Source organism: Brassica napus, chromosome C7 (assembly GCF_020379485.1).
Source record: "Brassica napus cultivar Da-Ae chromosome C7, Da-Ae, whole genome shotgun sequence".
Classification (NCBI taxonomy): Eukaryota; Viridiplantae; Streptophyta; class Magnoliopsida; order Brassicales; family Brassicaceae; genus Brassica; species Brassica napus.
The window spans coordinates 19,489,695-19,633,873 of NC_063450.1; the positions used below are offsets into that span (position 1 = coordinate 19,489,695).

The 144,179-nt window shown below is 37.4% G+C and overlaps 7 protein-coding genes, 1 long non-coding RNA gene and 3 other non-coding genes across 13 annotated transcripts in view; 6 read left to right on the forward strand and 5 right to left on the reverse strand.

The window, feature by feature from the left end:
• Positions 1 to 909, forward strand: part of LOC106426510 (protein RGF1 INDUCIBLE TRANSCRIPTION FACTOR 1) — a 5,582-nt gene extending 4,673 nt beyond the window's left edge. The window contains exon 4 of the mRNA XM_013867220.3: positions 1 to 909. This exon is cut by the window's left edge and continues 368 nt beyond it. The gene's annotated coding sequence lies outside the window, so the exon portion shown is untranslated.
• Positions 910 to 51,839: 50,930 nt separating this feature from the next.
• On the forward strand, positions 51,840 to 51,946 carry LOC125590836. The gene has a single exon (XR_007326838.1). It is a non-coding gene; the product is annotated as a small nucleolar RNA R71 (small nucleolar RNA).
• A 13,698-nt stretch (positions 51,947 to 65,644) lies between these two features.
• LOC106421989 lies at positions 65,645 to 68,171 on the reverse strand. Its single transcript, XM_022710927.2, has 2 exons — positions 67,021 to 68,171; positions 65,645 to 65,780 (listed from the first exon to the last, which is right to left on the reverse strand). The coding sequence occupies exons 1-2, from the start codon at positions 67,217 to 67,219 to the stop codon at positions 65,764 to 65,766; spliced, it is 216 nt and encodes a 71-aa protein (XP_022566648.1). The 5' UTR covers positions 67,220 to 68,171; the 3' UTR covers positions 65,645 to 65,763.
• Positions 68,172 to 73,071: 4,900 nt separating this feature from the next.
• On the forward strand, positions 73,072 to 75,295 carry LOC125589996 (GTP-binding protein ERG-like). 3 transcript variants are annotated; one of them, XM_048762780.1, is made up of 8 exons: positions 73,072 to 73,597; positions 73,679 to 73,768; positions 73,877 to 74,022; positions 74,202 to 74,360; positions 74,434 to 74,623; positions 74,683 to 74,822; positions 74,906 to 74,975; positions 75,219 to 75,295. In XM_048762780.1, exons 1-8 carry the CDS (start codon positions 73,133 to 73,135, stop codon positions 75,255 to 75,257), a joined length of 1,299 nt encoding a protein of 432 aa, XP_048618737.1. In that variant the 5' UTR covers positions 73,072 to 73,132; the 3' UTR covers positions 75,258 to 75,295. The 3 variants fall into 3 exon arrangements, with proteins under 3 accessions (XP_048618737.1, XP_048618738.1, XP_048618739.1); XM_048762781.1 differs by having other exon boundaries at positions 73,073 to 73,597; positions 74,449 to 74,623; positions 75,219 to 75,292; XM_048762782.1 differs by lacking the exon at positions 75,219 to 75,295 and having other exon boundaries at positions 73,074 to 73,597; positions 74,449 to 74,623; positions 74,906 to 75,133.
• A 1,693-nt stretch (positions 75,296 to 76,988) lies between these two features.
• BNAC07G08670D lies at positions 76,989 to 77,979 on the forward strand. The gene is made up of 2 exons (XM_013862841.3): positions 76,989 to 77,420; positions 77,688 to 77,979. The coding sequence occupies exons 1-2, from the start codon at positions 77,186 to 77,188 to the stop codon at positions 77,813 to 77,815; spliced, it is 363 nt and encodes a 120-aa protein (XP_013718295.1). The 5' UTR covers positions 76,989 to 77,185; the 3' UTR covers positions 77,816 to 77,979.
• Positions 77,980 to 78,095: 116 nt separating this feature from the next.
• On the reverse strand, positions 78,096 to 79,884 carry LOC125589997 (peroxidase 7-like). Its single transcript, XM_048762783.1, has 2 exons — positions 79,214 to 79,884; positions 78,096 to 78,998 (listed from the first exon to the last, which is right to left on the reverse strand). The coding sequence occupies exons 1-2, from the start codon at positions 79,505 to 79,507 to the stop codon at positions 78,237 to 78,239; spliced, it is 1,056 nt and encodes a 351-aa protein (XP_048618740.1). The 5' UTR covers positions 79,508 to 79,884; the 3' UTR covers positions 78,096 to 78,236.
• Positions 79,885 to 87,805: 7,921 nt separating this feature from the next.
• LOC111210509 lies at positions 87,806 to 94,989 on the reverse strand. Its single transcript, XR_007326711.1, has 4 exons — positions 92,320 to 94,989; positions 90,668 to 92,194; positions 88,533 to 90,568; positions 87,806 to 88,436 (listed from the first exon to the last, which is right to left on the reverse strand). It is a non-coding gene; the product is annotated as an uncharacterized LOC111210509 (long non-coding RNA).
• A 9,219-nt stretch (positions 94,990 to 104,208) lies between these two features.
• On the reverse strand, positions 104,209 to 105,754 carry LOC125590709. The gene has a single exon (XM_048764421.1). It carries the CDS (start codon positions 105,081 to 105,083, stop codon positions 104,322 to 104,324), a length of 762 nt encoding a protein of 253 aa, XP_048620378.1. The 5' UTR covers positions 105,084 to 105,754; the 3' UTR covers positions 104,209 to 104,321.
• Positions 105,755 to 113,161: 7,407 nt separating this feature from the next.
• On the forward strand, positions 113,162 to 113,235 carry TRNAV-AAC. The gene has a single exon. It is a non-coding gene; the product is annotated as a tRNA-Val (tRNA).
• A 117-nt stretch (positions 113,236 to 113,352) lies between these two features.
• Positions 113,353 to 115,520, reverse strand: LOC106421968 (actin-related protein 2/3 complex subunit 2A). Its single transcript, XM_013862807.3, has 10 exons — positions 115,281 to 115,520; positions 115,023 to 115,089; positions 114,746 to 114,953; positions 114,489 to 114,658; positions 114,345 to 114,422; positions 114,144 to 114,276; positions 113,971 to 114,062; positions 113,830 to 113,886; positions 113,658 to 113,723; positions 113,353 to 113,561 (listed from the first exon to the last, which is right to left on the reverse strand). Exons 1-10 carry the CDS (start codon positions 115,337 to 115,339, stop codon positions 113,535 to 113,537), a joined length of 957 nt encoding a protein of 318 aa, XP_013718261.1. The 5' UTR covers positions 115,340 to 115,520; the 3' UTR covers positions 113,353 to 113,534.
• A 23,298-nt stretch (positions 115,521 to 138,818) lies between these two features.
• On the forward strand, positions 138,819 to 138,938 carry LOC125590982. Its single transcript, XR_007326974.1, has one exon. It is a non-coding gene; the product is annotated as a small nucleolar RNA snoR86 (small nucleolar RNA).
• The last annotated feature ends 5,241 nt before the right edge of the window (positions 138,939 to 144,179 follow it).

Here is a 144,179-nt window from a genome sequence, read left to right on the forward strand (position 1 = left end):
CTTTGATTAGGTATAATCCTATTTCATGAGTTGATCACCAAAATGTGTTGTCTTTTATGGGGTTGTTTATTTGTTTTCAGTTTTTGTGTTGATGTGAAATCAGTTCTCACGTTTATTTGTCGATAAATTATTAGCTTTTCACGAATAAAGGCTGTATATCATTTGGTACTTTATAAGAGTATATATAATACTCAAGATTATTTACACATATTAAAAATTAAAAAATTATTTATTTATTGCTTTTTGGTTTAATTTTTATTTAATTTTAAGTTTTATAAGTTTTTAGATAAAGTAGTTATATCATTTATATTTGTATATATTAATTTTCTAGTTTTAAGTAAAATATATTAATTAAAGTACAAAAACATCAAATTAATTTGAATATCATTTTTAAATATAGAAGAAACAATAGTCATTTTAAAATGGAATATTGAAAGCGGACTCGTAGTTTGGGTAATTTTTATTGGGAGATGGAAGAAACGAAAACAAGTTTTCACTGACAGCTGAAAAGTAGCTGCTGCGTCATGATTCATGAATGCCACTCCATTATATACACACGCAATAATACGGCGTATGATTATTATATTCATGCATACGTATTTACTCGTGATGTTTAATTTGATATCATACACCAGCACCTTTTTTTATACCTTACCATTTATTCTTCTTTTTTGGTCAATCTACCTATTTTCTAAGACCATCTTTGATGGTGTTCTATATTTTCTTATATGTTTCACTCTAAAATAAAATAATTCTATTATAGAATAAAATTTGTTCCAATGATTAGCTTTATAATAGAGTTACTCTATAATAGATTGGAATATAGAAGAATGTTTTTTTAAATGAAATTTCAAATGTACTGATCAATCATGTGAAAAAAATATATTTACAAAAGAATCAGGCTATATAGAATATACCGTAAAAAATAAAGGGAGAAAATTCTATGGAAAAATTCATCTTTTAACCACTACAAGAAAACAACAAGGATTCTGAGGGAAAAAAGCGTCGGAATTTCGTCATAATATCGTTATTCCGACGACATACCAACGAAACAAGTCGTCGGAAATAATTCCTCGGAATTTCTTCTTTCCTCGGAAATCCCTCGGAATTTCCCGACGGAATTCCGAGGAAACAAACTTCCGAGGAAATTCCGAGGATCACTAGTTTGTCAGAAATGTCATCGGAATATACCGAGGGAGAACTTCGTCGGGATATTTCCTCGGACGTTCATCGATCGATGCGTTTTTGGACATAAATACATCGATCGATAGAAATATACCGACGGACATATTCCTCGGAATATTCCGAGGGAACAGTTCCTCGGTATATTCCGAGGAACAGTTCCCTCGGTATATTCCGAACGTTTTTTTGTAAACAGATCGATCGATGGATTTATGTCCAAAAACGCATCGATCGATCGAGTAAAAAATATAATTAATTTCCTCGGAATGTAAAAAATATTAATTTTTTTTAAAAAATAAAATTTCTGAAATTTAAATTCGAAAATATGAAATTAAAATTGAAATCATATTAATTAATATTCAAATTTTCACAAATAAAAATAAAACATTCCGAGTTTTTGGAAAAAAAAAAAACTACGGGTCTGGCACGTCCGGGAACACCTCGTTCGGGTACATCCTCTGCATCATCTCCATCATTTGCTGGTTCAGCCTCCTCTGTGCCTCATAGCCCGCCTGTTGAGCCGCCATCTGGGTCTCCAACAAAGATATACGATCATCTTTGTCCTTCAACTGAGCCGTAAGTACTTCTGGATCAACAAAGGGCGGTGGTGCAGAAGAAGGAGGAACCGACCGGGTGCGACGACCCAAACCGACCAAACGTCCCTTCTTCTTTGGAACCGACTGAATAGAAAATAGCCAAATTTACAAATTTAAACCAAGAAATAAATGAATTGAACTTTTAAAAAAAAAGAACTTACGGATTCAACGATTTCGTTGATTCGAAACCGGGACAAGTTGGTCGAAGCCGTCGAAGCGTCATCCTCGGTTTGAAGCTGAGACACTTCGTCTACCACCTGAGTTTGGACCAGGTCGACCACGTCCCTCACAAGACCGTCATCAATCTGGCCGGTCTTCTTGTTGGTATACGCCCTCCTCATTAGGGCGAGATCATCAACCGGCTCGCCATCATTTTCTTCCGCCTTGAAAAAAAACATAAATTAAAGAAACATTAGAAATTAGAAGAAATGCACAATAAATTAAAATTCTGAAACTCAAATAATTGAAGAAAAAGCGGTTGAACTTACCATGCGATCTCCCAGAGTGGCAATAGATTGAGCACCCAAGTTATGCTTGTAGATGCCCTTTCCTTTACGGTCGCTCCTGCGGTTGGTGGAGTTGGTGGAAGAAGTTTCTTTCGTCTCTTCCTTATCCCAATGCGCACACAACTCCTTCCAGACCGTGTCGTTCATCGACTTTGGGACCTTTTAATAAAAAAAAAAGAAAATAGATTAATAAATTAAAAAATAGTTTAATAAATTAAAAAATTGTTTAATAAATTAAATCAAACCTTGTTGATTTCCCACTTCTTCTTCCACTCGTGGATCTGCTTCCCATAGTTGTCCATAACTTTATGGACGAAGTGGTGATAGATAAAGAGCGTCTCATCGGAATTCCAGTTGAACTCTTGCTGAAAAAAAAACACAATTAGTAGAAAATTTATATTAAAGATTAAAAATATAAGTAAAAAATTAGAATACTTACCGCAAACTGACGAAACCACAGAACCTGCTTGTCGGTAGGGAAGTGAGTGAAAGTCGGATGTCCACTGTCGAGGGCCGAGTACATCATACGGTTGATCCATGCGCTGATCCCGTTCCCGGATCGGTTGAACCTAATAAAAAGAATAAACGATTAATAATGAATCCAAATTTAAAGGAAAAAAAATGTTTAATTACCATGTTTGACCCCGTCCATGTGGATACGGAGTGAGATACGGAAGATTGTCACGACCGGGCTGTTGAACCAACTCCGTAACACGCATCACTCCCGGAGGACCCGGAGGAACAGGAGCGGATGCAGCAGCGGGAGCGAGAGGAGCAGGAGCGGGTGCAGCAGAGGGAGATATATGGTTGGAGCTGTGGGGCGAAGGTGAATCCTGAAAATGGCTGGAATCCCGAGACTGGGTCCCTGTACCACCACGACCACGACGCTGTCGAGGCCGGGTCTGATCATCATGAGACCTGTAAATCAAAAAAATATATTTAATAAATAGAGAAATATATAAATTAATTTTTTTTTTTAAATCCCAAATAATTTAATCACAAAAAAAGATTTATATATATAAAAAAATATTTAATAAATATATAAAAATAGTTCTAATAAACAAAAATAGTTTTAATAAATAAAAATAGTTTAATAATTACAAAAAATAGTTTTAATAATATATATATATATATATATTAAAATATTTTTAAATCCCTAATAATAGTTTTTAATCACAAAAAAGTTTTATAGGTATTTAAAATGTTTTGTAAAATCCAAAAAATCGAATTTATATACAAATTTTTTTTTGAAAAATCCAAAAAAACAATCTTATATAGAAAAATCGATTTGTAAAATACAAAAATCGATTTTATATACAAAAATCGATTTTATAAATACAAAAAAAATAAAAAATTCTAAAAAAATTCTAAATCAATTCAACAAAACAAATTATTCAACCAAATCATAATTCTAAACCTATTATACAACCAAATCACAATCCTAACCAATCACCCTAACAAAAATCTATCAAAACTACACAAAAACCTAACAAATAGAACCTAAGAGAGTGGGATAGGGTCCTTACATGATTTGTGTAAGAGAAGGGGGAGATCACCGGAGATATCGTCGGATTTCAGGGGGAAATCGCCGGAGAGAGAGAGAGGAGTCGCGCAGAGGAAGAAGAGAGAAATGGGGAAGAAGAAGGGGCTCGTGGTTATAAAACCTAGGGTCTGACGGACATTATCCGTCGGAATTCCGTCGGAATTCTAATTTCAATTTTCGCGAAATATTTGCCCGGTAAAATGAAAATATTCCGAGGAAATACCGAGGAACTAGTGTTTGGGGTTTCAAAACATTAATTTTTTTTGCCGTATTTTATTTCTTATACAATTGTAATGCATACCATTGAGGATTCTTTGTATAGATGAGCATAAACCATGAAATAACAAATTTCAAAACTAATTGAAAGTATTCCCTTTACCGTTATTTAAAAGGTATAAGTGTTTCTCTTATGTTGTGGGATTTCGTTCATACAATCGGAAAAGTGTTAATTATACGGTAAGGAACAAATATTTGACTTCATAATGAACGTAAGACACTTAATAAGGGTTATATAGGTGTTATTCAAACCGCAAAACGTTGTTTTCGGTTTAAAAACCCTATTTCCTCGAAATTTCCTCGGATTATTCCGAGGGAACTCCGAGGAAACCCTCTTCTTTCTCGGAATTTCCTCGGAATATTCCGAGGAAATTCCGAGGAACTAGTGTTTGGGGTTTCAATACGTCAATTTTTTTTTATAAACGGATCGATCGATGTATATATATCGAAAAACGCATCGATCGATCACTAAGATGGACCGGACCGTAAGAATATGATCGATCGATGAGATTATCCCATCGATCGATCAAGAATCTCAAATGTTCCTCGGAATGTCCTCGGAAAATCTTGTAAGTTTTTTTATAAACGGATCGATCGATGGATATATGTCCAAAAACGCATCGATCGATCACTAAGATGGACCGGACCGTAAGAATGTGATCGATCGATGAGATTATCCCATCGATCGATCGAGAATCTCAAATGTTCCTCGGAATGTCCTCGGAAAATCTTGTAAGTTTTTTTATAAACGGATCGATCGATGGATATATGTCCAAAAACGCATCGATCGATCACTAAGATGGACCGGACCGTAAGAATGTGATCGATCGATGAGATTATCCCATCGATCGATCGAGAATCTCAAATGTTCCTCGGAATGTCCTCGGAAAATCTTGTAAGTTTTTTTATAAACGGATCGATCGATGGATATATGTCCAAAAACGCATCGATCGATCACTAAGATGGACCAAAGCGTAAGAATGTGATCGATCGATGAGATTATCCCATCGATCGATCGAGAATCTCAAATGTTCCTCGGAATGTCCTCGGAAAATCTTGTAAGTTTTTTTATAAACGGATCGATCGATCACTAAGATGGACCAAAGCGTAAGAATGTGATCGATCGATCCGTATTTGTTCAAAAACGCATCGATCGATGCGTGTGCGGGAAACAGAATTATAAGGCAAAACCCGACCTTTTTTGGGTCTAAACCTCAGAACTCTCATCCCCTCTGATTTCCCCTATAGTTCGCCCCCCCTTTCTCTCTCTATAATCATCCAATTTGAACAATTTTGGGCTCTATTTCCCTTGATTTTTCGAGCTCTACCTGATTCCTACACTCGTTTTCACCCTAAGACAGGTATACTCCACGAATCTCCACATTCTGAAATCGTGTTCTTGAGCAATTTTTGGGTTTTGTGAATTTCTTATTTCCGTGTTGATTCCTTGATCAAATATGCATGAAACAGATGTTTAAACATGGAATAGAACACAATTGTCTGTGATCAACGAGTTTGGAACAGGATTTGAGATGATTTAGGGATTGAGAATTTTTTTCAATTTGGTTTTTTTTTATCACAACTCGATTTCGCCTTTCATTTTCATGTTGCTTTGAGTTCTTAATTGATTATAACCATGTTGAGAGCAATGATTCTATTTTGTAGAGAATGAAGCGCACGAAAACATCAGCAAAGAAGAACACACAAGAAGAGGGTTCGTCTCAGCGAGAGAAGCAAAGGCCAAAGAAGTGGGATAAGTCTGATACCACCCACTACAACAACATGAAGAAGGTAGCCGTTCCGGCTACACAACTAGCATGTCCTGAGACGATGACAATATTGGGAATCAAAGCAGACATTGAAGGGCTGTTCCAGAACATGGGTCTAGGCCAACTATGCAACCTCAACGAACCCACTTATCCGGAGTTGGTACGCCAGTTCATAGCATCCGCATACGTCAGCCGTCCCGATGATAGCCATCAGGAAGGTTTTCTGGCATTCGTAGTGCAGAAAGTATACTATGAGGTATCTTTCACAACCCTCTGCGGACTATTTGGATTGAGTGCAGGGGAGAGGACATCTGGTCTTTATTGGACTTCAGAGCTGTTGAACTTCTGGGAAACGATTGGCACAGGGGTTTATAGATCTTCTCAGGCAAAGGAGTCACTTATCCGGAGCCCAGTACTGAGATATGCCACACGCCTCATTGGCTCATTGCTATACGGGACAACCACAGCCGCATCAGTCACGCAATGGGAGTTGTGCCTCCTGTACCAAGGTGTGAGGCATTTGCTACCGGCATTTGGAAACTCTACATTCCCACCTGCTACTGCCTTCAACATGGGAGCGGTGCTGGCCGCAAACTTAGCAGGATACAAGGGGAAAGTAACCAAATCCAAGAGCAATGCATGTGGATTTGGTGCAGTGATTACTCGGATCCTTAGACATGTGGGTGTAGACTGCGAGAACCAGCAGGTAGCACTGGACAGATCGAACAACATTGCTTGGAACTACCTGGATGTCATTTCTCTTGTAAGTAAGGAGTTCATAGCTGGTCCCCACTCGAGGATCGATCGGGATGGTCCTTACGTCTACGTATTCCAGGACCGAGCGAAGAAAACACTCTACTGCCACCTGCCTCAGATCGGCCTGACTGCTCTACTTTCAGAGGCTGCAGTTGAGTTCCTACCCCCTGCTACCGCACTAGTAGACAAGCCATCCTTCTTCACGCCAAAATATCATACCAAAGGCAAGGCCGTGGTTGATGAAGAAGGAGAAGATGAGGCTGCACAAGCCATTCCAGATGATTCACAACCCCATCAGCTACTCCCATCAGACTCCAGCCAGTACAAGCTGCAAGAGCTTCCACCGAACGCCACTTCGCGCCAGCAACAACATTGGAGAGATCAGAGCATAAAGACAAACAACGACATGCTACACAAGATCTGGGCTGCCATTTCACGTATCAGGCCGTGTCGTTGCCAAAAGGATGATGTAGTTCATCGGGACAACTCTCCATCCAGCTCTGGTTCGGGTTCGAGTGGTACACACAGGGTAAGAAAGAGGTCCAAGAGACCCAACGATGCAGGAACATCTGGAGCAGGAGACGAGGAGTAGGAGCTATCACCGGCCAGTATTGCCATTTGATTTCCAACTGCGCTATTTTATTTTATTTTCTATTCTAACGTTTTATGGTCTTATTTTCTGTTAATTTTGAACTTAGTTTTTTTTTTCTTAATTATGAGTTCGTATTTCTTTTACATGGTTTCTTCGTTTTATTTGGTTGTGTTTTGAGTAGTTTTTAATTCGTATTCAGCTTTGCCTTGCTAGATAAACCAAATAACTAATATTCGAGGAAAGAGGTTATATCAAGTGTTCCTCGGAATTTTCTCGATATTTCTTAAAAAAAAAAAAAAAAATCAATGGTAGTCTGTTTCCGAGTCATCATCACCAGATGAATCTGAATCTGGATCTTGGTGAAACTCTCCAATCACTGGTTCATCCTCTACGTGAACGACGGCTTCCTCTCCAAAGTCGGTTAAATCGACAACAAGGCCAACTCCAGCTAAATCTTCTGCTGCACTTAAGTTGCCGGATGTGCTTGGTTGTAGTGGGTCTTCCAGCTCAGAACTTCCCTGAACTCGGCCTCTCGGGTTGAGTCTTGTAACAGTAACCCATGGATCATCTCTGTTCCTTACCCGGGGGTACTTGATATAACAAACCTGTAACATTTAGAAAAATTATAAATAATACACATGATGATGAATCATTCTGAATAATTAACATTTAATTACCTGATCGGCCTGAGAAGCAAGAATGAAAGGATCATAATATTGCAGCTTTCGCCTCGAATTTACTGATGTAACACCAAATGCATCTGTTCTCACACCTCGATCTGGAGTGTTGTCGTGCCAATCACAATAGAAAACAGTACAGCGCAATCCAACCATGCCCAAATACTTGATTTCCAAAATCTCATGTATGTGTCCGTAGTATACATCATCTCCTGATGCAGAACAAACGCCAGCATCATAAGTCGTACTCGAACGTCTCCTCTTCTGAGTTGTGAATGCATATCCTCGAGTACAAAATCTCGGATATGACTTCACAACAAAGTTTGGTCCAACGACCATCTCACGTATCCAATCGTCAAATGTTTCACCTCTGGCCAAACCAGCAGACACCTATTAATAGCACATATATATATGTTATATCAATAAATGTGAATTAGTATAAATATGTGATAAAATATATTTTAATTTGTTTAAAGCACTCACATAAGTAAACATCCATCCAGTAAATTCTCTCTGCTTCATTTCTTCTAGTTCGTCCTCTGTGGCGTATCTATACTCGAACCGCTTTTCTGCCATGAAAATCCTGTATATGATGACAATAATGTAATTAATTAAGATTTAAATTTCAACTTGTTAAAATAAAAATTTGTAAGCTCATTTATTTACCTCTCATATTGAGAACGTCTTCGCAGTTGGTGAGCAAATATGTTTGCAAATGACTGCGCTCCTGCTCAGTAAGTCGACGGTCCTTTGGTTTTCCGCTAAGTCGTCCAACGTCTGTGAAAATGTCTGGAACCGTAACATGATATGTTGCCCGTTCGCCTCTATCATCATGCCGAGCAGGTCTTCTGTTTTTGGTCTGAACTTCTGCTGGAAAGTAGTACTCGGCAAAGTTTGAAGTTTCTTCATTGATCATCTGTGCGACTATAGAACCTTCCACCCTACTTAAATTTTTCACCATCTTCTTCAAATGGAACATATACCGCTCATACAGATACATCCATCTATACTGCACAGGACCACCAAGTTCCAATTCTCTTGCCAGGTGAATAACAAGATGCTCCATAACATCAAAAAATGAGGGAGGAAATATCTTCTCAAGGTTGCACTGAATCACGGCTATGTTAGTCTTCAAATTTTCAATACCTTCAAGAGTCACTGATCTCGTGCATAAATCGCGGAAAAAACCACTTATCCCTGCAATTGCTTCATGAACATTTCGTGGTAATAGTTCCTTGAAGGCGAACGGAAGGAGGCGCTGCATCATTACATGGCAATCGTGGCTTTTCAAGCCAGTAAACTTTCCTTCCTTTCTGTCGATACAGTTACGCAAATTTGATGCGTAACCGTCTGGAAATTCCACATCGTTTGAAATCCAATCAAAGAACGCATCTTTTCCCGCTGCATCAAGTCGGTATATGGGAAAAGGAGCCCTACCATTCTCATCAACATGAAGTTCTGAACGAGCACATATATCGACTAAATCCAGTCTTGACTTCAAATTATCCTTTGTTTTACCTTGAACATTAAGGATCGTGTTCATGAGATTGTCAAAAAAGTTCTTCTCAATATGCATGACATCTAAATTATGCCTTAGCAGATGATCCTCCCAGTATGGCAGATCCCAGAAAATACTTTTTTGTGCCAGTTATGTAGTTCTCCAACAGCATCTACCGGAAAACGCTCATGTCCACCGACGTCTGGCGTCCTTTCTGCACCAAAATCTCTTAGTTGTATCTTCAAATCTTTCCCACAAATTTCCGGAGGTGGACTGTCAAACACCCTCTTGTTCTTCGTAAACAAATTCCTACTCCTACGATATGGATGATCAGGTGGTAGGAATCTCCTGTGACAGTCAAACCAACACGTTTTCCTTCCGTGTTTTAGTTGGAAAGCATCAGTGTTATCTTGACAATATGGACATGATAGCCTTCCATGCGTTGTCCATCCAGACAACATACCATATGCTGGAAAATCACTTATTGTCCACATTAGTACTGCCCGCATTTGAAAGTTTTCTTTACACGAAACATCGTATGTTTCAGCACCTTGAGCCCATAGTTGTTGCAACTCATATATTAGTGGCTGAAGAAACACATCAAGTGATCTCTTAGGATGCTCTGGTCCGGGAACGAGAATCGAGAGAAACAAAAACTCTCGTCGCAAGCACAAGTTTGGGGGTAGGTTGTATGGTGTAAGAATGACGGGCCATAGAGAATACTGTCTTCCACTCTTGCCAAACGGACTGAAACCATCAGTACATAATCCAAGGTAGACATTTCTTCTCTCATACGCAAAGTCGGGATACTTTGATTGGAAATGCTTCCACGCTTTTGCATCTGAAGGATGTCTGATCTCACCATCTGTTGAGTGCTCCGCATGCCATCTCATTGGTTGCGCTGTGCGTTCAGACAGATACAACCTCTGCAACCTTTCCGTCAAAGGTAAATACCACATCCTTTTATATGGCACTGGAACTCTTCCACTCGTATCTTTATAACGAGGCTTTCCACAAAATTTGCATGTAACCCGCTGTTCATCCGCCCTCCAATAAATCATGCAGTTGTCGCTGCATACATCTATTACCTGATACGATAAACCAAGACCAGCTACGAGTTTCTGAACCTCGTAGTATGAACCAGGAGCTACATTATCCTCGGGTAGAATACCTTTTACAAAATCAGCAATCGCATCCACACAGTCTTCAGCCAAATTATAATCTGTTTTAATGCCCATCAATCTTGTAGCAGATGATAAAGCTGAATGACCATCTCTGCAACCTTCGTACAATGGTTGCTTTCCAGCATCCAACATATCATAAAATCTCCTAGCTTCTGCATTGGGTAAATTTTTCTCTCTAAAATGATCATTTACCATTTGCTCAGTACCTACACCATAATCTACATCCGTTCTAATTGGTTCTTCTAATCTAACCGCTGGCTGAGGTTCGCTAGTACTACCATGTTCATAATCAGTTTCCCCATGATGATACCAAATTTTGTAACTTCGTGTAAACCCACTCAAATATAGATGAGTCCAAACATCCCACTCTTTAATAACCTTTCTATTTTTACAATTAGAGCAAGGACATCTTAACATACCTGTTTTTTCTTCCGGTTGTCGGTGAACTAACCCCATGAATTCGGTTATACCTCGTTGGTATTCTTCCGTAAGCAATCTCGTGTTCGGATCCAAATGAGGTCGATCGATCCAAGAACGAAAATAATTTGAAGAAGACATATTTTTTATGAATCAAATTCGTGTGTAAATAGAGTAAGAGGGAGGATGAAGATATGGAGTGAATGAAGAGGAAGAGGAGTGCTTGTATTTATAGTTTAAATCCTGCCGACAGACCGAGGAAATTCCGACGGAAAAGGCTAGTTCGTCGGAATTTCCTCGGAATTTTGTAAAATCCCCCAACGGTTCTCCAACGGCTATAATATTTCCTCGGAACTCATCGGTTTTTTCCGAGGAACCCATTTTTCCTCGGAATTTCCTCGGAATATTCCGATGGATTAATATTTCCTCGGAATTCCGTCGGTATATTCCGAGGAAATTCCGAGGAAACCCAATTTTGTGTTTCCTCGGAATTTCCTCGGAAATTCCTCGGGATATTCCGAGGATTTCATTTTCCGTCGGAATGTCCGTCAGAATACCGCTGTTTTCTTGTAGTGAACTAGCCTGTAGGCTGAAACCATCTTTGCAAAAATCCAGCGTTTCGATGATTAGCTCTATAATAGAGTTACTCTATAATAAAGTGGAATATAGAAGAATTTTTTTTTAATGAAATTTCAAATTTATTGATAAATCATGTGAAAAAATTATATTTACAAAAGAATCAGGCTATATATAATATACTGTAGAAAATAAAGGGATAAAATTCTATGGAAAAATCCATCTTTTGAATAGCATGTAAGTTGAAACCATCTTTACAAAAATCAAGCGTTTCAATGCTTCATACCATACTTCAATGACACGATTTTGTTTCTCGTCGACCTATCAATAACCTTTCGCATCTGGTCTGTGGACGTCCATTTGCCCTGATGCCGCCTCGCATTTTTCCCCTCCAAATATGATAAATGACTGTTTGGAAGATCATTTTGATTAGAATAGAGTCAAGTCGATTAAACTTGTTCCGCAGAATCGCATTAGGCGTAAGAGATCGGTCAAGATTCCTCCTATGGTCAAAAAGCCTGTCACTAGACTTTTCAAACTATGAAAGAGTAGGAACAAGCAAAGAAGAGATAATCTCTTGTCTCGTCCCACTCTTCACATAGTCCACTCTCCAGAATGTTTTTCTTTACTCTATATTTAGAGTAAAAACACATCATTTCTCTATATTCCAGTAATTCTATTATAGAATTAACGATTAGAGAAAATCCAATTCTACAATAGAATTATTCTATTTTAAAATGAAGTATAGAAACAATTATAGAAAACCACTAGAGATATCCTAAGCAACCATTAAATTTATATGTTTGTAACAAGAAACTAAATAACTATGAATCGTGATTTGTAGTTTCTTTTTGCTGAGGCCGAAAAGTAGTACCGTATATGTTAAAGCATCCTCGTCCATAAAGCTCTTTTCAAGAGTTTTTCATTAGTTTATTACTTTATTTTGTTATTAGGATTAAATTTAATAAAAATTGGACCAATGAGCATCTGGAAAAAATTCAAATGGGCATTTCAGAAATAGTTTAAATCTTTCAGGTGATTTTTTTTCCTTTTTTCTTGTTTTTCTATTTTTTTATTATTTTAATGGTAAAACTTGTGTTAACAAATTCCCCCTTAATGATGCCATTTGATTCTTTTATTTGTCTGCATTCTATTTATATATACATGTATGTATATATATATATTATTTTAATTTTAAATTATTTAATTAAATTTTCTGTGACATTACTGTTTACAATTATCATACATAAACAATATGCAAATTTCAGTGTGGTGTGTGCATCGTGACACAACGATAACAATACAAATCAGTATTTATAATTTATTTTAATTTATACAAAAAATGTTTATAATTTACTAAATATTCTTTCCATTTCAAAACATACAAAATTAAGCTAAAACACGATAACTAAAATTTTCATTTATGATGAAAATGAATAATAACATAAGTTACATAACCTGTCATATCATTTATAATAATGTAAAACTTTGCATACAATTATTTAATATTTTTATACAAAATTCTAATAAAATAACATTTGCTTCGCTATTAAAATTTGGCACACGTCGAAGCCAGTAAGTAACAAGTATCATCTGCGCAAGTGTTTGTTTTCTTAACATCACATGTGTTTCTATAAAAATATCTAAAGCAATACGTACATGAGCATATTACGGCATTTGGGATTTTCTGTATCGACCATTGCTTTACTGGTTAGCCTTTGGCAGCTTTGTTGTTTCCATTAGGTTGTAGATGCAGAATCTACCAAAGAAACGCTACCATACACTGTAACTTCCGATTAACAAGAGCGTAACTGCAAACTAATATTATGGTATTGATCGGGGATCGCAGTTAATTTTATGGCAGTCGAAGCAATACGATTCAACGCTGATTTACTGTAATTTCAAATTTGGTTTCTACGCTAGTTGGTCGTAATCTTTAAAAAGCTAGATGGTGATATTTTTATGTTTTTATTATTATTTTAATTAAAATGTGACTAGAATTTGATCCGTGCATCTGCACGAGTATCTATTATATATATGAAATTAATGTAGTGTTTGCACTAACATGCATCTGTATGGATGTTTCTTCATTTTATAATTTATAACATTTATGATAGATAGTTTCAACAAAAAAAAAAATTGTAGATCAAAGGTGTTTAACTGTCTATAAATTGTTGATCGTTAATATTGTGATTGGATATAAAACCAATCAAAATGATATGTTATATAACATATTCGTCAACTAATATTTTAACTATAGTAACTATTTTTGATGTATTTTATTTATAAATTAAAATACCAATGATTATATTTATGTATATTAATAAATATATATTTCCAAAACACAATGTATTTATGTTTTAGTAAGATAGTTATGTCTCTAAGTTTTTTATATGCCAAATAAATTATACCTATACGTTCATTTTTGAGGAAAATATTCAATTAAAATCTATTTTTTGTATTTTTATAATTAATATATATAGGTGTGTGTGTATATATATATATATATATATATATATATATTTGTGTGAATTATATTAATCATCAAATTACTTGATATGTATTTTAAAAATAAATATATATGTTTTTAAAAATAATTATGGTTTATATTTTGTATGTGAAATAAAATAATAATGTACATGAATATATAACATTTAAAGTTTGTAGTCACATTTTAAATAATTTTGTTTAATTTATTGTAAAATTTGATTAGAGAATAATCCGATTAAAGGATAATTGTAATTTTAATAAGTTTGGTTAGAGAATAATCAAATAAAATAAATGATTTTTAGTTAATTAATTAAATTTAGATAGAGAAGAACCTAACAAAATTAATAGTTACTAATTTAATGCTACAAGTTGGTAAATATTAATGTGAAGTAAGAACTATTTAAAAAAAGTATTTTCTGTTTTAATAAAATAGATATGTGTATGTCTAATTCACAATCTATCTTAGGATCCGTTCATCGGGAATTAAACACACTTCATGGCCGCGCCTTAAATCAATAGTCTCTGATGTAGAAAAAAAAAATTTCAAAGGACAATTTTGTTTTTTTTTACATCGAAAGACTATTCTATTACTCAAACTTGAGGTGGTATGAGTAACCAGACCGGAATAGAATAACCAACAGAATGAAGATTTCTATGGAAAGATCTTGCCGTCCTAAATAAGATGTCAAAAATCTAATTTTGTGCACGTGGAATATGAGTAATCTTATGAAAGGAAATTAATAACGATGATATCAACATCTTTCATACTCTCTTTGAAATTCCAAACGGGGGATAAAAATGTTCCCAACAAATAAAACTCATAAAATAAAGCACTAAAATATATTTTTCCAAAATAACATTATAAAAATAAAATAAAATTTACAAAAAGCATATTAAAACACACACATATATATATATATATTTAAAATATTAAGAACTAGGGTTGAGATTTTTGGGAATGAGATATATAATTTACTGTCTGGGATATAACCTTTTAGATTTTAGGATGCAATTATTTAGTGAAATAATAAAAAATATAAATATTTTTAAAATATTTATTTATATTATAAATAAAATTAGTTTAGGTTTTTACTCTTTAATGAAAAATATGCTGTTACTATTTTTATATTTTTTGATAAACCTATTTTTATATTATTTAAGGGAATTACCTTAAAATATACGGTAAACCTATTCCATGTCTATTGTATTCATTTCATTTTGGTCATTTTAGTTGTTAATATATGATACAATCCTGATAAGCAACTTTCTTAACTTTTTTACAATAAATACATGATTTACCTGATAATTTTATGATCATTTGAACCTTGTTATAACAAAATTTCTAAAACTTTGGTCATACATTTTTTAATGTGAGAATTTTCAAAAATTTAGTAATTTATAGTCGTTTTGAAAAATTCAAAATATAACTTATAGGAAAAATCTAAAATTTTATTATATAGTTAATATGATTGTTAAATTTATTTAATAATATAAAATTAAACCAAAAGATAGAATATACATAAATAATTATTGGAACTTTATGATTCAACATTATTACTGTCATATATATTATAATTTAGAAACATAATTCAGTGGAGTTTCAACTCAAAATTGCATCACATTATGTAATTTCGTAGTTTTTATTGTTTTTAAAATGAAGAATCATTTTTATAAATTACTAGTTAAGTTTATGGTTACTTTAATAAAAAGTATAGTATGCGCTAGATAAACTAACTTAATTTAATAAAAAAAATTAAAAGTTATTCTAACGATAACATATAGCATAGTTCACATGTCATTATGTTTTTCAATTAACATAAAAGATTGTGTCATACGAACTTACAGAAAATAATAATAATAATAAAAATAATAATAGTAGAATAAAATAGGTGTTTTCACTTTTCAGAGAATGATGAGGATAAAAAGCACATGGTCGGTCCACTTCTTCGTATTAGGTTTCCATATTTGTTTAAAAAAAAAAGAAGGTTTCCATATTTATAACTACGCAACAGATTTGCATAAGGCCATTGGCGTAAATAAAGTAGATGGCAAAATAGGCTTTCGACATAGTGTTTTTCTCTGTGGACAATGTTGTTGGGGTCAAAATCGGTCACGGCAGAATCGATTTCCGAAAGTCCTTAAAAAACCTAATTTCAGTCAAAACTTCAAAAGCCGAGAAAATGAACAGCCGAAACGGATCGCCCGGCGAGCTCGGCCGCGACACGGGCCAGCTCGCCCGGCGAGCACGGCCGTGTCGCCGGTCGAGTCGCCGGCGAGCTCGGCCGTGACACGGGCCAGCTTGCCCGGCGAGCACGGCCGTGTTGCCGGTCGACTCGCTCGATCTCGGCCGTGACACGGGCCAGCTCGCCCGGCGAGCATGGCCGTGTTGCCGGTCGACTCGCCGGCGAGCTCGGCCGTGACACGAGCCAGCTCGCCCGGCGAGCACGGCCGTGTTGCTGGTCGGCTCGCTCGATCGTGCCACGGATCGGCTCACCCGGCGAGCACGGCCAATTCACCGTAGACCATTCCGAACCCGGTCTCATCCCATAACCATGCATCTTCTTCTGAAGTTTCCGTAACTCAGTCTTCGGGTCCGTGGATACGACACCAATGTTCCGTCTAAAAAACATCGTCGAAAGTATTCGGGAAGTTGGGAAGGTTATGTCTCTCGAACAGTTTTCTATTCTTCGTAGTAGAGCAGGTTACGGTTAACTTAACACCAACTGCCTTGGCTAGGCGAAGAAACAGGGTTCCGTTGGAAGAACCATGCCTATACCAACGGCTACTTCACGAGTAAAATCGTAAAAACACTTAAGTCTCGATACGGCCCAAAGAGGGTCCGAATTCCGGACAACGGCCCATCTTTGGTCCCAAAAGACTTGAACCCAAAAACTGGTATGACGGTTTATCGCATCCGCGGGAAGAGATAAATGTCAAATTTCCGAAGATAATCACAAAGAAGAATGAAATATGGAAAATCCCGCTTCGCGACAAATCCGGCCCGAGAAGAGGTAAACCGACCTAAGGAGGAGTATATAAGGAGGACCTAGGACGAAGAGAGAAGGGGGAGCATTCTAAGAGCAAACTTAATACTTAGAGCAATTTAGACATTTTTCCGTTTTTACTATCGAGCTGCGACTCGACAAGGTTAGAACTTAGGTGGCTAGACTAGCGAACATACCGACAGCTCTCGTGGCCTAGGATCTTACCTGTTGTTCACGCTCAAACGCGAATTCGGAAATAAGACCTCTATGTTCTCTTTTCGCTCTTTTACGATTTATTATTTTTGAATCTTTCATATTGATTGTGTTGTGCGTGGCCCAGCAGATAACCGGGACCTTCAGGGAAGGCTAGGTTAACTTGGCTTTCCTCCGATTGACAAGACTCGACGGTGTGAATTTCGGTTCCCACAGTTTGGCGCTAGAAGGAGGGGAGGGTACGGATCTATCTCTCTCGCAACCACACACGCTCAGTCCGATACGACGACCAACGCTGACAAAGACCCGCAAACGCACGACAGGACTCCCGTCGATGCCAACACTGATAAAACTCCAGCTGGAAACGTATCAACGGTCATTGCCGACACCGCGATACTAGACCAGATGAAGGAAATGTTCGTCTCCGCTCAGAAAAAGACGGACGAACAAGGAAAACTCGTGTCCTCTCTCGCAAAACAGGTGGAAACCATAACGGCGAAGGCCAGGAGCAAAGCCCTGCGCGGAACCACAAGAACCCGCAGTGGCAGAAGACTTGATTTCAAAACTCCGGGCAATCGAGCTGCACACACGGACAAGGCTTCCTCAGGCCAAAACCCTGATGAAACGCTCCAGCCAGGTGCACAGCCAACTGCGGAGAACCTTCCACCTCCTACCGGGAGCAATGAAGGAGAAGAAATCGAGCACATCGATCTGGATATAAGCGACCAGTCCGATCACTCGGAAGACGATGCTGACATCCACCCAAGAAGAACGCGAAGCCAGTCCGCTCGGCAGGACGCATCCTTCGAAAAACCCATGACCGAGGAAGAAGAAAACCTCTATTGGGTAGAACAAGAGGAGCTGGCCGAGAAGCAGTCCATGATCCACCGCGGCCAACATAGACAAGCTCGCAAGGCTGCCAGAAATCCAGATGAGATCCACGATCTCCGCGAGTACATCGCGAAAACTGCAGGGGAGGTGAAAGCGGTGAAATCACAAATCCACCACGCGACAAGCGCTGCGCCCGAGATCGACAGACTTCTCGAGGAAGCACGCAAAACCCCGTTCACTGCCCGGATTACTGAGACCAACGTCTCGGACCCGGGGAAGATCAAAATTCTCATCTACGATGGCACCACCGACACGAAAGCGCACCTGCAGTCTTTCCAGATCGCGATGGGGAGGTGCAAACTCAAGGAACGCGAACGAGACGCTGGCTACTGCCTCCTCTTTGTCGAAAACCTCAAAGGAGCCGCGCACGAATGATTTTCTCGCCTAAAACGAAATTCCATCGGAAGTTTCCGCCAACTTGCTTCAGAGTTTCTCAAGCACTATTCCAAGTTCATGGACAGAGAAACCTCGGACGTCGATCTCTCGAGCCTGTCTCAAAGAGAAGACGAGCCACTTCGCGAGTTCATGAACAGATTCAAGCTAGTAATGGCAAGAGTCACCGAGATCAGCGACAAAGTGGCGATCGATGTTCTGAAGAAAACTCTTTGGTACCGGTCGAAATTCCGAGAATGGGTATCCCTCAAAAAACCGAGAACGATTCAGGATGCTCTTCATAAGGCAACAGACTTCATCGTAATGGAAGAGGAGATGAAAATCCTCTCCCAGAAGTACAACCCGCAGAAGACGCCCACGAAAAAGAAAAGCTCTCGAAACGACAAGTATGTCCACCACAAGGGAGAAGATATCCAGGGCGAGCACAACTACGCTATCAATTCCGAACAAGGGAAGACCTTCGGAAACACCTGATCCAGGAACCAGTATAAGGATAACTCCTACTGCGAGTTCCACCAGACAAAAGGTCATTCCACTACGAACTGCAAAGTTCTCGGAGCAAGGCTAGCCGCAAAACTCCTCGCTGGCGACCTCTCGAAGGTCACTAGCATAAAAGACCTCATCCTGGATTCCGACCGCCCTCCCAGGACTGATAAAGAGTCTCCCGAGAGGGACGCACGCGCAAATCAGTCTGGCGAAAAACGCGGAAGAAGGCAGGATGACCTTGGAGGCAATAGTACCCGCGGGAGGATAAACATGATCATTGGAGAATCGCAATTCTACTGCGACTCTGTTTCGTCCATCAAGGCCTACGGAAGAAAGGCGGAAACAAGTTCTAACTGGACGACTCGGTCCCTGACCGACAACGCTCCAAACGATACAATTGTTTTCGAGGAGGAGGAAACCGTCGGACTCGATAAACCTCACTGCGACCCGCTGGTCATCGACTTGGTGATTCGAGACTTCGAAGTGGGAAGAATCCTCATCGACACAGGCAGCACGGTCAACTTTATTTTCGCGACACTCTCCGGAGAATGAACGTCGAACTCGGGGAAATCATCCCGGAACCAAAACCACTGACCCGTTTTCGGGCACAACATCAATGACCCTTGGATCGATCAAACTTCTGGTCATGACAAGGGAAGTCACGAAAATCGTTGACTTCGCCGTAGTCGATAACCCAGCCATCTATAATGTTATCATGGGAACCCCATGGATCAACGCAATGAAGGCGGTACCGTCGACTTACCACCTTAGCATCAAGTTCCCAACACCAAACGGAACAGCGGTAATCTGGGGATGCCAGAAACAATCTAGGCTCTGCTTTTTGGCCGAGCATAAGCTACGACAAACTCGGAACACCCCTTAGGTTAGCCCGAAGCGAGTCAAGAAAACTCAGAGTACTCCCGAAGGTTCCACAAAGAGCGATTCAGAATCACTCGCCCAGGCAACGGCTCCGGACAGTGACGCGATCCCGGAGTCCATCGCCCTACCAGCAGAAAACCCGACTCACGATACGGCCGCCGATTTAACTAAAGCCTCAACGGCCGAAGTAACAGAAACAGCCCTATCCAACAAGTAGGAACGCCCGCAACAACAAAGCAGAACTACAAGATGGCTTGATCCTCGAAAGAGGTACGTAGGCAGCTTGTCCTATTGACAAGTTCAGCTATCCCCCTCTCCAAAAAGGGGGAGGGGGGAGTGGGTACGTATACTCGTATACTTCCACAAAGTTCGGAATATCCACACATGTACTCAATATTTTTGAAACTTTTCCAATAAAACTCAGTTTATTACGGTCTCCCGATTCACTTGCAATAAGCCACAACAATCTGAGATTAACCTGAGAAACACCCAAGACAAGGGTCTCCAAACACGCATACCTTTCAAGCAGTCCTTGGATGGGAACTAACTTAGACAACAATCACTGCGTATCAATGGTCAAGCAAGGCCAAATACATCTTCTCTAAAAACGAAGATCGTAACTTTCTCACTACAAAGGATATACCTTTCGAAAAAAGCGAGACGTCGTAAATATTTTTGAGAGATATTATCCAAACACACGATCCGTCCGCGACTATAAAAATTGCCCGTCGATTGGCCCCGACAGACAAAACCAAAACGTTCTCAAAAAATAACTCGTAGTCTAACCTTTCGTAAAAGTAAAAGTTCTCTTACATCCGACGAGGATACCATAGCGCGCTATACAAGAAATCCAAAATTTTGGTCAGCACTCCAGACGGTCTCTGGAGAGTGCTCGGTTCGTTCCATACAAGTCATATAAGCCGGCGCCAAGTCGCAGACTTTAAATCGCCCACAGGCAAAACGAGAGCCGATCAGTCGTCGCACAACCTTAGAGCCGAAAGTAAACCTAGGTCTTGCCCTAAATCCAGTCCTACTGGTCCACTAACATCTCAAGACATGATACGAGATCCTAAAAACATGTCCCATCGTTTATATCTTATACGCTCACAAAACTTCGCGAAACTCCTAAACGTTTCCGAACGCTCTCGTTCAGTAAGAGCAAACGAACAAGACGATAAACTAAGAGTTAAGATACGAAGTGACTACTCGTATCTTTCCCTCACACTTGGCAGAAGTATAAACTAAAACGCACAGAATGTCAATCATTCATCATATATATAGAAGCCGCAAAAAACGTCTAGGACCCAAAGCCACCAAACGGCCGGTCTCAAACACATAGCTCACATAGCCTCGCAAGGCCATAACACACATAAATCAAATACGGTCACACTCGGCCTAGATATATCAAACCTCGAAATAAAACTAAGGAAAATAATACCAACAATCCTCAAAGCTCGAAGTCGAGGAACCCGGACATGGAGATCCCAAACGAGCTCACGGGCTGATCCACCTCTCCGTCCGCGACTCCGGCATCTTCATCACCAACACCGCTTCCCGCTTCCGCCGTGTCCTCCGAGACCTCGATGGAGTCCCAAAGCTGTTGGACCCTTCCTTCGATCGGAGGAACCAGGGATTCGGCATGGGCACACCCGTTCATAAGACCCGACATCTCGGCAACCTCGGCAAGAAAAGAGAAGTCCTCGTTCTGCGACTCGTAGAGGGTAGCAACCGAGCCACGACACTCGCGAAAATCGCCCACGAATTTTTGAGCATCCTTAAAGCTCTCGAATTCGGTGGCAAACAAAGCAGCCTTCCGCTTCATTTCGGCGACAATTGCTCTCTTTCCTCTCCTCTCCGCACGGATAAGGGCCCGAGAATGGAGCTCAGCCTGTCTCCGGCTCTGTTCTTTGACCTCCTTCCGAAACCGAAAGAGTTCCCTTTCAGCCTCCTCGGCTTTGAAGTGAGAGATACGCGACTTCTGAAAACTTCCGCCGAGCGCCGCATTGAACACCCTCATCCCCTGCACGAACTTAAGATCGGAAAGGGAAAAAAAATATAATTTAGATCAAATTTCAAAGGATAAACCTCGTTAATTAAGCTGGAGCCTTCGGCGACTACTTTCCTCCTCAACTCTTCGTCTAGGGGTCTAGGGACTTATGAGTAGTAAAACCGGGAGGGAGGTCGGCAAAAAAATCGCTGGGAAGGGGAACCTTGCTGGTTCCACTCCTTTCCCCCGGGGAGAAACCAGGGTTCCATTCTGGCAGCTGAAGGTTTCCCAAGACGTTCTCGGAGGCAACTCCCTTGCCTTTCCGAGACCTGATTCTCTGCCTCTGAGCAGGCAAGACATCACTGACCGGTTCTACGCCATACGGAACGTCCAGAGGCTGAGAGACGGCTCGAGATCGATGGAGCCCCACCGTGCTTCGAGTCCGTTCGACGGTGTAAGAATTCCAGAAGAACGGCCTACTGCGGAGAAGATCTCGCTTGGCAAAAAGATCGGCAGGAGTCGGCGGAAGGATCCTGTTCACTACATGATTATAAGAAAAAAAATCATCTTCGCATGTTTTCAAGGTATCAAAACGAAAAATATAGCTATTCGTATTACCACGTGTGAAGTTCCACTCCCGACGGAATAGGTGGAGGTAGCTCTCCTCGGCAGATTCTCCTTCTATCCGGACAAAGAAAAAGCGCTCAAACAATGCCTTAGGATGTGAAGTGTGCCCCTGAATTATAGCCATACCCTTCTTTGGCGCCATGCGGTATGAGCCATCGATCCCCGTTCCTCTCGTAAACCAAAATCCCTAGAATTCGCCAGGGTTAAGGTCCATTCCTAGATCGTAACTCAAGATCAACACGCCGAGCCAATGCTGCAAGGCCGGAACGCTTAGATGGCTGATCGAAAGCCCAAAGTGGCAAAGCGCGCGGACGATGGTACCAGGGATCGGAAACCACATACGACAATACACCAGGAAGGCCTCGTAGCAAGTAAAGAAACCTTCCGGAGGGTTCTTCGCACTCTCGTTGCCATTCGGGATCCGAAATACGACTCCACTTGGGATCTGGTAAAAGTCCCTGAGAGTCGTGAGGTAGTCGGAAGAGACCATGCTCGGTGCAAGGGGTGCGTTTGGCGACCTCACGGGCCTCTTAGGAATCAGAATGTCTTGCGAAGGCGGAGGCAAGCCGCACAGAGCTTTGTAGTACTCATCCTTTGCTTCTTCCTCAACTTCGAACTCTTCTTTCGGGGCTATCACCTCTTTGGCAGAAGAGTCACCCGAAGATGAGTGTGAGGAAGAATTCCTCGTTGAAGATCCTTTTCTTGAAGACATTTTCTTTGAGCAAAGAGAAATTTTGGAGAGAAAAAATCCTATCTTGGAGAAATCTTTTCTTAAGGGAAGAAGTGAGTAAAGAATTTGAAAAACTTACTTCCCTTACTTATACAATTTTTTTTTCTATTTTACTATTCACTTTCGATCTTTCGACAAACGATTACGTCTAAATTCCACCTAGAACAGACCATACTGCAAGCTAGTACCTAACACCCAGGTCCACGGATCCTAGCTAGCTGGGGGGGGGGGGGGCTAACTGTTGGGGTCAAAATCAGTCACGACGGAATCAATGTCTGAAAGTCCTTAGAAAAACCTAATCTCGGTCAAAACTTCAAAAGCCGAGAAAACAAACAGCCGAAACGGATCGCCCGGCGAGCTCAACTGCGACACGGGCCTACTCGCCCAGCGAGCATGGCCGTGTCGCCGGTCGAGTCGCCGGCGAGCTTGGCCGCAACACGGACCAGCTTTCCCGGTGAGCACGGCCGTGTTGCCGGTCGACTCGCCGGCGAGCTCGGCCGTGACACGGGCCAGCTCGCCCGGCAAGCACGGCCGTGTTGCCGGTCGACTCGCCGGCGAGCTCGGCCGTGACACGAGCCAGCTCGCCCGGCGAGTACGGCCGTGTTGCCGGTCGGCTCGCTCGATCGTGCCACGGATCGGCTCGCCCGGCGAGCGCGGTCAATTCTCCGTGGACCATTCCGAACCCGGTCCCATCCCATAACCATGCATCTTCGTCCGAAGTTTCCGTAACTCAATCTTCGGGTTCGTGAATACGACACCAATGTTCCGTCTAAAACACATCGTCGAAAGTATTCGGGAAGTTGGGAAGGTTATGTCTCTCGAACAGTTTCATATTCTTTGTAGTAGAGCAGGTTACGGTTAACTTAACACCAACTGCCTCGGCTAGGCGAAGAAACAGGGTTCCGTTGGAAGAACCATGCCTATACCAACGGCTACTTCGCGAGTAAAATCGTAAAAACGCTTAAGTCTCGATACGGCCCAAAGAGGGTCCGAATTCCGGACAATTGCCCATCTTTGGTCCCAAAAGACTTGAACCCAAAAACTGGTATGACGGTTTATCGCATCCGCGGGAAGAGATAAATGTCAAATTTCTGAAGATAATCATAAAGAAGAATGAAATATGGATAAGCCTGCTTCGCGACAAATCCGGCCCGAGAAGAGGTAAACCGACCTAAGGAGGAGTATATAAGGAGGACCTAGGACGAAGAGAGAAGGGGGAGCATTCTAAGAGCAAACTTAATACTTAGAGCAATTTAGGCATTTTTCCGTTTTTACTATCGAGCTGCGACTCGACTAGGTTAGAACTTAGGTGGCTAGACTTGCGAACATACCGACAGCTCTAGTGGCCTAGGATCTTACCTGTTGTTCACGCTCAAACGCGAATTCAGAAATAAGACCTCTTTGTTCTCTTTTCGCTCTTTTACGATTTATTATTTTCGAATCTTTCATATTGATTGTGTTGTGCGTGGCCCAGCAGATAACCGGGACCTTCAGGGAAGGTTAGGTTAACTTGGCTTTCCTCCGATTAACAAAACTCGACGGTGTGAATTTCGGTTCCCACGAATGTCTTCAATCCACTTCGTGTTTTCTCCTCTCATGCAAATACAATGACTGTGTGATGACTATCTAAAGAAAAGATAAGTCTATTTATTCTTTCCACTTTATTTTTTCACTGAAAAGGAAAAGACACTAGATTATAATAAATCTCTTCTCCAATATAATTTTCTCCTCTAAAATAATATTTAAACATATTATTTATGTTTTACTAATTTTTATTTATAAAAGTAATAAATTAATCTCATTTATTACAAAATATTAACATACTATGATACAAGTTATTTATCAAAGTTATAAACATATGTCATTATGTTTATATTCAAATAACTTATAAATTCAAACTCAATGATTTTGTTGTTTTACTACTATTTTAGTTCAAAATTATATTTGAACTTTTTCAGATTTAAAGCTATTTAAGTTTTTAGATTAACAGATTTTCATATCTGAAATTTAATCAAAATTCTGCCAGGTTCAAAAAAAATTAATGAAAAGTATACTTATAAGTTAGGGTTTAGTAGACTTCAACAAAATTAATGTACTAAATATAAATTTTACCGAAAAAATTCTACTAAAATATGATTTAATTTTTTTTTTATTGTATTTCTAGTAATATTATCTTATTTTGCAGGTAGTCACTTCCACAAATTTTAAATTTCCTCCCAAAAAGATAAGATTTGGTCTTATAAATTTCAAATGTGTGTTTTATGTTTAGATCAAAATAAAGTTATAAATTCAAACTCTATGTTATTGTTTTGTTATTATTTTAGTTTAAAAATTATATATTTGGAACTTTCAGTTTTAAAACTATTGCTAATGTTTTCTAGATATTTAATTTTTTCATATATGAGAGCTATCTGATAGAGCAGATTTCCTAAAAATTATACTTATAGGGGTTATATGAAGTGGTAATGTATGCCGTATGGACTGGTTATGAAGGTTTAGGGCCACATTAGAATGACATCGAGGAAGAATTAGATTTGAGCGGTTAAATGGAACTTTGATTTCCAAGGTATACGGCCGATGTCCGGGAGTATAGTGGTCTCAGCAATCTAACTGTAACAAATGCTTGAGAAGGGATGTGAAGCATGCCTTGCCCTCTCTTCATAAGAGACACTAGAAAGGGCAAGTCGATTGAGGAAATTCCTGTCGTTTGTGATTTCGAAGATGTGTTTGGGTCCTTACAGGGTTTGTCGCACGATAGGTCCGACCCTTTACAATAGAATTCGAATTTGGAATGGCTCCTCTCTACAAGGATCCTTATCGTATGGCTCCAGCCCAAATGGATGAGTTAAAGAAGCAACTTGGGGAGTTATTGGAGAAGGTGTTCATCAGGCCAAGTAGTTCTCCTTGGGCAGCACCGTTACTCTTTGTAAAATATAAGGATGAAATTATAGGATATGCACTGACTATCAATGTTAAAAACGAGTGACTATGAAGAATAAGTACATGTTGTCTCGTATAGATGAACTATTGGATAAACTGAAAGGTGCCAATTTTTTTTCCAAGATAAAATCTAGCATCCGGGTACCATTAGATTCCAATAGACCCAGCGAATGTTCGGAAGACAACTTTCTAGACTACGTATGGACACTCGGAGTTTATAGTGATGTCGCTTGGGTTGACCAATGCACCAAAATCTTTCATGAAAATGATGAACAACTTTTTTGGTGATTGTTTAGACGTGTTCGTGATTATAATCATAGATGACATACTTGTTTATTTAGAAGATCAAAAAATGCATGTAGATCAGTTAAAGCGAGTAATAGAAAGATGTAGACAACACCAGTTGTTTTCTAAGCTGAGTAAATACAGATTCTAACAAAAGCATAGAGTTCTTTGGACACATAATATCGGATAAGGGAGTTTTAGTAGACCCCGATAATATCAGTTCTATCAAGAATGATCAAGGAATGCCTCGGAGATCTATAGATTCTTGGATTTACCGGGTATTATAGGAAGTTTGTGAAAGGATTCAAAAGCTTGAACCTGCAATTGACCGAACTCACCGGAACAGACATAATGTTTGTTTGGTCAGAAACTTGTGATAACTGTTTCTCAAAGATGAAGGAAGCTCTGGCGAGTACACTTGTATTGGCCTTACCGGAAACAGACAAGCCATCTGTGATGTACACAGAAGCATCCATAACCGGGTTAGGATGTGATGATGCAAAACGATCAAGTAGTTGCTTATGTTTCTAGGCAGTTATAAGGAATAATGGTTTAGAAATGGCGGCTGTGGTGTTTGAACTAAAGATCTGAAGGTCTTACTAAGGTGAAAATATATGCGGACCATAAGAGTTAGAAATTTTCACTAAGCCATATATGAATCTGAGACATAGGCGATGGATGAAGTTTGTGGCTGATTACGGCGTAGATATAGATTATCATCCTGGTAAAGATAACCTGGTCATTGATGCACTAAGATAGAAATGCACGGACATGGACATAGCACAGAGGAGAGGACTCTCATCCGGATGCTAAAAGCCTTGGATCTTAATGTGCTCACCGTCGACCAAGATCCGTTGGGGTTGGAGGCAGTAGTAGGTCAGGCGTACCTACTGACCAGCATAGACACACTCAGAGAAACAATGACAAGACAGAATACCAACTTACTAGCTATGGGGTGGTTGTAGTGAATTTTCAAGTTTTTGTATTAGATGCTCAAGAACTTAGGGAGAAAATCTTGAAAGAAACTGACCAATTCAAATTCTCAATTCATCCTAGTGAGACTAATATGTATAGGGATATGAAAAGATACTAGCATTAGCCAAGTGTGAAACGAGCTGTGATAGCATGGCTAACAAAATGCCTTACCTGTCAACTGGTGAAAGTGTAACACCAGATTCCAAGTGGGTTGTTGCAAAGTTAACCAATCCCGATAATCTAAATCATAGGATAATTAGTAGACATGAGAGTGTTATTGATTACCTGAGCTAATCCTGTTGAGCTAAATACTTATTCGCAACGACAATTAGTTTAGGGATTTAGTGACCATACCAAACCTCTTTTTAATATTTTTCTGAACTGATTGAATTCGCAACGAGAGTAGGAATTCTAGAAATTAGACATAGATAGTTTCTGTAGCGAGAGCTGATTAACTTAATTATTGTGATTTGAGTTCAAAAACTGATTTTAGTAAAATCCTGAACGATTTGTCTGTTTACAATTCGAATTACATGTTTAAATTCTCTGTATCTAGCATCTCTACCATAATTTACAACTTCGATTTACTATCTGGTGTTTACTGCTTTCATATTTACTGCCTAGCTTAATCTAATAGCCATAAGTCTTTGTGTGAACGTAGAGTCTCTGTGGATCCCCAAGATGTGTTGTGTTTTTAACACTTTAAAACTCATTTTGGAACAAAGAATTATCGGTTTTCGAAGGTGTTTTGGTCTTCTCGGTTGTGGGAACCGAAATTCGCACTGTCGATTTACGTTTAAATTTGGAAACTAGAAAAACCCTAATTTCCCAGAGGTCCCAGATCTCTGCAAGAGCCAACGGCAAATAACCAAATATATGCGGAAATCGTGAAAAGATAACAAACGAATTTAGAGAAAACAGTAGATCTTATTTCGAGTCCGCATAAGAGCGTTGCGATCATTACAAGAGATCATAAAAGCTTTGGCCGCAAAGGCTGTCAGCGAGTAACCTAGTTCTAGCGGCCTAAAAGCTCAAACCTAGTTGAGTCGCAGCTCGATAACAAAAGACGAAGAAAATACAGAAAAACTTTTGATTGATTTCGGACTGAACCTTATGAAAGGCTGCCTACGTACCCCTTTCGAGGATCAAGCCGAACGTAGTTCAAGAGTGAACCAAGAGATCGAACTGCTTGTGCGCGTTTGTCTGGTAATCAGGTGCCAGTCATGGAAACAGAGCGTGTCGTGAATTATGCCTCAGAGTTTCTAAGTGCCTAGAGTTCTCCCTCTAAAAAGTTCTCCCTCGTGCCTCTCGCCTAGGACTCCTTATATACTCGCTCCTAGGTCGGTTTACGCTTTTTCCTCTTCTGCCCATAAGCCGTCATAACTTAAAAATGGAGATATTCCGTTTTCCCGATCTATCTAATTATCTTCGAATACTTCATATTTATCCGCGGAAACTTGACATTTATCTTACCTTGCGAACCAAGCATAAACCGTCCTACGGTTTATGGGCTTTTGGTTAAGAAATCGTAAGTGGGTTTCGAGTCACGTCCTAGGTCTCTTTGGGCCGTTGTTTGACTCGAAACGTTTATTACGGCTTCTTTCGATAAAAACGAACTTTTCGCGGATTTTATCGTAAAGTTCGATTGATGACTTCAAATGACGAGAAACATGAAATGGGTTGGCTACGGTCTTCGGGAGATAGCATTAAAGAGTAGACGAGAATGCATGGATTCGTGTTGTATCGATTTTTAAGAAAGCACGTAGCGACCGAGTCGTGTGCGTGCTCGGTCGCTACGTAGCGACCGAGCTTCGGGGAGAGCTCGGTCGCTATGTAGCGACCGACCGAGCACGCTACGTAGCGACCGAGCACGCTACGTAGCGACCGAGCATGCTACGTAGCGACCGAGCACGCTACGTAGCGACCGAGCACGCTACGTAGCGACCGAGCACGCTACGTAGCGACCGAGCAAGCTACGTAGCGACCGAGCACGCTACGTAGCGACCGAGCACGCTACGTAGCGACCGAGCTCGCTACGTAGCGACCGAGCACGCTACGTAGCGACCGAGCACGCTACGTAGCGACCGAGCACGCTACGTAGCGACCGAGCACGCTACGTAGCGACCGAGCACGCAACGTAGCCACCGAGCACGCTACGTAGCCACCGAGCACGCTACGTAGCCACCGAGCACGCTACGTAGCCACCGAGCACGCTACGTAGCCACCGAGCACGCTACGTAGCCACCGAGCACGCTACATAGCCACCGAGCATGCTACGTAGCGACCGCGCACGCTACGTAGCGACCGAGCATGCTACGTAGCGACCGAGCACGCTACGTAGCCACCAGCTTTTGTGAAGGTTGCTACGCGGCAACCTTGTTCGCGTCTTTCTCCGATTTTTCGTGAATGTGTTTTCTCCGCAAGATTCTTCGTAAAAATATATCTTTTTCTAAGATTTATTTTTCGTAAAAACGTTCATGCCGATTTTTACGGACTTTCAGACATTGATTCCGTCGTGACCGATTTTGACCCCAATAGTTAGCCCCCCAGCTCGTTAGAACCATGAGCTTCTAGCGTGAGGTTTTAGCGAGTGGCTTGGCAAGTTAGGCAAGTTAGGTGAGTTAGGCGGAATTAATGGTCAAAAAGGTCCGTGGTAAGTGGTCTTCTCGCTCTTCTAAAAGTAGAACGCGATAAGATTGGGGCTGCTCCTTATGATGGCTGCCTACGTACCCTTGTTGAAGGGATCATGCCTTTCGTAGTTCGTCTTGGAGTTAAGGTTTGTATGACCAATTTTCCAGCGAGACCTTTACGGTCTAGTTTTTATGTAGAGGTTATCAGGCGTGTTGCTGCTGATGGCATTTTATATGGGTGTAGAAGGAAGACTACGAGTCGTCATCTCGTAATCTAACTCTATGTGAACTGCTATATCCGTGATCTGTTTCGAGAGTTTTCCGCAGTGTGTAAACTTTCGGGATTTCTGAAGACGCTCGAATATTGGCAAAGAGACAAATTTTGGGATCTCGTATCAAGGTTTTTGATACTATGCCTAGAGATGTTAGAGACCAGTGCGCTGGGTTTAGGGCAAGACCTAGGTTTACTCCTGGTTTTAGAGGGTGCGATGACTAATTTGACTTATGTATCCCGTTTCAGTTTCATCCTGATTCCATACCGATTTAAAGTCCGCGATAGGTTCTCGGCTTATACGACTTGTATGGTTGGGTTTCTTTTATAGCGTTATTATCCTTGTGTCGGATGTACGAGAGTCATCTCAACGAGATGGCTAAGTCTGTTTAGGACGTTAAGAGTTTATTGTGATCTGCAACAAACTTAATGGTTAAAATTACCGTTTCGAGTCTTCACGAAGCATATGTTTTGAGAAGATGTTAGTGCGTATGACTGTCTGGTCTACCAAGAAGGTATTTTTATCGAGGAAAGAAATTTCGTCGAAGAACGAATCTTCAGGCGTCTGCGACGTCTCGCGATGCTGAAGATTTGTTATTCTTTTGTATGCCGCGTTTCGTGCTTGAAATGTTCGCGGGCTTGAAGATGTTTCGCGATGTTGCAAGGGATTAGTCTTAGCCCTGCGTTTGGGAAACATTCTGGTTTGACTACGGATGTTCGAAGCTAGAATTGTTGTTCCTGTTTGGATTTGATTTGCGATCGAGGAGTTAGGACCAAGGGGTCGCGTAAATTTGTCCCCGGAAAGAGGCATCCTCCTATACCGTGCTTTGTGTGGTGTTGGCCTTCCGAGATTTCTTTCTTGTCTATTTGAGGATGTTTCGTATAGCTATAGGAGCTCTGTTACGAGTTTTCCTTACATGCCGCATTTTACGAGTAAAACACAGCGGGCTTAAAGTGAATCGTAGTATATGGAACTTGGTCGATTTTTGACAAGTGGAACCTTTCCGTTAACTGTTTGGTTGTTAGGACTGAGTTTTGTTATGACGAATTTACCGTATGATTCCCGTTTTTGGGTGGTACGATAATTGTTTGTGTAATCGTTACATGGCGTTTCAAGACAAATTCCGGATTACCGTTTAGCCGTCAAGTTATTGGAGCGGTGGTCGCTCAATTGTTTTGGCTTTGCATGAAGGCTGTGCTCAGCTTTATAGCCAAGGACGTTGTTGCCAAAGGATTAGACCATGACACTTTCGTGCTGTCAATAAGGTCAAGTCGGTTAGAATCATCCTTAAAGGGATGCTGTAACCTAGTTCGGCTTCGAAGGAAAGGCGTAATTGGGCGAGTGACGAATAGCGTTTATCGAGATTGATAGGCCGAGTATGCCCATGGTGGTAGAAAACGTTTTTCCACTTTAGTGTTAATTTATACGATGAAAGTTTCGTATAATGTTTCCTTTATTCATATGGAAGTTGTTTCCTTTGTTTCCGAGGGAGATAAAGCCTAAGAAGCTCGATACAGAGCCCGTGCGGAGTTGGCTGCGGGGTGAATTCCTGCTCGGACGTGACCAAGCGGAATGAGAGCGGATGCCAGTGAGTCACAGGGCTAAAGAATGAAACCTTTCAGATCGTGGTGCGAGGATGTAAAGTTTATATTGGTTGTCCAATGTCGGATCATACAGCTTGGTTTTTTTGCTATAAGAAAAGTACTTTTTCGTAAATCTGTTACGTTTACTTTCGAAAGTTACTTCGTATAACATGATCTGATTATACGAAGGAATTTTTGCGTAAGTAACGGGCGACCGGTTTTTACGAATTTATTAAATTGACGCGACATATGGAGATGTCAAAATAACGATGTTTCCGCAGATTTTTGAGAAATGTTTTCGCTTTTGTTTTTATTCTTCGGTGAAAGTTTCTCTGAGTGACTCATGGAGTTTTACCAAAGGTTATTTCACCGAAATCTAGTCGCGAAACGTTTTTGCAGGTTTCTTGAATGAATCAGTTAAACAGCGATATACTTAGTCGACGAGCGGAGAGGACGTGTTCTCTTTGTCGTATTTTCTGTTACTTTTGTTCTTGATTTTGCTTTGTCGCAAATGTTTTTGATGTTTTTCCGTGAGTCGGTTGGTTCAACGGAAAATGAGAGTGATGCTTTGATGCCTGAAGATTTCTCGTATAATGATTCTTATACGAAACTCATTTTATCAAATCAGAAAAGATCTTTATGACTTCAGCAAATCATCGACTTTCATTCTGAAGTTTGGCAGAGGTTTTCTAAACGAATGATTGCGATGATAGATACTGTATAGTCTTTGAGAATTTTTCCAACATGGTTTGGATCAGTTTCTAGCGTTTAGACAAATCTCAGATTGTCGTTTGCTTTTAGGATGATCTTGACGAGACATCGCATTGTATGAATATTTTTTTGAAGTATGGGAGTATACGAGTATAGTATACGCACCTACTCCGTCCCTTTTTTCTCGAGGAATAGAATAATCGACAGTCCGAGTCGGTTTGAAGACGACGCTTGGACTGTGATTTGGTTGTTTCCAGGTTGGAGACTTGGAATATGTCGGTTGAGAATTGCCAGAAACGAATTGGTTTTAAGACGATGTTCATGTCTCTAGTTTTTCTCATTTTAGGAAGCGAGCTTGATATACGTGGCGATCGTTTCTCGATTTTCGGAGAGTTTAGATCGGTTTGCAAGATCTGGACGAACAGTTATGGGACAATATATCGAGACAGGAAAAATCACCTAAGACTTAGTTCGCTAGACTATCCACCAAGGTTTTACGTTCCCGAAAGTTCTATGGCAGTCTCAAAGGCGTTTTTATTTCTTAGTAATTTCCTACGAAACCTCCAAGTCTGATTTCAAAAAATTTCAAGTCGCAAATACCTTAGTTCTCTCGAAGATGCAGTTTTGTCTCTTCTCAATTTTGCTTGCTCATTTCCACTTCCTCTTCTTTTGTATGTTCGCCTTTTTCGATATTGGTGTTTATCCATTGAAACTTGACATTTATCTTCCTGATCGTATAGTTGAGGCGGCTAAGGTGTTAAGTTAACTGTTGCCGTATTATACGATTAATCTGAATCCACGCGAGAAAACTAGTCTTTGCGGGGTTTTTTTTATCGCAAAGTTTCAATGGTAACTCCAATCGAGACGAAACAAGAGACGTTTCGATCGAGATTTAAAAGAGACACAAAGATGGAGGTAAGGGCGAGTAGGAGCAAGCAAAGGAGTTTAGACGAGTCTTACTTGTTTTCGTCGTAAAATCTCAAAGGAAACTTCGATTGAGACGAAACGAAAGAGTTTCGATCGTGATTCAAAAGAGAACACAAAGGAGGAGCTTTTTGAGGCCTGACAGGTCGCTATGCAGCGACCTGGAGGTCTGAAAGGTCGCTATGTAGCGAGTAGAAGTAAGCCAAGAAGAGTCCTACTTGTTTTCGACGTCAAAACTCAACGGAAACTCCGATTGAGACGAAACGAAAAGCGTTTAGATGAGGATTCAAAAGAGAACGCAAAGGACCGAGCTGTATGAGACGAAACGAAAAGCGTTTAGATTGAGCCGTGTGCTTACTCGGTCGCTACGTAGCGACCGAGCTGTGTAATCGATTTGTTGCGCTTCTTTTTCCTGCGATTGACCTAGGGGGTTTTCTGCGGTTTTTGGGAGAACAAGTTTTACCCTTCCGAAATGTTTTTGGAAAACGTGTTTTGGTAAAACCCTTACGCATTGAGATTTCTTTTGTTCGGTAATGAGCCAAACTTACGGGTTTTGATAAGATTTATCGTTTCCCTTTATGTGTAAAAAGAGAAATCGCGAGCTCGTTTCATTGCACTTTCTGTGGCGAAGAGTCGCAGCAAGGTTTTCGATTTTCTCAAGAACTGTGGCGTTTGAATAGGCGTTGGCCATAGGCGCAGTGGCGGCTGGAGTTTTCTTACCAGCATTGTTGTGAACTGCAATTTTCTCTTTCGTATTTCCAGACATTGTTTTGATCAAGCGTTTTGCGGCTATGAGTTAGAGTAATCCGTACCCCCCCCCCCTCCTTCTAGCGCCAAACTGTGAGAACCGAAATTCGCACTGTCGATTTACGTTTAAATTAGGAAACTAGGAAAACCTTAATTTTCCAGAGGTCCCGTATCTCTGCGAGAGCCAACGGCAAGTGACCAAATATATACGGAAATCGTGAAAAGATAACAAACGAATTTAGAGAAAACAGTAGATCTTATTTCGAGTCCGCGTAAGAGTGTTGCGATCATTACAAGAGATCATAAAAGCTTTGGCCGCAAAGGCTGTCAGCGAGTAACCTAGTTCTAGCGGCCTAAAAGCTCAAACCTAGTTGAGTCGCAGCTCGATAACAAAAGACAAAGAAAATACAGAAAAGCTTTTGATTGATTTCGGACTGAACCTTATGAAAGGCTGCCTACATACCCCTTTCGAGGATCAAGCCGAACGTAGTTCAAGAGTGAACCAAGAGATCGAACTGCTTGTGTGCGTTCGTCTAGTAATCGGGTGCCAGTCATGGAAACAGAGCGTGTCGAGAATAATGCCTCAGAGTTTCTAAGTGCCGAGAGTTCTCCCTCTAAAAAGTTCTCCCTCGTGCCTCTCGCCTAGGACTCCTTATATACTCGCTCTTAGGTCGGTTTACGCGTTTTCCTCTTCAGCCTTTAAGCCGTCATAACTTAAAAATGGAGATATTCCGTTTTTACCGATCTTTCTAATTATCTTCGAATACTTCATATTTATCTGCGGAAACTTGACATTTATCTTTCCTTGCGAACCAAGCATAAACCGTCCTACGGTTTATGGGCTTTTGGTTAAGAAATCGTAATTGGGTTTCGAGTCACGTCCTAGGTCTCTTTGGGCCGTTGTTTGACTCGAAACGTTTATTACGGCTTCTTTCGATAAAAACGAACTTTTCGAGGTTTTTATCGTAAAGTTCGATTGATGACTTCAAATGACGAGAAACATGAAATGGGTTGGCTACGGTCTTCGGGAGATAGCATTAAAGAGTAGACGAGAATGCATAGATTCGTGTCGTATCGATTTTTAAGAAAGCACGGTCGCTACATAGCGACCGAGTCGTGTACGTGCTCGGTCGCTACGTAGCGACCGAGCTTCGGGGAGAGCTCGGTTGCAACGTAGCGATCGAGCCGTGTACGTGCTCTGTCGCTACGTAGCGACCGAGCTTCGGTGAGAGCTCGGTTGCTACGTAGCGAGCCGTGTACGTGCTCGGTCGCTACGTAGCGACCGAGCCGTGTAAGTGCTCGGTCGCTACGTAGTGACCGAACCGTGTACGTGCTTGGTCGCTACGTAGCGACCGAGCTTCAGTGAGAGCTCGTTCGCTACGTAGCGACCGAGCCGTGTACGTGTTCGGTCGCTACGTAGCGATCGAGCTTCGGTGAGAGCTCGTTCGCTACGTAGCAACCGAGCCGTGTACGTGTTCGGTCGCTACGTAGCGACCGAGCTTCGGTGAGACCGAGCACGCTATGTAGCGACCGATTCGTGTGCGTGCTCGGTCGCTACGTAGCGACCGAGCCGTGTACGTGCTCGGTCGATACGTAGCGACCGAGCTTCGGTGAGAGCTCGGTCGCAACGTAGCGAGCCGTGTACGTGCTCGGTCGCTACGTAGCGACCGAGCTTCGGTGAGTGCTCGGTCGCTACGTAGCGACCGAGCTTCGGTGAGTGCTCGGTCGCTACGTAGCGACCGAACTTCGGTGAGAGCTCGGTCGATACGTAGCGACCGAGCCGTGTACGTGCTTGGTCGGTACGTAGCGACCGAGCTTCGGTGAGAGCTCGTTCGCTACATAGCGACCGAGCTGTGTACGTGTTCGAGCACGCTACGTAGCGACCGAGCACGCTACGTAGCGACCGAGCACGCTACGTAGCGACCGAGCACGCTACGTAGCGACCGAGCACGCTACGTAGCGACCGAGCACGCTACGTAGCGACCGAGAACGCTACGTAGCGACCGAGCACGCTACGAACGCTACATAGCGACCTAGCGCACTACGTAGCGACCGAGCGCGCTACGTAGCGACCGAGCGCGCTACGTAGCGACCGAGCGCTCTACGTAGCGACCGAGCATTCTACGTAGCGACCGAGCATGCTACGTAGCGACCGAGCATGCTACGTAGCGACCGAGCACGCTACGTAGCGACCAGCTTTTGCGCAGGTTGCTACGCGGCAACCTTGTTCGCGTCTTTCTCCAATTTTTCGTGAATTTGTTTTCTCCCCAAGATTCTTCGTAAAAATAGATCTTTTTCTAAGATTTATTTTTCGTAAAAACGTTCATGCCGATTTTTACGGACTTTCAGACATTGATTCTTTTGTGACCGATTTTGACCCCAACATCGGCGCCTTTTGTTGTTCTTCAATATAATTTACAGGTTACAGGTTAGCTTGTGGGAAAAGAAGAGGATTTTGGGGCGAAATGGGCCACTGTTCAAACTATGTTGGAACTGTGACATAGAGCGACCGCTCCTTGTTACCTGGAGCGCATGTTCCCTGACTTGGAGCGCCCGCTCCGTATATCGTGGATCACCCGATCCTTGCCACAGTGGGGAAACTTTCCATTTTTCGAAAAAGACACATTTTGAAGACCCAAAAACCTAAAGACTTGATTCTGTTCCGTATCTTTTGATCTGTTCTGGTTCCTGACTGCTAGAGAGAGGCTAGAGAGAAACTTTAGAGATTTGTAACTCATTTGGATCATTTTGTAGACTTTTGGAAGAGGATTCTTCTTGTAATCATTTGGAGAAGATCTTCTTAACCTTTTCTCATTTTTAATACAATTTCATGATGTTTTCTTCTATGATTTTGTTTTGTTATTACTTGAATATGAGTGAGTAGTCTTCTAGTTGGGTTTAGGGGTTCTCATAGGGGATTTTTCGATGCATTGATCTTGAAAACTGTTAGACTAGAGATTTATGTTTTGGATCTTTGTCTACTGATTTTATTAAGGCTGAGATTTGTCTGATCATCTAGCCTCTGATTCTAGGAATTTAATCACACCGAAAATGTTGTTTGAATTCCCAAAATATCAGTAGATGAGCAAGGTTTCTGTAACCAACGGAAGTTGATGTTACTGCGCCTTGTGAACTGATCAAACATGAACCTAAAGCTTGTTCAAAATCTGAGATATAGTGGAAGCTAGTATTTAGGATTCTGAGCATAGGGGGTTAGTACTACGGAAGTAGGTTAACTCTAATATTGTGATTTGAGTTCGAGACGTTGTTATATGGTGTTTCCCTACTGTTTGTTGCGTGATCATTACTAAAGAGAGATCCCTGAGAATTCCCAATGCCCAACGCTTGTTTTTAAATGTTTACAAACTCGTTTTAATTGTCCTTTGCTCGTTTGCTCTTGCTTATTTGAATTAAGAAACTGAAAACCAAACAAAAAAAAATTATGCTATCGCTTTAGCTAGTAACTTGTCTGCTACTCTACGTGTGGTCATCGGTCCTTGTGGATTCGATCCCATATTACTACTGGGTACTTCACTGTGCACTTACAGTTAGATAATTGGGTTAAAACCTGACCTATCAAAGTACTACATTGCACCGCTGAAATTTTAGAGTATCTCAAAGAGTAAGTTTGAGCATATCAAACACCAAATAGAATAATTCTTTTCCAAAGACAATAATCCCAAAATTCAATCAAACATGCATTAAGAACAAACCTACTAACTATCTAGCAATCATAACATCAAATCTCTTTGGTTATTCAAACTAGAGAAATACAAAGTTCATTTAAGCATTTTGACAACACCTCCAGTACATAAAAAGACTTATGATCTCGATGAGAGTGTTGATGAGAGTGATGAAATATATATAATCTAGCATTAGAAACCCCTAGCAAGCATAGAAACACGTAGATTTGATAATAAACACCTTAACTCTTCACTAATCACCCTAATCCATGGATTTAAAATGTGTCAACTCACTAATTACCATGAGAAACCTTAAACTCATGTAAAGTTTAAGACTAATCATACTATAGAGGTAGATAAAGCAAAAAAAACACAAGAAACAAAGATGAAAATGGGTAAAAGATAATAAAGCTTGAATTTTTTACCAAAGTATCAAGTGTTTAGAGCGAAAAAAAGATAGATTAGGTTTTTGACCTCTAAAACTATATACATGTCCTCTAAAAATGATCTGGGTCAATCCAACGAGCTGGGTTAACCGGAAATAAAGTACAAAAATGTGAGATTTTTTTCCCATAGCGACCACACAAAGCCGCTATTGGTGTTTGCTATGCTCATGACGATTTCCATTGGCCGCTATGAGTTGCTCGCCATGGTACTTATCTGCTCCCATGTTCTCTTATTTCGTAGCTACTTTAAGAAATCGTTATGGATGGCCGTTGTATGTCGAGCTCCAAAGCCAACTGCCTCTTCAAACCGCTACACAATAGTTGCTACATGACTTATTCATCTGATATATAGTGTTTTTGACATCATTGTATATAGGTTTTCAAAGGTTTTTCAGTCCTTTATCGAGTTTGTCTAGTCTTTTTTAGTCCTTTCAGGTCTGGAGTAGGTTGCAGAGTCGAAGATGGGTGCATGAAGAAAAGATGCCATATTTGGAAGATTTCTCGCGGAACAGCATGGCGGAGCAGTTTGGCGATTGTTCCGTTCAGGGAACAGTCGGAGCGATTGTTCCCGACATTTAAGGAAACATCTAAGTTATTTCAGAAGTTTGCCCTAGCCATCTCACTTCTTCTCTAACCTAATGGCGCCTCCATATAAAAGCCTATCTATCATATTTTTATTAGGTACACTAGTTTTTGAAAGACAAGTTACTTTTGGTATTGCTTTGTATGAGAGACGGCTCCATCTTTCTCACCCTTGAGAGGATTATCCTGAACTATATTTTATTCTATTCAATCACATCATGTATTATTCAGAATTATCATCTATTTTTACGTGTGCTATAACTGAGTTGTCAATCTTGTTAGGGTTGCTAGATCGCGAGCTGAACACAAATAAGTATCATCAATTGTCTTCATTCATTACCTGTCTTCTTGCTTGCATTAACTTGATCACTTGATGCATGAACTTAAGTAGATCTTCTCATTAACCGTGCATTAGACTACTTGACACGTTTTGCATGAGCATGACATCCATAATCAGCGAAAGTAGATATTAGGGTGCCTTGTGAACAAATCGGGTCTGCTCTCAAGGTTTATCATCACATCTAAACCCAAACGACAGTTTAGGAGTTGAGGTTGATCGATAAAAGGAACAGCTCCATGAGAGTGGGCTGATCTACCTAGTTACCCGAGTTCTAGACTCGATCTTAAGGAACTTGAATAGTTGTTTAGCTCGCTCCCTTGTTGACCCGTTAATCACTCTAGGCTAGCTCGCTTATCATATTGTGAAACCTCTTTATCTGCTTGTTAGTTGCATTCTACGCTTTTAATCAAATCTTAAAACCTATCATTGTTTTAGCTTATAATTGAACTAATAGAATAAAGTGTAAACTGGTCCCCTAGAATTGAATCTAAATATATTACAACATCACTGTTAACTTGACAGTAGCAAAGGTTCATTTTTAGTGTATCATCATCTTCAGGTTCTCATCTTCCGTATCGACTTGTTGATGTCGCTATGTTCAGGTTTATACAACACTTGGACGTTTCTGGATTCTCTTCTCATAGAGACCTTGCCAGTCATTACACCTACCTTTTGTGGATCACACTTCGTATATAGTAACCTCTCAAAGCCGGCACGCCTTAACCACTACGACACTTAGTCCAGAAATTCGTTCACGTCTTCTTCTACACTCTTTTTCTCCAAAATGTTCCAATAAACTCCAAATTCACAATAAACTCCAAAATGTTCCCTCCTAGATGCTAGCTTAAATGAAGTTCTAATAGCTATCCAATAATGAAAATCAACTTTGGCGTTCTCGATATTCTCAAGATTTTACATATTTCAAGTTATCACAAAGAGGCCTCACTCAAGCAAAGAATGATGGTTTCAAGGGGAATTTTGGTTTTAAAGGTAATGATGACCAATTGAGTTAACAAGGATTGTTAGAATGGAAGAAGGTAACCTAAATGTGTATATGAATCCATGATCAAGTATTCCTACCTGTCACGCGGGTGACCAGAGTTTGATCTCAGACAACGTTTACAAAACTTGATATGGTATAAGTTTAACATCAATATCAATGTAGTATAAGAAGATTTAAACCAACTAACGAATATTTCAATCACTAAGAATGCGATTTCTTAATCTGCGTAATCAAGGATTTTATAACCAGGTGATCAAGTAACAAAAGTCTTGAGTCTAAATGAAACAACTGAAAAAAAAAAAGTAGAAACCACCTTACAATCAATTGTATTAAGGAAAAACCATGAGAAATAATAGGCAATCGAAATAAAGTGATAAAAATCCAAGTCAAGGTTTGAATAAAAAAATCATCGAGCTTCTATGAGTCTAACACTAAAATAGATTAATTATATCCCATGACAATAATCCCAATGTAATCAAACATTAGACGTCAAATCCCTTTGGTCCAATTCAACCAAACATGCATTAAGAGCACGTCTACTAACTGTCTAACAGTCATAACATCAAATTTCTTAGGTTAAACAAGTTAGAGCAATATTAAATTCATTCAAGAATTTTAACAAACACCTCAAATGTATACAAAAACTTATGATCTAGATGAGAGTGATCAAGACTAATTTAGCATTATTAACTCTTTGCAAGCATAGAAATATGTAGATTTAACAATAAAGACCTTAACTCTTCACTAATCATTCTAATCTTATCTAACCCATGAATTGTTAGTAAAAGTTTTTAAAATCAAATCTATTTTAGAATTTCGGTAATATTGTTCAGACTTGTATTTATAACGACAGTAGTGTTTTGATTCTAAAATTATTAAAGCAATGAATTTCGTTTGTAATGTTATTCCAAGAGAAAGAAAGAGAGAAAAAAAGGTAATGTATCATGTTATGATAGAAGCTTTTGACCATTTACTCCATTATTTATGTAAATGGAACCTACATGATGTCACATGATGTCTATATCTTTGAAATGTGTAGGCTTCACTCCAATAGACCCCATGTACCTATTTTCTGGCAATATATTAAATCATATACAAAACAAAACAAAGTGTTTTGTTTTGTTGAGTTTTCTTCTTTTTTTTTTGGATCAAATGACTACCTTTGCTATTTTGTTGAGTTTTCTTACGATGTTCCCACTATGCACATGACAATGACTACCTTTGCTATAGATTCAAAACCCCTGTTTTTGAGACACAGCCAAAGCGATACAAAAAGCTTTGAAGAAGAAAGTAAACAACCCCTGTTTTTGAGACACAGCAAAAGCGATACAAAAAGCTTTGAAGAAGAAAGTAAACTTATTTCGAGGAGATAATAACTGCAAACGGAAATAAAAACAAGAAAAATATACTTCTGAATTTTCTTTCCGTGAACTAATGTATATGATGTTTTGATACAAACAAATTTTACTTCAGAAGCATGCTAGAAATTGATCCGCACACCCATGCTGATTTTTTTTTGTTTTTGGACACAAATATTTGATTTTTACTTTTCTATAAATGGCGTAGTGACATTTTTAAACACATAGATTATTTGTATAATTTCAACGTTTAAGAGCCTCACCGGACAAAGAAAAATCCCATTCAAACCCCATCTAGAAATTTATTTTATTTGAACATAGTTTAATTTTAAAAATCAAAAAAACTAATACCCAAAAAACCGATATGTATCAAACGTGCACCTAAACAAATATTTTTTTTGTTAACTATTTAAATTCTCGTCTCGAATAGAACAATTTCATTTAAACCTGTGAAATTATTAAGATTAACAAGTAAAATAAATGATATCAAATTATTATGATAAATGCAATTAACGAAGTAATTTGGAAAAGTGAATAAACATGTAAAAATATAATAAAACAACTAAAAATAAGTAAGTTTTTTTTTGTACTTTTGTAATAATTAAAGTAGAAATAACTAGAAAAAACTATAAATGAAGTGGTTATAATTATGTGAGACTAGAAAATCTAGTTATTACTCTTATTTATTCAAGATACATGCAGAAATAAGATTGTGTTTATTAATGTTAAATATACATATTTTTTAAAAAAGCTTTCATATTTTTTTTTTTACAATGAACAGAATAAGGAAATTAAAGAAAAAAACTAATAAGGACACATAGAACCGAATCAAACGTAATAACCACTAGTTCCTAAGACAAAAAAAAAAATCCTAATCAACGACGGCAGAAGAAAACAGCCGCCACCAAATGAAATACATCGGAACTTTCCTTCTGAAGAGACGCCAGGTGGACTGCAAGGTAACACTCAAGATGTTGATGATATGTGCATATATATTTTGTGGATGTATTATCGACCAAGCAATTTTCAATGTTTAAAAAAAAGACTAAACAATTGTTTTGAAAGCAATAAAACCGTACAATATTTGCTAACAATATAGATTCTTGGTGCATTTCCCCTGAAATTAGACTATATGATTTGTTTTGGTGATAAATTGTGTTTTACCGATTTCTAACCAATGTTTTGAGTTTTCATGCCTTTTAGATTTTTAGCTTATAGCGAGTTTTTCTTATATACATTTAGACAGTACTGCATTTAGATAGATTTGGAACAAAAATAAGTCAAACTAACAGCAGATGAGAAAATAAAATGCAGAATTTGCAGATGTGTCAGACATTTAGTAATAGACAGAATGATTTTAAAGATATATTGAACTCATTTTTGATACAATATAAAATTAAGTTAACCTTTCAACAAAAGTAGTTTGAGGTAGATCCAACATTTGGATTAAAAAATTATGTGTGTTCTATTCAAAACTTATCTATATGCTGATTTAATACGAAATAATTTTTTTTTCCTTATTTTTTATTCGGTTTTGCCTAAAACTCGACTATGACGTTATTTTGACTAAAATATACTATTGTTGAACAATTTTTAGCCTAAATTTTATTTTTCTTCAGATTTAGAAGTGATAAAGTTATGAAGAGACGAATTTGTACTCTATCTTTGAAGAAGTTTTCTGAACTTATGTTTTGATTTTAATACAATTATGCATTCTTCACATTTGATATGTGTTTCTTTATTTATGTTTGAGTAAATCTATAGTTAGGCGCATGGTTTCTAGGAATACATAGATTGTTGATTGTGGTTTGATAGAATTTAGTGACTGAATTTGATTGATCACATAGTTCATGATTCATGTGACAACATAAATTTGCAATGTTAAAAAATTGTAATAAAAAATGCAAAACTTAATTGGGAGTAGCAAGTAATCCGAAAGATGCAGAGATGAAATAAAAGAATACAAAAAATGAACTTACAAACAAATTTTTTTATCCTGAATTTGCGTATGAGTGTTCAAGAGACTTAATTGATTTCTTGCTATTTTCATGTTTCTCCGCATCATATATTGGTTCATTTAGTTCATTTTAGGTTGCATTTAGGTGTATATATTGCATTTCTGTGTTCATTTGCATATAATAGACGTTGGAGAAGCTATTTGGTGGATTTGGAGGTGATTAGAGTACTTTGAAGTCAATATGGTGAAAGGAGGTGTAGACAATTTTTATGTGCTAAGTATCCTAACGACAACATGTCGCTACGAAGAAGGCCATGAGTTTGTAGCGACCACTGTAGCGACCACAGCATGTCGCAACGAAACACCAGCGAAGATGAAATTTGGCAAGTGTCCTAACAACCAGGGCAAGCAGCTGCAACACTTAGAAACAATCTGTAAATTTTTGTATATGACAGCTTTTACCCAATTTATTTTGGGTCGATCTAAGGTTGTTGGGCCGACCCGGTTCGTTTTTAAAGTCTATAAATAGGTATTTAAGGGATGAAAATCTTAAGCTACCTAAGCCTTAGTTTTGTTATTTCTCTTGTTTTTAGACTTAATCTCTTGTGAATCTTGCTTGGTTTAAAGATTTATTTTATTAATCTTGTTTATCTATCTTTTATCTCTTGTTTATCCAATACTCTATCATGGGTTTGTGTGGTTTCATGGAGATTAGTGAGTAAAACTTTTAGAGTTCTTGGGTTTAGTAGAATAGAGTGATTAGTGCTTGATTTATGAAGATATGTGCATAATCTATATGATCTTGATTGGTGTGCTTAATGCTAGGTTAAGGTTGGAAAATCATAATCTAGATCATAATTTGTTTCATGCCTGGAAAGTGTTCGATGACATGCTTGAATGAAATAATTAATGTGTTTTACTTGCTTAGCCAACATGAGTCGATGCTAGGGTTTTTTAGTGGCTATTAGGACTTGAGTTTTATGCATGATTGATGCTAATTAACAAATGGGAATTGATGTTAAGAACTTGATTAGCATAGTAGTTATTGCCACGAGATTGGATTAGCTCAAATTAGTGATTTTAGGCCAAAAGATTAGCAATTGTTGATTGTTTGAGCATCGTGAGATAGTATTTGATCATTCTAATCAATAAACTTGACCCAAGAGCTTGTCTTTGTTTTAAGTTCGTCGGTTTGACCTTTTGTTGACTTTTCTACTTTACATATAGTTTAATCATAATCTTCTTCCCATTTTCTTAGATTAGGGAAATTTGTGTATTCCTAATAAGAATAGGTCTTAATTCTATGTGGATTCGATCCTAGAGTGCTACAATGACATACCATTCGATTGTGGTATTGTTGACACAATAGGTTAATTGGTGTGTGATTAAACGCATAATCAAGAATCGTACAAGACGTTCATATGGAAGTGAGATTATAACTAAAATTGAATAATACATGCAGTAAAACCTATCTAATATTTCTAGAGTAACCACATATGTCAAGAAAACCTAGGTGAGTCGCAGCTCATTAGCATAAGATAAATATAAAACCTAAAGTTTCTAATTGCAGAGAATTTCGGTAGCTAAATTTCTTCCTCCTTTCTTCTCTGTCTCAGTCTTTTTTATATACTCAAAGGCCGGCCTTGTTGCCATTTTCCCGCAGATTCATATCTTTGATTTTTTCCAATCTTTCCTTATTTGTCAAGATTTGAGTTTATCTCTTTCGGAAATTTTCCATTATCTTATTTTCTTCTTTATTCCTTTCCAAGAAAAGTAACTGTCATTAAGATTGAGCTACTTTACATTTGAAGTCATAAGTTCACCTTAAGTCATTTTGGACCGTTTTAAAATTTATGCGTTTGTACGATTTTTTCAGAAAATTTTCAGTTCGCTCTAAGTTGCAGTTTTTTATACCGTTGGTCTAGGAAATGATAAAAATCATTTCGGTTTGTCAAAAACATATTGGTGGGGGTGCAAAGAGGCCATAGAAAGAAATATAAGGAAGAAAAAAGTGGTGGTGCAGAGAGGCTATAGAAAGAAATATTAGCTGGTCAATTTACTCACCGCAGAATCTGGAAATTAGCCTTTCTTTAGATGGGACCTTTGAGATTTGAGATTAAGAGAAGAAGAGAGAGAAGAGAGATAAGTCTTCTCCCATTAGATGGATCTGACTCACTGCTCCAAAAGATCAGTCTCATTATTGAAAACATTTGTCAGTCCTTTTGGCCTCTTAGGACCTCCTACCGATTTTTTTTTGTCTTCTTGATTATTGAGTTCCAGGTTCAAATGCTGACTTTGTTCTTGGTTCAATAATCGGAAACTGCATTTTAAGTTAAAGAAATTCATCTATATATTTGTGGACTTTAATTTATCAAAACAGTTAAATTTCAAAGGATTGCTGAAATTTAATGAAGTGATTACATAGTAGTCAAATGATTTATTTTCAAAAGATTTTCGATATTTAATTTTCTTAGCCAATACATTTCATCGTAGAGTGTGTGAATAAATGTGTATGAGGTTAAAATTTTTATCCAATAAACTAACTGATCCTAAATTCAAATATAAATATCTGTAAACTCTCAAGGTTTTTAAAAATTTAATCCAGATTCATATACTTTCATTTTTAAGTGTTCACATATGAATCAGGTTTCTTATTTATAAAAGAAAATTAAACAATATCTTATATGTGTGAACATACATATAAAAATCAATACTATTAAAATAGCAACACAACTGTGGATCCAATTTGTTTGTAGGTAAAATATTTTCTAAATAATTATACCATATAATAATTATGTCTAAAACATTAATATTAATAAATACACACTCTAAATTCTAGCCTAACTATAGCATGATATTTTATAAGCATGAATTATAACTTACCTCAAACCGATACAATTTTTCAAATTTACTTAATTCGATTTTTCAAATGTACTTTTAAATAATAACCATTTTCTTAAATACTTTAAATTTACTATAAAATAAAAAAATTAGCCCTCTTAAATTATTTATAAATTTTTAAAAAATATTTATAGAAGTTAATAAATATTTTATTGAGTATATATATTTGAAAAGTGGTATCCAACTTAGTGTTTTTCAAGCAATTTCTCATTATAATGTTTTTAATGCGATTTTAGTTATATTAAAATATATGAATCGCTAAAATTAAAGAAACTTACAAATATCTAACAAATTTGAATATATATATATATATATCCATACATTAAATATCTACCAAATACTTTCCAATATCTAATCAAACATATATGTGAAATATATTGAATTATTTATTAGAAATGTACCAAAATATCAAATTGAGATTTTTGATGTTAGGAGTTTTCAAGGCTCATAAAACAAATGTTGTAGTATAAATGATTGTCGAACCATTTCTGAGGGATATCTAAGCACCGAGAATGCAAGTACTCACTTAATCTAAGTACAACCGATGATTTAGATGGGTTTTAAACTAGTACTAATACTAGAAATCAATTACAGAATGATACTTTCTTGACTAAGGGAAAAGAGAACTCATGGACATAGGGATTAGACCTCGGGTGATCAAGTATCGAACTAAGGATGGCAAATGATCAATCAAACTATCAACCTTAAGCCTAGACACAATTCTAAGCAAGCTCTATGTCTAGATGAATGCTCATTTGCTAACATATCTCAAACATCAAATGTCTTTGGTTGAATAATGTGAAAGCAATCATTACTAACAAGTCTATTAGCTATCTTAGCACCTTTAACAACAATTGTCTTTGGCAAAGTATACTAAAAGCCTAGGAGAGTTGTCTCAGGCATTTCATCAAACACCTTTTGGGTGAAAAATGCCTATTGATCAACTTTTGAGTGGCCAACTCAGAAGATGCATTATGAATACTCTACTAGCAATGAACAAGAGTGATCTACACCAAAACATCATAGAACTAACCTAATCACCCTTGATCTCCCTAACCCATGAATTCAAAAGGTGATTACTCACTAATCTCCATGATTCCTCTTAAACTCATATTGGATTTCAGATAGGAATTATAAGAAATCAACAAGAACACAAGATGAAAGCAATGAAATCTGAATCAAAAGAAGTTTTACTAGTTGTTCTCCAGAAAAGAGATATCCTTCCCCTGGTGGCTACCAAAGGTGCTTAAAACATAGGTTTTTGAAAAGTAAAAACTTGCATAATGAAATGACCAAAAGGCCCTTGAGAAAACATGAATTCGGCCAAACAAATAGACTCAGAGCGACCTCGGCACGTCGCTGCAAGAGGTCGCTCCCGGGTCGTTTCTTCGCGAGCGACCTGGCTGTGTCGCTCCGAAGACGTCGCTCCCAGGTCGTCTCCTCGCGAGCGACCTGGCTGTGTCGCTCTGAAGACGTCGCTCCCGGCTTGCTCAGAAACCATAGACGCGAGCGACCTTAGGGTGTCGCTCTAGGAGGTCGCTCCCGGCTTGTTCGTCGCTCTCAAATCAACACAACCCGAGCGACCTATGTGTGTCGCTGTGGTGAGGTCGCTCTAGGAGCTGGAGCGACTTCGCCTTGTCGCTCTAGGAGGTCGCTCTGAAGCGTAGATGGCGAGCGAGTTCATGGCGTCGCTCCGGTAGGTCGCTCCCATGCATTGCACGTCCAATGATCACCTTAATCACCTCTTTTGAGCTCCAAATGCACCCAAATGTCTCCAGGAACTCCATGTGGTACTCCAATACCTAATAGAGACATATGTATGCAAAATGCAACCTAGAAATGACTAAATCCTAATCTATATGGTGAAAATGCACATGAATAAATGGATAAAACAATGTAAATATGCAAGATATCAACTCCCCCAAACTTATTCTTTTACTTGTCCTCAAGTGAACTTTCTAGAACTCATAGGGAGAGAGGTTTGAAGGTGGGAGCTCATAGCCAAAAGAAACACACAAAGCACTCAAATCAACATTTAAATTCAGCATTAGTACACCCTCTCTTATTATACTCTAGCTTTTCTAGGCCTATCTCAACTCTTTTCATCCCTACACTCATCATCATGCATTCACACATGCAAATCAGCCAACTCTCAAGTTCGTTAAGCATAGCATCAAGTGAATCCTTGCAAATGGTCAATTGGTCCAAATCATTTGGTTGAGTAAGGGAAGGCTTTTATTCAAGTGGGTCAGGAGGTTCAAAATCCATGATCTTTTAAAGTGGTTTACTCTCAAAACAAGTAGCCTTGACATTGCACATAATATATCTAAGAAAGGGACCAACTCATGCATACAATGCTCAATCTCCATTGTTCTACCCTTTTCCCAAACATACAAGTTACACAATCACTTCCCAATGTCAAACTCAACTCCCATCTCTCACCAAAAGATGCCAAGAATACTTTGCACATAAAACTCTTTTTCTTTGAAATCTATAAATGATTTTCTCAACTTCTAAACAAATCTTAGCTCTAAACAACTTTGCTAGCCCCCTTTTCTTTCTTTTTTCTCTTTTTTTTTTTTTTGAATCATATTTTTTTTTAATTTCGGGGGCCAAAACTTTTCATAAACTCGAGCTAGACGTTTATCTATTAATTTCAATAAGATTATCCATTTAAACACAAAGAGTCTATTCTTTTCCTTCGAACTTTTCATGCTTCCAAACCATAGTCACCACACTCACCCCCACCTATAGCTAGACAATAGAGTGCCTAATCTAGCAAGAATGAAGACCAAACATTGTCGTTCCCGATACTCTCAACATTATGCAGATGTAAGGCTTTCCAAAAAAGGCCTCACTCATCAAATAACGAAAGCTCAAAAGGAGGGAAGGGTTTTGGGAATGGTGTACCACTAGAGTTTGTCAAAAAAGATTGGCATAAAGGATGTGACAACTCAAGTGTGTATATCCATGACTCAGTACACAAGGGACCATAAGCAAGAAGCATTAAGTTCGTTCAGTTCAAACAAGGTTGTAGTTGGCTTCATAGGTTGAGTTTCAGCAATCAACAAGTTTCAGGAAGAGTTTTCAAGGCTCGAAGCATACAAGTCTTTTTGAGAGGTGCATAAGCTACTCAGGTGCAAAGTAATGTTCTTTACAAGGCATCTCAAATCATTGCTCCCAATGCAAGTAAATGCAACCTATATGCTCTAGACTCTCCTAGAAATGCAAATGATGCAAACTAAATGATTTTTTTTATGAAAATAGGTATGCAATGCATGACTCAATGAAACAACATCAAAGCAAACGTGATCAAATACTTGGTACCTCCCCCACACTTAAATCACACAGTCTCTGTGTTGTCAAGGAGAGAGAGATACCCAAAAAGAGAAAACTAATATGCAAAAACGAAATGGTATATACAAGGGAAAGTAGTGGGTTACCTTCTATGGGGAATGAGTAGAGGGAGATGCTCCCTCCTCGTTGTCCTCAGGTGGTAACTCTTCAAGGGGCTCATCAGCAGGAGTGCCCATCTCTTCAATGTAGAAGGCTTGCCCGAACACAGTTGGTTTTCTCATTTTCCCCTTGATGTCAAAGTGGAGGATGTTCTCTTTACCCAAATGGAGATCAATCGTGCCTTCCTTCACATTAACAATAGCTCCTGTTGTAGCTAAGAATGGCCTTCCTAGAATCAATGGGTCTTGAGGCTCCTCACCCATCTCAAGCACTACAAAATCTGTAGGTATCTCATACCTTCCAATCTTCACAGAGAGGTCCTCTAAGATGCCCACATGGTACTTCACCGAACGATCAACTAAAACCAGAGAGAGTCTACACTTCTTGTACTGAGTGAATCCAAGCTTCTTTGCAACAGACAAAGGCATCAAGCTGACACTAGCTCCCAAATCGCAGAGACATTTCTCAAATACCATAGGTCCAAGAGCACAAGGTAGTGTGAAGCATCCTGGATCCTCTAACTTCTCTGGAACATCAAGCCTCTGAATGATGGCACTGCACTCATGGGTAAGAATCATCATGCCTTCCATCTCCTTCTTCTTTGCAGCTACAACATCTTTCAGGAACCTGTTGTATTAAGGAATCAACATGAAAGCATCGATGATGGGCATTGCAACCTGAGCTTCACTCATTTGCTTCTCAAACAGAGCTTTGTACTTCTCTAGCAGCTGCCTCTTGAATCTACCAGAAAATGGAAGTTTGGGTTCATAGGGAGGAGGAACAAAAGAATTTTCACTTGCTGGAGCAACAACTTCACCATCTTTCACTGTTTTCTTCTCTTCCCCAACCTTTCCTTTACCTTTGGCTTCCATAATCTTCTCCAAGATTTCATCATTGATTTTCTCATCAACAATCACCACTTCATCATCGAAGTTGATGGCTACCTCCTCACCTAGTTTCTAAGCATCCCTGGTGAGGGTTGTAGGAGGTAACTGCTTACCACTCCTAAGGGTGATAGCTTTGGCTTCCTTGGGGTTTTGGTCAGATTTTCCTGGTAGAGATCCTTACTGGCGATTCTGGTGAGTGTTCATGGAAGCAAACTGATTCTCTAAATTCTTGACTGTAGAAGCAAGATGTGAGAATTTGTTGTTGAGCTCATTGTAGCTCCCATCAATCTTGGAATTAAGGTTCTTTAACTCATAACCAACATGCTTCTCACTTCTAGTGTGAGACTCCAAGGTTTGTTTCAGTAAGGTATCAGTGCTGCTCTCTTGAGGAGCAGAGGAAACAGACGAGGGGTTTTGCTGAGGCTGATAGCTATCTTGCTGGTTGTTTCTAGGCGGATAACCACTCTGTTGGTTGTTGGGATAGGATTTCTGTTGGTAGTTGTTGTACTGAAAGTTGGGCTCTTTTTTGTACCAGCTACCATTGTTGTTAATGAAACACAACTCCTCTTGACCTTCCAAACCCTCAACCTCATTGACAGCAGGTGGATCATCCTGCTTGGAGTTACCAACAAACTTCAGCTGCTCTTGGGTGGCTTTTTCAGCAATGAGTAGGTCGATCTTGTCTTCCAAAGCTTTGGTCTCTTTCCTCGTCTGCATATCATCACCCCTACTGCCTCTGTCGTGGTCTGCACTGTAGACTGCATCACTCTTGACCATGTTGTCAACCAGCTCTTTTGCATCATCTTCAGTTCTTCCCAAGAAGAACCCATTGCTAGCTGTATCCAGTCTGGCCCTGTACTTAGGAAGAGCACCATGGTAGAATGTGCTCAGCAAGCTCTCCTTAGAGAAACCATGGTGTGGGAATTGAGCTTGGTAGCCCTTGAATCTCTCCCAGGCTTCACTGAATCCTTCCAAGTTCTTCTGTTGAAAGCTGGAAATCTCATTTCTCAGCTTAGCAGTTCTTGAAGTAGAGAAGAACTTCTCCAAAAATGCTCTCTTGCAGTCATCCCAGGTGGTTATAGAGTCGCTGGGTAGAGACTTCTCCCACTGACGTGCCTTATCCCCCAAAGAGAAAGGGAATAGCTTGAGCTTTAAGGCATCTTCGGACATACCATTGGTCTTTGACAACCCACAGTAGCTGTCAAACCTGTCCAAGTGATCAAATGGGTCCTCTAGAGCCAAGCCATGATACTTGTTATTCTCGATCACGTTGAGGAATCCTGACTTGACTTCAAAGTTGTTGGCCGCCACAGCCGGTGCTCGGATTCCCAGTCTATGACCATGAATGATGGGCCAGTCATAAGTACCAATGGGTTGAGCTGCCCGCGGTTGGTGTTCTGCCCCTTGCGGTGGATCTGCCATATCAATATCCAATCTCTGCAAGTGGGCTTATTGTTCTTCTTCTCTTCTAGCTCTAGCACACTCCCTCTCTAAAGCTCTGATGTCTGCTACTATTGGAACTAGGTTTGATGGACCCCTGCTCCTCAAGTTCATACACCTGAAAGTTAAAGGTAGGTGAAGAAGAAGAATCAGTAACAAAATAAAATTAAAATGACTTAGTCTCAAGCAAATGACTAAATCTCAATGTTCAAATCTACTCAGAATTTGGCAACGGCGCCAATTTGATGTTAGGAGTTTTCAAGGCTCCTAAAACAAATGTTGTAGTATAAATGATTGTCGAACCAGTTCTGAGGGATATCTAAGCACCGAGAATGCAAGTACTCACTTAATCTAAGTGCAACCGATGATTTAGATGGGTTTTAAACTACTACTAATACTAGAAAGCAATTACAGAATGATACTTTCTTGACTAAGGGAAAAGAGAACTCATGGGCATAGGGATTAGACCTCGGGTGATCAAGTATCGAACTAAGGATGGCAAATGATCAATCAAACTATCAACCTTAAGCCTAGACACAATTCTAAGCAAGCTCTATGTCTAGATGAATGCTCATTTGCTAACATATCTCAAACATCAAATGTCTTTGGTTGAATAATGTGAAAGCAATCATTACTAACAAGTCTATTAGCTATCTTAGCACCTTTAACAACAAATGTCTTTGGCAAAGTATACTAAAAGCCTAGGAGAGTTGTCTCAGGCATTTCATCAAACACCTTTTGAGTGGGAAATGCCTATTGATCAACTTTTGAGTGGCCAACTCAGAAGATGCATTATGATTACTCTGCTAGCAAGGAACAAGAATGATCAACACTAAAACATCCTAGAACTAACCTAATCACCCTTGATCTCCCTAACCCATGAATTCAAAAGGTGATTACTCACTAATCTCCAAGATTCCTCTTAAACCCATATTGGATTTCAGATTAAGCATGTAGAGGAATAGATAAGAAATCAACAAGAACACAAGATGAAAGCAATGAAATCTGAATCAAAAGAAGTTTTACAAGTTGTTCTCCAGAAAAGAGATATTGTTCCCCTGGTGGCTACCAAAGGTGCTTAAAACATAGGTTTTGGAAAAGTAAAAACGTGCATAATGAAATGACCAAAAGGCCCTTGAGAAAACATGAATTCGGCCAAACAAATAGACGCGGAGCGACCTCGGCACGTCGCTGCGAGAGTTTGCTCCCGGGTCGTTTCTTCGCGAGCGACCTGGCTGTGTCGCTCCGAAGACGTCGCTCCCGGGTCGTCTCCTCGCGAGCGACCTGGCTGTGTCGCTCTGAAGACGTCGCTCCCGGCTTCCTCAGAAACCATAGACGCGAGTGTTGGGGTCAAAAACGGTTACGACGAAGTTAATGTCCAAATTCCCGAAGAAGAAAAAACGTAGAAAAATTCTTCGACAAATATACTTTCGAAATAGATTCTTCTTTACAAAAACCTTTGCGGAAGAAACGCGAATCATCGGACAAGAGCTCGAGAAGGATAGTTACGCAGCGACCAAACACGTGCTCCGCTCGGTCGCTACGTAGCGACCAAGTTCGAGCCAAAGCTCAGTCACTACATAAAAACCAAATGCCCATTCCACGTAGCGACCGAGCTCGAACCAAAGTTCGGTCGCTACGTAGCGACCGAGCTTGAACCAAAGTTCGATCGCTACGTTCCGAAACGTCGATACGACATCAGTCCATGCATTCTCGTCTACCCTTCGATGCTATCTCCCGAATACCGTAGAGAACCCATCTCACGTTCCCCGCCATTTATAAGTTATCAATCAAACTTTACCGTAAAAACCGCGGAAAGTTCATTTTTTATCAAAAGAAATCGTAATAAACGCTTCGAGTCGAAAGACGGCCCAAAGGGACCTAGGACATGACTCAAGGCCCAACTTACGATTTCTTAACCAACAGCCCGTAAACCGCATGTCGGTTTACGCTAGGTCCGAAAGGGGAGATAAATTTCAAGTTTCCGCGGATAAATACCAAATTTTGAAGATAATTACGAAGATCAGAAAAAATGGAATATCTCCATTTTTATGCTATGGTGGCTTAAGGGCAGAAGAGGAAATGCGTAAACCGACATTGGAGTGAGTATATAAGGGGTCCTAGGCGAGAGGCATGAGGAGAAGATTTTTTAGAGCGAACTTAGCATTTAGAGAAATTAGGCATATTTTTGTTTTTGTTATTCGAGCTGCGATTCAACTAGGTTATTGCCGTCTTAGGGTTTTAGAACTAGGAATCTCGCCGACAACTTTCGTAGCCCAGGCTCTTACCTTGTTGTAACGCTAAAACGCGAATTCGGAATAATATCTACTTAGCTCTCTTTTCGATTTCTTATACTTTATCGTTGTCATTATTGTGTTCTGATTGCTTGGCTTGTGGTATTAGCAGATATCCGGGACCTCTGGGAAATTAGGGTTTTCCTAGTTTCCTTATTTAAACGGAAATCGACAGTGCGAATTTCGGTTCCCACATCTTGGCGCTAGAAGGAGGGGGATACGGATCAATCTAACTCTCAACCACATCACGCTCAACTAGACATGTCAACTGACGAAACGGACAACGTGCAGACTCCTCTTAACGGAGGCAGCGGCACTGATCTCCACACTCCCGCAGCTGACGTATCCGTGGCCAACGCACCAGCTAACGCCGCGGCGCTCGAGGAGTTTAAAAAGATGTTCGCCACCTACGAAAAAAGGTCGGAAGAACAGGATAAGCTCGTGAGCACCTTGACCAAACAATTTGAAACTTTAACGGCAAGGACTCGAGCAATCCACCCCCGTGGAACCACTAAAGTCCGTGGGAAAAGACTCGACTTTGCGACCCCACTCAACAGGCCTGGAGCCGCCCAGGAACGACCTTCGGGTCAAAACCCTAGCGAGAAGTCTCCTGTCGAAAAGGGAAACTCCGAAAGCCCTCCGCCTCCCGCGAAGGCTTCGGAGGAAAATGGAGTCGAGCAAGTCGACCTGGATCCTAGCGATGTCTCCAACAATACTGATGAAGACGCTGACAGACATCCAAGAAGGACCAGAAGCCGATTCACTCGGGAAAGCTCTCCGTTTGACAAACCAATGACAGAAGAGGTGGAAATCCTCTATTGGAACGAACAGGAAGAGTTGGCTGAAAAACAAACCGAGCTCACTCGCAGTAAACGCCGACAAGCGCGGAAACCTGATGACGAGACGTCGGATATACGCGATCTTCGCGACTATATCACCAAGACTGCGGCAGAAGTAAGAGCCGTAAAATCTCAAATCCATCATGATACAAGCGCGGCCCCCGAGATCAACAGACTGCTGGAAGAGGCTCGGAAAACCCCTTTCACCGCTCGCATCTCAGATACGAGGGTGTCCGATCCAGGAAAGATCAAAGTACCAAAGTATGATGGTACGACCGATCCGAGAGCGCACCTTCAGGCTTTCCACATCACGATGGGAAGAGCGAGGCTGAAGGACGGCGAGAGAGACGCCGGCTACTGCCGCCTGTTCGTCGAGAATCTAGAAGGAGTAGCCCTCGAATGGTTCGCGCGCCTTAAACGAAACTCTATCGGGAGTTTCCGACAGCTCGCATCAGAATTTCTCATGCAATACTCTATGTTCATAGATAGAGAAACTCTATCGGGAGTTTCCGTTTCAAGTTGGTGATGTCCAGGGTCAGCGGGATAAGCGACAAGGTGGCCATCGACGCGCTCAGAAAGGCGCTCTGGTACAAGTCGAAATTCAGAAAATGGATATCCTTCGAAAAACCACGGACGATCCAAGACGCCCTCCACAAGGCAACGGACTACATCATGATCGAGGAAGAAACGAAAATCTTATCACAGAAGCATAAGTCGGCAAGATCATCCTCGAAAGATGTAGACCCGAAGACAAGGAAGAAGAACCCTCGTAACGATAAGTATGTCCATCACGAGGGGGAAGAACTCCAAGGAGCACATAATTACGCGATCGGCTCAGACCAGGGCCTAACCACGGGTAATACGTGGACTCGCAACCAAGGATATGACGAAAACACCTTCTGCGAGTTCCCCCAATCCCGAGGACACTCCACGACTAACTGCAAAGTCTTGGGGCGAGGCTGGCCACGAAGCTACTAGCCGGAGAACTCTCGGAAGTAACCAGCGTGAAAGATCTCATCCGCGAGACTGATCGCCCCCCGAAGCAGGACAGAAATCCACCGGCGGAGAGATTTCCCCAAAGAAACCAATCCGGGGATAAACGCGGTAGGAGGCTAGACGACAAGGGAAACAATAACAATCGTCGTAGGGTCAACATTATCATCGGAGGATCGCAATTCTGCAACGATACGGTCTCCGCCATCAAGGCTTACCAGCGGAAGGCGGAGTCGAGCGCAAACTGGCCTACATGGTCTCCTACCAAAGATGATCAGAACTGCTCAATCACCTTCACAAAGGAGGAAGCCAGCGGGATTGATCAGCCTCACTGCGATCCGCTCGTCATAGACCTCGTCATACGAGATCTGGAAGTCGGAAGAGTACTCATTGACATGGGTAGCACGGTGAATGTAATCTTCCGCGACACTCTCAAACGGATAAGCATTGAACTCGGAGAAGTAACTCCAACCCCGAAACCGCTCACAGGCTTTTCTGGCGAAGTATCGATGACCCTCGGATCAATTCAGCTACCTGTCATGGCCAAGGAGGTCACAAAAATTGTAGAGTTCGCGGTAGTCGATCATCCTGCCATCTACAACGTGATCATGGGAACCCCGTGGCTCAACGTTATGCAAGCCGTTCCATCGACGTAACACCTGGGTGTCAAATTCCCGACCCCAAACAGAGTCACAGCTATCTGGGGATGTTAGAAACAGTCGCGACTGTGCTTCCTCGCAGAACACAAGTTAAGACAGATGACAACCTCTGCAACGGCAAATCGCAAACGCATGAAGATCGATAAATCTTCGACCAACAACGTTTCGAGAAAAGACGATTTCATATCGTCTGCCGACGCAGATGCTTCGGGCGTTGAAACTTAACGTGAGGCTGAAGCCAACACTACAATTCAACCGGAACATCCAGAAGAGAACACTGACCCTGCCACGATCATCTTGATCAAGGCGGTCAGCACGGCGACAACCGCCAAGTAAAAACGCTCGCGGCATAAAACAGAACTACGAGATGGCTTGATTTTCGAAAGGGGTACGTAAGCAGCTCGTCGAAAGGACGAGTTCAGCTATCCCCCTCTCCAAAAGGGGGGGGGGGGTGGGTGCGTATACTCGTATACTCCCACATAGGAAAAGATGCGTTATTTTAATCGAATTCTAACGAGATTTCGAAAATTTTTACGAAATATGCATCATTCTTTTTAAGACAAAATCGCAAAACAATCTCACTTCAAAAATATACGTATAGTCTTCGAAATAACTGCGAGACGTCGCAAGTTAAAAATCGAGATAATACGAACAAATTGTCCGAACGCGACCACTACAAATCTTACACTCCGTTCATCGATTGGCCCCGACGAACACATCAGCCGTCTTAAAAAAACGCAACCTGATCACTCTTTTGATCTTCAAACGTCCAACACAAGGACGAAAGAGCGCTACAAAAAAAATCCGAAATTTTGGTCTAGCACTTCCAGTTGGCTTAAAAATTGTCTCTGGAAAGATGCTCGATTCGTACCATACAAGTCGTATAAGCCGAGAACCTATCGCGGACTTTAAATCGGTACAAATCATGTAAAAATCGCAACAGGAAAACTGATAGCCGGCTAGTCACCGCACAAACCTTAAAACCGAGAGTAAACCTAGGTCTTGCCCTAAACCCATCGCATTGGTCTCAAACATCTCAAAGACATGATATCTAAACGATACGAGATTCCTAAAACATGTCTCTTCGTTCATAACTCAACGTTCCCGAAAAATCGTAAATGATTTCTACGAAAACTCACCTCTCGAACGAACTAACAGATTGAACGCCTCAACGAAGATAAATATGAGACGACAACTCATGTTCACTTCAAACCCGGTCTAAACAAAGTAAACCTAAACAGACATCCATTATATAAACCGCATAGCGGTAGGAGTTCAAGGCCACACTCGGCCAGACATATATGAACAAAGGCCACACTCGACCGCTAAATACTCTATAAAGGGAAAAACTCTTTCCCGCCAAAACACTCACAGGTCAAAGTTAAAACTCCCGGACAAGGAAGCCCCGAACGCATCCGCGGGAAAGTTCACTTCCTCATCATCACCATTAAAATCAGCCGTAGTCTCTACGGTATCAGGGGAAACCGGGATGGGATCCCAGAATCCCTGGATCTTCCCGTCGATCAGAGGAATGGTCGCCTCAGCGTGAGCATGATCCTTCATGCCACCCTTCATTAACTCCATCTCCCTCTCGAAGACGTAGTCATCTTCCTGTGTCCTCCAAAGGCTCCCGACGGAGCCGTGACACTCACGGAAGTCGCCCAGCGAATTGAAAGCACCCTTAAGATTCCTGTACTCAACCTGAAATTGAGAAGCGCGAGTCTTCATCACCTCGACAATTTCCCTCTTGCCCTTCCGTTCCGCCCTGCGAACAGCTCTGGCATGATCACGAGCGAGTTGAGCGTCTCGCAACAACATCTCGTCTCGCATGCGAACAAGATCCTTTTCCGCTTTCTCCGCTTTAAAGCGATAGATCATGGCCTCTCTATGACTCGCCTCAATGGCCGATCCAAGCAAGTTCAAACCCTGTAAAACCGATTGACACGTTATAAGCAAAAAATAATAATAACGATCGCCGGGATTCTTAAAAATTATACCCCGTTAATGATGCGAGATCCTTCCGCAACAACTCTCGGCCTCCCTGACTCGCTCGTGGCCTGAGGAGTGTCAAAACCCGATGGAAGACCAGCGAAGAAATCATCGAACTCCGGAATAGGGACCTCGCTCGTACCACTTCCATCGCCGAAAGCAAGGTTCGGATCCCATCTTGGAAGCATGCAATCGTCCACCGAAAACTCCAGGTCGCCGAGATTAATATCTTTCCCCTTCGAAGAATTTGGCCCTGTCACAATAGTGGGAGCGGCGTTGGGACAGGCGCTGGGACCTTAGTCTTCAGGTTCGGAATCACTTCTTGTTTCTCCGCCCAAAGCAGGACCAGGATGCACAAACCTCAACGCCTTACGAACTCTCTTCGGCGTAAAAGAAGTCCAGAAAAAAGGAACATTCTTAAGCAGGTCCCTCATCGCAATAATGTCCTCAGGAAACGGAGCAAGAGGGTTGATAGAGGGACGATCGTTCGGCAACCTCCGAAACAGTGGGATACAACTCTCCTCAACGGACGCTGCGTCTACACGAACGAAGAAGAAAAACTTCCTCTACGAGTTAAAGTTAGAAGTGAACCCCTTTACCACCGACATGAAGTTCCGAGGAACTAGCCTGTACGTGTCCGTGTCCCGGATGATCTGTAATCGAAGAAACGCTTCGAAATGATCAACGGTGAGAGAGAGACCATGCTCGTAGCTCAGAACCAGGATCCCTATGAGGTGCTGGATGCTAAGAGGATTCAGTTGGCTTATCGCCACCCCGAAACGATCCAACACACGGACGATGATCTCGGGGATCGGAAACCATAAACGGCAATGCACTACAAATGCCTCGTAACAAGTAAAGAAGCCCTCCGGGGGACTACTAGCGCACTCTCCTTGACAAGGAATCATGAATTCCACCGCGTCCGAAATATGGTAGGACGACCGCATGACCTCGAGAAATCCGCTAGTGCTCCTACTCGGCGCGCCTGCCTCCACCGGACGACGGTTCATGACCGGGAACGATTTTTCTAAGGGAGGCGTGATCGAACCGTAACACACCACCCACCATGCCTCATTCTCAGCGGGGTCTACCGAATGAGGAACGAATTCCATCTTCGGCACTCGAAGCTCTTCAGAAACATTCGCGGGCAAAGACCCTTTCTTCGAACTCCTCTTCTTACTCGACATCTCATGTTTTTCTTTTAAGATCAAGGAGGAAATGACGGAGAGAAAGAGAAAGAACTTTTCAAGAAAAACCTCTCTATGAGAATGAGTATGAGAATGAGTAAGTGTGAAGGTTATGAAGAAGTTACCTCCCTTCTTATAGGCATGAGAAATTACTATTTACTTGCGGATTTTTGGACTCGAACTTCGCCCAAATACACCAATCTCGTCCAAACTCGCCATACCACGCATTGGGACCTCGCTAGAAATCCATGTTCCCAATGTGCTGGGGGGCTAACTGTTGGGGTCAAAAACGGTTACGACAAAGTTAACGTCCAAATTCCCGAAGAAGAAAAAACGTAGAAAAATTCTTCGACAAATATACTTTTGAAATAGATTCTTCTTTACGAAAAACCTTTGCGGAAGAAACGCGAATCATCGGACAAGAGCTTGAGAAGGATCGTTACGCAGCGACCAAACGCGTGCTCCGCTCGGTCGCTACGTAGCGACCAAGTTCGAGGCAAATCTCAGTAACTACATAACAACCAAACGCCCCTTCCGCTTGGTCGCTACGTAGCGACCGAGCTCGAACCAAATTTCGGTCGCTACGTAGCGACCGAGCTCGAACCAAAGTTCGGTCGCTACGTAGCGACCGAGCTCTTCCGAAACATCGATACGACATCAGTCCATGCATTCTCGTCTACCCTTCGATGCTATCTCCCGAATACCGTAGCTAACCCATCTCACGTTCCCCGCCATTTCTAAGTTATCAATCAAACTTTACCGTAAAAACCGCGGAAAGTTCATTCTTTATCAAAAGAAGCCGTAATAAACGCTTCGAGTCGAAAGACGGCCCAAAGGGACCTAGGACACGACTCGAGGCCCAACTTACGATTTCTTAACCAACAGCCCGTAAACCGCATGTCGGTTTACGCTTGGTCCGCAAGGGGAGATAAATGTCAAGTTTCCGCGGATAAATACGAAATTTTGAAGATAATTACGAAGATCAGAAAAAAATGGAATATCTCCATTTTTATGCTATGGTGGCTTAAGGGCAGAAGAGGAAATGCTTAAACCGACCTTGGAGTCAGTATATAAGGGGTCCTAGGCGAGAGGCATGAGGAGAAGATTTTTTAGAGCGAACTTAGCATTTAGAGCAATTAAGCATATTTCTGTTTTTGTCATTCGAGCTGCGACTCAACTAGGTTATTGCCGTCTTAGGGTTTTAGAACTAGGAATCTCGCCGACAGCTCTTGTAGCCCAGGCTCTTACCTTGTTGTAACGCTCAAACGCGAATTCGGAATAAGATCTACTTTGCTCTCTTTTCGATTTCTTATACTTTATCGTTGTCATTATTGTGTTCTGATTGCTTGGCGTGTGGTATTAGCAGATATCCGGGACCTCTGGGAAATTAGGGTTTTCCTAGTTTCCTTATTTAAACGGAAATCGACAGTGCGAATTTCGGTTCCCACAGCAAGCGACCTTAGGGTGTCACTCTAGGAGGTCGCTCCCGGCTTGTTCGTCGCTCTCAAATCGACACAACCCGAGCGACCTCTGTGTGTCGCTGTGGTGAGGTCGCTCTAGGAGCTGGAGCGACTTCGCCTTGTCGCTCTAGGAGGTCGCTCCGAAGCGTAGATGGCGAGCGAGTTCATGGCGTCGCTCCGGTAGGTCGCTCTCATGCATTGCTCGTCTAATGATCACCTTAATCACCTCTTTTGAGCTCCAAATGCACCCAAATGTCTCCAGGAACTCCATGTGGTACTCCAATACCTAATAGAGACATATGTATGCAAAATGCAACCTAGACATTGCTAAATCCTAATCTATATGGTGAAAATGCACATGAAAAAATGGATAAAACAATGTAAATATGCAAGATATCAATTTTCTACCTTATTAAGTAGATATTTTCACCCTTTAAAAGTATATTTTCTTAATATTTTACTTATAAAATATAGATAAAAAATTTCAAACCCTCTAATATCTCAGTGCAATTTATTATGTTGAGATATTTAACCGTGTGATAACGATAACAAACTTAGCATTTTAGTTTTACTATCTCAAAAAAATTATATTAATAATATGGCGACTAATATCCTATCCCAAATGTATTTTTGGATTGAAATACTTCAAATACACTTCAAATATATTTAATTTTTTTTATAAAAAAAATGTTGGCACTTTTATTCAAAATGCTTTAAATAAGTTTGAACGGTTCTAAATTAACCAAATTAATTATCATTGATCATAATTAAATAAAATAGGTAAGAATAGAGTTTGAAGTTTAAGTGGGATCACCTTGTGTTAAAAAAAGAGAGATGATCTTAAATTAGACGGGTTTAAATAAAGCCAATTTGCTGGTGCTTTCGCGGTGTCTGTTTTTGGCTTGCGGGTTATGACCGAGGTGGGCCATCTATGACCTATCCTTTCGTCTCTCCAGTGCTCGATCATCCTTTGCTATCCTGATCTTCGCCGCTCTGAAGTCGATGTGCTTTGTCTGATGTAGGTGCTGTCTGCTCCGTTGATGTCTCACCGAGGAGGCACATTGGAGCTTGCACCGGTTCTCAGTGTCTGCGAGGCGTGGTTCTCGTTTCTCTGACTTGTCTTCGGCGTTCTGATTCTGCTTTTGGAGACTCGTGTCTCGTTTGGTCTTCCCTGCATCTTTGGTGGTCCACTTTGTCTCTGGTGGTGGACTATCAGATTGTTCAATGTGCAGGGTTAGAAGAGCGTCCTTATGATGTGGCTCAAACTGCATCCCGCTTTTAGCTTAGGCTCTCTTCGGTTTCGGAGCCAAACCTAATAAATGCGGCTGTGTTGTCTAGTGTCCCTTGCCAGTTGGCTCTTCGGGGCTGTTCTTCGGTGACTTTATGTTCAAGCTCTCGGGTTCCCATCTCCTCTACCGGTGGTAGTTGCGTAGTTTTTGGTTCACCTCGGTCAGGTTATGGAAAAGCTGCGCGGATGGAGCGTATTTACTGGAGTAGCGCTTTGGGCAAGCCACATTCTACCGAACGTGGTCTCAAGGTTTATCAAATGCGTTTCTGGGCATTTGGCAATGTTTGTCTCCCGTTAATTCTAGTCTAGCTTTGTTTTTGTGTTGTTGTATTGGTCGCTTGAGTGTTCGGACTCGTTTATTTTTCTGTCTGTTTTGATGTTTAGATTTTCGGTGTTTTCTGCTACTAGTCAACATTGTAATTGTAGATCCTAAAATCTACACTAAGTATTTTGTAGTGATTGAAAGTTTATTCTGGGGAAGAAAAGATGATGTGGGCAACGATATCTTTAGAACATACCGATGTAATCAAATTCCAGTAGGCAAAAATGGATTTTACTAATGAATAAGATTGAATACAATAAGAGAAATGAGATCCGATGTTACAAATAAGATCGATAAGAGAAAAGACTTAAAACAATATGAAAGGAGGTCGGTGTGTGTGTTAAACTCTCTCTAGGGTTTTTTCTGTCTTTTTCCTTGGCCTTCGATCTTCCTTTATAGCCGTGAATCCCCGCGATCTCCGTAACCGTTATCTCGATCTCCGTAACCGTTATCTCGATCTCCGGGCCTCCTATCTCTCGGAGAGTTCGTCGTGGGCCTCTTATCCGTTCCGTATCGCGCGGCCCAGATCGATATATGGACCGAAATTGGGTCCAACAGTAATTTCTATCAAAAAAACTTAAAATATTGGTGTAAATTTTAATATTTACATCCAAAAAGTAAAAAAAAAAAAACAAATATAGATCGTTTTTTCGCCATGGATAGCAAAAAAAAAAAAAAATTAGAAATGAGATTTGGAAAAAAGAGGCCCCAACGAATTCATGAGCCATTCTCAAAACTGACCCGGCTCGAGTTAATCCATCGGGCCGTTCTATTTCTGTCCAAATTTTTTTGAACATACCAAACACCCTTATTATGAGTTGTAGGAGAACTAGAAGTTAATAATATATGTATACAATATTAACAAGAATTAGTTTAGCAATTAACTACTTTTTAAAAAATTGTCGATTTTTAAAAAAATATATGTATATAATAAATTGTACATAAACATATATATATATTATCTATTTTGCATACTATCGTTTTACTAGTTATGAGATTTTTATTTACAAAATATTTCCAGATTAACAATCTACTATTTTCTTTTCAAAATAAAAATTACTAATTATTTAATTTAAATTGTATAATCAATATTTTTTTTTTCTTCTTCAAATGTTAGTTTTAGACAGCAAATAGAAATTATATAAAATTTTATAAAATACCTACAAATGTAAGGTGAATAACCAAACTAAACGAAACAACAACATTATTCACATTTTAGCATAATTAGACCCAAGAAAAAAGTTAGTTCTATTCAGTTTAATTTTTTTCAATTAAATATGCTTTAAAGTAAATAATCAAATTTTTTGAATTCTTATACCTAAAAGGCTAAAATTATATGTCAAACTAAGTTAACAATATAACTAAAAAATTTATTTATTCTAAAATAAATAAATTTTACACCATATTAAATTTTATGAACCAGTGCAAGCACAACATTAATCAATTATTAGGATTTATTTATTTATAATATGTGTATGATTTCTTAGAATATTACTGATTATATTGGTTGGTGCAACTCTAATTAAATCAACCCTTAGCTTTTGTTTTTCTGCTTCTTCCTTAAATAACATATATATTAAATAATAAATATTTTTATAAAATATATTTACAAACTAACAGAATGAATCAAAAAATATAATAAAAAATCTGATTTTAATATATTTAAAACCAAAATAAATTATGATTTAGTAGAATAAATATACCGAAAAAATTGAACTTATGTAAATTGTTATATATGAAATCATATATCAAAATTGAGATAACATTATAATTTTATTTAAAAGATAATATTATATTTAATTTCATGTTTATAGATTATAAAATAATCAAAAATTAATTAACAAGTGGAAATGATATATTGAATAACTAGAATTTTATTATATTGCAAAATTTTATATTTGTGTATGAGCACGGAAGACCTAGCTAATAATAAAAGAGGTGTTTGTCTTATAGCATTATTCACAGTATTTTAGAAGGAATCAAGTCATCAACTTAATCAAAAAGACTAGAGGATCAATATTTTTTTGATCAACGAATCTCATTGCATCACTATCTTATTGGATCAACGACTCTATTTATCTACATAACGGTCGTTGCAACTAACTGTATTGCAGTTGCATTGTAGACATGATCTACGTGATTATTTTATCTATTGAGAAGCTAGATTGAGACGACTAAAATCTTTCATAATATTCATTATTCAAATTTGTGTGTTTCCTTTCCCCTCTTGTTCTGATGTACTGTTATGAAGAAAAAAATCATCCATTTATTTAATAGGGTTACACAATTGATGCCATAAGGATGTAGTAGAAGTAATTTGAAAGTCCCAAGAGTCCAACACTGATTCATGACCATTTCTTCTATCCCTTCGCTCCCGCTGCGCAGAGTAAAAAACATCCATTATATAATTAATTTGTGATCAATTCTAAAAAAAAAAATAGTAGCAAACTTTAAAATTTTGACCAAAAATATATTTTAAAATAAAAATATATAATACTTCTCAACTAATATCTTGTGTTCGAAAATAAATCTCTTGGGGATATACCGACATGTTGTTTGTTAAAAACATTGTAGTGATTATATGGATGGAACCCAACATTTTGTAACACAGTAAGCCAGACAGAATTGTAATCCTATCAAATTTTCATTCAGACTATTCATAATGTTTTCACGTTATAAAAACGATATTCGATAATTTAAGCACTCAGTTATTCATTTGAACTAGTAGATTATTAGGTGTTTTGCTCGCACATGCGGACATAATAATTTTTAAAATACTTATATGTGCATTATATATTATTATAAACAAAGATCATCATCATAATTATTATTTTAATTAATTTTTTAATCAGTTTTATTTTATCTAACTTTCATATCTTCCTTTATCTATTTTATTTTTATCTTCATAAACATCACTGAAATATGTAAAACTATGAAACCGATCACATATCAAACATGCAATTAGATAAAGTAGAAAAGTAAACCATCGTATTTTAACTCTTATTACGTATGTAAATTACTTGTTTAACCCATCAGTATGTATGAAACTTTAAGAAAAACAAAACTAAAATAAAAACAAAGTAAATAAATATAAAATAAATCTAAAGGTTGATGAACTTAGAAAAAAAACTTAAAAATACGGAATTGAGATAATAATACTATTTTTTGTTTAGTAGATAAATATATACAGAAACTTATCTTATTGTAATTTAGTTTTTTTTTTTATAAAATAAAATAGGTGATGATGATAATATCAAAAAACATTAGATAATATCAAACAAAACATTATTGTTATGCGTATTCTTTGTTTTTTGATCAATTTTATCATAATCAATTCATTAATTTATGATTAACAACATAAAATAAATATAATAATTTATTAAGTGTAACAACAACATTGACCATTTTAACTTTTAATGTGAGAGCTCGAATACGAAATATCATTTCGTAAATAATTCAAACTAACAATATATTCTTTGATAAAAATAGGATATGTATTTTCTATAGTTTGAAAATATCTCAGTAATCATAAAAATACATTTGTTTTGATATATTCCAAAAACAAAAATCATCTTATTGTTTTTCTTTCTGTTCAAAAAAACCATTAAAAACGTTACCTTTTATAGAAGGTGGTAAGCCGCGGCATCCACGGTAACAACTCTGGAGGCATTGGTACGGAAGTGCGCCGGTGGTGGCACAACCTTGAATGCAATCTTCACGGCATTGTGGCAATGTTTCTCCGCTGATATTTTCCATTGCCATTATCATCGCCACCACAAAAACTACTGCAATCATTGAGTTCCATTTTGCACCCATATCTTTTGATTTCTTTTTCAAAGATGTTTATTTCTTTTTACACGTGAGATGTAATGAACAACCATCCTCTATTTATAAAAATATATTTTTCTTGATCCTATCCTTAATATTTTTTTTTCTTTCTTTGATATAGAAATTAGCAAATTGTTTGGCCAAAAACAAGGAAATCAGATACTTTTTTTGTGCACAAATGGAAATCAGATACTTAGTTTCCAAATATACAATGATAATGGAAGGTTGACTAGAAAAATGATAATGGAAGGTTGACTAGATTGACTAGAAAAATGACAATGATTAATGGAAGGAAATCATTATCATTTTAACAAAAAAAAGAAAATGATAATGGAAGGTTGACTAGATTGTTTGCCTGAATTGTCTTCAATCATGAGATAGATTTGAGGTGGCTCGACCTTAAAAAAAATAACAGAGTTCTAAAATGCGCTATACGCTAGTCGGTGGTTGACAACTATATAACACACAAACGTATATATGGACGTTTACACCGAGTATGTGCGGTAAATATTTTCTTTTGAAAATTTTATACATGCCAATTATATATAGTATAAAATAAAAACTATTGTATGAACACTAAGCTAAAAAAATTTATAACTCTTATTTGATTATATATTAAAATATTTTCGCTCATGAACATGTATTTTTGGCTGATTTAGTTATAGAATTTATGAATGATATAAGATATGCGTGTGTCCTACATCGGTTTATGTGAAAAAATGAAGCTTGACAAGAGCTTAAAAAAAAAATTACTCGATGTGCATGTCTTAATGACAAATTAGGTGGATGCGTGCGGGCATTAACATTAAGTATGGGTTATTAGTTGTTGTATTTTAATGGATTTGAAAATCCGAACAAAATCTAGTGTTATTGGTTCTGTAATTTTAAAATCTGTACTAAAATCATGTGTTATTGGTTTAATGATTAATAAATTCTAGATTAAATCAAGTGTTATTCAATCGTACATAATTTACTAATATATTTGATTTTATAATGGATTTGAATGGATTTGTTTGGATTTTTTAGTTAAAAATACAAAGACTCAAATCCGAAGGAAAATCTCCGGATTTGCATATTTTACTTGGATTTATAAATAGTATATGGATTTCTAAATCAATCAAAATATATAAACCAATAACAGCCCCTAATATTAAATTGATAATTACATATTTACAACTATATAATACTTATGTTACATGTATGTGGTTAATATGAAAGATTCGATGTTACATATTGATATTTATACTATGTTCATATGAACAAAGAACATAGATTAAAAATTTCAGTGTTTCGTATAAACAATATGAGTTATGGAAAATACAAAGTACCTTAAGTCCATAAAGTAGAGAAACCAGACCTTAATACCAAGGCTTCGAGTTCTGTCTAGATTAAGGTAAAACCCACACATCATATAAGATCATATTTCTCATGTCTTGAGCACCAGATCATCATAAGGTAAAACCCACACATCATATAAGATTATACTTTTCTTAGCACCAACATATTTCCAGTCTATTAAAAGCACTGTCCCAATAGATTCCACCTGTTGATTGTGCAAAACTGCAAAAGAGTCAATCAAAATGCCAAAAACATTGTAATCTCCATGAGAGAAGAAAGACTAAATAGGAATATAGATAGATAGATACTCACAAATGATTTTCTCTAGCACTCCTCATATCCTCATCAGAATTCAAATATATCTAACGGAAGAACTTGTTCAAAGCAGTGTCTCCTTCAAGCTTATCATCCTTCTATTCTTCTTCACTTCAGCTTCAAGCTTGTCATAGTCCTTACTTTCTTGGAAGAAGGATAAGCCGATCTCATTGAAACCTCAGCACCATTACACAAACAAATAATATAAATTTTAAAATGTCAAGAGTCTGTGATTCAAACTTCCCATCAGGTGAAACTAAATAATAAGAAAATAGAAAGTAGATAACATGTTTAAGAAATTCGGGTCTGGCAAAACTGCTGGTTGTTTGCCATGTTCAAAAGAGGCCCACGTGATTATCTTTGCTTTTAAAAGACTTTTCTTAATTTTGGTTGATATTACTTCATATCTGCACTTCCCTACTGCTATCTGAATACACACCGCAAGGAAAAAAAAGGTCAATACAATGTGTACAACTCAGAACATGGCATTGTTTGAGTTTAAAAGGACTACTTGGTACTATCTAATAAAACATATCATTTATATATGATAAAGTGTATCCTTTAGATACATAACTCTTTGAACTGCTTATAGGTCAATCATGATTATTCAGTTAGTTCAAAAAGTTAGAGTTCAAAAGGTTTAAAAAGACTGCTTGGTACTATCTAATAAAATGTATCCTTTAGATGTCAATTATCCAATTACATCTATAAACCAATTACCTTTCCCAACAATCTCGGTTTGAGATGATACGCTTTCTCTCTTGGAACATCAGTCACAATACTCAAATGCAAAATCACTAACATAATTGACACAATTTACATAGAAGTGTTTATAACGGAGGTGTGTTCTGAGAATGCATTATGCTTCAAACGATCACATTTAACACTAATCTTAAAACATCAGTAAAATATAATTGAGAAAAAACAAATATTTCACGCATAACCCCAATAAAAAAATCAGCCATGAAATATAAAAGAGAGATTTGAATTACCTGAGATTTATTATCATTGGTTTCATTGTAACAGCAGAGATGATTTACGGTTTTCTTCTCTAAGCCTTGAGTCAGAAAAAAGGTAATTCTAACAAAAATATTTAAAGATGTAAACAATCCCCAAAAGATGTAAACAATCCCCAAAATATTTATTCTCTAAACAACGATAAATAATTTAAAAATCATATTAATAGACATTTTTGGATTTTGTAATATTTAAAATAGTTATTATATAATTATATTCGAATACAATTCATCAAGTAGAGTATAAAACTATTATAATTATCTTATATAAAAATTCGTTCATTATATTTTATAGTTTATAAATATTAAAAGTAATAAATAAAACATTATTAATCTTTCTATAATTTCGAGAATTAGTTTCCATAAATTGTTATTTGTAATATTCGTTAGATTATATGGCAAGTGATGTTAAATGATTTTAGACTCCTCTTAAATTTTTAGATCTAAATTAAATAAATAAAAATTAAAAACAATCGACCAATCAAATTATAACAATTTCTTGAAACTTCACCTATGAACCCCAATCTGCGATAGATCAGTCCACGAGATTCACAAAAAAAATCTAAATCCCTTACAGGTTGAGTTACTTAAACGTAGATTTGTCCATTTGACATATATGCACCATGTTGGTAAGTTGACCACGATTATTGGTGGAACTAATATCCGGTCTAATAAATAAAGGTAGCTGGTTCGAGTATTAATTTTCTAGGTTGTTTGACTGCTTTGAAATATTTTGGCTTATTTGCAATTTAATATGCTAACTTATTTTATGTTATGACTCTCTCTTTTTGTTTTGCCTTTTGCGTATTTAATTTGATAATTACTACTATGATTTGATAATAATAAATAGTAGTAATTCATTGATCATTTTTTTGCCAGACGTTACAATCTCATTCAATCTAGCCTGCATATATAGTCCAATTATAATGAAATCAATCTTGTTGATTGACTGATACACACTTCAAAAAATGACTCAAGTCATGGGACAAACCTTGGCAGCTTCCATTTCAATGCTGGCAGTATCAAGACCATTCAACATGGAAGAGTCCTTGCTAACCAAAGAAACCTTGAGAAGCAAGAAAGATAAAAAGACATTATTAGTAAACACATGACGACATTGCAAATTAAGCACCAGCAATATAATATTAAGAAGGGAAAACCAGGATTGGTGTCAGCTGTCCTTCTAGGTCAAGCAGGCCTTTAGCAAAAGCAGCTGCAGACATCTGGTCAACATATGCAAACCAGTTCAAACATTTTTTTTTCCAACACATATGCTTAATTATCTTCAGTAGTATCAATGTAAAAGGTGTACGTACCTGAACACGTCCCTCGTCAGAGATGTAAATTTTAAAGTCATGACGGTATGTACTATGGAGACGAAGCAAACCAGTCCCTTCACCTGAAAAAAAGCATATAATGTAAGGCCATTTCATCGGTGAAATACTTCAAAATAAAAGTAACATATCAGGGGGCCTTACCTGGATACATATTGTATCGGAAGAATCTACCAAGCACTCCTGCCTGCATGCAGATGAAGCAAACATCAATAAGTTAAACAATTCTTCCATATTTGGAAAACATATATATATATATATATATATATATATATATATATATAACAATGACAAATTAAATGGTAGAGTATGTAAACACTTGTTTTCTACCAGCGTGAGTTAGAACACCGTGTATTTAAGAATCACAAGGGCCTCTACAGGTCTTTCTTCTTCACCTTCACCATCCCACTTCAGAGGCTTCAGTTGAACCTTCCTGTATATCCCTAAGAAATTTCCTCTATGCGCCATTTTAAAAGGTTCTCTGCTGTGAGAAAATGACCTCATGAATTAAATAAAAAATATATAATGCTAGCTTACTTATAAGATAGTATAGTCAACAAAAAAAAAATGATATAAGATAGTATTACTAAATGATACTATGTAATACTTTCCCCGGACTATATTCAACAAAAAAAGAGAAAGTACTAAAGAACCTCTTCAAGAACTGCTTTAACTTGGCGAAGCTTCTCAGCATGTTCAAGGTCTTCTGGATCACTATAACTCTCACGACCTGGTCTACATATAAAAAAGGAAGACCATATTGTCGTTACCAGTATTCAACACATGGAAACGATAGACCAGACATGCTTTTTGGAGACAAGACACAAAGAGTTGAGTTCAGGGTTCTACCTTGTATGGGGAACTAACATTCTTGTTGCATCTAATAGGTCTTGCAACTGGACTGCACTTTTTAGTTTTGTCTACAAAAAGAAGAAAAATATATAAAATGAATCAATGCTCTGATAAAAGATGGATGACAGAAAAGCTGGAGCCTCTCGCACCTCAGTTCTTGGCTTTCCACCATTGTACTTTAGCATCAGGTTTAACATTTTCTCCTCTGTAACATTTAGTTTCACCTTCTGTTTTGGAGTTCGATCGCCACTGTCATGTAATAACAAAATTTTAACAGATAGAAGTATAGAGGAGATAAAGGTGATTTATATGCTAAGAAAACATATTGTCGAATAACAGCAATGACACAACGTAGCTCTTCTGAGTGCCCATTGCCTTGGCGGGTTAGTCCTTTATTAGGCTGTACAGGTTTATTGAACTTCCAAGGCAAAGTGGGTGGCAGAGTCGATGAAAGATGAGGAGCCTTTGCATCTAAACACATTTTTCTTAGCACACAAGCAGCATCGTCGTAATACCGTAATAGTATGAGATGAGAGATTTGTGAATAATACTTTAAAGAATGAAAAGAGAATGTTTGTATTTTAAGACCTTGGGTGTCTCCTATATATATACAGTCGATTTATTTCTCATATTAATGACACACAATATTTTGCATAATAAATAATGAAATCGTTTAAATAAAGATATTAAATGTGTATTGTGAAAAAATGATTTGCATATGATATGATTTTAACTTGCGCAAGTAATCCATATTAGAAAGGTAAGTTATTAAAAACAAACAACCTAATTAGAAACATTAAAATATTTTGTAAGCAATGTAATAAATATGATATCAACATGCGCAAATTTACCGTTTGAATAATAAAGAAAATTTTTAATATTTGTCTTAATTCTAAATCTTGCCCAAGTAACTTGCAATGGAACTAGTAAATTTTCTGGTCTCTTACTTTTTACGATTAAAAAGTATTAAAAAAACAATAATCCAGTCTCTTAGCATAATGGTGGTCTAAAACCCTCCGACTCCTCTGTGCCATTGTTGCTAAAAAATGAAAGCTTTTAGATCTCTACGAATTCTAATCTCCATCTCACGAACGGAGACACCTTACAGTAAAACCCATCTTCCTCAGAACTTCATCCGCCGGTCGTACTCGGCGCAGCCGAATCTAGACGAGCCCACTTCCGTCAACGGAGACTCTGTTTTCGATGGCAGTCAGTGCTCAATCGAAGATCCCGTGAAGAAGCCCAAACAACCCAATTGGGATAAAGGGTACAGAGAAAGAGTACAGAGAGAGCTGTTCCCACAAGAGAAACAGAGCTCCGAAGAAGAAGAAGAAGAAGAGGATAGTATTGATCGGTCGAGGATTCTCGCAAAGGCTCTCCTTGAGGCTGCTCTTGAATCAGCTGATGACGAACTCGGTGAAGGTGAGGTTAGAGAAGAAGACCAGAAGTCTCTTAACGTCGGAATCATCGGCCCACCAAACGCCGGCAAATCTTCCCTCACTAACTTCATGGTTCGATCCTTCAGAGTTCTTATTTTTAATCGTAAAGTTGCTTACTTTGGTTGTATGATTGTGTTCTTGCAATGTGCACAGGTTGGAACAAAGGTTGCAGCTGCCTCACGGAAGACAAACACGACGACCCATGAAGTGTTGGGAGTGTTGACAAAAGGGGATACACAAGTTGTAAGCTTTCTCACTAGTCGTTGTGTGTTTAAGTATGGAGGTTAGCATTTTATTGTTGAACTTGAATGCAATCATTTGTAGACTGAAATATTTGATTTTTGTGTTCAGTGTTTCTTTGATACTCCTGGTTTAATGCTCAAGAAAAGCGGGTATGGTTACAAAGACATCAAGGCCCGTGTGCAAAATGCTTGGACTTCGGTTGATCTATTTGATGTCCTCATTGTTATGTTTGATGTCCACAGGCATCTCACCTGGTTAGTCACTTTGCAGATCTTTTTCTTGATAAATCTATCTCCTAACTGATCTTAGTATAGTTTTAAGTATTGAGGTTAGCATTTTATTGTTTGAACTGGACTTTGTGACTGCAGTTTTGCGCTATTTTAGCATGTAGATGTAGAGCTCTCTCAAACTTAATTCTGTATGATTAATGTAGTCCGGATTCAAGAGTTGTACGCTTGATTACATACATGGGAGAGGAAGCAAATCCGAAACAGAAGCGCATTTTATGTATGAACAAAGTTGATTTAGTTGAGAAGAAGAAAGATCTATTAAAGGTTGCTGAGGAGTTCCAAAATCTCCCGGCATATGAAAGGTAGATAGATAGCTCATAACACCTAAATAACAACGAACAGGGAAGTCTCTTCATTTGCAACTGAAAAGATAAGGTTCCTCTGTTCAAGGTACTTCATGATATCAGGACTAAAGGGATCTGGAGTCAGAGATCTCAGCCAATATTTAATGGACCAGGCAGTAACAAAGCCATGGGAGGAAGATCCATTCACAATGAGTGAAGAAGTGATGAAGAACATCTCTCTTGAAGTTGTTAGGGAGAGATTACTAGACCATGTTCATCAGGTAATAACCTTTTCTTGAGAATAATCTTCTGTATCGGTTTCTAACTTACACGAACGTAGGAAGTACCATATGGGGTGGAGCACCGTCTAGTGGACTGGAGAGAGCAGCGAGACGGGTCTCTGAGGATCGAACAGCATCTCATCACTCCTAAACTTAGCCAACGCAAGATTCTTGTGGGGAAGAGCGGTTCCAAGATCGGGTAAGAGCTGAAACAAGATCACAGGCTGGTTCATTCTTTCAACTTAGTGATCTCGTGACTGATCTTTATGCTAAATTTTGCAGGAGGATAGGAATAGAGGCTAATGAAGAACTCAGGAGAATAATGAATCGTAAAGTTCATCTCATCCTCAAGGTATTGCTCAAGTGAAACCATTTTCCCTCGGCGTTTTCAGAGGATTTAGGATTGCTTTTGTATACGAGAGATCTGTCTGTATATTTGATATTGTCAAAGATTAGACATTTTACATTAGTTGGTTAGAAATATAAACTTAATACAAACAGAGAGAACCACACGAAGTAACAGAATTTTGAAAAAAGAAAGAACAACAAGCAGTCTTAACGACAGATATGGAAAAGACGTGTTGTCTCTTTACAGGAAGTTGAAGTGTTGACTGATCGTGTCCGAGAAGGCTAACCACCGGCGTAGTAAGTTGATAAATGAATCTGTGATCATAAACTCCACAGTGGAGATACCTTCCCCGTCATCCTAATCCTCTGTTTTGGCTCCATTATTGACAAAAAAGAAAACTATTCATCAACGGTCAAGATTCTTTTGGTGAATTTATGTGGCTGTGATGAAATCTAAAATTAGCAGTATGCTTTTTATTGTCAATTTTAGGGGAAAAGTAAGTTTAACCCTAATTCATTAGTTAATTACTATACTTTAATTATATTTTAATTACTAATTTAATTTATGTATCTGTTCTAACTCTTTTGATATCAAAAAAATAATTATGAAAACGCAATTACTCATAAACTTATTTTTTCACGTTTTATGTAGCCACAAACTTATTTTTACTTTTTTTTGGTGACAGATTTATCTTAAATACTATGGACTTAATTAGATTTCTTCGTATTTTTTATAATAAATTTGTCAAGTTTAGTCACATATTTATAAAATTTTCACAGATTTAGTTAAATTTAGTTTTTTTTACCAACAAATTCGCTTAATTTTGACAGATTTTTATAAAATTCGATATACTTTTATTCCTTTGCTACCGATTTATCCGTTTTTTGACAGATTTATTTGGTTTTCAATATATTTATTATCCTTTGGCTGCATATTTACGTAATTTTGACAAATTTAATTATGATTTGATATATTTATTTTTTTACCACAGATTTTCTTCATTTAGTCAGATTTAATTAAAATCTGATTAAAATTTGATAGATTTATTTTTTCTTTTGGCCACATATTTACTTTATTCTAACATATTTAAGTAGTATCTGATAGATTTAATTTTATATTACTGACAAGTTTATTTCATTTTTGACTGATTTAATTTAAAGTGTTATTTGTTTGATTTTCATGCATGAACCTTGTTTGGGTTTCATTTCAATAAATATTGTTTGGTTTTTATTTGAAAAATGTTGTTCTTTGCTTCTGTTTAACTTTAGTTTAGAATATAGATATAAGATATTACATATGATTCAAACGTAATATGATCATTTCTCATTTCAACTTGTTGATGTTTGGTCTTCGCCTCATTGTGAGTCTTTATTTTAGTTTTGGTTCTAAATTAGTCTAAATCCTTGTTTTGAGATTAAAACCCTGAGTAAGATCTGAAACTCAAAAATATATGGGATTCAACCAGTCTTAGAATGTTACTGAATAGAACCCAACTAAATCCGAACCAAATTCAAGCTGAACTTTGTGATATCCGAATGAGGCTAAAATTCATAACCCAAAAAAAATCCAAACCCAAACCGGAACCTGGTTGCGCAGCTCTAGCTCTACACATATTTAGAGCTCGATCCTAAATCCTCTTCCCGTATGAAGTACTATCTTTGTTTCAAAATGATCGATGTTTTTGAAGAACAAAAATTGTTTCTAAAAAATCAGTTTTTCATATCTTTAATGTATATTTTATTAGCTATAAATGATAAATTGTAATTTTTGAATAAATTAATTGTATTTATTGAATTTTTAATTGACTAAAAATTATAGGAAATAGTTAAACATAAAAAATAATGTTTTAAAAATCAAAATTTAAAAGATCTTCAACAAGGTAGAAAATCTCGTATTTTCTATGTTCGTGTTCCAAAATGGGTGATGAATTGCGATCCGTTCAACCCTTCGATCAGCTCCTACTTGCAATCAAATTTTAATATATGTGAAAACTTCAAAATATAAATTTTTTAGAAAGGGAATGGGTATTGATTTTGGGGCTATAAATATCGTTACTGGGCTTTTCAATGAGCCGTAACCGAGGATACAGCTAAACTAGTAACCAGACAGAATTAGGTTTAGACAATATAATAAACAAAATCCTACGCTGAAATCAAAAACCCCTCTTGTCCCTCAAAACCCTAATTTCTTGCATCTCCTTTGAGCGCAAAACAATGGCGAAATCTATGAGATGCAAGAGGGTGAAGAGATTGAGAGCTATAAGAAGAGAAATAGTGGAGAAGGAAGCATTCACCCTAACGAGAGACGACGCCAAATCCGCCGCCATCGAAGCCGCACTCGCCGCCCCCAAGTTACCGGTTCGTCAACCACCACCTTCTCCGTTCATGGAAGTTGTCTCGTCTACCACCGAGTCCGCCTCTGCCTCCGGTACTATCGCTAACGATTCAGGTATGTTCGATTTTTCTGCCTAATCTTTAACAATTGAAGTTCATCCGAATCACTCAATTAAGTTTGCATTGTAATGTTGACTATCAAATCTTGAAAAGTTTATAGAATTTTTGTTCAGAAATTGCATGAATTTACAAGTATGCTAGTTTCTGTAAATCTGAATCTTTGTTTGTTTTGGGAGTTTTGGCAATAATAGTTTGAGTTCATCTTACATCCAATGTATATGTTGCAATGTTCTGTTTTATATATAGATATGGTTGTTTGCAGATGTGGAAATGGATGGTGAGAAGCATAACAAGTCTCTAAAACCCATCGGGAGGAGGCTGAAGAAGAAGTTTAAGATGGGGATGAAGAATCGTCGCAGCAAGGGTTTCCTTCGAGGCAAGCGTGTCTAAGTTCCTCCCAAGTTTTGGTTTTACTCTGTTTCACCTCTCGTAGCCAAGTCTTGTTTTGTACTGTTATTTTTTTTTTTTTGGCGAGCTTCAGTATATAGAGAACATACGAACATGATCTTGAACCGAAAGTCTGAATCTGATTATGTTTCACTTCTTCATCAAAAGCTATTCTCACAGCTATTATTTACTTGATTTATAGATAACATTTTAGGATTCATTTTACATTATAAACCTTCAGACAAATTCTAATCATGTTGGATCGATTAAAACCATGATCAGATATAATGGTAAGTGTATAAATTCTTTGATTTTAATCAAGATTCACATTTTAATCTTCAGACAGCGAGTACCAAAATTACAATTGAAACCAAACAAGAAGTTATTTCAAGATTTATTTATAAACTCAGCTCCCATTTTTCAGTCAGTAAGGTCTGGAGTTAGATTTGCTGCAAACCTTCCTGATCACTCCAACACGCTCTTCGCCAGTGATGACACCAACATTGACCAGCTTAGCCATGGACACAGCAAACTGCTGTCTGAACATGTGAGGTGGCTGCTCTGCGAAAGCCTTCACAAGTGGAGCGGTCCTAGGGTCCTTCACAAGCTCCTGATCAGTGGTCAAGACTCCCATATTCTTTTGAAGATTAATGTAATACTGGTTGTCGAATTTCACCGGAGTCTCAGCGTCTAGGTAAACGGTCTCTGAAGCCACTCGACATTTGCGACGCAAGAAATCTGCGTATTTGGAGTCAATCGACGGATCAGTTCCATAAGTTGCGTTGAAGTTGTAAAGCCTCGACTGGATGGTGCCACAGTAGGCTTTTCCTATGGTGTGGGCTCCGGAAAGGACAACAAGGTCGAGAACATTGAGACCGTAAGACTGAAACGTCTCGAGAAGGCCAGTGATGTCACGGCGGCCTGAAGGGACTTTCTCGACATCTCTAGCGTAAGAGTCGGTGGAGTCACGACGTCCATACGCGTTAGGCCAGTAAGGACCACCGAGTTGGAAGGTTGCGTCCCGGCTAGCTGCGGTTAGGATGTCGGCGCAGGAGACTAAGCCAGGGCAGGCTTTTTCTATCTCAGACTTGATATCGTCGATTAGCTCGAAGCCTCTTAGGGTTTTGCTCGCTGGGGATCTTCTCTCTGATCCTTCGTGGTCTAGAAGAACGGATGCATCACATCCCTGAAAGTTGTTATTCATTCACAAAAGATTTGTTATCTTCTCGTTCAAATGTATTATATAGACTAACCATCCACTAATCAGGACATTTTCAAAACTATGTAAACTATAATTATATATATGAACGATAACATATAGCTTTTGCATGAGAGTCAGGAGTTATTATATATACACCACTAAATAACGATTAATGTTGAATAAGTGAATAAGTGCAATACCGTGACACCGCAATCGTGGAAGAGAAGGCGGAGGAGGGCTGGACCAAGGGAGGAGTCCTTCTTTGTCCATTCTCTCACTTTGGTAGCAACGATCTTCTCAAAATCTGGACAAATCCTATCATAATAACTCAGTGATAACTGATTGTCCAAAGGAAACCAAGACTTTGTGTCATTGTCATCGTCCTCGTCGCCTCCGTATCCTCCAGCTCCAGGTAAGTCTTTCCTGTCAGCTGATACCGGCCAGGCCACGAAAATCACGAGAAGGATGAGGACTGATACCACGGCCGCCTTCATTATTTTTCCTTTTCTCTATGTTTCTCAGTTTGATTGGATTTGAATTTCTTTTTATGGTCGAGAGATGTGTTTATATATTGGGTTTCGAAATGTGATGGTTTTACGTGGGAGACACACCTTTAATATCTTTAAAAATTCAAATGACTTGCTTGCATGTCGTGAGTGTGATGGTTTTGATAATTAATATATACTAGGTGACCGGCCGCACCCTGTGCGGGCATAAGAACATGATCGGTCCGCACCCTGTGTTCTCTCTCGGTCCGTACCTCACGAGAGGGAACACAGTAACGTCAGTATGAAGAAGCAGATATTGTGTGTATGTACAATTGCAACGTCACAAAATATTTTGTGTGTTTACGAAAATACTTTCATTCAAAAAATGGAATAAATAGTGTATAGTTTTAGAAGTAACAGATTTTATATTATCATTAATTAGAATTGTATTGTATATGTTTCGTAATTCTTTATTTTAGGTGAATAATATTATTTTTCCATAAATAATAAACAAACATTTATGTAGACATATTAAAAGAAAATATAATAAAAATCAAAATATTATCCATAAATAATATAAATTATGAAGTACATTTTTCGATAAAGAAAGCAAATTCAATTAGAAACTTGCAAAAAATTAAATAAATTTTGTAAGCAATTTGACGGGTTAACATTATTTGATAGATTTATAAATTTCTAAATTTTATTGAACATGAAATAATATTAAATTGACATACTGTCATCGGTCTCCTAACTCATCACAACCCATCTAGCAAATACAAAAAGTAAATAATTGCAATAGTTTATTCATTTTAAAATTTGTATTTGAAAAAAAAAATAGATTAAAATTACGTACCGTGACTACGAAATATTCTGAAAAACTTGTTTGTAGACAACATAGAATATTTTTGTCTGCGGCTTCCCTTCTTTACCAGTTATTAGGATTTTTAATCCAGATCTCGACTTAACTCTTGAAAGTGAAAGTTTGCCTTGCATTTTGTAAGCATTTTATAAATTATTTTAAAATTATGATAAATTTATTCTTTAACAACGATAAATAATTTAAAAATAATATTAATAAACATTTTTGGATTTTGTAATATTTAAAATAGTTATTATATAATTATATTCGAACATAATTCATCAAGTAGAGTATAAAACTATTATAATTATCTTATATAAAATTTCGTTCATTGTGTTTTATAGTTTATAAATATTAAAAGTAATAAATAAAACATTATTAATCTTTCTATAATACTTCCAAGGTAAAGTGGGTGGCAGAGTCGATGAAAGTGGGTGGCAGAGTCGATTCATCAAGTAGCATATAATACTTCCAAGGCAAAGTGGGTGGCGGAGTCGATGAAAGATGAGGAGCCTTTGCGTCTAAACACATTTTTCTTAGCACACAAGCAGCATCGTCGTAATACCTTAATAGTATGAGAGGAAAGATTTGTGAATAATACTTTAAAGAATGAAAAGAGAATGTTTGTATTTTAAGACCTAGGGTGTCTCATATATATATACAGTCAATTTATTTCTCATATTAATGACGCACAATATTTTGCATAATAAATAATGAAATCGTTTAAAGAAAGATATTAAATGTGTATTGTCAAAAAATGATTTGCATATGATATGATTTTAACTTGTGCAACTAATCCATATTAGAAAGGTAAGTTATTAAAAACAAACAACCTAAATAGAAACATTAAAATATTTTGTAAGCAATGTAATAAATATGATATCAACATGCGCAAGTTTACCGTTTGAATAATAAGGAAAATTTTTAATATTTATCTTAATTCTAAATCTTGCCCAAGGGTAAACTAAATCGATAATATTTAATGATTTCAACTTGCGCAAGTAATCCATATTGTGAATGATTAAATTTCATATTTAATGATTTCAACTTGCGCAAGTAATCCATATTAGAAAGGTGGGCACTTTACCCGATATCCGAAGTGGCACCCGAATCCGATCCGAAAATGCATGTCAAGTTTTTTATTAAAAAAATTAACAAAAAATTACATCCAAATTTTTTTTAAAAATAACTAAATTAATGCCTTTTTAGTTTTAAATTTTTATATCTAAATCTATTAACCATTCAATCTATTAAAAATAAAAAATTAGTTAACTGAAAGTTATATTTTTAAATATAAGAAACTTGAGAAATGAAAATTTTAATTTTTTTTTTCAAAATCTAAATATCCGAACCCGACCCGAAGTACAGAAATACCCGAACGGGTTCTACACCTCTATACCGAAATACTCGAAAATCCAAAATACCCGACCCGAACCCGAACGGGTACCCGAACGCCCACCCCTACTAATTAGAAACATTATTATATTTTCTAAGCAAATGTAATTAATATGATATCAACATGCGCAAGTTTACTGTTTGAATAATAAGAAAAGTTTTTAATATTTGTCTTAGTTCTAAATCTTGCCCAATGCTAAACTAAATCGATAATTATTATCCCCTAGCTATATATGGGCTTAACGAAATCGACAATAGTTTTGGGCTTGTCTACATAAGCGATTGATTAAAATAAATGAAAAATAAAATTCAAAAAAATCGACCAATAGAATTATAACAATTTTTCTGAGAAGTTCTATATTAATGTCATGTCAGCAGAAATCACTAAAGTGACTTCTCTTTTAATGTATAGGAGGATTTCCTTTTCATAAGAAAGAAAAAGAAAAAGAAATTGCTATATTCTTACAAGAGAAAACTACTGGTTTCTGGTTCATGCCTTAACTTATGGTGCATATTGCTTTTTCGTTCCTAAAGTTTACAATTGTGCCCAAAACTTCTTAATTTTCTTAGAAATTTAAATTTAATACTCAAGCTTACTCTAAAAAGCTCTAACATGTTACTAATCAACACTGAGTTAATTGATGGAGAATTTTAACTTTACCTCAAATTTGATATCATTTTAAAATTACTTTTAAATGATAACTATTCTCATAAATAACTTAAATTTATTATGAAAAAGATAAAATTAATCATCTTAAATCATTTATAAACGTTTAAAAATCATTTATAAATGTTTGAAAATTATTTATAAAAGTTTATAAATCTAACCCAATCCCCTAAATACTTTTTTTGAACACCCAAATATTATATATGAAAGTCTAGCCAAACTAATTGGTGAAAACATAGTACAAAGCAGATTTGGCCAAAAAGTCACCCGTAGTCCCACACCCTAAATACTAAACACAAACAATAATCACCAAACTCATATGTTAGTGTATTTTTGATTGAATATATTTTTTAAAAGTGGTATCCAACTTAGTGTATTTCAAGGAATTTTTCTTAATTAGGCTGTAAAGTTTATCTGTAATATGTTGAGGTAAATTTCTTTCTTTTTAGGTTAGTACATTTTAGCTCATATAATTCTATTTTTTCCAAAATGCCTCAAACAATTAAAAATGTATCATATTTACTGTTTATATTTTTAAAATACATATATTTTTCAAAAAGAAGCTAACCTTTCTTAAATATGATTAAATAAAATTATTCACATTTAATAAAATTACATATTTTAATAACTAAAATATAAATTAGAAATATTATATATTGATGTTTTAGAAGAATAAATATTTGAGATCAAACCTCTTATTTTATTATTTAATATTCTCAAAATAAAATTTTGATATTAAGATATTTATCCAATTTTCAAAAAAAAAAATGAAAAACAAAAAAAATGATAAAGATGAAAAGAAAGAAATAAGTAATCCATCATTGTAAATCAAATAACTGAAATTAATGTTCGGTCATGGTTCAGTCTAATTAAATGGTTATAGTTTTTTGTTTGCTTAACTGTACAATGAGTCTTTGCGAGCACAAGTGATTAATGTTGTATTGTTAAGCGAGGAAGTGAAAAGTTAGAGTCTTCTTTCAAGTATTTTTACTCGTTTCTATTATAAACAGGTGTATAATTTAGGACTTGATTATTAGAGCATTAACATTTGTCAGAAAAACATTATTCAATAACATTTGTTAGAAAAACATTTAGAGAAATGCATTTAGAGAAATGCATTTACCAAATGCTATGTTTTCCAAATACTCTTTGGTCAATGGTCTCATATGAAGTTTTTAGTAGAGCATTTGCAATTATAATTTATAAAATTATGAAAAATATATAATTAATTTATTTATTGTATTTAAAAATATAATTAATTTATTTTATATCCAGAAAATAAAAAAATTATTTTTAAAATAAATTAAAAATAAAAATATTTTTTTTTAAAATAGTATTTCACATTTAAAATATAATTTGAAATGTAATTTTTTTTTAAATATAATTTGAAATATATATATTTTTTAAATATAGTTTTTAATTGTAAAATAACATTTTTATATAAACATAATTTTTGATATTATTAAATAACATAAATTAATTATATATCTTTCTTAATTTTATGTATTAATATATATATTAGAAATATATTCAATAGAAATAAATATATTATATACTAATTTTATAATAATTTTAAATAGCATGTTCATATTGCTCTACCAATCATTATATTGAATAGTTTAATAAGATCATACATGTTCTGCAGCATATGATACACTAAAATTGAACATTTCCTACTGTCAAGTTCACAGTGGTAATTGTAGTATTTAAGATTCAATACAGAGGACCAGTCTACACTTTATTCTTATGAGTTTTCAACTTAGCTAAAACTAATAGTGGAGTTTTGATTTAAGGAGTGACGTGCAAGTAAAGTAAATGATTGTAAAAAGTAAATTCAAATTAAAGAGAAGCTAAACCAAACATTTATTCAAGCGCAATGCAGCACAATCTAGAACACGGATCACTCAAATAAAGCAGCACAATCTAGAACACATATCACTCAAATAGAGCAGTCTACTGTCGTGTTGCTGCTCCCTTTGCGGATCGATCTTGACGCCTAAACTCTCGTTTGGGTCTGGGAACAACTGCAAGCAATAGAGATCAAGTCCGATAAGTTCACTGAGCACCCTAATATTTACTTTCGCTGATTAGGGATGCTCGGCTCATTCATCCGATATCAAGTTATCTACTGTGTTGCATGGAATCGCCACTCAGGCTCTGATTCCCGACTCCGAACCGGAAGCGGATACGGAAGCGGACGGAAGCGCTTGGAATCGCAACGGAAACGCGGTTCCCTAAAAACGATGATTGGAAACGTGGAGGAAACGTACGTTTCTAATTTGGAAGCGGCAACATGTTAATCGGAAACGTGATCTGTATTTTCAATGGCCGATGGTTTATAAAACAACAACATCCACAATGAAGAAGCTTACGTGTCCACGTATTTGTTCTTTTGGTTTTAATTTTTGAGGCTTAACCAATTTCTTTTAGTCATCTAGATTCAATTTGGTTTTATTTCTCACACAGTATTAGAACTAGAACTAATATTGTAAAATTATATCAACAAAACATTAGATAAAATATATTTAATGTTCTGCACAATATTATTTATTAAATAACTCTGAGTCACTAATAGTCTATTTTTAATTTGGAAGATCTTTTTTTTTTTTATAAAAAAGGCTTTAATTTGGAAGATCTTAATAATAAAGAATTATGCTTGCAAATAGAGTTTCTTAGAAAGCTTGCAAATATAGTTTAAAGAACATAAGAGGTGACACATTTAAATTTTTAGAATATTAGGTACTGAAAACTTAGTTTAATAAAAACATAGTTAATTAATTATGAATATCATTGATGGAGTTTGTGAATATAAACATGAAGATAAAATTCTATATATTTGCTCTTGAACATAATAAATTCATCTTTTTATTAAGTTATTCAATATTAATATTTTACATGATTTTAAAAACTATACATAAATTATATATATATATATATATATAAACGCTTCCAAAACGTATCCGCTTCATAAATATTTTTAAAAATTCGCTTCTACATTTCCAAACGCTTCCGCTTCCACGTATCCGCTTCTGATTCTATGCAACGTAACGGTTAATGAGCAGATTAAACCTAAGATCTACCAGTAAATGATCAAGTTAAAACTAGCATTAAGAGCATAGATGAACAAAGACACAATATGTTTGCTTATTTATGTTTAGCTTTCATGACCAACACCCTAGAACCCTAGACAAGCTAGCCGACTACTCAGCCATTAAACAAGATGAACAATACATAATAACTGAATGATACTGCATATAATTCCAAAGAGAAATCAATAGGGTTCAGGATGATCTTCTTGGTGAGAAGAGGAGCCGTCTTCCTTACAATAGAAAAATCCAATAATGAGTCTTAGTCTTCTTGCAAAACTAGTGTAAAAAAATAAAATAAAGATAGTGATGGCTTTTTATATGGAGGCGCCATCGATTTCAGAGGAGGAAGTAAGTGGTTAGGGAAAATCTCTGAAAGATATGGAAACTTCCATTAATGTCGAAAACAATCGTCTGGCTGCTCCTAATGGGATCAACCGTCAGACTGCTCCGCATGATTGTTCCGCGGGGAAAGGCTCCAATTCTTGCTCCTTTCTTCGACTCTTTAACCTACTCCAGATCTAAAATGACTCGAAAAGAACTGGACTAACTCGATAAAACATTGAAAACAGTACATAAAACATATGTACAATGGTGCCAAAAACACTATATATCAGCATACTACTTCTATAGTATACTACTGCTTTATCTTCCGCTCTGCCTATCAAGGCCTTAGACCCAGAGAAAAATAGGTGTATAGTTGTAATTTTTATGTTATCATCTTCCCTAACCTATTTTTTCGTCTAAACGACCACTTTTTATTTGAATATCAGCCGATTTCATCACAAATTCAATGGGGTTTAACATTAAAATGGTAAAAAAATATGTTAAATACATGTTTTCGAGCAAAAATCATCAAAGCTCGAACTTTTCCTTGCTTCATGCTTTTCGATTTAAACAAAAATCTTTTGTACAAGTGTCTTTAGTAAAGTTGTTAGATGTTCATTCATCTCTGTCGTCGTGTTCCCCTACGTTGTAAAGTTGCTATGGACTAGCCTTGTCGATCCAACTGATGATAAAAAAAAATCTCTTCTTCTCAAATCACTCTTATCAAATTGTGGTTTCTCCTTCTCTATACATTTCCAAGGTATTGGGAGGAGATTTCGTGATCAAGTTGGTCTGAGCAACAAAAAAACAACAGAGAGAGTGTTGAATGATGCCTCATTGTTTTCAACCCAATAATCATCAAAGCAAGGTGGCAATTAAGTAGAGAAACAAAGTCAAAGGAGTGGTGGGAACTTACTGTTGATGTTAGTGCAATGAATATTGAGTTTTAAAAACTTAAGGAAAACAACTCTTTAAGATATTTACTAGATAGTAACCCGTCCTTTCAAAGACGAAAATTATTTAAACAAATCTTTCTAATTGTTACCGAGATTAGAATATATAAATTATTTATAAAAAATCCATAGTTTTTTATATATATAGTTTTGTTTATAACATTGTTTGTGGATATAATATATACTGTTTTTTTTTAAAAAATTCCAACATCCATATATATAAATGTTAATATGTTTGAGATCCAAAATTTATAAGCAAATTATTTAAACAAACCATTTTAACTGTTACTGAGATTACAATATTACATTTTAAAAAAAAAATATTTCCACAATAGAGTTTTTATATATTTTTTAATTATAATATTGTTTGTGGATATATTATATACTATTTTTTATTATTTAAATTTCAACTTCCATAATATTAGTTTTAGTTGGTTAAGACCTATAATCGTATGGCCCATTTATTTGTAAAGCGACACAATAACGTGTCCTGCAAAAATATTTTCTGTTTTCAAAAATAAATGAATAAGGAAAATATGTTCTCAACATAATTAAGTTGTTAGATCTTTTTTTACTTGGACGAAAAGCTAGTTTAGATTTGATCAAATCTATTATGATGTGGTGGCAAGATATTATAACTGATGGTTCGAAAATAAGAATATTTAGTTTGCAGAACACATTATTGTATACTTGATCAGAAAGTTGAGAACATAAATCTATTGTAACAAATTAGATATACTTTGAGGATAAGTTATATTTTCAAAACAATTTTAAAATATATATAAATATATGAATATAGTAATCTACTATATATTATACATTAGTTCTTCTATGCGGTGCCGTATTAAAAAATTTAAAAGCCTTAGGCAAAATATTAAATATAGGCCTTTTCATAACATTTTTTTTGTTGTAGTTCCTTAATTTAAACCAACAAATTTTTTTTATTGGAAAAATTATATAATAGTGAAACACACAGAATTTTTTGGGCCTTTTTGTTATATACAATTTTTTTGTAGTTAATTATGGACTCTTTATTATAATTTTATTAAATATTTAATCATTTAACAATTTGAAATGGACCCTTAAAATTAATAAAATAGCACTAAAAATTTCTCTGGACCCAGGGCAACCGCCCCTGTCACCATGGTCAAGAGCCGGGCCTGCTTCTATGGTAAGTGTCGATTAACATAAGAAAAAATTTAATAAATATAATGGAAAAACAGATATAATCTATAAGCGCGGATCAAAATCTAGTGGTATATTAAAAAGCAAATTGAGAATATGGGACTTGGTGATGTCACCATCATGTACATACACACAAACTTCCTTACACTGTGCCAAGGAAAACCAAAACATAATTCCTTCACTCGCAAGAAACGGAAAAAAAAAACAAATTCAGAGAACGAAGATTACTATTTTTCGTATCTTGATTGACACCGATCCGCACGGATCCGTGTTGACTAAGATTCATACGGATTTCAACATAAAACCTTGAATCTAAACGAAATGGCTTAAATTCAAATTCAAAAATAGGATGTTCTCTAGCGAACCGGAGAAGGTATGAAAGCAAACCTGGAGGAATGGATTTGACCGGTATGTTCATTAACGTTGCAAGACAGCTTTGATGTAAGCCGCGTAAAGATCCCTGCGTTTACATTAAAACATTACATTGTTTGTCGTGACTAAGATAACAGAGTAAACGTGTAAAATACTTTGGTGTTTTGGAGAAAAAAAAACTTACATGGAGTCCTTAATTGCGTCTATGGCAGTTTGTGCTGGGGGAAAATCTTCAACGTCCACTTTTCCTTGTAGCTTACTAAAATATGCATATTTTAATTAAAGCAACCCAATCATATGGTAAGAAACTTTATATGTAGGATGTACTATACATATAAACGCCTATGATTATAATTTACGAAGGTGAAATCTGCCTTGTCATTGAAAACAGTCCTGCTTCTCTTTCTAAAATCTATTGAATCAGCATGCCTTACAGTAGTCAATCCTGATTTACAACTCTGGTTTGCTAGAAAATATAGAATCAATGTGTCAGTCATTGAAAAATAGTATGAATCAAAGAAATTGAGATAATTAACAAATCACTTGGTTTAACGAATAAATGTAATGTATTCTCAACGCACTTGAAATTGGTTGTGAATATGTATGTCTCTTTGCCGTTTCAGATGATTGACAATTTTCCTTTCCCATGTCACCTATAGATAAAATAGATTATGAGCAGAAAAATATCATGAAGTATCAATTAGTAGTAACTGAATTTCATATTTAAAAAAACTGACCAACTGAAAGGTTTAGGCTAGTGACTGGTGTGAATGGGATCCTAGGGCCGTTCAATACATCATTGAAAACTATATCAAAGATAGATATAACCGGTATAGAAGGCGCACTTGTGGGAGAGCAGACATCAGTATCATGACTTGTATCTCTTCGCTGATGTTTGTCCATTTGATTTGCTAGTATATGAAGTTAATTTAAAATTCTCACACAATGGTAAACACATAATTTATTAGTATACAAATTATACTCGAATTTCAATGTCATCTTACATGAGTTTGGATGTGAATACCGAGTTCTCTTTGCCAATTGTGATGATTGACCATTTTCCTTTCCCATATCTTGAACAAAAAAGAAGAAGTATGTTCTTCACTGTAAAGTATAGTTCATATATTATAGGGATCTTGTACATGTTACAAAGGACTTACCAATGGATCTTTTAAGATTATTGACTGGTGTTGTAGTCCTGTTTGTGACATCATTGAAAACTCTGTTGGAAACAGATCTAACCGGTAAACTACGGTGGCTGCGAACTGACAATTCATGAGTTGCAGGATTTTCTTTTTTTCTTCTCTTCATTAGGTCAGGCTATGAGGATGAAAAGAAATATCTATTAGAAAGAGTAATAAGGCTGTTTCTACTTTGAAATGAGGCTTAGTACACGAAAACTAACAACTATGAACCTTTTCAATCTGCTGCTTGAATAGTATGTATGAATTGTCTGTGAATACTTATGCTTTGGTTAAGATAGCGGCTCACGATTCAAGATTTTAGTTTTAGGTTACGTTCATTGGTGAGGAATTAATGATGATTATGCAATCGCTGAAAAATGTTATTTGTTTTTAGTATCTAAATATTTGGTATATTTTCTTGTTTCTTTATTTGTTTCAGTTTGATTGAATATGAAGACACTTAACGGAGAAACTTACAACCGTGCGGGGAATATTGAGTCAACTATAGAAGAAAAAATATCAGGTATGTTCCGAAAATCTCATGGCTACGAATTTACAATAGGTTACGGATTTGATAAAGGTTTGATACTATTTCTTTTCTTATATAGGTTAATTGCTAGGTTGTATGGTTAGATATTTAGTATGTTTGATAATTAGGATAAGTTTTTCTTATGCCGATGGTAAGCCGCAGTTGTAGTGATTACTGAAGCACATTGTGGTGTAGACTAATATATAAAAAACAATTTTATTTTTAAAATTTAGGAAAAAAACCATCCAAACCCCATGAAATGAAAATCACGCATGCAACACTAAAATAGATAAAAATACAAGCTCCCAAATTTCAAAAGACGACATAAATCATCTAGGTCATCAACTACTCATCAGTCTTTGTATTCTCCATCTTGATCTTCTGAGTGCAAGGTTTCTTAGACGTAGATGTCATGTCCAATAGATCAGCATCTTCTTCTTTGCGCTTTGAGAATGGGGTTGAAAAACCTTCATATGAACTTTCTTTGTTTGGATCAACCAGGGAAACCTAAGCATCAACGCATGTGTTAGAGTTTGACTGCGGATAAACAAATTATTGATGTACCATGGGAATAAAGTAATTAAGTAACAAAATAAAATAAATTACCTCACCACCAGAAAGAGTTGACGAATAAGTGTCCAGCAAGGAACATGGCTCTGTCTGAGATTTAATTTTCTGAATTTTATCTCCAGACCAGACCTCAAACACTTTAAAAGTGGTGTTTCCATTGTTTACATTGTCAGTGCTTAGCGAAATACCAAAACAAAAGGATTTTCCAACTAAACTTTCAATAGGCTGAGGTAGAATAGTTGGATCTTCAATCTAAAAGGCAAATGTCAAAAACATTAGATTTTAGGATAGACATACATCATTCAAAAATTAAGTAATAACAGAAGAAAAAAGAACCTCATCATAGGAACCATCCCAAAGTTCAGTTGCAGCATTACGAATAATAGATTGAGCAACAGAGTCAAGCATCATTATTGTGCATGAATCGCTATCATATTTAACAAACAAATGAAGTTTGTACCTGAAAGTCCAAAATACATTTTTAGTATTCAAAATACTTACTGCTGTAAATAATCTAAAGACAAACAACACAAAATGCTCGGTCACTTACTTTGGAGAGACATCAGGTGTATTCCCACGACATATGTCACAATAGAAAAGTGGTTTCTGGCTGGGATTTGTCATTACAGAACCAGTTTTGCTTAGTAACACGTCGGTTGTGTCGGTTTCGGTTACAACCAAAGTAGAACCAACCCCAATCTGTGTCTATTGGCTCAATAGAATAAATGATTTTGCAACTCTCAACCTGACAAATTATACACACATATAATAATATTAGAGATATAATATATTTAAAACAATCCAAGACTCGGAATTATTTGCAATTTACCTCAGTAGCATCCAATATCTCAGAAATTGCTCGAACAGGAATCTCATCCCAATCTTGTTTTTGTTTCTTGGTAATTTGCTTTTCTTCTGTTTTCTCAATAAGAGCCAGAGGAAGATCATTCGCCAAAATCCTAACATGGATGAAAAACATATATGATTACACTTATATAAGTACAAATATAATAGAGGCTTTAGCATTATAAAATAATAGTATGAACTTACTTTTCTTTCAATTCAATTACTTCCTCCAATTTTGGGTTTATATCCATGATTGAAGCATCAAAAGCATTGCTGACTTGTACTTCACCTAAAGATGAATGCAATTGTGTAATTAAGTAAAACAACTCAAGGATTTCCATATAGTTGATTAATTCGATATCATACAATGTATACCTCTTAAAAAAGTGATCTTAGCAAACCTTATCAAGCAAATAACAATTTCATTGTTTATATCTTGAAACACTTGTTCGAGTTGTTCCGCAAACCTCCCCCACAAGCAACACGCAACTTCATCTCCACTTGATGTTTACAGATTGAAACACAAACAATGTCAAAGTCAAATTAAAATTGCTGTAGTTAATATGAAACTACAGCAAAGAATATAACATTAACAACTATATATGATGATTCTAATTTACCTGGCATCGCGTAAACGAAACTGAACTCTCTTCTCGTCTTTCCCCCTAGCTTGAACAGTTTGAATTGCAGCTAGATCTACAACTTGTCCAATAACATCTGTGTGGAAATAATCATAAGGAATCTTTGATTTAAAAGTAATCAACAAAGTATTCGACATTCATAAAAAATATATTGTATTAAGGGTTTGTGTTTAAAATATGTAAATCATACAGCATCCGTACCTTTAAGGAAAAAATTCTTCTTCTCCTCGATTTTCCTTAGATCATCGTAACTTGCAAGAGAAAGATACTGATCATCAGATAGAACTTGACATTTTGTTATCATGGTTTCGCCTGAAAAAGACAACTTGTATCGATGGGTTGTTGGGCAATTCTGTCCAGAAATACCCAAAACTGCAAACGTGTCAATAGTTTTCCACTCTCCAACTGGTAATTTGCGTTGAAGACGAGAAATCTGATTCCTTTTGCACGATGCTGCAATCTTCACACCCTAGAAAGCAGGAAAAAATACACGTTAGAGCACGAATAGAAAAAGAGTTATAAAAACAAACTATAAACAATACGTACAGTTTCATCAGCAAGGATGAACTCTAATGTGTCGCCTGCAAAAGGTGTGGTTTGTTTCCAAGAATGAAGCACTTTAACTCAAATTTGTCAATTGTGCCTGACAGGTTTCACACCATCGATTAGAACTAAAGTGCTTGGTTTAGACATTGTGTTTTTTGGGAGCTTTTGTGTATGTTGAATGATGAATACGAAGAGAAGTATTTATGGAGACATTTTAGTGGGAGGTAATGAATATTCCCTAACCTATTAAGTTAGGTATAATAAATACAAAATCTCTAGATTTTATTGAAACCGAGATTTTAGGTATAGTAGAATAAACTTGGAGAAAGGGGTTTTCCATATTAATGATTTTCAAATCTGGCAAATCGATTTTGACAGAGAATTTTAAAACTCCATATTTGATTGTATCCGAGATTTTAGGCATATAATGCACAACTTTGGGAAGGAGTTTTGTTATAAACGTTTTTTTTAAGTATAAACTGATGTTTCTGTTATTGAAATAAGAATATACGGTTAAAATCAAATCTGGATATTTAAATTGATGTTTCTGTTATTGAAAATAAGAATTATACCATGGACAAATCTAGGTGAAACTACTGGCAACTTTCTTGTTTCTTGTTTCCGGAGATTTAAATTTCTTGTTTCTTTAAATTATACCATGGACAAATGATTTGGATATATGACCATATCATTTAAGTAACAAAAATAAACTATGTTGTTATAGTTTTTAAAATATATTGACATGCTCTTGCTTTAGATATACGACCATATGAGTTTTGTAACTTATGAAGTTTTCTAAAATATAATGACTACTCAATGTTGCTAATCCTGCAATCTGATATGGACCAGTGTAAAGAGTGCATGTTTTATATATTGTAACTATGATATAATATAAGTATGACAATGTGAGTATATGTATGTTAACGTTTCACATTAAAGCGAGGGTTTTTTAATAGATGTTTTTTTAATATATGTACAATAATATATATGTATAATAATAGATGCATAATGTGACGAAATAATAGATGTAAAATAATAGTTGTATAATGTATAATAAGATAGATCTTATGGTGTATTTAAATAGAGTTATATGATGAAGTTAAATGGACTTTATTGAACCGATGGTTGATATTGAACCGATTAAGGAAATATTTAAATGTAAGGTTAGGCTATGAATAATAATGTGATGTCCAACTTAAAAATCCACCTAGAAGAAGCTGTAATGTTTCTGTTTTAATAAAATAGATGTACCAATCCCCAAGTACTATATGAAGTAGTATAATAAGTGTTACATGAACTGAAGCTATGTAGCTGACTTGAAAATTAGAATTTGAGTTGGCCGAAAGTTAAACTAGAGGTTACTTTGAAGCCAAACAACCAAAGATTTACATTGATGAAAAAAATTCATTAAGGGATGACTTCCAAAAAGGTTTGAACAAGATTTGAAAATATTCTACAAGAAAAACTTGGGAATATTTTTTCGTTGGAAATATGGCTAGGGTAAACCACGAAATCTACTGAATATAAATAGAGAGAGGCATGCATTTTGTTAGGTACCACCTCAAAAGAAAGATCAAAGCATAAGGTTTTGGGGTTCAATGTATGTGAACACAAAATATAAGGGCTATGGGTCATGAGAGATTCTTGGATTGTGGATAGATCTTTGAATTTGTCAGGCTAGATTCTTTCTTTGAGTGTGACATGTAAGTTAACTTGAAAGGGAGTTAGTAATACCCTTTTTCTTTGTTAAGAAAAACCTTCTGTTAGGTTTTAAACCTTACTTTGTGCTTAAAACTTGAGATTAAATCAATACCCAAAACTTGTATTCCCTTTATTCACTCTCAATGAATATCCTTACAAGAACTAATTAGAAATCACAGCTTGGTTAAAACTAAAACACAAGACTCGAACTTATGAATTAGTAACTTTCTTGATCTCTCTTACTTTCTAGCTCTAGGTCTCTATGCTTTTCTTTCGGATGATTTCATAAAGCTGTGACGTCTCTTCTTTATATATATTCCACTATCTTCCTTTTACTATATGGATTTGGTCAATCTTTCCTTTTCATATTATGTAAATTTAATAGCCGACATATGCAGGATCAAGAGATGCAAACAATGGACTTCAATACGGACTGGGCTGTAGAGAGACAATTGGATTAGAGTTAGTTGGGCCCATCTTCAACAATCTCCACCTTGTGGCCCAACTGACTTCATCTCCTCCCGTATCTTCTTCTTTCTCGTTGGAGACATTGGAGATCACGAACCTTTGTCTTCCTTCTTGACTCTTGATGATAATTAATCAACGTTGCCGTGATATCTTTCGTGAGCTATAGCGTCTCAACACCAGATCTCTCTATCTCCATAGTTTTAGTTTCTCTTCCGGCAAACTTCCGGCGACGCTTCCGTTCAAGTAGATCCGCATGGTACCAACGGACTGAGCTCCGAAACCTCCACCAGCTTCTCACCGTCTCCGGCGAGCCTAGGTCTTTATGATTTTAATCCAACTTTCTGCTCCAACTTCCTGATGTCCTCTGTTCCAGTTCAACCATCAACTCTGACCGCTCCTCCATAGACTCCAGTGAGTTTCGTTCGTCCATCAGACCAGATGATTTACTTTAGATTACCTAAACAATCAACCCTTGTTTTGACAACCACCGCCTGTGACTTTAGAAGCTCCGGCAAGATTCTCCATGAAAGCCGACCAATGGCGCTCCTCCTTCTTGGAACTAGACGTTGACTTCAAGAGCAACTGATGATATACTGATAAGTTAGCTGTGCCGTTAGCGTTCGTTCAGAAAGGTCTAAGGTCGAAGCTGGCTAAGAGAAGTGGCTGAGAAGTAAAGAGACGTTGGAGGTGAAGACTCCTTTTCAGAAGGAGAGTTTAATTATGAAGTTGAATAAAGTGTTGTCGTTTTATCCTTAGTAGTACTATGTCGTTTTAAAGAGTTGTAAGCTACTTAAGGGCATCGCATACCCTAGTTTTAAGGATCAAACAATTAATCAACAAAACCTTATCCCCTATCCCCTTTCTTCTATCTTCTCTCCCCCATTTCTAACAAACCCGATAAACCCTAATCAGGGCTTATCATTGGTATCAGAGCCGACCATGCCGCTGAAGCAAGATTCAAAATCCGATAGGATCTCTGCGCTAGAAGGAAGCGTGGCTAGTATCCTGAAAGAGCTGCGAGAAGCGTCGAAGGCATCGGACAAGAAGTTCATGGAAATGGAGAAACGCGCTGAAGAGCGTCACCTCCAAACCATGGCATCGAAGGAGAAGCCAACGGTCGAACCATCGATGGTGACGGTGAACCCGAGAAACCCTAGTCCTAAGACTAGTGTGACCGAAGAAGCTCAACGAGTCTCAGCTGAAGGATCTCATATCCTGACTGTTGTTCCTCAGAAACGAGCTGGCACGGGCCTTCTCGTGCTACCGGAGACCGCGATTCCTCTCAGATCTGCGGATGTTAACACAACGAGCTATAGAGGAGGATCTATGGGTTATTCTTCCCAGCAAAAGAACGGATCTTCACCAAAGAAACTCGATCTTCCAGAGTTTGAGGGCAAAAACCCGGAGGACTGGATTTTCAAGGTAGAGAAATGTTTCAAGGTTAACCAAACGAAGGAGGATGAGAAGTTATCGCTAGCCATGGATTGTCTGGTGGGTTGTGCAGTAACTTGGTTAAGGATGATACAGGACCGCGATGAGCTGTTGGATTGGAGGGATTTTAAAATGAAACTGAAACGGAGATTCAAACCAACGAAGGGAGGGACTATACTCAGCCAGATGCTGAGGTTGAGGCAGTCTGGTTCGATCTCGGAGTATCGAGAGAAGTTTGAGGAGTTGTCGGCTGAAGTACCACACGTTCCTAATGATGTGCTTGAGGAGATTTTTCTGCACTGGATGAAGAGAAGCGTGCGAGAGCAGGTGGTGAGGTTGAGACCCGTGGGAATGGACGAGATAGTAGACATGGCGACGATCATTGAGGAGCAGGAAAATGAGAGACACTCTTATAACTCGAGACCCTTCCAGAGGACAAACTCCGCACCAGTGCTTAACTCCAATCAGAGAAACAACAACTTCAGCCCGGTTAAGCAAGGAGATCACACTCCGGCGAGGAAGTCAGTTGATTCTCCCAGAGAAAACAAGGGGTCTGACCAACGAAGGACAATACAAAACCCTTGTCGATATTGCGGGGAGCGTTACTTCACTGGTCATCGCTGCAAGGCATTTCAAAGGTATAATTGCTTGGAGGTGGAAGAAGAGTTAGAAGAGGCAGAAGAGTCTGAGGAGGACAGGGAAGAGAACCCTGAAGCTCAAGCAAAGCAAGAACTCCAAGTGATGTCGCTACAGTCGATGGCGGGGCTCACTACTAAACGAACGATGAGAATCAAAGGGCACATTAGTGGAGAAGAGGTGGTGGTCCTTATTGATTCCGGAGCATCTTGCAGTTTTATTGCGACGCGGGTTGTGGAGAAATTAGGATTACCGGTAGTTCCTACTCAGGAGTTCGGAGTGGCTATTGGAGATGGCAGAATTATGACAAGCAGTGGGAAGTGTGAAGGTCTCAAACTAATCATTCAAGGTATTGAGATTCAAGGAGATTTCATGCTGTTTGACTTGGGAGCCACATATATGGTGTTAGGATACACATGGCTAGCTTCTCTAGGAGAAACGATAATCAATTGGGGGCTGCACATCATGCATTTTCAGATAGATCAGGAATGGGTCACTATTACGGGAGATCCAGCCTTGTTGCGTGACCAAGTGTCACTGAATTCAATGGAGAAGCTCTGTGATAATGAAGAGGTGGTGTATCTGTTGGAGTTGAGTGCACTGTTTGAGAGTTCCCTAGAGCAGCAGAAAGTAGAGAGACCTAGCGTGGAGATACAGAGGTTGTTAAGAAGGTTCAAAGGAGTGTTCAACATTGCCTACTGGTCTCCCTCCCAAGCGGTCCAGAGAGCATGCGATCACTCTACAAGAAGGAACTTCTCCCATCAACATACGACCTTACCGTTACTCCCACTTGCAGAAGAATGAAATCGAGAAGTTAGTGCGAGAAATGCTACACGCGGGGATCATCAAGCCAAGCATTAGCCCATTTTCCAGCCCGGTCCTGTTAGTTAAGAAGAAGGATGGAGGATTTCATTTCTGCGTGGACTACCGGGCCGTGAATAAGAGCACTATACCTGACCGTTATCCTATCCCGATCATTGAGGAGCTTCTTGATGAGCTTGCAGGAGCTGATGTATTCTCGAAATTAGACCTGAAGTCGGGGTATCATCAAATAAGGGTACGAGAGGGTGATGTAGGGAAGAAAACGTTAAAGACGCATGAAGGGCATTACGAGTTCCTAGTGATGCCTTTCGGGCTTACTAACGCCCCCGCGACGTTCCAGTCGGTGATGAACGACATCTTGAAGACGTACCTGCGTAAATTTGTGTTAGTATTTTTTGACGACATACTAGTTTACAGCAGGAGTGAGAAGGAACATGAGGAGCACCTTCGAATCGTGTTGCAAGTCTTGGAGAAGCACCAGTTCTATATATGCCAATGAGAAGAAATGTGCTTTTGCTCAAAAGAAGATTGCGTATCTCGGACATGTAATCACCAAAGAGGGAGTCTCAGCAGATCTAGAAAAGGTGGAAGCAATGCATAAGTGGCCTCAGCCTAAGAACGTGACATCATTGCGAGGGTTTCTGGGTCTCAAGGGGTATTATAGGAGATTCGTGGTAAGTTATGGAAGAGTAGCGAGGACTTTGAGAGAGTTACTTAAGAGGAGGGGTTTCTTTGGTCAGTAGAGGCTTCGCGGGTGTTTGAGAAGTTGAAGGGAGCTATGTGTAAGTTGCCTGTGTTGAGGTTACCTGACTTCACAAAACCATTTGTTGTCGAGACAGATGCGTCTGGAACGGGTATTGGTGCTGTCTTATCTCAAGATGATCGCCCCATTGCATATATTAGCAAGGGATTTTCGGGCAAAGGGAGAGTTAAGTCGGTATATGAAAGAGAGCTACTTGCTATAGTCTTTGCGGTAACCAAATGGAGACACTACCTCACTGGGCATAAATTCACAATCAGGACGGATCATAAGATCTTGCGTCACTTGTTAGAGCAGAGAGCTGTGTCGGTTGAGCAACAGAAATGGGCTTCTAAGCCGCTTGGGTTGAACTATACAATTGAGTATCGCCCCGGGAAGGAGAACAGATTCGCAGATGCTCTATCTAGAAGGGTAGGTATAGCTTCTGAGGCAGCGGAGTGTATGGAGTTCCAGCTAACAACGCCTTTGTCCATTGATATGGATGAGTTGGCGTTACAGGTGGAGAAGGATAAGGCGCTGCAGAGGATCATTACGGGGGTTCTGAATAATGAGAGGGAATATGAAGGGTATACAGTAGAGAAGGGAGTGTTGTATAAGGAGAGGAGGCTAGTGATACCGGCAAAATCACCGTTCATTCAGGCCTTGTTGACGCAGTTCCACGCTAGCAACATAGGAGGACACGAGGGGGTGCTTAAAACGTTCAAAAGGATGTCTAGAGAAGTGTATTGGCCAGGAATGAGGAGTGACATTAACGAGTTTATTAAGGCGTGTGAGATTTGCCAGAGGAACAAGTACTCAACTCTGTCTCCAGTAGGGTTACTATCTCCATTGCCAATTCCCTTGCAGGTTTGGTCTGATATAAGCTTAGATTTTGTGGAAGGGCTGCCAATATCAAAAGGGTATGATGTGATCTTGGTGGTAGTAGACAGATTAACAAAATATGCACATTTCGTTCCTCTCAAGCACCCTTTTACAGCTAAGACAGTGGCGGATGTGTTCGTTAAAGAGATCATCAAGGTTCACGGGTTCCCTGAGACTATGGTATCTGACCATGACAAGGTATTTCTGAGTCATTTCTGGGGATCTCTGTTCGCAAGCCAGGGCACAGTTCTGCACAAGAGCACCGCGTACCACCCGCAAACAGATGGCCAGACGGAGGTAGTTAACCGTTGTCTTGAGGCTTATCTCAGGTGTTTCGCGGGGCACAAACCGACTGCTTGGAGCCAGTGGCTACCGTGGGCGGAGTACTGGTACAATACCACTCATCACTCCTCTGCCGATACCACACCCTTCAAGGCATTGTATGGAAGAGACCCACCCAAGTTACTACGATTCGGAAACGTTCCCACTGCAAACGCCGAGGTAGAAGAGTTGATTCAGAGCAGAGATAGGTTGTTGTAGGAATTGAGAGACAACTTAGCAGTAGCTCAAGCTCGTATGCAAGTAGCTGCGAACAAGAAACGCAGAGATGTGGAGTTCAGTGTGGGAGAATGGGTTTATTTAAAGTTAAGATCATACAGACAAACTTCAGTAGCCATGAGAAGAGCGGAGAAGCTAGCCCCAAGGTTCTTTGGGCCATATCTGATTGAGAAACGAGTGGGGAAGGTGGCTTACAAGCTTGCGCTACCTGCTCATAGCCTGATCCACCCGGTCTTCCACGTCTCTCAGTTAAAGAAGGCAGTGGAGCCTCAAACTAAGGTACAGGAGCTTCCTCTTATTCTTTCATCGTCTTTGGAGTGGAATGCAGAACCAGAAGAAGTGTTAGAAGTTCGAAGGTCTAATGTTGACAAGCGCGCGGAAGTGTTAATCAAATGGAAAGGCCTTTTTGATTTTGAGAGTTCGTGGGAGTCAGTTCAGAGGTTGATGGAGCAGTTTCCAGATTTTCAGCTTGAGGACAAGCTGGGTCTTCTTCGGGGGGTATTGATAAGTTAGCTGTGCCGTTAGTGTTCGTTCAGAAAGGTCTAAGGTCGAAGCTGGCTAAGAGAAGTGGCTGAGAAGTAAAGAGACGTTGGAGGTGAAGACTCCTTTTCAGAAGGAGAGTTTAATTATGAAGTTGAATAAAGTGTTGTCGTTTTATCCTTAGTAGTACTATGTCGTTTTAAAGAGTTGTAAGCTACTTAAGGGCATCGCATACCCTAGTTTTAAGGATCAAACAATTAATCAACAAAACCTTATCCCCTATCCCCTTTCTTCTCTCTTCTCTCCCCCTTTTCTAACAAACCCGATAAACCCTAATCAGGGCTTATCATATACCAACTGTTCTTATCTTTCATCTTTGCTCATGACTAGCAATGGATCTTTGATCTTCAACATCTTGGTCTCTAGGATGCCCAAACACAAATCAGATACGACCACACACTTCATGTCCACGGCCGAAGATTGCGACTCCTCGGTGTATATATGCTTTCGTGTTGGTCAATTAAAAAGTTTCCTCCAATTACCTTACCAAAGTTACTGCAGTTTCCCTGGTAAGTTCCTATTTTGCTTTCTTATTTTCTGATGTTGAGCTTTCTCACGGTTTATTACTTTAGACGATTCTGACCCTTCAACCTTTCCAATTTATTTGATAGTGACTTCTTTAGACAGACCAGCTTCTTTGGTGTACCGATGCACCTCCTCAAATGCTTAGAATATACTGGTCTCCCTTCAGCTTCTTGGACAGGAACCATTCACTTCCTCAGCTGTTTAAGACGATCCCTCCTTTTAAGCTATTCCTTTTGCTACTTCACACCACAAATACTCGTCTCCCTTCAGCTACTTGAGCTGTTTAAGACTTTCTCTGCCCGTTGATCTGTTTCTTCTTTTGCCAACCTAGATACTCGTCTCCCTTCAGCATCTCTTGTTGTTTAAGACGTTTTCTCAGGTGACCCTTCAACTTTAAATTTCCTTTCATCCGACTGCATAATACCTTTGAGTGAATTGTTCTTGCGTTTCAACTGCTCCACCTTGAGCTGAAACCCTTTGCCTCGCATCCATACTCACAGGTAACTCTTTAAACTCCACCTTGAGTTTTCCATTATCAATATAAACCCGAAACTGATTTGTTTCTCCTCCTCTGCCTCTGCGAGCTTGAGGCAGCGCTGATAATGGAGTTACCTGGAGCGTCTTTCTTCTTAGGCGATTATGGAACAGCAGAGAACCTGAAACTCGTTTCCAGGTACTGCTTTTCTTTGTAAACCATCTTGATTATTGGTATGGATCTTAGATGGTGTTGCATCTCCTGTAACTCTCTCTCCGAAGATACCATCCTCCAATATTTTTGAAACTTTTCCCTCAGCTTCATTCCCAAGTTCCATATCCACGTTCTCCTCAGCCTCCTTTAAACACTTTTGATCCTTGCTTTTCGATTCTTCTTTCATATTAAGCTTTTCCGGTGCAGCCAAAATGTGTGCTAAGAGATCACCATCCTTATGTCTTACTTCCTTTTTAAACAAAGAATCATCCCTTGAAGATTCTGTCCGAGACTCTTCATTTCTCGCCTTAGACTCAATTTCTTTTGTTTTTTTTTACAAGAAAGAGTCTCCACCTTGAGCTGATGAGTCTTTTGTTTCAAAACCAAATGGAGTAGGTCCCTGAATCAGACTTGTAGAAAACGTCAACTTCTTTGAATTCTTCTTTCTGATTTCTTTCTCCACTTTAGGCATGTTCTTCTTACTCTTAGCAATTGTACCCTGTAGATAATAAACTCCATCGTGATATTTTCCTGATATCACCTTCTTATTATTTTTGTAGAAGTGCACCATGAAGTTGCTTTCTTTATACCTGCAACCTGATTTTTCTAACATCCCATAGGAAATTAAATTTCTACTCACCTCCGGTATGTATCTAACACCCGTTAGTATCACTTCAGAGCCATCTGAATTCTGAATCTTTATTTTCCCAATTTCCTTGATGTCACATTGAGTGTTATTAGCCATTAACACTGAACCACCATTGAACTCCTTGAGATCAAACATAACCTCCTTGTTTGATGTACTATGATAAGAACATCTAGAATCCATGATCCATTTTTGCTTAGTGTCTTGCACACTAGCTGTTAACACTAACGGTTGCTTCGGCTCCGTCGCAATGTTTGCAGATTCTCTATGTCTCCTCTCAGAACATTCTCTTTTCCAGTGTTCTTCTTCTCCACAGATAAAACAACTTGTTTTGCTTTTATCGAACTTTTGCCTTGACTTAGATCTGCCTCTGCCGTTAGATTTTCCTCTATAACCCTTTTTCTCTGATATGCCCCTTGATTCCTCCACGTACAAACCCTCTGCATCAGACCTGGATTTATTCAGAAATCCCTTTTCCTTTAACTCCACTTCTTTGGAGTATGCTGAATTAATCACGTCGCTCATGGTAAGAGTTTCTTTAGCAGTCCCGTACTTGAGCGTGTCAACTAGTGAATCAAATTGCTGGGGCAAGCTAGACAGAACTTGAATTGCCTGGTCTTCATCGCTGATGTTGATGTTAAGACTTGCAAGATCTGAAACTAGCTTAAGAAAAATATCTAGGTTTTCCTCGATGCTCTTGTGATCATCCATCTTGAAGCTCGCAAACCTTTGCTTCAAGTAGTAGATCCTATTAGGAAGTGTCTTCGTTTGGTAATCTCTTTCCAAAGCCTTCCAAACTCCTAACGCAGTCGTTTCCTTCATCACCTTACGCAGAACCAAATTTCCTAGACTCATGCATATAATATTCTTTGTCTTTTTGTCCTTCAGCAAATCCACTTTGAATTCTGGAAGTTCTTTGTCTTTCTCTATGTCTATATCAGACGGCGTGACCGTAACTTCCTGAATCGTAGAATCTAACCCTAGAAGCTCCAACTGCATTAGCATCTTGTACTTCCATAACCCGAAATCACCTTTTCCATCAAATATCTCAACCTTGAACTTTCCGGACATTGATTCCATATCTCCTCCTAGCACTTGCAATCAAACCTGGATTGCTCTGATACCACTTGTTAGGTTTTAAACCTTACTTTGTGCTTAAAACTTGAGATTAAATCAATACCCAAAACTTGTATTCCCTTTATTCACTCTCAATGAATATCCTTACAAGAACTAATTAGAAATCACAGCTCGGTTAAAACTAAAACACAAGACTCGAACTTATGAATTAGTAACTTTCTTGATTTCTCTTACTTTCTAACTCTAGGTCTCTATGCTTTTCTTTCGGATGATTTCATAAAGCTGTGACGTCTCTTCTTTATATATATTCCACTATCTTCCTTTTAGTATATGGATTTGGTCAATCTTTCCTTTTTCTATTATGTAAAGTTAATAGCCGAAATATGTAGGAGCATGAGATGCAAACAATGGACTTCAATACGGACTGGGATGTAGAGAGACAATTGGATTAGAGTTAGTTGGGCCCATCTTCAACACCTTCTTTATTATTCTGTTATAATACTTGGTGACATAATAATACAGAGTACCCATCTTGCACTTTCAGTTGCTTCTTGTATTAGTATAAGCGTAGAGTTGATATATGGGTACTTATTTTGTGGCTCAAAAGTACGGTTATGGTACGGAGAAAACAAAGATTAGTGTTCTGTTTCTGTATTAATATGTAGTTATGGTATGGAAAGGACAAAGATTAGTGTTCTGTTTTCTGTATTAATATTTACCAATGTTGTAATGTAAGCAAAAAAAATCACTTCTCTACCTACTTCTGTCCCTCTTCTCATAAAATTTATGCACAAATAGTTCCTTTGTTTTTCTCTTTGTTAGCCAAGAACAAAACAGAATATGAAACAAACATGAAGATAATCTCAGATTAATACACAAATCATACACACAACATACTTCCATTAAAAAAAAGTCTTGGTGTCTGTTTTTTCTTTCTTCCATATTCAAGCGTCTTGAGCGGACAAGAAGGCATTAAAGTCATCCCTAGCCTTACGCAATCGTGGGGTGATACAAGACCGCGGCGAAGTAGGGCAAGAAACCGAAGCCGAAGAAGGTGTGGAAAATCTCACACGGCGTTGCGGTGAAGTCTCAGCCGATCTCTGGTAATCTCTTATTGACGACCGTGAAGTCACCAGTTCTTGCACATATCTTCCTCCGTTATCTTGCATCAGGGCTGTCGTCGAGGCCCAGGAACCGCATTCGAATATCTCGACCGAGGAGCGTGTTGAAACAGTAGAGTTAGTGAAAGAAGATGTACAGATCATCTTATTCTCCATCGAATCTTGGCATTTCGACTTTTGTTTCCCGAAGCCAGGTAGAGACAAACAGAAGGCGTTACATTTGAAATCTTCTTCCTTGCAGAAGGTTTTGTCCGAGTAACGAGACTTCCTCGTAAAATGGGATGATTCTTGGGGGCTAAGTTTCTTCCGGATCCTCATCGGCTCAGGGAGCATAGGAAGCGGTACGGCTGAGTCTCTAGGCGGAGGCATGGCTGGAGGTAATACCATTCTGAAGCTGTCTTCTCTTTCCGAAGGACGGGAGAAAATAGGACCCGTTGTTTTCTCACCCTCTAGAATTGCCTTCTTCACCAAGAAGTTAAGATAATAGTTAGGGTTAGGGCAAGGGTTTTCTTCAGGGAAAACTGTGAAACCCTTCCACTCGTTATCTGAGCCATCATCAAACGAAAGCATTGCCGGAGGAGGCATACCTAAATTTTGATTTTTTGAGAGATAGGTTTTGTAATTTGAAGTGAAAATATATGCAGAGGATAGATATTATAAGTAGTAGAATAAAAAAAAATTAAAGAAAGTGGGAAGCACGTCCAGGGCCGCGTGGTGATAGTAGTGACTTGCATTATAGGTCCTGTCTCTGTCTGATGATTTTGACATGTGGTTACTATCATGATTCATGTGTGTGTATAGATGCGAGGATCTTGTAATAGAATGAGGATTTAAGGAAAAAGAAAATATTTGATTTTTCAACTTTACGATGTTTGATGGAGACAGACAAAATGGTTTGCACGTATTTGTGACCTGATCCTTTGAGTTTTAAGTACATTTTGTGTGTGTGTGTGTGTGACAGCTGCTGAAAACTGAAGAGAGTTCATCTACGTCGAACCTACTCATAGAATGCCAAGACTTGGATTAAGCATAAAAGAAAATGAAACTTAAGAGATAAGTTAAAGACCTAATCCTTTTGAAATTAGAAATTAGGATTTATAATATGTTTAGGAGTTATCTAGATATGTTAATTAATAGGATTAGGAGTTATTAGACACTATATAAGAAGATATCGAAATGTGACATAGTTTATAAGAGTTTAGAGAATGAGAACTTAAGTTTTCACTTATTTTCTTATACTAATAATAAGAGAGTTATTCTTATTGATCTTTGAATTCTATATTTGGTATCGGAGTAAATGTAACATCTCTTTGGTCGTGAGTAATATGTACTATGGGAGATCTAACGGTTTCATCGGTGACTAGAGCTAAGGAAGGAGGAAAATCTTCATCGATAAAGTGTCCCATGTTAAACTCAACAAACTACACAGTACTGCAATAATAAAGAAGAAATTATTGAAGATACACAAAGTTTGGGGGCTAACAGAAATAGAAAGCAATGATAGTGAGAATCTCTGACATGCAAGATCTATTACTCTCCGACAGAAGGTAAACGCTTCTTCGATTTTTTTCTCCGCTCATACTCACAATATCATCTCTTTCTCATCTTGATTGAAGTTTAATTGCAGATAATTTATCAAGTGGACTGAAGAAGCCAAGTGCTCGTATTGGAGACGACGAACCCACTGCTTCATCTCTCGTTGGTGGTGGTATTAAATCTAAGGAGAAAGATGTTCGATGAGTACTTCATAGGTACGGAACTGGTAAGTTATATGATATTGAAAATCGATGAGGATGAGTACCTCATAGGTAAGGATGTTATATGAAAACGATGATTTTAGACAAGCTCCTTGCAGAACTTGGAGAAGCACTTGTGCTGGAAAACCTTCTTTATCCCTTCTCGAAGGAGAGAAAGTTAAACCTCAGCCTCAGCCGTGTGCGTTCTTAAACATTTGCTAAGTTAACATAATTGAGTTAGTGGGATTTTTAGTAAAACGGGAACCTCAATATTATCTTTTGTGATGAATCTCAGAAGGTCCATACGAGAGAGAAATAGAAGAAAAGCAGAGGAGTTTCTATACAAATCAATGGTATCCCTTAGAAGTTCTTGGCAGTGACAACCAATTGTATCAAAAACATATGTATTAGCTTTGATTCAGTCCACAACTTGTCAACGTGTCGTATCATAACAATAAAGAGGTATGGACAAAAAAAAACTCTTTTGGTAAGGGTTTTGATAACAGAGTCCGTGTCCACGTTTTGTGGTATAATTTTAGTAACATGAGTCCATGTATTGTTGTATAGTTTTATGGAATCAAAACAGAGAGTTTGTCCACCTTATCTACTATGAACACATTAACATCGCATGTCCACACATTACTCATCACTCATCCACACATCAACCGTCCACAATCATTCAACCACGCATCACATGTCCACAAATCACCTATCCACATATTACCTCAGTGTCCATAAGTATTGTTTCCATTAAGGGCAAAATTGTCCACAATTTGTCGCTGGCCCACAACAAAGTGTGTCACATGTACGAAGTGTTTCTAGGTGTAATAAAAAGTCAAAAAGTGCCCCTTAATATAATCAACTCATAACAAAAATATGTCTCTTTGAGGTTTGTTTTTCCAATTTTTCTTGCATACTTGAAAGCAATCTAGCTACAAAATGTTTGTTATTTTGTATTTCAATTTGTTCAGGCGCGGTTGGGTGTGTTTCAGTTGAGATACATGTAATAGTGTTTGTTATCACTACAAGTACCTTATTCAAGCTTAACTTTGAGGACATGTAACTTACATTTCTTTAGTCCTCATACTTAAGTTTAAATAAGAAAGACAACAAAAACTTCAATTTTTTGTTTTGAGTATTATTTATCCAGAGCTTCTTTTACACTGAAGAGCAAATTGTATTTGGAGTTGTTCAGGCGCGGTTGTGTGTTCCAAATGAGACACATGTAGTATTGTTTGTTTTCACTACATGTACCTTATTCATACTAAACTTTGACGATTGTTTTTTAGCATTCATAGTTAAGTTTAAATAAGAAATAATACAAAAACTTAAATCTGTGGTTTGAGTTTTATTTATCCAATGCTTCTTTTTAGACTCATGAGCAAATAAAAATTGTATTTCGATTTGCTAAGACATGCATCGTTCGATTTGTTTCAAGCGAGGTACACGTAGCAATGTTTGTTATCATTACAATTTACAAGTACCTTATTCAAACTAAATTAACTGATCTTTGAGGATAGTAATCACAAACATTTTATTTAAGTCTTCAAAGTTTTTTTTAACGCTGTATAATTATTCTATTACAAATTAGGAGAAATATTACATACGTTTGACAGTAAAAAATTATACCTAACTTATGAAGATTCACGTTTGACTGCATCATCTTAGTTGTCCTATGTAGGATTGAAACTCAGACTTCCGATGTAAAAGCATTAATGAACCTTAGTCGTGCCACTGGACTAAAGGAACTTTCACAAACCTTCAAAGTTTAGTTCATATAAAAAAGAGACAAAAACTTGAGTCTTTGTTCTGAGTTTTATTTATCCAATGCTTCTTCCACACTCAAAAGCAAATCAAAATACAAAATGTTGCAATGGTACATATGATCATATCATCCCTTTTGATTGATAAAAAACAACCAGGATAAAAATTATATGTACACAGATTCTGTTAAAAAGAGTCTGAGAACCTGACAAAAGCTTGAATTATATGTACACAGGAAAAATCCTAAGTTTGGTAAAAAAATAAAAATCAAACCAAAATCGAAACGAAGCAATTCTAATGGATAGAGAAAAGGGAGTCTCTGCAGCTACAGCTATCTAGTGTAGAGACCGTTGCAGTATCCGTTGTTCTGTCTTACATCTGCCACGCCATTGGGAGCTTTCTTCGATTTCCGTTGACGAAAACGTCTTTTGGACCGTTACTAATCAGATGTTGATGAGCAGAGGATGGATTCATGACTGAGTCCTGAACCAAAATAAGAAAGAAAAGAATGTGAAAAGAGTACTATAGATAGAGACGAGGATTACTGTGCATAGATGTTTATTCATTTTGTGAGAAGGGTGTGAGGGATAGTCTTCTAACTAAAGGAGAGATGGACACTTTTTGTCAAACCCTAGGTTCGCAAGTGTAATCGATGTTCTTCATCGATATAATCGATGTTCTTCATCGATATAGTGCTCTGTTCATCCATCCTCTACACATCTAAAGATCATTTCAGATTTATCAAATATAGCATTTCACTGTTACATAAACAACAATTGTACTTTTTTGTTTTTTGTTTGTTTGGCACAATTTGTAGTCCGATTTATGCATTAGTTTCATGATATTAATGTGAGCTGGACATATATACACAATAAATTTGTCAACAAAACATAGTACAGGATTCAACAGCAAACCAGAACGTGACATGTTTACACTGGACACTACAAAAAAAAGACATTTTCATATTATTTAACCACTTCAACAAAATTACTGAAAATCCAATGTAGCTATTACAATTATTGTCCTTTAAAGATTAAAGTATAAAACTTAAAACGTTCAACCAATTAACCATCTCTTACTGAATCTAGGAAATTAGTTATAAGATTTTATTATATACTTAACTATTTTGGATATGGATCATTTTGACAAGAAAATGTGATGAGTAGATTTATTTAAAATTTGTGGAAACTACAGCTGATTTTGGAGTGACTTGGGAAATATAAACAAAAGACAGAACAGTTTTGCTTTTATCCTTTTGAGTACTTCTATTTCTCATCAATTTCAATGTTTTCATTCAATTTTTGTTATTTAATTTAACAATTTGTATTATGTTTTAGTTTATCTCTCTGTGCAGCTGTGTTTCAATTAATTGCTTCATCATACAAAAACTACCTAATGTCAATACTATTTATATCACATATTATGCTTTTCTCTTATTTTCACACTAATGATCAATTCCTTTTAAACATTACTAATTTTCACTATTAAAAATAATTTATTGCATTTATTATGGGTTAATTCTAATTTTACCACAAACTTGATACAATTTTTCAAATTTACCTTTTAAAGAATGATTATTTTCATAAATAATTTAAATTTGTGATGAAAAATATTAAACTAACTCTTTTAAATAATTTTTTATTTTTTATTTTTAATAATCATGTATAAAAGTTTATAATCTCAACACTACCCCTTAAATACTAAACCCTATACAATAATAACTAACCCTTAAATTTAAGGGGAATTTTCATTTTTACCATATTGTTGATACCATTATTCATGTTTATCTTCATTAAAAGAATCTTTTCACAAATATCTTTTCACAAATATCTTCTTTATTAAGAGGCAAAATATTCTTATAAGTTAAACCCTACAGAGGGGAAGTTAATATAAAAATTATTTTACATGAATTTATATTAACTTATGAAACATTTAAAATTATTATGTATTGAAAATAATATTATAAACAAAAAATAATGGAAATAATTCTGAGATCATATTGTTATTGTTAATAAATATTTTTGATTTGAATTAAAATGACAACAACTTTCATTATTCTCTATCGTTAAATAATACAATATTAACAAAAATAATTAAGAAAATGTAATAATATAAATATTCTTATTATTTCTATTTCAATTTGACATAGTAAAAAAATAAAGTTTATACAAATAATACTATATTTATTTTAAGAAGCTTCAAATTTTTAAAAACATTAACATAATTTTTTTTCTAAAGAACCTAGAGTCCAGTAAGTAAAGAGCTTTTGTATTATTTGTATTGTTGTCAGTTTGTCACCATATAAATCCGGATAATTTGTAATAAAATACACAAATCATTATACATAAAAGATAATGAAATCAAATTCACGCTCCCTAGAAGTTAACTGAATGTACCTGCCAACCAGCTTCTATGCTGTTATGATACTTTCTGAATAAGTCACTGAGAAGTCATATCTGCAAGAATGTGAACTCGTACTGCTGCTGTATCTTTGGCTCCCACATATTTGTAGTTATTTTAGTTCCATAGTATTTATTTTTCCCCTTCCACATAAGATATAGCATTCTACAGTTCCAAAAACCAAAACAAATAACACATCTCATATTAAGAAACCATAAAAAAACTTTTAACTCTTCTGATGACCACTCTGGTCCATGAGGACATGTTCCTCAGATTTAGGAAAGGGAAAACTTTTATACTTTTTCATGCCATATTTTTTGTTTGAACTTTCTCTTAAGACAACATCTTCCTCTGTCATGGTTCCTTCAGCACATTTACCATATCGATGACATAGCTGAGGGATATGTATGTCCTTCTATTTTTGACTTCGTAAAGACACTTTGTTGTTATCAAAGAGTCTCTCATTAGGATACAATTTTTCAATTTTTTTTGAGATTATACAACCTTCTTCGTAAAGACAAATTATTTCAATACTAAGATATGTTTTAAAAACAAAATATCTTAGAATCAATAAAAAGCATGTCAATTTCCCAAACTGAGCAACCTCACCTCTAAGGTGGAAGAACAACTCATAATTCAGATCAGCAAGTCGAACAGAGGAGTTAACTATTATAATGAGAAAATATCGAATGCTGTTGGATTTGTGAGGATGATTTTCAAGAGACGAAGCTTTACCTTTTTATAGGTGGAGATTCATTGCTATAAAAAAGGGATAAAACGAGATACAATGAATGATAAATCATGGAAGCATTTATGAAGGTTGTTACGTAACGCTTCGGAAGACTACAACAGAAGACAAAAAGACACAATAAAAGCTTGGCACAGAGGTTTTTCACGTCGATTTGATTCACTCAATTCATCATATCTCCTCCATAGCTGGTATAGATCGAAGAGGACACGAGCCTTAATTTTTGGTCACGCCATCGGGGAAGACAACCTCTCTCCGTTGGGCCAATTAAATGTTTAGAAGCCCATTAACATGTGAACAAAAGAAACATAACTCGATTAAATGAAACGCAGAGTTTTACTTATCTGAACACGTGTCAGTTCCAGAACGTATGACTTTCTGACGTGGCACCTAGGTGGCAACATAGGAGAGAAGCAAACATATTTATATATAGATAGATATATATATATATATATATATAATAAATAATTATATAAATAAAAATAAATAATAAATAATGTTTTATAGTTTTCAAAATATATCTTCTTCATTAAGAGGAAAAAATTCTTATAATTTATACCCTTGCTTTATATAAAAAAAATTATAGTTTTCAAAATATACATTTTCAAATTTGAATTTTTTTCGAAATTTTTTTATTTTTTTTCAAGTTTTCTTTTTGAAATACGAAAAATTATTTTTGAATCTATTTTTATAAACTTTTTCACAAAATTTAAGTATTTATTTATATATTTATTAGAATCATAAACTCCACATTCCAAAATCATACCACATCCCTCAACTCTAAACGCTAAGTCTAGATTAGTTAACCCTAGGGTTATTAAGTGTCTTTTTACCTATTTAAAAGTGAGAGTAAAAGTGACCGAGGTAAACATGAAAACTAGTATTAGGAATATGATAATTTTGAAAAATGGTAGTCAACTTATCATATTTCAAACAATTATCTTCATTATGTGAAAAATATGAACAAAGATATAGTCAAAGAAAATAGTATCAAAAGATTTAGCAAACAATATTACCATACCATTTTTTTATAAAAACATAAATAAAAAATAATTTATATAACTACAGTATTTTGGATACCACATTTCAAAATTTCAATAAAAATAAAATTTTAAAAATCATACAATTTACATGTTAGTTTTCTCTTTCTTACCTTTTTATGGACAGTTGCAAATTAAATTGATGGAAAAATAATGTGTTTATTTTCATACCTAAAAGATCAGTCGCAATGATGTGAACTTTTTTCTTTTGAAAAAGAAAAGGGTTAAACCCAAGTTTATTAAAGAACCAGACCTAAACCATGGTTGAGAGGTGCAGTCCACGACAAGCCCTCTCCCAGATATTCTTATGGACAGATCCGTGGTGAGCAAAACAATGTTACTTAATTTGCTATCGAAACCGGAATTTTTTGCATCCAGAGCCCATCATCTACGACTGAACCACGAGGTCCCGTTTTTAATGAAGTAAACTTATATAATATGACCTAGAAAATACATGCAGAGATAGATGTTGAGGGGGATCTCATCACCGGATAACCAATATTGCAAGATGCGACAATGAGATTTTAGCCATGAAGAGAGAATAAGATAAGACTGGTCTCGTTCAAAGGGATCAAGCCGTGGAAGCTGACATATTTTTCGCATACAAAGAGCTCTCGTAACAACGACAATGCGAAGCATATATAAGAATGTGACTGAAATTGAAGTATTGATTTATATCTTAAAAAAAAAAAAAACTTGAATATTTTTTAAAATTTTATATAAACCTTTTTATATTATAATAAATAGTAATATTTTATAAAAAAATTTTAAGGTAAAAAATTATTCAAATTGATATGAAAATATTCCAAGAGTTTAATACAATATCTAAAACCATAGAACCAATAGTAAAATTTTTAGTTTGGGAACAAAATATATATATAAAACAAAATATATATATTTTTTATTAAAATAAATTCATTCTAAAAATCTACCGGATTCAGTACAATACGTTACGATTTAATAAAAATGCAAAAAGGTTTCGTGGTGTAGTCGGTTATCACGTCAGTCTAACACACTGAAGGTCTACAGTTCGAACCTGGACGAAGCCAATAAGCATTTTTTTATTATGTTTCGTTGATTTTGTGAAATACCTAGGAGTAGGACTTACGAACAAGAAGAATCGTCATATATGGGCCCCAAAAGTCAACCTGGTGGTCCTCTATAACTTGTTCAAAGGTGAATTTCTTAAAGTTTATAACTTCATTATTACATGTGGTCAGAAATATCTGAAAGAATTGTACTAAGAAAACCAATCTCAAACCAAAACTACTCACAAAGACTTAATTCAGCAAAAGTATGTCTTAGCTACTCACAAGGTTTTACAAAAAATGCTTCATGAGAGATGGAACTACTTGGAATTGACATCGTTGAGTCCCTGTGAGGAAGGAGCAAAAAGAAAGCTCAAAGACTTGGACGATACAAAATTCAAAATGATAAAACTGTGTCGAAAAACATTGGTTAAAAAACTTACCAGACGTTTAAATGACTTATTATTCATGGATCTTGTTTTCTCCATTGGCTTAGCTTGATCTAGAGCCTGAGAGACAACAAGGTTTTAGCAACAGGAAACTAGAACGTAGTGAAACCTCTTTCAGCAGTTGAAGAGAAAGGAAAAGATATATCAGGATTGGTGTGTGTTTTACCTGAATCATAGATTCCACACGACGTCGCATCCTGGTATGCATAAATCCCTCTGAGCACTGTAATAAAAAAAAAAAAAAACACAAACTCAGAGAGATATATAGAGAGAGAGATACTGTAGTGAAAAGGAAAGAAAGATGAACCTTGACGTGGTAACTAACATACGCATGAAAGGTTGACAAGTTCCAGACGGTACGATCGAGTTTCTCCCCCTCCACATGCCGAGGCATAATGACTACAATGTTCAGTAGTTTCTTTCAGCTTTGGTACTACGAATGCAAAAAACTGAAACAAAGCCTAGTAAAAGACCACATACCAAAAGTTACAAAACCGGCATTAGCAGACAGCGTTTCTTTAGGAGCTCCTTCCAGCTCCTGGGGTGCGGTTGGAGACCACGAACAAGAAGGAGCACTACTCAGAGAAGCCGCCCGCCTCGCCTCTACAAATTGCTACACGATGAAGATATCAAAAACACTTGTTCCAACATTTAAAAATGTTTTTGATCATTTGTGTTTACCTTTAGGAAGGACGTCGCTAGAATTGTATCTACAGAGTCTTTAAACCTCATAGGAAAAGCCACCGTCACTTTATCCGCCTAAGTTCAATTCTCTATCACTCTACAATCTTACTTAACATTAAACGCTTAATAGATTAGACATACCTGAGGCACAAGGAAAAATGTCTCATTAGGTCTATGCATAATTGCTACGAGCCTATCCAGCTCAGGAGCAACAGACCTTGAAGCTAAATGTCTGAGGATGATTTTCAAGGGCGCACCCATCACCACCTCTCTAATGGAAGCTAGCTTCGTTAACAACGAGTTTCTGTACGCTGCAAAGACATAGACACTTTCCATTAGAGAATGTAAACAAAGAACCAAATAAAAAAGAAAAAATCATTCAAGGATCTTTTTATAACCTTCGTCTGGGCGAAGTTTGGAGAAATTAAGCTTGAGGGTAAGACTAAAACCATCTCTAGGAGGATCAAGGATCTGAAAGCCAGTCCCGTAAGCGGTTTTAATAGCTTCTATAGCTCCCAGTGGAAGTCCATCAAAGGACATTGCTTCAGGTGGTGGGTTTGGTAAGGAAACCGAAAGCAACAAGATGCTTGGGTTCTTCATTGTCACCTATCAACACTCACAACATCAGAAGCTTGAAACAAGAGTATTTGAACTAGCTGGTGGTTAGAGACTCACCTGGACATGGTAGCGAACATCATCAAACTCGATCCATTGATAATCTAGCTCCACTGCTTTATCAAGACTGAGGAAAAAAAAAGACAATGCTAAGAAAGCTATAAAAACCAAACCTTTCTTACAAAACAGAGTTCGGTTCTTGAGGAAAGGTTTCAGATTTCTTGATAGAATCAACCAACGGAACAAACCCACGTTCCAGAATCGAAGAGGGTCTCTAATCACAGAGCTAGGCATTGGATTAAGGGTGAGATGACTCACTTGTGAGCACGCGTCAACAGCGTCTGAAGGAGGAACCTCGAATGCGGCTGCAACATCATCGATAACACTAGAATCGAATCCTAGAGTAACCTTAAGAGTCCCTGGATTCTCCAACGGGATCTAATCGGTGGAGAAGAAGAAGAGACACGTGGGAGACAACAGAGACGACCGAGATTCTCTGTCCCAACTTGACATTTTTTCGATAGACTTTTTGGATTCTCAGCGCTGCAAAACGATGACGTTTTTGTGTTTTAGTCTTTTATTGAATTTACTTGGGCCAAATTCGTATATTGGGCCTATTGTTGACATACAATGCATACATAAGCCTAGCCCAGCCTGGTTAGTATTAGAATGTATGAGCTTCAACATTCAAAATACTTTATTGGATGTTGTTTTGATTCTAGATATTTTTTTTTTTAGATTCATTCAATTCCCGGATCCTCTTCTTGCAAGAGTGATGCGAGGAAGGTATTATCACCAAAGCGATAAACACAGAATCTCAATCTTATTTTTGGACGAGTTTGATGGAAGCTAGGTATTTACTAAGTATAGAGATCAATCATAAAGTACACTCAGGATACTAGATATGTGTTTGGGAGGATCTTTGGATTCCTTCAATCCATGTTAGTCTAGCTCGATCAATTGTCCCGGTGGTAGATCCACGTATGATGGTGAGCGAGTTAAGTCATGGTTCTCCAAAAAAGTGAAATGTTGAGATACTGGAAAACATTATTTTTCAAGAAGACATACCTGTCATTCGGAGTATGTCTATAAACCAATCTAATAGAGATGATATGTACAGATAGAATTATATAAAGAATGGAATATACACGGTTAAATACGGATATTCAAATGCAAGAAACATTTTTTTACAAATAACAAGAAATTATAGTTTAAGAGCCGAGTATCACTAAGTTAAAGGCTTACGCTTAGAAATTAAATGCTCCACCTAAAATCTGTCATTTTATATGACAATTGGTGTCTGGTTATGTTGTTGTTACAGGGAATTTAACATGGTGTCATATGTGTTGCGGTAATCATTGTCCTAGATGTGGAAAATCCGACGAATTAGTCAATCATGCCATTTTAGAATGCCCATCTGCCTTGTCATTTTCCCAACAATGAGCGTTTACACCAACTTAGATTATTTGTTCTGGATAAAGAACAAAATTGAAGATTCAAAGCTAAATAAAAACCCCTATCCATGGATACTTTGGTACCTATGGAAAGCTCGTAATGACAAACTATTCCGAGGAATCACACGGGATCTACTTAAGTTGATTAGACACGCGAAAAGTGAATACCATGCATGGTTTGATACAAACGTAAATACCTCAGATGAGACTCAAACAGTACACCAAACAAGGAATATACAAGTCCTAAGCTTACAGAATATTTGTTTGGTAGATGTCATGGACTGCTGAAGCACAGTATAATGGATATGTTTGGCTATGGATAGATGGATGAAGAAATAAACAACTATTAGAGTTGAGAAACAAAGAAAACCATATGTCTTCTTTGCACTCAGAACTGAAGACGTTAATTTGGGGAATGGACACCATGCTTCAACACACAAATTGCCAACATTTTGGGACATAATGCAAGGATATCAAATCGATTTCCGAACTTCAAGATTTTCCATTTACCAATAAAGTAGAATCGGATATCAAATGTTTTAGCTAGGATAGATCGTATTGTTCATCCCAATTTAATTTTTATTGGTTGTTCTATTCCTGTCTGGATTCCCAGACCACCTCTAGTTTGAGTAATAGAATAGTTTATTGATGTACAAAATTCTTTTTTTTTCATTGTTAGAAATTTTTTTAATATCTATCTTTTTGGTGTTTACAATGGATGTTAAAATAGGTAAATCCGACTCATTTAAACTCACTCCATGTAACACTCATCCCATTTAGAACTTATACACGTTTACACTTATATAAAATAAGGTCTAATAGGACTGCCCAGTTTTTGACATTGATCTAATTTATTAGAGGTGGTCCAACAAAGGATAATATAGCAAAATAATTTTTGGGTAGAACACTCGAAACAAATGTAACAACAAAAGCATTAAAAACAGTAAAAAAATACCAGCAAGTACCATCAAACACTTGTATAGAATACCCCAAAAGAGAGAAAGCAGATCTTATGCAGAGCGAACATAATCGAGAAAGGGATGAAGACCCATTAGATTTACAAGTAGAAACTCAGACGAAAGTCCTAGTCTTGACGGTAATGACATGATTTAACCAAATCGTACCACCGCATGCTAGTAAATGTGAGTAGCATTAAAACATTATTACTTCCAACTACATCACCTGCAAAACGTTTTATGAAACCTGAAAGAAGGATTAAGACCAAAATCAAAATCTGAACTTAAGGAATAATGAAATTCCACGAGTTAGAATTCTGAGAACTGCAAGCTCTACTTTTATCCATATTAGCGGCTTGAGAAAATACAACATGATTCAAAATCCAACTGCAACTGATGAATCCCTACACCCATTCAGACCAATGACAACCCAATATACACTGAGGCACTGTTGTGACTCCAATAACAAAACCACACCGTCGATCTTCTGATCCGGAAGCTGACTCTTGAGACCTGCAAATTATACACCGATCCATTAAAACCCAATTAGACCCATTTAAGTTTTTTTTAAAACTTTTTATACTTTTCTTGTTTTTATTCTATTATAAAACGATTTATAATACAAATAATTTATTTTTCAAAAAATCATATTTTTATAAAAGAATTATATAATTTAATTAAAATAAAATAAATTATTTATCAACTCTCCAACTCCAACTTGAATGCTTAAGAAGTCTTTTTCACCTGTTTTCCAATCTCTACTCCTACAACAATTTTGGTTCTCATTATATTTTTCAAACTTAACCAAAGAGAGTTTAAATCATGTTTCATGGTAAACTTAAATCTTCTAATATTGAAGATCCAACTCCCGAAAGACTTGCAGTCTTCCTAGTATCTTCATTTCTCATATCATCAACATCTTCTACAGTACCTACAATCCAATGTATGAATTAGTTTAAAAACACTTGACTATACACAGTTTTTATAAATTATGAAATTTAACTTTCACATTCTGAAAATTCACGTTTCCAATTACGAGTACAAAGCAAAGCTTGAACGTTCTTGGAAAGCAAGTAGTTTCCGTAAGGAATAAACACAAGAGCTCCAATGCTAAAAGTTGATTCTAATGCGACTGTAGTAATTGTGATCTAAGTATATCACGCGCGATAGTACAATAAATCACCAAATCTAAGTTGGTTAACCTTCTAGTAGCTTAAAACATCAAAATTAGGGAAAAACTTTCTATCTAGCCTTATTGCATCCAAACACACATCTAAATGTCTTTTTGTATTTCCCATAGTACTTCTAAAACTTTTTTGGAGTCCAAAGAGATCCTAATATATTATAACTCAAGTTATAAGAAGCAAGCAAAGACAAACATGTGGATGCAAAATATGAGTAAAACGTTTAATATTTACATTGTCTAAATCATCGTCAAGAGAGGAGATTCAGTAACTAGATCATGTGGAGTTGGTGCAGATGAAATACTTGAAGAACTGTCCGAAGTTCTAGCATGATATTCTTTATAAAATGCAGTCAAATTAATCCTAAGTTCTTCAGTTTTTAAGCTAAAAGTACAAGGATCCACTCTCTCATAAGCTTTTCAAGCACTTCCAACTTCATTTGTGGATATGAGATCGCTTGCATAGCCAAAATAATGATGTAATCTTCTCAATACTTAATTAGCTACGTATAGTCACCACACAAAAATTTTCAACAATAACTCAATCCTCCAAACTTGTATGAAGTACACACTACACACAAGATATGAGATACTTAGATCTTGAGAATGAGTGGTAATAATATTGAAAGGTCCATGCCAGCAACTCATTTATTTTTTATCCAAGATTTCATTCTTCTAGAGAAGTTAGTAATTTGTCATTTCTATCAAAAGCCTCCAAGTTTTTCAATGCTTTCCTAAAATCAATGACCTAACAAGCATTTAATATGTAGAATTTCATCTAGTAGGAACATCAAATGATAAATCAACTCTATTTTTAATCCCCATTCGTTTTACACATGCTGCAAATGCCTTAATTTTTGTCTAAAAATGATTTCACATATCTAACACTTTCTCTGATGTCATGAAATTTTGCTAATTCTAAACCTTATTTCACATGCAACAACTTGCCATCACATAACAAGCCACAACCACTCAAATCTGAAACTTTTACTTTGAGCATTCTCCGCATATTATCATTATTCGTAGAATTTTTCAAAATAGTAGAGACTTCAAATCACAAAAAACATTACTATATAAGTTCCAGCTGTCATCTATAAATTGAGCAATAAAACGGATATATCCCATGTTTGCACATGTTTACGTTGATAGTAATGTGATAAATAACTTTTTATTAAGCACGTTATCGTATCCCTAAGTGCTACTCTTTAGAATATGCTTTAAAATATATTTTTAGATTCCAGATATATATGCATAATTAATTGGAACGACAAAAAATAAGTGGAGCAGTGTTTTCTAATATTTAACGTCTTCGTCATAATTTTATACAATAAAGAATTTGGTAGTGACCGTTTAGTTAATGCTTTTGAAATTAAGAAAATGTAATTTCGATAAGATACTTTTAAAAGTTTCCAAAATATGGCAATTTGTCTCTGTTTATCTGCCTTCTTTTTGGTATGTTTTGATACTTTAAGGTTTTGGTTATCCATAATAAATAACTTCAGTCGGGACAAAAAACGGAAATTGTAAATTTATATCCATCGCTGAATATATAAAAGATATTTGATCAATACATTGATATTTTCAAAATTTTAAATGACCAGAAATGGAAAAAGACAAATAACATATGCATGTAAACTATTTTTCTCTTATTTATATATATATATCGCTTCTAAGTATTCTACAACTATAAATTATAACTTTAAAGAACTTCAAAAGTATATTTACACAAACATTTTTTTTTTAACATTACAAACATTTAGTTATTCGAAGTTTTCAAAGTCTTAATTAAACTTTTACGATTAATAAAACGGAAAAAGAGTCTAAAGCTTTTAAAATATTCATTTGAAGTTTACCAAAAAAAAATCATTTGAAGCTTCCTTTTTGACGACAAATATTTTTTTTTTCACCGGCTTTTTGCATGATTGACTCAAAACTCAAAGTAAAACCTAAAATTAATCCATGTTTTTCTTGAATTTTTCTTTGGTCCTATTTATCCCACAAGTTCATGATATTCACGAAAATGCAATCAAATTTTTTTAATTATTTTTTTCCGAAAATGACATTTTTACTCTCTCACCCTCATCATCTTCAAGTAATTACAAGATTGCTATTGTCATCAATACCCCAACCACCGTGAACAACCAATTTGAAGCTCTTAATGCACCTAAAATCGATTTACACTCTCTCTTTCTCACTTGTTATGAACTAAAAACAACATCTCTTTCACTTTGTCTCCATATTCATCCAAAAAACTCAAGCTTTTGATTCAATTTTTTTTATAGTTTATAGAGCCATTCAAACATACTATTCTTGGTGGTTTACTTTCGTTTGAGATTCTGAGTGGTTGGAGAAGACTCTGTGTGCTAAGGAAGTCATCTCACTAGTTTAAGGTATGAAATTGAAATTTTTTTCCAGGTCTGCTCGTGTAGAAGACTTACCCGTAAGTAGTTTGGCTGTAAAAGACTTACCCGTAAGTCTTCTAGTCAAACAAACGACTTACTTTTAAGTCGTCATCTTTGTTTGTTAAAAAAAATCTAGAGAATACGCTAGACGACTTACTGATAAGTCGTCTAGGATAAATGGGTTAGTTTTGCATTTGATAGAATTATGTCAGATATTTGACTTTTCCTGGACGACTTACCAGTAAGTCGTCTCCGGGAAAATAAAATTTTCAATATTTTATTAAATCTAGACGACTTATCTGTAAGTCGTCTCAGGTTACTTTTGCAATTGGAAAATAAAACTTAAATATTTAACTTTTCCCAGACGACTTACGCGGAAGTCATCAAGTAAGACGACTTACTTGAAAGTCGTCCAGGATAAACAAAGTCGTCCAAATTTATTTTCTAGATTATGGTCAAACCTTGCTTATCTCGGACGACTTTCTTGTACGTCGTCTGCCTGGACGACTTTCAAGTAAGTCGTCTGGGTAAAGTTAAATATATAAGTTTCTTTTTCGAATTGCAAACTAACCTGAGAAGACTTACAAATAAGTCGTCTAGCATTAATAAAATATTGAAATTTTTGTTTTCCCCTGAGACGAGTTACTGGTAAGTCGTCCAGGAAAAGTCAAATATCTGACACAATTCGGTCAAATGCAAAACTAACCCATTTATCCTAGACGACTTACTGGTAAGTCGTCTCATTTTTTTTTTAACAAACAAAGCTGGATGACTTACTTGTAAGTCTTCCTATTTAAAATTCAATTGCAAAAATGACCTGTTTGGACGACTTACTGGCAAGTCTTCCAGACGACTTGCTGGTATGTCGTCTGCGTCAATGTTTAGTAAACTTTCATTTTCTCTATGTTTACTAATGTGTTTTATTTTGAATTTTTGTAGATAATGCGTCAGTTACATGCAGTGTATGGAGAATAGTTGTTGAATGATTGCCGTTGGGATTTTGTGGTTGATAATGTCAAAGGAGCAAGAATCATTTTTTGGGGTGAAGGTTCGACACATGCTGAACTTCTTGCAATGGCTCAAGAAGATTATAACCTGGACATGAGCACATAATCTGTGGAGATAACCTACTCATTACCAGCAGAAATGATGCAGGCTCCAGACACCCCTCATATTCATGTTACAAGTGATAGACAAGTTCGAAACTTGCTCGAGATAACCAAAACGCATGGAGTACGGCTTTGTGTATCAAGCCGTAGCAAGGTGAAAACGGTTTCAGAGTTCAGGGAAGAAGATGATGAAGCTGATGAAGCTGATGAATGTTTTGAAGATGATGATGATGATTTGGTTGAAGATGAAAATCATGATGGGGAGGAGGACGATGGGGAGGAGCATGCTGGTACCTCTATTGTTGCTGAAGCAGACGAGAATGATGAGGATTACAGTGTTTATGGAAAGGTTGAAGATGAGGATGAGGAAGATGATGATATGTGTTTTGAAGATATCGAAAAGATTGAAGGAGGAAGATCGAATGGTAACAGTATCTATGTCAACCAGAGTTTTGTTAGCAAGGATGCACTGCTTTCAGAGCTGCGGTTGACAGCAGTGAGGTTTAAGTTCTCCTTCAGAATATACAAGTCAACTAAAACTCTCCTTCTGACAACATGTCCGGTTAGTGGTTATCAATGGAAGGTCAGAGCGAGTGTGAAACATAAGACAAACACGTTTTGGGTAACAAAGTATGTGGAAAAACATACATGCTCAGCGGGAGACCGACTCGCTCAGCGGAGACACTGTACTCCGAAGTATGTTGGTAGGCTTTTCATTGATCGTGTTGGAATCATTGATGGGTTGAATCCGCAGCATATCACTGATGCAATGAAGAACATGTTTGGCATGACGCTTGATTACACCACTTCATACAGAGCACTTTTATATGCACAAACATTGGTGAGAGGATCAGCAGAAGATGGGTATTCGCATCTGCCATCATATCTCGAGCAAATCTACTTAGCAAATCCTGATTCTATCTAAGCTATAGAACTTGATTCTATCAATAGATTTAAGTATCTATTTCTCTCTTTTGGAGCTTCGATCAAAGGTTTTAAGTATCAGACAAGGGTCATTGTGGTGGATGGGACTCACCTAAGTGGGAAATATGGAGGTGTTATGTTAGTTGCAGCCGCACAAGATGGGAATTTTCAGATATTTCCATTGGCTTTTGGGATCGTTGATGCTGAAGATGAACCTTCTTGTGAATGGTTTTTCACAAAATTGGCTAGTTGTGTATCTGATGAGCAGCCTCTGGTGATAGTCTCTGACCGGCACGCAGCCATTAAAAGTGCGTGTGATAAGGTGTTTCCTTGGGCAACCCGAGGAATATGTTATTATCACCTTCAAGATAACATTGTCAAAAAGTATAAAGGGAAACATCTCTTGTACTTGGTGAAAGGTGCTGCTTATGCTCATATGGTTTCAGATTTTGACCGGTACATGGCTGAGATATGGAGTGCAAACCCGGACCTTGCAACGTATTTGGAGAATGCCGACGTCAGCCTATGGTCAAGGGTTTATTGTCATGGGAACATGTACAACATAACGACAAGCAACATCGCTGAATCTATTAATTCCGCTCTGAAGCGAGCTAGAGGATTTCCGGTTCAGTTCCTGTTGGAGTTCATAAGGGAGAAGTTAGGAAAGTGGTTATGGAAAAGGAGAGAAGATGCTTTGAGTCTCCCAACTCAACATAGTCGAGGTCTTGAATACTTGCTTGCTGTTCGATCGGAGATAGCGGATATGATGACGGTACAACCAATTGATGGATGGCGATTCTTTGTGAAAGGTGGGAAAATGGTCTGTGTGGTTGATTTGGAACATGGAAAGTGTGATTGTGGTGTCTATGCAGTGGAGAAAATACCTTGCTCTCATGCTATAGATGCTGGAACATCTGTTGGTTTGCCTATCTCCACACTTGTATGTCCAGTGTACTCAAAGGATTTTTTGTTTGCAGGATACTCAGAGAATATATATCCTTGTGTTCGACAACAAGTTGAGGAACGCACATGCTTTCCTCCGGAAGTAAAGCGTGGTCTGGGAAGACAGAAGAAATCAAGATGGCAATCTTGGTTGGAGCTATCCAGGATGAGAGGACGCAAACCCCAGAAGCAACACAGGGTTTATAGATGCTCAAAATGCAAGGAAATTGGCCATACGAAACCACAATGTAAGTCGTCCAGTGATTAGTCTTCCAGAAGACTTTCAATTAAGTCGTCCAGTTAGTCGTTCAGGGTTTTTTCTTCCAGAAGACCTTCAAGTTAGTCGTCCAGTGATTAGTCTTCCAGAAGACCTTCAATTAAGTCGTCCAGAAGGTCGTCCAGTTAGTCGTCCAGGGTTTTTTCTTCCAGAAGACCTTCAAGTTAGTTGTCTAGTGTTTAGTCTTCCAGAAGACCTTCAATTAAATCGTCCAGAAGGTCGTCCAGTTAGTCGTCCAAGGTTTTTTCTTCCATAAGACCTTCAAGTTAGTCGTCCAGTGTTCAGTCTATGTACTAAAAATTTGTGTTATGAACTTATCTGTGTCAACTTCTTTGTCAAATTGCACTACCAAACAAATTCGAGATGGTCTTGCCCTTTATATTATCCGAAATATAGTTATAAAAGGTCACTGCTCAGAAGACTTTCCAGACTACTTATAGTTAAGTCGTCCAACATTCCAGACGACTTAACTGTAAGTCTTCTGCGCAGAATATAGTTACAAAATAGGGATCAAGTTCAAATACAAAATAGGGATCAAGCTCAAATACACACATCAGCCTAATCTATCATACAAAATAATCTAACGTGGCATGTTTATCACCCGTCATACGCACCCAGGTTGTCATCCATGTCCTTGTTTTCGAACTCATGCGCGTCAGGAAGCTCTTGAAATATATCCACCGCAATCTTATCCCTCATACTCTTCCCGTTGGCCTTAGCAAAGTCTTTTTTACTAAACTCTATCCCAAGAGCATGACATTCAATGTACTTTAGAGTGTACACGCCACAATCAACAGCTCGGGCCGGAGGTATATTGGTCAGTCTCTCATATGTGAATGGCTCCATGCTGTATTGGGCACGTAGTTCGTCTGAGGAAGCGCACTCAACAAGCAGATAAGGGACCATGTAGAGAAAAGGCTCCATTACCACATCGAGTACTTCTGGGGAGATACTGGAAAAAATGCTGTCAAAGACGACTATGTGCCTCGTAAGGATCGATATCCACATAGCAATCCAATGACTGTCGGGGAAGTTTACTGGCGCATAGATATCATCAATATCCGTCCCCCAAACCTTGTTCGATTGGCAAAATGTATGATTTTAGAGAATAGAGTAGGTATTGAGAGATTAAAGGTAGATTAGAGAAGGTTAATGGGAGATTTGTAGAGAGATTTGGTAGTAATCATGTTTAAGTGTATTTAAGAATCATCATGAACAAGAGAGAGAGTCTAGAGAGATAATCCCATACTTCTTAATTATTAATCTGATCAGAGTTTACAATATATATGAGGAGGCAACAATAGAATGAGGGTTTCATAAAGTAGCACTATTACAAGAGATAAGGTTTGCTTTAATTCAAACCATCCAATGAGCTTCTTCCTTGTGCATAAAGCTCCTTTTGCTTTATCCAGCTCTTCTCCAGCCTATCACACGCACCTCCTCTTCCCTTGCAACGGACTGATGCCTTAGCTAAGGGAATAAGGTTTCTCTTCTTCTTCTTCCAAAGTTACCCGGGTAACTAGTATAACTAGTATACTAGTAAGTTACTCGGGTAACTAGTATTACTACGGCCTCTTCATCATACTCAACTCCTCATGTCTTTCTCTTCCTATATATTGATCTCATCTCAACACTCCCCCTCAAGCTCAGCTTTGTGAAAGTCTAAGCTTGGATAGCCATGAGATCTTCCTCATTAAAAACCTCACCAAGGAAAACCCATTGGAACAAAACCTTGATGAGGGAAAAAGATTAAAGACCTCATGACTTAGGGGATCAGCTCCTTCTCTCCCAAGATCTATGAGTCCTAATCTGATGTGAATGGACTACATAGTCTTTTGTCTTGCAGCCTTGGTGAACACATCTGCCAACTGATCTTCACTTCTTGTATAACATGGCAAGATCACTCCCAAGACTATCATCTGCCTCACCTTGTGGCAATCTACTTCAATGTGCTTCATCCTCTCATGAAACACTGAGTTTGTAGAAATGTGTATAGCCGCCTGATTGTCACAATGCATAGTCATTGGTGTTGCTTGCTCAATCTCCAAGTGCCTAAGAATCCCTTTGATCCATACCAACTCGTTGGTAAGCTTTAGCATAGCTCTATACTCAGCTTCAGCACTAGAGCATGATACAACCTTCTGCTTCTTACTCTTCCAAGTAACCATGTTTCCTCCAATGAAAGTGCAGTAGCCTGTTGTAGACCTTCAGTCTGCTATATCACCAGCCCAATCAGCATCACAATAACCCACAACTTCAGTGCTTTTATTGCAGCCCATCCATATTCCAAGCCCTTGAGTTCCATTCAGGTACATGAGAACCCTCTCCACCATGCGCCAGTGATGCTCTTTTGGGGCTTGCATATGCTGGCTCACTTGATTCACAGCAAAACAAATGTCTGGCCTAGTGATGGTCAAGTATATCAGCTTCCCCACAAGCTTCCTATACAGCTTTGGATCATGGAACAGCTTGCTGTCTTCAAATTCCCCCTCACGTGGAACCTTGTACCCATCCTCCATAGGCATCTTGGCTGTTCTTCCTCCATACGCACCAGCATCCTTCAAGAGATCCAATGCATACTTCCTTTGAGAGATAAACAACCCTTCCTTGGATCTGCACAGCTCAATCCCAAGAAAATATTTCATCTCTCCCAAATCCTTTATATCAAATACTAATTTCAGAAACTCCTTGGTGGCTCGGATTCCTTCTTTATCACTGCATGTTATGATGATGTCATCCACATACACAAGCAAAACAATAATACCTGATGGAGTATTGAAAGTAAAGAGAGTGTGATCAAGCTCGGACTTCCTGAAGCCTCTACCATTCAGTGTTGTGCTTAGCTTATTGTACCATGCTCTAGGTGATTGTTTCAATCCATAGATGGCTTTCTCCAGTCTAAGAACATTTCCTGGCTTCACCATTCCTTCAAGACCCGGAGGTGGTAGCATATAGACTTCATCTTCTAGCTCTCCTTGGAGGAAAGCATTCTTCACATCCATTTGCCAAAAATCCCACCCAAGGTTGGTTGCAACTGATAGTACAATTCTAATGGTATGAAGCTTTGCAACAGGTGCAAAAGTATCAATGTAATCCTCTCCTTAGGTTTGTGTGAAACCTCTTGCTACCAGCCTTGTCTTACGCCTATCAATCTTCCCATTAGGTAAGTACTTGATGGTGAAGATCCACTTGCATGACACAGCTCTCTTCCCCTTAGGCAACTCACTCTCATACCATGTATCATTTCTAATCATGGCATCAGCCTCATCATTGACTGAATCTCTCCACTCTTGAATCAGCATTGCTTCTTCATAGCTTCTTGGCACATAGCTTTCATCTAAGCTTACCATAAAGGAGTAGTGCTCTTCCGGAAACTCAGCAAAGGAGCACACAGCTTGGGAAGGATGTTCCAAAGCCTGGGCATTGTATAACACTCTCGTGTTTACCCAGTTTCTTGTGTTTGCCCACTCGGAAGCATCCCTCCTTACTCGTGTGCTTCTTCTCAAAGGAACTTCTACTTGTCCCTCTACAGCTTCCTCTTGTAGCTGGATTTCTTCTCCAGCGTCCTGACCTTCATTCTGAACTTCTCTTCCTGATTCATCTCCACTTTGGACAGGAGAATCTGAGCCTTGATCTTCTAGACCTCCAGCTTCTTCTGAGCCTTGATCTTTTAACCCTTCAGCTTCAGATTCACTTCCTCCCTCATGTTCAAAGTGGGTTGGTTCTTCAGCGGCCACTTGAGTAGGCTCTTCACGCCTGCTCTGATCCTGGGACACACCAATACCGAGTTCTTCTAGTATGTTTCTCAAACTAGCAGCTCTATCTGATGGTTGAGAAAGCCCTTCAAGCTCCTCTCAATTCTTCTCTTCATAATATCGTTTTATCTTCCATGAATTTCACATCCCTGGACACCAAGACTCTTCTAGCAGTGGGATCAAAACACTTGTATCCCTTTTGAGATGCGGAATATCCAATAAGCATAGCCTTGGTGCTCTTTGCTTCAAGTTTGTTTCTCATCTCTCCTGGCACCAGTACATAGCACACACACCCAAATGTCCTCAAGTGATCTAGAACTAGTCGACTCTTGTTGAGTACCTCAAATGGAGACTGATCCTCTAGGATTCTGGTTGGTATCCTGTTGATTAGATAGCAAGCAGTCATCACAGCATCACTCCAAAATCTCTTAGGGACACTCTTGTGGAACATCATTGAACGGGCCACTTCCATGAGGTGTCGGTTCTTCCTTTCAGCAACTCCATTCTGTTGTGGAGTGTAAGGACAGCTAGTCTGATTTAGAATCCCATGTTGAGCTAGGTGATCTTTGAATGTGTGGCCTATGTATTCCCCACCATTATCTGACCTGAAAATCTTAATCTTGGCATGATAATGGTTAGTAACATATTTTTAAATGCATCAAGAACCCTATCTTTTGTTTTGATGAGTGTTAACCAGGTGTATTTGGATTTTTCATCAATGAATGTGACATAATACTTATAATCATCCCTAGATAAACAAGACGCAGTCCAAACATCAGAGTGAATCAAATCAAAGCAATTATCATAAATAGTGGATGATCTTTGAAACACTGTCCTACAAATGTTTGCCCAAAATACATGCCTCACAATCATTATTTTTAAACATGACATCTGGTAACATAATGTTTAAGGCCCTAACATGTGGATGTCCAAGTCTAGCATGCCACAATGCATCTTTACTTAAGGAAGAAACATAACTAAAGGAGAAACAAGAACTAGAGATGGGACTAAGATCTTCAAGCATATAAAGGTCTCCTTTGATTGCTCCTTGCCCAATCAACTTACTGCTTTTAATATCCTGAAACTTAACATCATCAGGACTAAAGATAACATTGCATTGAAGATCAGTGGTGCATCTTTTGACAGATAAAAGATTAGAAGTAAACTCAGGCATGAAGAATGCTTTTGAATCCTTCTCAACCAGTTTTAGTTTACCAATTCCTCTAATAGGAATTCTATCTCTATTAGCAATCATAACATATCCATGAGCCGGTTCTATGTCTTTAATCAGGTTATTATCACTAATCATATGATGAGATGCACCAGAATCAATGATCAAAGGTTTATGCATGTTTCTAGTAATCTTAGTCCTTGATGGTTCATTTTGTTTTATCAGGTATCCTAGTAATCCTAACATCTTACTAGTTATACTAGGCTCACTAGCAGTAGTGTAGGCGCTTTTAAACATGTCTAGTAACTTATCAGTATTACTAGGCTCACTAGCAGTAGTGTAGGCGCTTTTAAACATGTCTAGTAACTTATCAGTATTACTAGGATTACTAGCAGCAGTGTAAGAGCTTTTAAAAATGTCTATTAATTTATCAGTATTACTAGGCAATGTATGAGCAGCATATGAGTATCCAAGGGTGTTTCCGAGGGTGTTACCAGACTCCTTAAGAGCTTTGAAGAAGGCTTCAAGGTCAGCTCTCTTGAATACCTCCTGATCCATACCCTTTTCAATCAGTTGATGAGACGTCAAGGCTCTACCTTCACTTTCACCCACTTTAGCGCATGAGCTAGCTCCAGATGAACCAACACCATTTGCTTCAGCAGAAAGATGAGCCGTTGCTTCCCTATCCCTGTTGACCCCGCGTGGCCTGAGGTGAGGATGTAGGATCCAACATTCACTCTTCTTGTGACCGGTCCTCTTGCAATGCTCACAGCCTCCCTCATACTTTTCATACTTCCTTCCTGAGCCTCTGTATGCAGCCTTGTTTGCTTGCATTCCTTCAGCTTGATGAGCCATAGTAAGCTCACCCTTGCCTCCAAACAGGCCAAGAGATCCCTCCTCCTTCTGAAGTTGCGCGCATACTTCCTCCATGGATGGTAGGTTAGGCGATCTCAAGATGTGTTTGATAACATCCTTGTAGCAAGGATCCAATGTCATCAACAACCCAAACACTTGATCTTGTTCTCTTCTTTCCATAAGAGCTGCTTGATCAGTGGTGTTAGGTCTTAGACTTTCAAGTTCAGACCATAATGATCCAAACTTTCCCATGTGTTTGGTGAGCTCTCCTCCATCTTGCTTCATGGAGTTAATGACTCTCTTCAGCTCAAACACACGGCTGATGTTGGAGACGTTTCCAAACGTCTTTGAGAGAGTCTCCCACAAGTGTTTGGGAGTCTCACAGTAGCTGTAAGCTTCAAGAAGAGGAACATCAAGAGATCCTTGCAGCACGGAGAGCACCATAAAGTCTTCTTGTACCCACTTCTTGGCTTCAGCTTTGGTGAGAGTATTTTCCTCTTCACCTTCTTCAGTTTCTTTGGCCACTGGCTTCAGACCATCATCAGTGATGTGGCTCCACAGCCCTAGCCTTCCAATGGCAGTCTTGACCAATCTAGACCACAAGAGGTAGTTTGAACCACCCTTCAACGCAACCGGGACAGTAACTAGCTTGCTGAAGTTGTTTCCTTCCATCTTCTCTTGCTTGAACCAGAAATTACCAAAAAGCTTCAAACTTGCAACTCAGCTGAAGAACACACAGTACCAGACTTCAAGAACACACGAACTCAAAGCACAGCACCACAGGACTCAACTTTATCACACATCTTCACGGAACCCTCAAGAACACAAGAGCAAGAACACAAGGACACACGAGCTAGAGAAAGAAAGAAATGGAACGAGGTTTCTCAATACCAAAGCCAACCTGGCTCTGATACCATATGATTTTAGAGAATATAGTAGGTATTGAGAGATTAAAGGTAGATTAGAGAAGGTTAATGGGAGATTTGTAGAGAGATTATGTAGTAATCATGTTTAAGAGTATTTAAGAATCATCATGAACAAGAAAGAGAGTCTAGAGAGATAATCTCATACTTCTTAATTATTAATCTGATCAGAGTTTACAATATATATGAGGAGGCAACAATAGGATAAGATTTTCATAAAGTAGCACTATTACAAGAGATAAGGTTTGCTTTAATTAAAACCATCCAATGAGCTTCTTCCTTGTGCATAAAGCTCCTTTTGCTTTATCAAGCTCTTCTCCATCCTGTCACACGCACCTCCTCTTCCCTTGCAACGGACTGATGCCTTAGCTAAGGGAATAGGGCTTCTCTTCTTCTTCTTCCAAAGTTACCCGGGTAACTAGTATAACTAGTATACTAGTAAGTTACTCGAGTAACTAGTATTACTACGGCCTCTTCATCATACTCAACTCCTCATGTCTTTCTCTTCCTATATATTGATCTCATCTCAACAAAATGATGGTATAGTGCCTGCATAATAATTCCACGCCCCACCAGGGAGTCTTCTTCCTAAACCGTTGTGATCGGGCTTTGAGTCCTTAAAATCCTTGAAGTTGAATCTCCATTGCTGAGCAAAGAGATGATCAAGGAAGCACATTCTCTCGCTCCTGAAATGTTGTGGGTTAGCGTCGTACCTCTTCCTCAGCACATTAATCCAAGCATCAATATGCTGCATATAAAATAGAGTACAAGTCAGAAGATATCAGACGACTTACTGGTAAGTCTTCTACGTAGACGACTTACTAGTAAGTCATAGACGAATTAAGTCGTCTGATAAGTCGTCTACGTAGAAGACTTACCAGACGACTTACAAATAAGTAGTCTACGTCATAGCAGAAGACTTACACAGTCCTCCAGCCACTCTAGGGAGTTTGGAGGATTTGATACCACTAAGTTCTACTTTTAAGTTGTTTTTTATCGAGAGCTGTTCTATAATGACTGCAAACACAAAATGTTTAAAAGCAATCAGGTTTTATGGAAAAAGCAAGCTATTATGTGAAAAGCAAGCTATTATGGGAAAAGCAAACACTTACGGACAAGTTTCAACCAATCAACGAGCTCCTTCAACTTCTTCTTGTCAATTGGTGCAAAAGGATTATAGCCTGGATAAAGCTTTCTGTTTGAAATGATCACTCTGGCCGTGTTGTTTACCATATAAGGAGATTGCTGTGAGGCAGCAAGTTTCCTTGTTCGATCACTCTTTGCATGATAAAGTGCCAAAGCAGCATCCCTCTTTTCTAGATATCTAGCATCCTCCTTCTGTAAATCTGAAACAGTGGATTGATTTTTGTCCAATAGAACAAGGCTCGGTTCTGGAGCTTTATCTTCCGAGGAACTAGCATCTGCGGGCACAGTTGCGGGCACATCTGGACCTTTATCCTCTGCCAAGCTCTTCCTTCCCGCGTTCGTCTCATTGACACTTTCACTCTGCAATATACAAGATGGGTTTATACAATAATAACCAAAGATCCATTTCAAACAATAATAACCAATGAGTGTCTTCAAACATGAAACAAAATACATATATAAAATCCATACACTATAAACAAAGCACACATGTTCTGACATACAAGAAACAAAGCAAATGCAACTTTTCAATTCTTATTCTTAAGACTTTGTCTAGTCAATCTCTTGTTGGGAGAGGATTCGTTACTAACCCCGGGTTCGAGCGTCGGTTTAGTTGGAGAGGTAGTGTTTTGAGATGATGTCCCTTTCCGTTTTGTGGTGATACCAACCTTCTTCTCCACAGCTTCCACCCTTTCCGACAGATACTTGATCTCCTTAAGGCACGTCCCAAACCCTTCCCTCAGGGCATCAGCTATGTCCTTGAACATGGTTTTAATATCCTCTTTGGTCAACCCACCAACAGTCGTAGTCACCTCTTCACTAGCCTCTGCAGCTGCCTCTTCACTAGCCTCTGCAGCTGCCTCTTCACTAGCTTCAGCAGGTGCCTCTTTACGAGCTTTCTTCCGAGGTCTTGGACTATCTTCCTTCACTACCTTTTTCTTCACTGGACTCACAACCGCCGGCTTTGTATTGACCTAAGTACCGGTGACTTCCCAGCAATCCATGGTCCACTTCCACGGTTTCTTCACAAATATGAGTTTAATTATGTTCTCCGCGTGCGTGTCCTCAACATCAAAATCCCATTTTGGAAACATTTGACCCATGTCCTTTAGAACAAAGTTGATCACCCTAGTCTACAGTAAATAGAAGATATGAACTTAGATATTTGACGAATTAAGAAAGATGGAAAGAAAAGACTTCGCAGACGACTTATAATTAAGTCGTCTGGAAAGTCTTCAAGTTGGACGACTTAGTAGACGACTTATAATTAAGTCTTCTACTAAGTCTTCCAGCTGGAAGACTTTCCAGACGACTTAATTATAAGTTGTCTACTAAGTTGTCCAGTTGTTGGAAGACTTATCAGACGACTTAATTATAAGTCTTCTGCGAAATTGTCCAGATTGAAGTAAATACTTGACTGATGATAGCCTCTTTAAACTGTCTGCGTCCTTTGCGACCCTTGTAAGCCAGTATCGGTGGAGACGGATTGTTTGGAAGAGGATTACCAAAAGTAGCACCCAATTCCGGAAGAGTTGTGTACACCCAGACCTGGAGAGCTTGCGCAAACCCATTAATAGTGTAACAACCCGAAATATCTCTGCCCTTCACAGAGTCCATCAGCACCTTAAACGCGACTCTCCCCCATGGATAATTCTCAAACCATTCTAGCTCCATCACTAGCCTTGCCAGACTAACCCGTGTAAGGGTTGAATACTTTCTCCCTTCAATGTATTCAGTGAAGATGGCAAGGTACGCGAGCCGCTTGCGATCATCCCGAGACCACCCTTCGCATCTCTCAAGTGCTGTTATTATCTCCTGAGTAGATGGTCCAGCTTCGACATGAACTCCCAGCATCTCCCAAAAAGAAGTTACCTCCTTTGTAACAATAGAGTGAGGTCTCTCAAGGTCCTCGATGTACTCGCAGTTTAGACCAGTGAGGTTTTCAAACTCTAACAGTGAAAACCTCACAGGTTCTGGACCAACGAGACTCCATAGCTCATACTTCTTCTTTATGTCCAACTGGAAACCGAGCATGTAGTGAACCAGCCTTGAAGCCCAATCAAATCCCAGCTCTTGGAACTTGATGAAAACTCCCAACTTCGACTCCTTCAGCTCTTTATATTCGTCATCATGAAGAGCTTTCTTTAAAGCAGCATGCAACGTCCAGCAAGTATGATACGAAATGCTATGCACTGCGGGGGGCTCTTCTCCTAATGTATATATCCTACGGGGGAGTTCTGGCATCTCCATTTTTTTTGCCTGCAAAACAATCAAAGACAACCATCTCAAACAATCAAAGACTTATAATTAAGTCGTCTGGCAAGTTTTCCAGCTGAAAGACTTATAATTAAGTCGTCTGAAAAGTCCAGACGACTTAATTATAAGTCTTCCAAGACTTCCAGTTTTATGTTCATCTTTTCCTCAATCAATCACTCGACAGTAAGAGATATAACTTACCGGCGGCGGAGTTCAACGAGACGCCTCTGAGAGAATGCGCACTAGGGTTTCCTCTCGGATCTTAAATAGAGGAAGCGGCTGTGAGAACGGTGATGAGAACGACGGCGATAACGGTGGAGAGATAACCGGCGGTGAGAACGATGAGAACGATGAGAACGATGAGAACGATGGATTAGAGAGAATCGACGGAAATCGCCTTCAAAATCGCCTTTGAGAGAAACAGCTTTAGGGTTTTCTGATTTTCGATAAACAGTGGAAAAAAACACCTTATATATGGCCGGTAAATAATCCGGTTAGGTTTAAAAGTACATTGTAAAATTAAAGGTTTGGTCCGGTTTGGACGACTTACTAGTAAGTCGTCTGTTGAATATTGTACATCAAACGACTTACTAGTAAGTCGTCCCAGGCCTTAAATTTAATCTCTAAACTAAATTGCCTAAATTAACTAACTAACCACGTTATATACCCGTAGTTATACTTAAATAGTGTTTACTATACACAGAAATAAAAACACTTAGGTAAATTTTAAAGTTTTCAAAAAAATATTTATGCATTCCAAAATCTAACCCTAAGAACACATACAATACTACAACATATGTCGGCAAAACCTAAACCAAAGAATATCATTACTCACTACTTTCACTCATCTATGTTGAAAACTATTAACTTTTGTTATATCTTAATTTATATCTCTTAAAACATATGTTAATTACATGATTTCAATTTTTCACTTATCAATATATTTTTTACAAAATTTTTAAATTATTTCTAAGTAAAACTAGTTCAGACGACTTTACAGGGGGTTAGAAACATTAAAAAAAATTGTTTTTTTTGTTTGTTCACAAGGGGTTGATTGTAATTTCAATAGCCTTTTAAGTTACTTTTGCATTTGATTCAAGTTTGGGTTATCCTTTGTGTTTGAAATCAAGTTGTGAGTCATATTTGGCAATTTTTCCTATTATAAAAGCCCAAAAGCTAGAGACCAATAAATACAAGGAGACCTAACCATGAGACATGCTCAGAAAAAAGCCCAAAATGAAACGAGACAAAAAGAAAGCTCAAGATGAAGAAAGTGAGTCGATCCGGACACATCCACGCGTTACCCTGTTAGCGTTGGATAGACATGTGCCCGATAACTGAAACGCCACCGAACTTCACGACATGAAAATCGTCGCCGGAACAACTCCCCGTAGATCCACCTGACACACCGGAAACAGGATACCGGAGAAGAAGAGACCCGTCGGACAATTTTAGCAAATTGAAGAGCTATAACGCCATCAGTTTAATCGCATGAGCTCCATCATCAGAGAGTTACACGAACCCTAGCCAAATCGACTTTTGTGCAGAGCCACCGAACGAACCAAAACCAAGGCCAAATCTTCGCTTCAAACAACTTCAATCAACAACCAACCAATCTTCACACATCGCTTAACCTGAATGAAATCCGGAACATCTTTGAAGATATAGATAAGCTTGAAGATGTCCCGACCCTCAAGGAGGCGAGGAAGAAACATACGCATGTTAAGATCAGGAGTCGATGGAAACTAAAGATGATCAAGGAAGCGAAGCTCGAACAAGATCCGGAAGGAATCTGTAGATAAGCCAGCAACACCGCCAAAGAACAAGCGACCGTCGCCGGAGCCAAAAGCCAGTTGAACACCGAAGGAGAGGTGAACCAACCGGAGCCAAAAGCCAGCCAAAGGTGCTAAGGAAGTCACCCATGCCAGAACAGACTCCAAGGAATTGGTTTGCCTTTCAAGGGTAGTATCCACTCTTGGTATCGATCTATGGAAGACACCACGCCGGAAAACCGGTGAGACAAGGCGACGACTTTCTCTCTCTAAAAGATACAGAGAGATAAAGAGGGAGAAAGCCCCTTCTCTCTTATCGTGCTGGCGACAAATATTTATTTAGGTTAGATTTGAAGGCTACATTTCTATATGAAAAAGAAATAATATAATTATATCTTATATATTAAAATAGAAGTCATGACTTCTTTCATGTGTGATTTTTTAATTTGGCCAATCACTTAGAAATCTTATTAAATGTATTTTATTAAGACTAATAATACATAGAGTTTTTAAAATACTTTAATCATAATATCTTTTGATATCTTTTCATTTTAATTTAAATTTTTAACAAGGAGGCGAGGAAGAAACATACGCATGTTAAGATCGGGAGTCGATGGAAACTAAAGATGATCAAGGAAGCGAAGCTCGAACAAGATCCGGAAGGAATCTGTAGATAAGCCAGCAACACCGCCAAAGAACAAGCGACCGTCGCCGGAGCCAAAAGCCAGTTGAACACCGAAGGAGAGGTGAACCAACCGGAGCCAAAAGCCAGCCAAAGGTGCTAAGGAAGTCACCCATGCCAGAACAGACTCCAAGGAATTGGTTTGCCTTTCAAGGGTAGTATCCACTCTTGGTATCGATCTATGGAAGACACCACGCCGGAAAACCGGTGAGACAAGGCGACGACTTTCTCTCTCTAAAAGATACAGAGAGATAAAGAGGGAGAAAGCCCCTTCTCTCTTATCGTGCTGGCGACAAATATTTATTTAGGTTAGATTTGAAGGCTACATTTCTATATGAAAAAGAAATAATATAATTATATCTTATATATTAAAATAGAAGTCATGACTTCTTTCATGTGTGATTTTTTAATTTGGCTAATCACTTAGAAATCTTATTAAATGTATTTTATTAAGACTAATAATACATAGAGTTTTTAAAATACTTTAATCATAATATCTTTTGATATCTTTTCATTTTAATTTAAATTTTTAACAAATCTATTTTAAAAGATTTTTGCAAGATATTCATTTTCGAAATTATATTTAAATATTTATACTAATTTCGAAATTAGTTTGAAATATTATTATACATTAATATATTCAGTTATCGTTTATAAAATGAAAATAAAATATTCTATAATATTTTATCTATTATATAATCATAATCAATTATTTTAAAAGAAAAATATTATATTGAGATAAATATCATAAAATTGTATTAAAATTATAAAACTATAAATTTTATTTTCGTAAGTATAAAATATTTATGTTCAAAAATAAAATCTAATACGTTGGTAAAATGGGTTAACATTAGCAAACTATATATATAAAAATTAACATGTATTTCTTTAAAGCTAATAATATAAAATCTTTGTAACTACTTTAATCATAATATATTTTCATTTTAAATATAATATAATATAATATATATTTTAATAATATAATATATTTTCATTTATATATTATATTTTAAAATTCTAATAAATCTGTGTAAAAATATTTTAACAATAAATTAATGTATTTAAGTTATCATTTATAAAATAAAACATAAATAAATTATATCCTAATTTATCTACTTTATAGTCATGATCATGTTAAAATATAATTATTATACTTAAATAAATATGATAAAAGTATATTCAATTGATAAATTTATAAATTTTATTTTCATAAATATAAACTGTTTATTTTTAAAATATAATATGATGATAGAACGGCTTAAAATTAGCAAACTATATAATACATGTCTAAAAATTAACACATCTTAGACTTTTGTATATACAATAATATATTATCTAAAATGAATAAGCATAAAATATATTGGTAAAAAGAAATCCAGCTTTGAAAGACAAGTCAGAATTTAACATAAATTAAATACAAACTAATTTTTAAATATGTTTTCACATAAATATATTAATTTTTTTAATAACTAAATGCAAATACAATAAGATAAAAATATAATAAGAATTGACAAATTTATACGATTTTAAACAATTGATTAATCATAATATGTAAATTATAAAATTATTTTATTTGAAATAGTTATATAAATATTTAAGTATACTGTTAACGTTAAAAATATATACACTTGTGTTCTAAAACAATAATTTATGTATAGAAAAGTGAAAACAAACATGTGCGCAGTTGCGCGGATCAAAATCTAGTTGAGCTTTAAAATGTCTATTGAGCTTGATCGTGTCCCGACGGATATCTGAAGGAGCCTCACAATACAAAATAACACACGTATCTATACGCACATATATACATATACAGAGCCCTGCTGCACGTCTGCATCGACAAAAAAAATGTTAAAACGCATGCCATGAATTTGTTTACCTGATATATATTTATATATATGCCAAGTATGTGTAGCAAATGAATGACGTTTTGTCATATTGGTCGTGAAATGGCGTTGACAAAAGAGAAGCATACAGCGTAGCTTCTTCTTAAAAAAAAAGTGGGTGTATCTTCTTCATTGCATACCAAGCATGCTATCCCTTTAGACAATCTATAAAAATATCGAAAATAAAACTAGTTCTACGTTGAAGGTTGGCAACAACAATAAGCGATTCTCCGTGCCTATCAAGTTTTCTTTATACTGATCGTGGCCTCGAACAAGTCGCTACATTTTTTTCATAATATGTTTTTAAAAATTCCATAAGCTTACTGTTACTTTAACCCTGTTTACATTTCAGATTCTCCAACAATGTGCTAGTTGCAAAAAAAATAAACTAGTTCTACGTGAGTTAACTTTTCTGTCCTTTTTATAATTAGGAGATCACATATCGAAGTTCAAACTATTCTCCAAAGAGTGTTTTCAAAAATCGGACCTTTACCATTCAAAAGTGATACATAGGCCTAGTTATACATAGCCAACCGTAGATTAAAATTGCAAAGGAAATATTTTAACAATATTTAAAATAAATACTTATATAGTCAAGTAAAATTGCTAACCTATGAGATTATATGTATTATTATTTGAATAATTTTCAAGAAAAATAACTTATGAACTTGTGAGATTTACTACGGTTATAACTTATTAACACATATATTTGTTTTTATTTTGTTTCATGGCCATTTTTAAAATATTAATGGCTCAAATTTAGCAAAATAAATAAAAATCTTACATATGAAGATTGCCAAAAAACTGTGACCTTCTCAAGATATAGGAGTACTGTAAAAGCAATAATGATAAGGTGAGTCATCGCCACGCATGTTGTCGAGTACGTACAACTACGAAGGCCCATCGTTTTTTTATTTTTATTCGCAACGTCACTAAATCGACCGTCTAATTCTATACCTACGTATATTATTTTTTATAAGTTACTTGTATGTATTTTAACGTAGGCTTGGACGACCGACCGCACTGCACCGCACCATTAGGCCTGGGAATTTAAATCAAAGCCCGCGGAGCTCGCCCCTTTTGACCCGCCGTGGAGTGGGTACGGGTCGAACGTTTTGAAAAAATCAAGTTGCGGGTGCAGGTGCGGGTTAAGAATATTTTATGCGGGACGGGTGCGGGTTGGTGGATTTTGATTTGCGGATACCCGCCAACCCGCAAAATAAAATAAAAATAAAAATGAAAAATATGATTTTTTTTAGAAAAATAATTAATTATTATTTTTAAAATTAAATTTTTAAAAAATAATATAAAAAATTACTTATAAATATATTATTTTATAGAAAAACTAATTAAATAATTATTTTTTAATTAAAAATATAACCCACGGGTCCCGTAGGTTACCCGCAAAATAAAGCGGGGCGGATGCGGGTATTAGTTTATTTCTTTGCGGGTTGAACGGGTCGAAATTTTAACTAAAAAAAAAGAAACGATCCGCGGGTTGGCGGGTCGTGCGGGGCGGGTTGACCCGCGAATCCAGGCCTACGCACCATCGTAAAAAGTAACAAAAACCTCTACACATATATATGTATATATATGTTTTTGTTATTAGTACAACTGCACTACAGTTCTTCTGCACATTAACATTCAGAGCCTTAATAAGTGGCATATTTTTGTACAACAGTAAATTCCTTTTTTTTTAAGCGACTTTCATATTAAAAACACTGGAACAGATGTTTTACAGAGATAAACATAGAAGAGAAACAAAAAAAGAAGTACAACTTGAAAGTAAAGCAAAAAGAGACACCAAATCCGAATATAATCAACCTTATACGGGGATAAACAGCAGTGGACAAGAGGGATTCAAGTAAAATGGTACGACAACACATATTCAACTGGAGAATGGTCAGACAACACAGACAAGTCGCGAGAGCAACTCCGGGCCTTACATTATGTTCACCTTTCGGATTGTTGTTAATCCAGAGAGGAGCCAAAGCTACCTCACTCTCACTCACACTTATACAACTACTGGCTACTAAGCACATAAAACCGGGCTGCAAAGAAGGCAGTCATGACAAAGGTGGAAGAGAACATGTACTGAAAAGAAAAGGAGATCACCTGACAGAGCAATCAACTGACCGCCATGACACTGGGATGGAGAAACACCTAAGCATGCCATCTCTGTGAAACTAGAGAGCACCGAAGACCCACGAAGCTAACCAAGCTCCACACGTACTCCTAACTCTAAGAACTAGAGCGGGTTCTTTTCTTTACCTGAACAAGCGAGGACTGCCGGAGATAGACGGAGACCACGCACCAATGTAAAACTTGATAACCACCACCAGCAAATTCGAAGGGGGAGGAAGGCAAAGGACGAAGAGGAGATCGGAAAGCCACCACCTGAGAACCATTCACCGAACAGCAGAAAGAACCAGACCCATCTCACGCGCACCGCCATAGGAGAAAACACTGACGTGCTCTTCAGAAATAAAGGCCAAAGTCGGCCCTTGAGGGCTGAAGAGGAACACTCCCTTGCCGAGACACCAAGGCAAAGAAAAGGAAGCCAACGACAGCCACACCTCACCAACGCAAGACCATACCAGATCTGAGCCAGGAGAGTCGAAATCACACCCCACGCGCCTTCAAAGCCGGACAACACCGCACAGAAAAAGATATCTACCACCCAATAAGCGAAGCCCACCCTAAGAGCCGACTCCAACCACTTCCACGTCTCCCAACACCTCGTCGAAACACCGGAGCAACACGGCGTCAAAAGGAACCAAATTCTGCCAGATCTGTTTGATCAGTTTTTTTTTTAACGTCTGATTAATTATGCTATTACAACGATGAGAAATATTACATAGACGATTCTACAGCCGACAATTCTACCATCATAAGAGAATGCACGTCTGACTGCATCACTCCAAGCCGCCCTATGAGATCCATGTTCGATGATACGCCATGCACCATGCTGAAGACCTCTTGTAACATTTTTTCTCCATAATCTGCATAATTTGCGTTTTCTGGGGTTTGAACCCCAGACCTCCTATTTGATCAGTTTAAATAATTACAAAAAAAATTAAAAAATTAAATGGCATTGATACTCCTCTAAATACTAAACAAAATAAAGGGAATGTAAAAAAAAGTTGTTGTTTTAATTGTATTGATTGATATTACTAGCAGCATATTCCTTTCGTTTCAGTTTAGTTGTCGTTTTAGATTTATATACATAGATTAAAAAAATAATTTTGCATATTTCTAAAATAAAAACATCATTATCTATACACGTAACCGTATTTTAAACCAAGAAAAAAATAAACTTTTACAATTATTGTTAATAAATTTTGCATTGAAAACATAAAACGATACTTAGACCATCTCCAATGTATTTCCCTATTTTTTCTTCTAAAATAGGGAAACTCTATAATAAAGATGGATTTGTCTCCAATGTATTCTTCTATTTCTTTCTATAAAAATGAATATTCTTGATATATTCTTTTCAAATTTTACAAATAGAACATTTTATTTGTAAAAGTTGAAAACCAACCCAATAGAGGAATGCTATACTTTCCTCTAAATATAGAGGTGAAAATGCAATCTCTATTTTAGAGGAAGAAATAGAGTAGGATTGGAGTAATTTTATCTCTAAATGCTATTATAGAGACAAATATAGAGATGAGTTGAAGATGCTCTTAAAATGAAACAAAATTTTAGTTTTAAGAAAACGACTGATATGAAATGGAGGGAGCATTCATTAGAGTCAATTAGCTAAAAACCCATAAAAAGTTGGAAATTAGGTAAATACACGTGTTACAAAAAAAAAGATAAATACACATGATGTGACAAGTTTTGTGTCTATCATCAAAGATATCAAGGCGTTGGATTCAGGGTATTGAGTTAATTATAAGAAAAGTCGTATATATGGGATGCAATTTCACTATTAATTAAAGAGTTTTTAGTAATTTAAACCTCCAACTATTTTTAGATCGGATAGAAAACCTCCAACTATATTTTTATGATTTTAAACCTTTAACTATTAAACCGTTAATGTCGTTAACCTTCCGTTAACAAAATCGTTTTTCCTTAACAGAGATTCGTTAAAATGAAACGCGACGTTTCATATAATCAGAAAACGACAAGAGATGCTTATAATTAACTTATATTTTAGTGATTTAATCCTCCAACTATTTTTAAATCAGATGGAAAACCCCCAACTATAATTTTATGTTTTTAAACCCTCAACTATTAAATCTTTAATGGCTTTAACCCTCAGTAAAAAATGTTTTTTTTTCTGAACAGTGATCCGTTAAATCGAAACGCAGTGTTTCATTTAATCACAGATGTCACAAAATGCTTTAAACCCCTTTTATCAAGAACCATCTATAATGAAATAAGTAAAAAACTCAGTTATTTTTTAGTTTTTGCTTTTCTATTCAACTTTTAAAAATAAGGTTAAAAAAGGACGAAGAATACTATTTAAAAGTTGAGATAAATTAAGAAAAACTTTATTTGTTTCTAACATTATTTTTTCTCATGTTTATTTATTTTATTTATCAAAAATGTGAATTTTGTAATGTTTAACCTAGCCTATACATCTCTTCACATTTGAAATTTTATCTAGAATTTATCAAAAAAGTGAATTCTAGGTAAAATTTTTAGTGTAAAGAGATGGATAACCTAAGTTAATTAACAATCTAAAATTCATCTTTTTGATAAATAAATGAATAGAAAAGCAAAAACTAAGATTAAAAATAATTGAGTTTTTTACTTATTTCATTTTAGATGGTTCTTGAAAATGAAGAAAAACCTTTTTTTTTGAATGAATTGTGACTGTTCATGCCTATTGATTAAAGGGGTTTAAAACATTTTGTGACATCTGTGATTAAATGAAACACTGTGTTTCGATTTAACGGATCACTGTTTAGAAAAAAAAAATATTTTTTACAGAGGGTTAAAGCCATTAAAGATTTAATAGTTGAGGATTTAAAAAACATAAAATTATAGTTATGGGTTTTCTATCCGATTTAAAAATAGTTTGAGATTTAAATCACTAAAATATATGTTAATTATAAGCATCTCTTGTCGTTTTTCTGATTATATGAAACACCGCGTTTCGTTTTAACGGATCTCTGCTAAGGAAAAACGATTTTGTTAATGGAAGGTTAGCGATATTAACGGTTTAATAGTTGAAGGTTTAAAAACATAAAAATGTAGTTGGAGGTTTTCTATCCGATCTAAAAATAGTTGGAGGTTTAAATTACTAAAACCCCTTAATTAAACTAAAAAAGTAATTGTCGGCGAAGATTTAGCCAAAGTGGGGCCAGCCCCGTAAAATAGAACGGTCAACTGCCAGTTGGTCAATAAGAGTGGAACCCACAAGGTTATTACACATTGATGACGTGGCCCAACCGTTCGTAGCCGACATCAACGGACCAACCTCATTCATGTATCTTCCGACATTCACTTTGGTTCCTCTCTAATCTTCTTAACCTTTTTGAGGTCTCAATTTCGATATTACATGATTTCCTCC

What these genes read in the sequence shown, in the direction of transcription:
- LOC106421989 (XM_022710927.2), bottom strand. Translation starts at nt 67,219, where the DNA reads ATGGGTGCAAAATGGAACTCAATGATTGCAGTAGTTTTTGTGGTGGCG.
- LOC125589996 (XM_048762780.1), top strand. Translation starts at nt 73,133, where the DNA reads ATGAAAGCTTTTAGATCTCTACGAATTCTAATCTCCATCTCACGAACG. An exon ending in TACTAGACCATGTTCATCAG is followed by an intron (nt 74,624 to 74,682) that starts GTAATAACCTTT and finishes ACACGAACGTAG; the next exon opens with GAAGTACCATATGGGGTGGA. An exon ending in AAGAGCGGTTCCAAGATCGG is followed by an intron (nt 74,823 to 74,905) that starts GTAAGAGCTGAA and finishes TAAATTTTGCAG; the next exon opens with GAGGATAGGAATAGAGGCTA.
- BNAC07G08670D (XM_013862841.3), top strand. Translation starts at nt 77,186, where the DNA reads ATGGCGAAATCTATGAGATGCAAGAGGGTGAAGAGATTGAGAGCTATA. An exon ending in TACTATCGCTAACGATTCAG is followed by an intron (nt 77,421 to 77,687) that starts GTATGTTCGATT and finishes GGTTGTTTGCAG; the next exon opens with ATGTGGAAATGGATGGTGAG.
- LOC125589997 (XM_048762783.1), bottom strand. Translation starts at nt 79,507, where the DNA reads ATGAAGGCGGCCGTGGTATCAGTCCTCATCCTTCTCGTGATTTTCGTG. An exon ending in TCCACGATTGCGGTGTCACG is followed by an intron (nt 78,999 to 79,213) that starts GTATTGCACTTA and finishes AACAACTTTCAG; the next exon opens with GGATGTGATGCATCCGTTCT.
- LOC125590709 (XM_048764421.1), bottom strand. Translation starts at nt 105,083, where the DNA reads ATGCCTCCTCCGGCAATGCTTTCGTTTGATGATGGCTCAGATAACGAG.
- LOC106421968 (XM_013862807.3), bottom strand. Translation starts at nt 115,339, where the DNA reads ATGATGTTGCAGCCGCATTCGAGGTTCCTCCTTCAGACGCTGTTGACG. An exon ending in CTGTTGACGCGTGCTCACAA is followed by an intron (nt 115,090 to 115,280) that starts GTGAGTCATCTC and finishes TTTTTTCCTCAG; the next exon opens with TCTTGATAAAGCAGTGGAGC. An exon ending in CAAACTTCGCCCAGACGAAG is followed by an intron (nt 114,659 to 114,745) that starts GTTATAAAAAGA and finishes ATGTCTTTGCAG; the next exon opens with CGTACAGAAACTCGTTGTTA.